The following is a 104,389-nucleotide window of genomic DNA, read 5'->3' as shown; positions in this document are numbered from 1 at the left end:
GTATTGACAAATGGAATTGAATTGAGATTGCAGAAATAGACCACCAAATATATGGTCAACTGATTTTCAACAAGGCCCCCAAATCCACTGAACTGGGACAAAATAGTCTTTTCAATAAGTGAGCATGGGAGAACTGGATATCAATAGACAAAAGAATGAAAGAGGATGCTTATTATAGCTGAAAGAATGAAAGAAGACCCTTACCTCACACCCTATACAAAAATTAACTCAAAGTGGATCAAACACCTTAATATAAGAACCAGTAACATAAAGCTCCTAGAAGAAAATTTAGGGAAACATCTTTAAGACCTAATAACACAAGGCAACTTCCTAAACTTTATACCCAAAGCACAGGCAACAAAACAAAACAAAACCTAGATAAATGGGAATTCCTCAAAATCAAATTCTTTTACACCTCAAAAGGCTTTGCAAAAAGGTGAAGAGGCAGCCAACTCAATGGGAGAAAATATTTGGAAATCACACAGCAGATAAAAGTTTAATATCCTATATACATAAAGAAACCATACAACTCAACAACAAAAGAACAAGCATTCATGATGTGAATAGGAATTTTTCTGAAGACCAAATACAGATGGCTGAAAAACACATGAAGGGATGTTCATTTTCATTAGCTATAAGGGCAATGCAAATCAAGACTCCAATAAGATACCACTTCATACCTATAAAAATGACTGCTATTAAACAAATAGCAAACTATAAATGTTGGAGATGATGTACAAAAATTGGAATACTTATGCACTGCTGATGGAAATATATAATGGTATAGCCACTATGCAAGATAGTTTGGTGGTTCCTTAGGAAACTAAATATTGAGCCACCCTATGATCCAGCAATACCACAACTTGATATATACCCAGAAGAGTGAAAGCAGTGACACAGATAGACATTTGCACACAATGTTCATAGCAGCATTATTTATAATTTTTCAAATGATGGAAACAATCCAAGTATTCATCAACAAACAAATAGATTAACAAGATGTGGTATAAACATACAATGGAGTATTATGTAGCTGTTAGACAAAAATGACATCCTGAAACACATGACAAGATCAATGAGCCTTGAGGACACAATGCTGAGTGAAATAAGCCAGACACAAAAGGATAAATACTGTATTATTCCACTTTTATGATGACGGTAAAGGTAAAATCAGAGGCTTATAATACAGAATATAGGGGACCTAGAGATACATGGAAGCTAGAGATAGGTGAAGGGCTAATGAGGTTGAACTTAAATGTAAGGGAACAGATAAAACTGAAGACAGTTCACTAGTGGATCTATAAGTAGTAATACCATATTGAAGGTGAACATGATTGAAAAGGGTTGTATAGACCCATACATCCCACTGATTAACACTACAAATATAAATGAATTCTTGCATGAACTAATGCAAAGGTATGAATCATGTACAAAGAGTGCGTAACTTCGGGTTATAGGGGGAAAACTTCTATTGCATTCTATGGGCTATGATTAACAGGAAAACATCAACAGTAATTACCACAGCAACACCGGGGGTAAATAATGGGGGGAGGGACAAGAATTAAGGGGAGTTTAAGATTTTCTATTTGGTGAAGGTGTGTTTATTGGTTATCTTTCTCTTAGGAACAATGAAATTATCTAAAAATTGAGAGTGTTGATGGACTGTTGACTTTGGACATTATACATGATGCTTAATGAATGCAGGTGGCTGAAGAATGCACTGGCTGAGATGTAAATTGGTGAACAATGGTGTATATATATGATCGAATTTTGTGCTGTTACACAAAGGAATGAAGTTGGGAAGCATGCAACATTGTGAATGAACCTGTGGGACATTTTGTGAGGCAAAATAAGACAGAAACAAAAGAGCAAATATTCTATAGTCCCATTTAGAAAATACTTATAAGAAAACAGGGGCCTAGATTGTAAGCCCTTATAGTAGTCACATTTAATCTGGAGTGGTAATTGTTATTTCTGGATTTTCAGTCTCTTTTTTATATGTATAACTTAGTATTTAGAGATAAAAAAAAAAGAAGTCTATCAGTTCGGGATTAAGATAATTCAGAATACAATGGTAAGGAAGACATTGTCTATATTTTAGAAGCTCATCTACTCTTTGAGACCATAGGAAGAAAGATTTATTTTGTCCAGAAGGTAAATTTTCTGTAGCAGGAATCTAACTCAACCTGTCTGGATAGATCATTTAAACAATCCAAACACAAGGAACCCAGAATAAGAATGAGTGCCTTTAATTTGTATAACTTAGTGTAATGACTGGATATATCTCAGAGTATATTAAACAGATAAGTCAACAAGTATTGGCAAATACCCTTGAGGGATGGGAGAAAAATATGGAATTACTAAACTTTATCACCAAGGAGTCCCCTGATTTTGTCTCAAATATTAGGGACACCCAAATCAATAGGCCAATAGACTTGATCTTGGGGCTTGCTCTTGTGAAGCTTATGTATGTAACAGAGAAGCTTACCCTACCTATAGTTATGCCTAAGAGTTACTGCCAGAGGACCTCTTTTGTTGCTCAGATGTGACCTCTCTCTCCTTAAGCCCAATTCTGCATGTGAAATCATTTTCCTTCCCCTGACATGAGACATGACTTCCGGGAGTGAAAGTCTTCCTGGCAGCATGGGAAATGACCCCCAAGGATGGGTCTGGCCCTGCTACTGTGGGATCAACAATGACATCCTGAACAAAAGGGGAAAAAGAAGTGTAACAGAGAAGGTATCAGTGGCTGAAAAACTTCAAATAGAGTTGAGAGGCTATTCTGGAGATCATTCTTATGCAAGCTGAAGTTAGACATTGCTGCCTATCATGACTTGCCAACCCCCAATCAAAACCATTCTTGCCAATCCAAAAGAGCACCTAGGGTGCTATATAAGAGTCTACAAAAGTTCTTTGCACTAGGGTAACTTTCCAGAAAGCTACAGCCTCCAGATGGGTGCCTGGACCAGATAAACCCGGGAAACTTGAGGGATTAGCTTCCCCAGAACATCAACTAGTTCCATCCGCCTATCCCATATTATTGACAGTCCCTTTCAACATGAAAAATTAGAATGTGCATAGCCCAAACACTCCTAAAGAGTGGGAGAAAGTTAAAAGATGATGTTGGAGTTATACAGAGAAGGTAGGGTTTAACAAAGAATTATGATTAATGAACCATTATACTGATATTTCTTTTAGTCTCCAGTATGTTAGAGTGCTAGAAGTAGAAACCTAATAGTGTGGAATTGTAACCCATATCAAACTCTGAAATCTGTTCTACAACTTATTGTTGCATTGCGCTTTGAAATTTATTGCTTTTTAATATACATGTTATTTTTCACACACACACACACACACACACACACACACAAATGAAAAGTCGATCGTGATGATAAATTTTTTTAAAAATTCATCAAGGGTGTTTAACAGTAAATTAGAAACGGCAGAAGAATGGAATAGTAAGCTAGAAAATTAAGCAATAGAGATGATGTAAGTCAAACAGCAGAGAGATAAAAATGACAAAAAAAAAAATGAATAGAGACTCAGAGAAATGTGGGACACCATCAAACTCACCAATATACATATAATGGAAGTACCAGAAGGTGAGGAGAAAGGAGAGAAAAATATTGGAAGAAATAAAGGCCTAAAACTTCCCAAATTTACCAAAAACAGTAATCTACATGTTCAGGAATCTCAATGAACTCCAAGTAGGATAAACACAAAGAGACCCACAAATGGACACATTTTAGTGAAATAGCTGGAAGTCAAAGACAAGAAAAACATCTTAAAAGAGCAAGGGAACAATAATACATCACTTTCAAGAAAACCTCAATAAGAATAACAGCTAACTTTTCAGCAGAAGCAATAGAAGCTGGAGGGCAGGGGGATAACAGATGAACGTGCTTATATATAAACATTTAAAAAAGTCAAGAATCTTATATCCAGCAAAGCTATCATGCTAAAATGATAGCAAAATAAAGACTTTCCCAGATAAACAAACACTGAGAGAATTCATTGTTAGCAGACAGGCTTTAAAAGAGATACTTAGGAAAGTCCTTCAAGTTGAAGTAATCAGAGGGTCATTTGAATTTACACAAAGAGTACCTGTAAAGATAATTAAGTAGCAGTAATAGACAGTATTAATGTGCAGTTTTTCTACTTTCTGTTCTTAACTGACTTAAAGGGCAGTTGAATAAAATGATGTGTATTTAAGGTATTGTGCTTATAGCATATAGAAATGTAATATATGTGTAATATATTTGCCAGTAATAGTACACAGTAGGTGGGTGAGAGAAGCACTGTAATGGGCTAAGGAAATGACAATAGATAGTAAGTAGTAACTATAACAGTGTATTGTTGAGTTTGTAACATTAATAGATGTAATATATGTGTGACAATATAACAAAAAGGGTGTAAAGAGAAGAGCTATATAGGGATAATATTTCTCTATGTTACTGCAAATAGGTTAGTGTAAATTTGAAGCTGATTCTTCTTTTACAAAAAATATTTTTATTGACAAATCTTCACACACATACAGTCCATACATGGTATATAATCAATGACTCACAGTATCATCACATAGTTTTGTATTCATCACCATTATCATTTTTAGAACATTTGCATCACTCCAAAAAAAGAAATAAAAAAGAAAAAAAAAACTCATATATCTCATACCCCTTGCCCCTCCCTCTCACTGACTACCAGCATTTCAATCTAAAAGTTTTTATCCTTTAACCCCCCACCATTATTTATTTATTTTTATCCTTATTTTTTTACTCATATGTCCATACCCTGGATAAAAGGAGCATCAGACACAAGGTTTTCACAATCACACACTGTAAAAGCTATGTCATTATACAATTGTCTTCAAGAATCAAGGCTACTGGAACACAGCTCAACAGTTTCAGGTATTTCCCTCCAGCCACTCTAATACACCATAAACTAAAAAATGATATCTATATAATGCTTAAGGATTATTTCCAGGATATCCTCTCAACTCTGTTTGAAATCTCTCAGCCACTGAAACTTTATTTTGTCTCATTTCTCTCTTCCCCATTTTTGCAAGAAGACTTTCTCAATCCCAGGATGCTGGGTCCTGGCTCATCCCAGGAGTTCTGTCCCACATTGCAAAGAGTATTTACACCCCTGGGAGTCATCTCTCACGTAGAGTGGAGGGCAGTGAGTTCACCTGCTGAGTTGGCATAGACAGAGGTCACATCTGAGCAACAAAAGAGGTTCTCTGGGGGTGGATCTTATGCGTAATTATCAGTAGGCTTACATTCTTTTTTGCAGGAATAAGACTGAGGGCTCAGACTATTGAATTGGTTGTCCTCCTTGTTTATGAGAATATCAGGAATTTCCCAAATAGGGAAGTTGAATATTTCCTCCTTTCTCCCCAGTCCCCCAAGGGGATTTTGCAAATACTTTTTATTCACTGCCCAAATTACTCTGTGACATATTGGGGCATCACAGTAACCCGTGCAAACCAACAAGATCTCACACCCTCTTCAAGATTCCATGTACTTATGGTGTTCAACTAAACTGACCATGCGAGTTAAATTAGATAATGCACTACTCAAAAGATATATTTTGCACCAAATAAACATCTCTTCCTTTGGTCTTATACAGAAATTAAAGTTTTAAAATATGTATCACACCATCCTTTACCCTGTATTCTGATTTACCTTTGTCCTATCCAGACCAGCTTCATTCATATTTCTAGTCGAAGTCTGATCACTTTTTCAACTATTTAAACAGTTCCTGTATGGAGTAATGCTGACTTTCATAGTTTCAGAGCTCTAACTCTGAGTCTCAGGTGTCACATAAATACCCAAAGTTTCTACGAACAAACAGGTTATATACAAATAGCTCAGTATCTCAAATTTAGAAATAACTGTTACAACTCCTGAACATGTGTGATTGCTGTAAGGATTTATAACCTAGGACTTTCTGCAATAGCCCCCAACCTGATAACCCAAGCTCTCAACTTCAATTTACTGAGTTTGTATATTATAGTTAGTCCATATGAGAGAGGCATGATAATATTTGTCTTTTGGTTTCTGACATTTCGTTCAACATACAGTCCTTAAGCTTCATTCATCTAGTTGCATGCCTCGCAACTTCATTTCTTCTTGCAGGCACTCAGTAGTCCATTGTACATATACACCACAGTTCCCCTTTCCTTCCTTCAGTCGTTGTACCCTTAGCCACCTCCATCCATTGTGAATTGCTAAGATTGCTTCCATAAACACCAGTGTGCAAAGGTCCATTTGTGTCCCCACACCCAGTTTCTCCATGTATGTACTGAGCAATGGGGTTGGAAGATCATATGACGACCCCATGCTGAGCTTCCTGTGAAACCACCACACTGCCTTCCAGAGGGGCTGCACCTCTCAGCTTCACTGCCAATAGTGATTAGGTACATTTTTTCTTTGCATTTTCTCTAGAACTTGCTTCTCACTGATCATTTTTAAACAGTTTTATTTGCACGTCATACAATCCAACCTAAGTAAATAGACATGCTTTCACCACCATAATCTATATGAAGACACTTCCTTTTTGAAGCTGATACTTAAAGTTAAGAGACATATAGTAAGTCCTAGAGCAAACCCTAAAAACAAAATCAAGAAGTGGAAAAATTACTAATAAAATTAAAACGCTACATTAGAAAATATTCACTCCATGCAAAGGAACACATAAAGGAAGAATAGAGGTACAAAAAGATATGAGGCACATGGAAAACAAAAAGTAATATGGCAGACAGATATCCAACTATATCAATAATAATATTAAATATAAGTAGATTAAACAATCCAATCAAAGGCAAAGATTGTCACACAGGATTTTAAAAAACATGATCCAAATATATGTATTCTAAGAGGACATACTTTAGATTCAAGGACACAGATAGGTTGAAAGTAAAAGGATGAAAAAAAGATATATCATGCAAAAAATAACCATAAGAAAGCTGGAGAGCCTATACTAATGTCAGACAATAGACTTTAAAACAACAATAAAAAATGTTACTGGGGTCAAAAGGAAGATTTAAAATGATAAAAAGGTCAATCTGCAGGAAAATATAATACAAAGTATGTTCTCCAACCACAATAGAAGGAAATTAGTATTCAACGAAAGGGAAATATTTAGGAAATTTGCAAATATGTAGAAACTAAACAGCACACACCTCAATGAACAATGAGTCAAAGAATAAATCAGAAGGTAAATAAAAAATGCTTTGATATGGATGAAAATCAAGATACAACATGCCAAAGCATATGGGATGCAGCTAAAGCTGTGTCTAGAGAGAAATTTATAGTTGTAAATGCCTACATTAAGAAAGAAGAAAGATCTAGATCTCCAAATCAATAACCTAAGCTTTCCTCTTAGTGTAATGGAAAAAAAAAGAGAAAACAAAACCAAAACAAGTGAACAGAAGGAAATACAAAAAGTAGAGTGGATATTAATAAACTGAGAATGTAAGAAATAATAGCAGGGTGCAAGGATAGTTCAGTGGCATAATTCTTGCCTTCCATGTGGGAGACCTGGGTTCGATTCCTGACTCATGTACTTTCCCCCCAAAAACAAACAAAAGCAAAAAATGAACAACAACAACAACAATCAGCAGACGGTATTGCAATAATGAGATACTCAAATGGAAAAAGAATGAAATGTGTCCCCAGTCATACAGCATACAAAAACAAACAAAAAATAACAGAGACAGTCAAGGAAACCAAAACCTGGTTCTTTGAAAAGATCAAGAAATTTGACAAACATTTATCTAGATTGATTAGGAAAAAAGGAAAGAAGTTTTAATTACTAGAATCAGAAATAAAAGGGGGCAGATTACTACCAAACATGATAAAAAATGAATTATGAAGGAATACAATGGACAATTATACACCAACAAATTAAATAACATAAATGAAATGGAAAATTCCTAGAAACATGAAAACTACCAAAACTGAACTCAAGAAGATATAGACAATGTGAATATATATATAATGAGTGAAGAGATGGAATTTATAATAAAAAAAAAACTATAATTAAAAAAAAGAAAAGCTCAGGCTCACATGGCTTCATTGTTGAATTCTATCAAACATTCAAAGAAAAATTAATACAAATTATTTACATACTCTTCCAAAATAGTAGAGAAGGGAACACTTTCCAATTCACTCTATGAAGCCACTTTTACCCTGAAACCAAAACCAGACAAAAGCATGACAGGAAAAGAAAATTATAGACCGAAAGACCTTTTAAATATGGATGCAAAAATCTTCAACAAAATACTCACAAACCGATTCTAGAAACGTATAAAAATAATTCTATACTATGACCAAATGGGATCTATCTCACAGAAGCAAGGTTGACTCAACATCAAAAATCAATTAGAGTAATCATCAAATCAATAGAATAAAAAACAAACAATGACATCATCATTTCGAAATATGCAGAAAAAGCATCTGACAAAATCTAACATCTTTTCCTGATAAGAACACTTAATTAACTATGAATAGAAGGGGACTATCTCAAATTGAGAAAGAACATCTATGAAAAGCCACAACTACATAATATTTAGTGGTGAAAGTTTGGATGTTTTCCCTTTAGAATCAGGAATAAGATAAGGATGCCTGTTTTCACCACCTTTATTTAACCTTGTACTGGAGGTTTTAACCTGGGCAATTAGTCAAGAAAAAGAAATAAAAAGCATCATGATTGGAAAAGAAGAAGTAAAACCCTCTCTACCCACAGATGACATATTATATTTGGAACATCATAAGGATTCCACTAAAAAGTTGAAATTAATAAATGAGTTAAGCAAGGTTGCAGGATGCAGGTTTAATGACAAAAATCAATTACATTTCTAAACATTTGTAATGAACAATCAGAAAATGAAATTAAGAAAACAATTCCATTTACAATAACATCAAAAACAGCAAACTCTTTAAAAGAGGTGCAAACCATATATTCCGAAAACTACAGAACATTGTGGAGAGAAATTAAAGATCCAAATAAAAGGTAAAGCATCCCATGTTCATGGATTAGAAGACTTAAGGTTGTTAAAATGGTAATACTCTCCCAAACTCTTTCACGGATTCAATGCAATCCCTATCCAATTTCAGCTCACTTCTTTATAGAAACTGACAAATGGATTCTAAAATCAAATAAATTTGTGAAAGACCCAGAATAACCAAAAACAATCCTGAAAAAGAAGAAGAAAGTAGGAGGGTTCACAATTCCCAATGTCAAAATTTACTACAAAGCAATGGTAATCAAGGCAGTGTGATACAGGCACAAGGAGAGGCATATATATTAAGGGAGTAGAATTGAGAGTAATAAAATAAACCCATACATCGGGGTGCAAGGGTAGTTCAATGGTGAATTCTCACCTACCGTGCGGGAGATCCGGGTTCGATTCCTGGTTTATGCCAAAAAACAAACAAACAAAAAACAATCAAACAAACAAACAAAAATTCAACAAATGATGCTGCAATAATGAGATATTCACATGGAAAAATAATGAAATGTGACCCAGCCATACAACATACAAAAAATAAAAAAATAAACCCATACATCAGTGGTCAACTGATTTTCAACAAAGATGCCCATATCTTTCAATGGGGAAAGAATAGTCTTTTCAACAAATGATGCATGGACAACTGGATAGTCACATGCAAAAGAATGAAATTGGACCATTACCTCACACAATATACAAAAATTAACTCAAAATGGAGTACAAACCGAAATGTTAGAGCAAAAATTATGAAACTTTTAGAAGAAAGCATAGACGTAACTTTTCATGATCTTGGATTTGTCAAAGGATAATTTCATACAATGCCAAAAGCACAAGTAACAACAACAAAAATAGATAAATTGTATTTCATCAAAATTGAAAGCTTTTCTGCTTCAAAGGACACCATCAAGATAGTGAAGAGACACCCAAAGAAAGGGAGAAAATATTTGCAGGCCTTATATAAGTGACTTGTATCTAGAATATACAACTTTAAAACCCCATAATAAGAAAACAAACAAACCAATTTTTAAATGGGTGAAGGATCTGAAGAGACAGTTCTCAAAAAAAAGATATGCAAGTGCCGATAAAACACATGAAAAGATGCCCAATATTATTACCACTAAGGAAATACAAATCAGAACTATAATGAAATAGTACTTCATACCCACTGGGATGCTTTGAATCAAAAGCCAGAAAACAACATGGAAAAATTATAGCCTTCATTCACTGCTAGAAATAATTGTAAATTATAATTAGATATTTCATGGTCTATGAATTTTATCTCAATAAAGCTGTTTAAAAAATAGGAAAGAAAATACAAAAATTGAGTAAATTGTTTGAAATGATTCTACTTTTAGGAGCATTATTTTCAAAAAGCTCTGAATTACTCAACGAGAGTGTCTAAAGTTTGAGAACAATTTTCTGTTCTTACTGAAATGAGTTTTAAAAGTGATTTGTTTGTTTTCTGAAATCCTAAACACATACGGAGATTTTTTTCTCTTTGTTGTTTTGTAGTGTTTGCTTTTTATGCCTATGATCTTCCTAATTAGGGGAGAGTCCCCTGTATAGCTTGAAAATGAAGGAAAAGAGGTAAAAAATGGTACAACTATGGTGGTGAGAGAGGAAAGAAATGGAATGGGATTATGGTGTTGATTTGCCTTTCTGAATGAAGCATTTGTCTATCCACATGAGTGTTCATTTAGGGGCAGCAAGTCCACATGACAGCACAGTGATGAGTCTGCCTGGTGGACCAAATGACAGTATATTGGAGTTTTGTTGATATATATCACAGCCCACCAGGAAGTGGTAGATCCATTTGAAACAACACTGGGTGTTGGTAGGCCCACATGGGAGGATACTCACAGGTTTTTAGGTCTAGATGATAGCATATTGGTTGTTACCTCATGCATTGGATAATACATTGGGGAACAAACCTGATGGGAGCATATTATGTATTGATTTATTATTTGACACACACTGGGTGTTGGCGTGTGCATATGACAACACATTGAAAGTTAATAGGGCCAGAGATCAACACAGCCACTATAGAATTTGTCACTTCAGGGTATGGGCTATTTGCCCACTTCTTTGGCTCTAAGTAAATTGGCAGGTCATGATGATCAATGTACAAGCAGGTATGTGCTGCTCTCCAGAAGTCAGCATTTGCAGCAGATTCTCTGGGGTAGATTTTTTTTAAACAAGAGGGAAATGATTTTTCCTGAGTAATAACAGTAGCTGACATTTACCAAGAGTTACAGAATGGTTAAATAACTAGCCCAAGGTCACAGTGGAGAGTAGCCAAGCTGGGAATCAATCTGGGGCAGTTTGACTCACACATTTACGCTTGAAACCTTTGCCTTATACCTCCTTTAAAAGTGCATTTTATTTGGATCAGTAACAAGTACTAAGTATCAAAAATCATATATGTTCCATATGTCATTTCCATTTCCTCAAAGGGAATAGATTGAGGTGACAGGAAGTTAAATGGTTCCCTCAAAGTAAAACTATTTGTGTAAGAGGCAAGAACTTCACAACAGCCCAAAGCCCATTATACAAAATTAATATAAATATTAATCAATACTGGTATTTCTGTTGCTCTCCAAAAACTTGCTGACATTGCATTGACCAGCTTATTATCATATCCTGCTGAGTCTTTCTTTACCACTCACATGAGCTATAGGCTTCATCTGTTGGTTTCCTTAAGTTAAAGGTCCACTGCTGGCTTCAGCGCCCCAGGAGCCAGCTGTCCCTTTTGGCACACACATTTCACTAGTTGCTTTTTCACTATCAAAGTGTAGGTTCAGAAGGAAAGGTTGCCACATAAGTGTGGGCCAGCCATTAAGGTCTGACTCAGCCTCACAAAAGAGTTCTTCCTTAAGATCACAGGTCTCACCTCAGAGTTGTCCAAACCAAGGAAAAAGTTCCCCTTCTATTCTTTATATGCACTCATCTTCATCATATTCTAAATTCTGCTGAGTCATTAGGCCAGTATTGACTAATTCTCTCTATAAAGATTCAGTTATCTATCCAAGTCCCCTGTTTTTTTTTCTTCTTCCAATAAAAAAAGGATGATCCCCAAAAAGCCCAATACCATATGCCATTCACTTAGATTCATGCATTGTTAACATTGTGCCACATTTCTTCTTATCACTTTTGAGATGCAAAGATCATCATGCATGAAATGTGGATTTTTCCTTATAAAATTGTTACAAATATGGAAAAAAATTACATCAATTTTATGACTTCTGGGCAGCAGCTCTCTAAAGCATGTACCTATTGCTCTATTTGTCTGCAAGGAATAGTGTAAAGAATAATTCAAGGTTGAGATAACACCCATGATTGCAGGCACCTCTTCCCCACGGTGACAGCAGCTCTGCAGGCCAATCTGAATGTGGTACAAAATAATTGAGAGCCGCAGAGTGTGGGTGCCTGACTGTTTGGTTGCAGGGGCCGGACTGAAAACCAGGTCTGTCTTGCTGACTTCAAAGCCCTTTGGCACAGACTTTGGATGATTCTCAGGAGATCTCAGTGCAGACAGAAAGATATTTAAATTTTAATTTCTGCGGGAGTTTCAATATAATTTCATGAAAATCCCTTCCACCAAAGAAGTGTGGGAAAGAAAAGTAAAGTTTTATGGGGGCCAAGTCGGAAAAGGAGTGATGGGGGAAAAGGGCAGGAATGTCTTCAGGAGGGGCTCTGGTTCTGACAGTCTCTTAGCAGCAATGTAACTGCTTTAAATAAAAGTACTGTGCTGGTTTGAAACTGTTGCATATCCCAGAAAAGCCATGTTCATTAATTCTCATTCAGTATTGCTGGGTGGGATCTTTTTTATTGTTTCCATGGAATGTGTCTCCACCCATTTAAGGTGGGTTGCTTTAAGAAGCAACCATTTTGGAAAAAGCTACAGCGCTGATAAAGAGTCCAGACCCCAGGGGGAAGCCTTATGAAATGAGGGAGAAAAGCTAGCAGATGCCGCCCTGTGCTTTTCCAGCTGGCAGAGGGCTCTGGACCCACTGGCCTTTCTCAAATCAAGTTATCTTCGGATCCCGTAGCTTGAACATTTTCATGGCCTTAGGACTGTAACCTTGCAATTTAATAAATTCCCCCTTTTAAAAGCCATTCCATTTCTGGTATATTGCATTTCAGCAGATTTTACAAACTAAAACAAACACCTTCTCTTTTTTTTATTTTTGACTTTCTGTTTTATTTCTCTGACAATTTTTTTTGCTTGTTTTTATGCTTTACATTTTATTACAAAACAAAAATAGTTTTTAGGTTGAATTTCCATTCTCAGTATTCTTTATCAAATTTCTTCTCTATTAATTTTTATGCAGTTTTACTGAGCTATATTCACATGCCATAATAATCATCCAAGGTATACAATCAATGGCTCACAGTGTCATCATATAGTTGTGCATTTATCACTACAATCAATTTTAGAACATTTTCAGGAGTCCTCAAAAAATAAAAATAAAAAGAACACCCAAACATCCCAACCCTTTATCCTCCACCCCCTGATTATTTATTTATTTATTTATTTATGTCTTTATTTTCTTACTTATCTGCCCCCACATTGGATAAAGGTAGTGTTGGTCACAAGGTTTGCACAATCTTACCGTCACACTGTAACAGCTATATACATATATAATCATCAGCAAGAATCAAGGCTACTTCCTTCTAGCTGTTCTAATACACTAGAAACTAAAATAGAATATCTATATAATGCATTTGAATAACCTCTAGAATAACCTCTGGATTCTATTTGAAGTCTCTTAATCACTGAAACTTCATCTCATTTTTTTCACCCTTTTAATTAAGAAGTCTTTCACAATCCCATGATGCCAGGGCCAGGCTCATCTCTGGAGAGTCCCGTCCCACAATGCTAGGGGGATTTATAGTCCTGGGAGTCATGTCCCACGTAGGTAGGAGGCAGTGAGTTCACCTGCAGAGTTGGCTTATAAAGAAAGGCCACATCTTCGCAAAGAGGTTCTCTGGGGTGACTCTTAGGCATAATCATAAGCAGATTCACCTTCTCCTTTGCAAATCCCAAGATTGAGAGCTTGACTTATTAAATTGGGAGTCCCCAAAAGTTGCAAGAATATTTTCAGGTGGGGAAATTTAATACTTCCACATTTTTCCCTAGTCCCTCAAAGGGGCACCCACTCTTGACCAGAAATGCATTCACTTAGGATGGATTTCTGCTTGGTACTCTTTTCTATACTCTTACCTTAAGTCTATACAATCTGATCTCCCTTTCTGCCTCTTTATATACAAGTAATTCACTACCAGGAACACACACAGCCTCTAGTACAATATCATTCATATAATGGGTTTTTCAAGTGAATATTTTTACAGGGATACTCTATATGATACTGGAAGTGGACTATTTATGAGTAAAACTACTGAGCTATTTCATTAAGATAGAAAATTTTCAGGTGATTTTCAAGAAGTAATGATATGTATTGGGCAACCTGTGTTTCCTCTGACAATACCAGCCATGGGGGGTGGGGAAAATTCCCATTTACAGGAGAATTGCATTTATCTGACTCTAATCATAACTTGTTCTTATCAAACCTTCAGACTGTAATAAAACTCAAATATTTCTGAGAAATAGTTGAGCTTTCAGTGCGGACACTTAATCTGGCAAACTGAATTACAGTGCCTGTGACTTAAATGCCCCTTTCTAATTCACTGCATAGGTTTCCAAGTAGAACTGCCTTGTCTACAACATTTTAGAGAGGTTTTGGTATACAGATACTTTAGTTTTTTATTGCAAACCACTCTGTTGTTGTGAGGTCATAGGGGTTCAATGGCCCACTCAAATTGATTTCTCCCATTAATTGCTTCTCTTCCCCATTACTATGCCATTATTACTGAATCACTATTATTGAAATTATGTGCCTGTTTCCTTCATGTCTTTGTGTAAGTTTTGGGGGATTTTCCTCATTCCCAGGGGAGTCTTTAGTCATTTACAAAGAGGTTCTTGGTGGAATCTACCCCATTGGCTTCCTTTGTACTCCCAGGAAGACATGGATTTTACCGAACACTACCAATGAAAACAGTTTATGTTTAGCTTTAGATAATCCCAACCTTAGTTCTTTGGGTGCACATGTGCAGAAGTATAGGGAGGAATCAATGACGAGGTTCTTGCCCCAATCAAAGATAAGAAATCATAAATTCCATTCCATAATTAGAGCATACATCTCAGTATTCTGCCCATGTCCCTTGAATATTTTTCTGTATCCTTGTTCCTGGTGAGATTCCCTAACAACTGACATCAGTTTCTCCTTATTGGAGGCCTTCAGTGTATAGGAGCCTGCTTTGCCTGCCCCCATGGATGTGCCTGGAAATTTACGTCCTCCTGTGGGCAGCTCTTGTCCATTAACTTCTGCTACAGAGATAAATACTCTCAGCTCCCACTTTAAACGTTTCTGAGGTACAAACTACCCTGCCTCCTAAACTCCCTAAGAATTGAGCTGGATCTTACTTACTATCCCTTTGAGATCCCACTTCTCTCCTCTGCAAGTTCTCCCCAGGGGATATGTCCTAATAAATCACTTTCACAAGAACCCCCTTCTAGATAATCTGACTTAAGCCAGTTCTTTTCACAGAGGGTCCTAGGATGAGAACTTTCAGGATGGACTTCTGAAGTTGGATCACTCATAAGCCAGATGTCACAGTGACACTCTTGATATTAGTAAGTCAGTTGCAATTACACTGGCCTGCTGTAGCATTACAATTGTTAAAATCTACTGTGGTGTATGGGAGTGGGGAATGGGACACAAAGAGAAGGTAATGTACTGGCTTGGTCAATATCTCTAGTATGTGAGAAATCTGGGAGAAATGCTCATTATAAAGACAATGAAATTTATAGTTTGTTGGTTAATTCCACTGATGTACCCTGGCTAGCCAATTACATCACAGCATGATCTGAAAGAAAACCTCCATGGCAGCATTTAATAATATCTCTGTATCCAATAGTCAGAGAACAAGCCGTTCTGAAGATCTGACTCAGAATTTGATTGTATACGTAGCAGAAATGCAAAGAAGTCTGGATTCAAACCACAGCAAGTTTCTCATGCCAGAGTCAGGTCCTAAGTAGGCTTGAAACTTCTCATCCTACAGGAAGTGGCCCAATGCCTTGTGCTGGGAGTTAGCAAACTCTGTCGCCAGAAGACCATGCAGAAGGCAGTTAGTACAAGACAATATTTGCTTAGTCAAGTTCTAGCCTCACTTTCTCTAATACCTACTTGACAAATCACTAGATCAGGTCTTAGCATGATCTAACTGGTATAGACCTGGCCTTGCTAAAGGAGAGAACAGACAAGGAGAGCCTGCAGTATGGAATGAAGATGTTGGGTGCAGAATAAAAGATGGGACGAGGGAGACTTTGTCAATACAGAGATACATTTGACTTAGGATTTAATGTCATTTAAGTCCTAATGGGAATTCCCAAAATGGTCTTCTTCTGAAAAATTAGTATTTCAGAAGCAATACTGCATCTCAGGTGGAAAAGCACAGAATAATGCCATTTTGAAAGACTTAGAAGTAAGCTGGGCTTATAGTTCTAACATTCCCATTCAACTCATCAGTGTGGCCCCAACAAAAATGGTTTGTAAAACATTTTTTTTTGAAAATGGATTGTGACAGATGATTGAAAATTACCGTAGACTTAATCCAATAATTGCTATGCTACATGGGCTATCTTCAATAGAGATATGTTCCATTGCATACACTGTGCCACCTGGGATATCTTTAATAGAGAAGATCAGCACAGACTTTCTTACTTTGTACACAACTACTCATCTGGTAAATGTGTTCTTTGGAATAGTCATAAGAAAGGAGGATAAGAAGCAGTTCCCGTTCATTTGGGATAGACAACACCCTTGCCATGGACTATGTTAACTCTCCAGTCCTTTTCAAATATAATCTGAAGAGACCTTGATCACCTGGAACATCATATTATTTCACTATATACACGAGAAATCATGTTAACTAGACCTGAATAGCAAGAGCAAAGACTCTGAATGCCCTGTAAAGATATACATGCTCCAAAGGCAGGAAGACAAAGTAGACAAACTGTTAGAAACCTGCACACAAATGGAGTTTTTGGGGATCTGGTTTCTGGAATATGTCAGGCAATCCTTTACAAGGTAAAGGACAAGGTATCGCATCTTGATACTTCTACCATGATGAGAGAAAGAACCACAATGCTCAGTAGAAAAAAGGCCCAAAACCTGTCAGGTTCTAGAAGGAGCATAGATCATACTTGAGGGACTGTACTGTCCCTAAGAGATGAATTAGGAAGGATGCCAGTTTTGAGCAGAATGCAGAAAAATAAAGGGCTTGTAGCAGGACCAAGCAATGGTAGTGGCCTTGCATCTTGAGCCACGTGGCCTAGCAGATTCCATGGTGCCGTGCAGTCTTTAGCAAATCCCAAGAGGAGAGCCAAAGCTTGGATCCTTGACATTTTGCAACAAGGTCAAGACACCTGAGGCTAAGTACATATCCCATTCAAAAAGAAGGTCCTGGAATTCCTGATATTCTCGAAAACAGTGGGGACAACCAAATCAATAGGCCAAACCCTCAATCTTGGAGTTTGTTCATATGAAACTTATCCCCGCAAAGGGTAGACTAAGCCTACTTAAAATTAGGCCTAAGAGTCACCCCCAGAGAATCTCTTTTGTTGCTCAGATGTGGCCTATCTCTCTCTCAGCCAACATAGCAAGCAGACTCACCACCCTTCCCATCTCTAAGTGGGGCATGACTCCCAGGGGTGTAAACCTTCCTGGCAACATGGGGAAGAAATCCTAGAATAAGCTGGGACTCAGCATCAAAGGATTGAGAAAACCTTCTCTTCCGAAAGGGCTAAGAGAGAAATGAGACAAAATAAGTGTCAGTGGCTGAGAGATTTCAAACAGAGTTGAGAGGTTATCCTGGAGGCTATTCTTATGCATTTTATAGATATCCCCTTTTTAGTTTAAGGTGTATTAGACAGGCTAGAGGGAAGTGCCTGAAACTGTAGAGCCATGTTCCAGTAGTCACATTTCTTGAAGATGAATGTATAATGATATAGCTTTCATAGTGTGACTATGTGATTGTGAAAACCTTGTGCCTTAATGCTCCTTTTATCTAAGATATTGACAGATGAGTAAAAAAATTGGATTAAAAATAAATAAATAATAAGGGGAGCAAATGTTAAAATAAATTGAGTAGATTGAAATACTAGTGAACAATGAAAGGGAGTGGTAAGGGGTATAGAAAAAATAGGGGAGCAAAGGTTAAAATCTACAGAGTAGATAGAAATACTAGTGGTCAATGAGAGGGAGGGGTAAGGGGTATATTATGCATGAGTTTTTTCTTTTTTCTTTTTATTTCTTTTTCTGGAGTGATGCAAATGTTCTAAAAAATGATCATGGTGATGAATATACTACTATGTGATAATATTGTGAGCCATTGATTGTACACCATGCACAGAATGTTTGTATTTTAAGAATGTTCATGTTTGTGTGTTGGTTTGGTTTGATAATAAAAAAACAAATTAAAAAAAAAGAAGAAGCTCCTGGCATGCTACTGGGCCCTGGTAAAGAACAGCATCTGACTGTGGGGGATCAAGCTACTCTGCACCCAGAGCTCGATGCTATCATCAAGTTGCAGGTTCAACCAGACTCAGAAGCAATCCACTATATGTAGATCATCCAGACTCTGAGTTGAGAAGACCCAGAGGGCACAATAAAGTTTTCATGAGCAGATGGCCAAGACTTTCGTGCAACCCACTACTGTTGCACCAATCCTTCTTCACTCTTTTTGGAGGTAGTTCCAGTTCATGAGTGAAGTTGGCAAGATTGAATTAGAAAATTACCATTTTGCAACGTCTAGTGAAATCATTTACCAACAGGTAGTAATAGTCTCGGTGAAAGGTTATTAGTGGATAAGTCAAGTTGAAAATATCTGAATCCACTGATTCAGATTACCATCTGAATCAAGCTTACCATCACTAGAAGTAAGACAACCTGTTATCAAATACTTCTGGCAGGTGGATAGGAAATAACTGGAATTTCTCTATGGAGTCTTCTTGTACCAAGTCTAATCAAGCATCTATGTCTAACTAGCAGTTTACAGAATATAAGGAAAGAAAGAAATCAAATGGCACTGAAAAGAAGAAGTTGGTCAAATCAATGATGACTCTCTGTAATTGTATTTTCTAGGTAATGGCAAATATAAAAGATGGAGAGGGATTGTGATAGCATAAAAGAGACATGAGAACTGTAACAATTAAGTGTCATATGGAGATTCTGCTTAGATCCTGATTTTTTTATAAAAGTAAAGTATAAAAAGACAACTTTGAGGCAAGTAGAAAAATTTTCATAATGGCTGACTAGTAGATGATATTAAGGGATTACTGTTTATTTATTAGGTGTACTGATGGCACAGAACTATGTTTATAGAAGTTTTTATCTGTTATATATTCATGCTGAACTATTTATAGGAGAGATTACATCTTGTCTGAGATTTGGCTTAAAATATATGGAAACAAGTGGCAAGATATTGATAACCATTTGAAGCTGGTTAATGGGTACTCAGTTATTTTAGACTGCTCAGCTTTTTTGTATGTTTGAAAATTTCTACAGTAAAGTGTTAAAGTAAAAAAAGCTGGTAAGGAAAACATGGAATCCAGATGTAGAATCCAGGAGAAGCAGTTATGCAGAGTCTTACAGAGTGACAGAAAGCTTTGGGGCCAGCAAATAGAAAAATGGTTCACTTCTGGCACAACCCTGGGTCACTGATACCAGATGGGAGCGGAGTTTATTTACAGCATGAACATTGAGCAACTGCTGACCTGGCACTTTCTATCAGTAAAAAACCCCTAACTACAGAGAGTACCTACCTCAGTGTCATACAGGGCAAACAGTATCCTGAACAGCCAGAGAAGTATTCGTAGAACTTAGACTTCTGATAAAGACAAAATACAACTGAATAACAAGATAGCAACTTCTTCTTGGGCAAAGAGGCTAACAGTTTTCAACATTTCTTTAGGAAGAAAATAGCTAGTTCCATTTATAGAGCATCTGCTATGTGCCAAGAGCGCATTGGGTACTATAAAAGTAAAATATAATGTTTGTTCACTATGTAATAAATTCTTTATAGTGCCAAATCACCAATTTAAGAGCTTAGACGTTCCTAACTGATAACCAGATTGCCTTCAAAGATATCCCACTTAAAGGTGCTCCCCAGGTATTGGTATTTTCAAGTGCTAAACCAGAAATACTTATGGAGTAATTACAGAAGCTACCTTTCCAAGGACATACCTTAATAAAGTGGACCTCTCTCTGAGTATATTGAATGCCACACAGACTTGACCCTTAAGAGAGAGAGAAAAGAAGAGAAAGTGATGAGAGGAGAAGAGAAGTGGGAAGGAAAGAGAAGGGAAAGAAAGGGAAAGAGGGGCTATCAAGAGAGGGGAGGGAAGGAGAGGGAAGGGGTGGAGGAGGAGGTTAATAGAGCATGAATAGGGCATTTAGAAATTCACGGCATTTCCTATCAGAATATCCCAGAGCTGTCCTGAGAAAAAAAGTCCTGGGAGCATTTGTGGAGCAGGTGGTTTCCACCTTCCTGTCTAGGAGGCTAAGGGTCTCTGCCTAACCCAGTCATGAAATTATTGGTAGAGTTCCAAGAGGTGACTAGTCCATCAGTGATTTTTACCCTTGCACTTTTCTCTGAAGAGTTGAAGGAGAAGGTGAAAATGGAGTTAAAAATTAAGCTTTTAACTTACACATATTAAAGATTTAGTGAAAGATTTGAGGAGCTAGAATAACTGTCTTTGGAAATTCAATATTTTATAAAGTTGAGAGAAGAGTCTTCACAGGAGAAGGACTCTCTTTTCTGTTCTGAATCAGGTTAGTGTACTCTTGTACGTTGCTTGTTAAGTGAAATTAACGATCAATTAATTCCCCAGAGGGTGGGACAAGAACCATCTCTGATAGAGATCTTATCAAAGGTATTTAACAAATTGCTGAAATTTGGGGGGTGGAGGGGAAATATGCCTATCTTCAGAGGCTTCCTAAGGATGGTTGAGGATTGGAGAGTTGTGCAGATATACAAGGAAAGAGAAGTGTATGCATATGTGTGTTTATCTCTAAAATAAATGGTGTCTGTGTAGTGTGTGAGGATGGTACGTGTGTGGCGGGGATGTATGTGTATGTGTGAGTATTAGGGTGTGTGTGTGGTATGTGTGGTGAATGTGATGAGAGGTATGTGGTGTGGATATGTGTGTGGTTTGTATTCATGTGTCATGTGTGTGGTATGATGTGTTTGTATGTTTGGTTTGTATGTGTATGGTGAGCATTCAGGTGTGACATGTGGTACAAGGATGGGAAGTGTCTGTGTGGTGTGCATGTGTAAGGTTTGTGTGTATTGTGGTATGTGTGTGGTGTGTGTGGTTTGTGTGTGTGTCATGTGTGTGCTTGTTTCTGGAAATAAACAGCAGCCTGAGAAGAGGTTCCAATGATGGGCAAACCGCCTATTGAAAAAGACTTTGCAAACCAAGTGTTTTGGGCAACTGTGATCACATGTTTTTGCTACTGTGTTCACATGTCCAGGGGCAGCATTGGCCTGGGGCTCCGCTCTGGGAAGTGTAGACTGAAGCCAGAGGGTTCTACTCTCTGCTTTGCTCAGCTTCCCGCCAGCAAATGCAGACTTGGCAGGAGCAGGGGCTGCTCCAACCTTTGAAACGGAGGGTGAGGGCAGGGGTTGTGGAGCTGTGGCCAATAATAAGCCTCTCCTCCTGAGTGGGACATTGGTAATAAAATCCCTCTGTGCAAAGCTGATATGGAGTCAGTGAGATCGAACCACCCAGCCATTGGTGTCTAGCTTTTTAGGCGAGACCAATGGGGTGGATGAGGAAAAGCCACATGTCCAGCTGCAGCCAAGCCCTTAGGAAGGGCCGTTCCTGGAGGATGTGGGTAGCTCTGGGTGTAACATCAGGATATGCAGACCATCTGCTGGTTGTTTCTTCTCTGCTGGAGCAGTCACCAGCTTTATGAAGACCCTCCCCAAGTGAGTCTGCCCCTCTCTACTCTCACTCTCCCTACTGTACATGATTTTCATAAAATTCTCTGCATGCTTCCTTAAGGGAATGACTAAAAAAAATTTTTAAATAAATGAAAACAGGCAACTCAGAATCCAAGGCAGAAGATCTGCCCAAAGGGCACAGAGCTTTCCGGAGTTCCTGATCCTTTGACGCCAGCCACAGGTTCCCCTGTTTGAGTGGAAAGTCACTGACGAAATATGCAGGGCTATTTAACCCTTTGGAATCTGGGACAATTACATGAGTAATAGGTCCACTAATTAGTTATTTGTGGGTTATCTGAAAAACAAATGGAAATGATGTTAAATGACAAGATTAAAGCAGGTGAAGTCCTGGAGAAAAAGAGAAGAAAAAATAGCCCACTCTGGGGTTTTTTGGAAGAGAAAGAGGTTTTCGGCCACTCACTGAACAATTATTCCTAGCATCAAAGCCCACTTCCAGGTGCTGGCAAGCCAACTGTTCTAGGAGTGGGCAGCCCCTCAGGCACTTCCATTCTAGAGGGGTGGGGCAGACCCTAAGCAAGTAAAGGAACAGGTGACTAGAGTCACGAGAGTGCTGTGTGTTGTGAAGACAATCAAACAAGAGCCGAAGAATAAAGGGAGGCATGTAAAGACAATGTATCTTGGCTGGGAGCAGGAGGCATTGTGCCCTCACCCCCAACCCCTTGTTTCTAGACAGATGCCAGCAATCAGGGCAGAGAGGGACTCTGACTAGGGTCTGCCTTTTCCATCTTACAGACACAGCTTGGTTTCCCTGGGGAAAGAGGCTCCAGTGGCTTCTCGCTCCTGCAGCAGATGGGATCTCTGCTAGGGAAGGTGAAACTCACCAGGAGCCCAGAAAGCAGCGGGTGCCCTGGTTTCTGCAGGGGAATCGGGGTGTGGGAAGGTTATGGCTTCCCTTCCTCTACAAGCCAGTGATGACTGGCTTCTACTGGAGATTAGTGTGCTGCAAGGTGGCAGATGGAACATCTTCTAAGCCCAACCCCAACACACACACACACACACGAGGACATTAGAAATTATAGGAAACACATACCTGATGTCTAAATTTAGCCCATTCACATTTAAATCCAGACCATTCACAATTAAAGTGATTATTGATATAGTTGGATTAAAAGCTACCCCATGGGTAACTGTTTTCGATTCATTGCATCTGTTCATTGTCCCCTCCTTCATTTTTCTGTCTTCTCTGGTTTTAATTGAGCATTTTATATTGAATTACAAAATTGAATTATTTTATCTTCTCTACTGACTTGTCATTTATCCTTCTTAAAACAACATATTTAATGGTTGCCCTAGGGTTCACAATATGCATTTTTAAATTATCTAAATTAAACTTAAATTATTCTATATCACTTCATATGTAATGGAGGTACCTTAATAACTCACATATTTTTGTCAGACCTCCAGTCCCTTGTGACATTTTTGTCGTGCATTCCTCCTATATGTGTACTGCAAATACCTAATAAATTGTTAATATTATTGCTTTAAGCATATAGTTATTATACTATAAGAGAATAATTTATTTTCCTTTATTCCATTTCTAACATTCGTCTTTTCTTTCTGTACATCCAAGTTTTTGAGCTATAGCAATTTTCTTCTGCCTGAAGAATTTCTTTTAACATTCCTTGTAGGGCAGGTCTACTGGCAGTGAATTCTGTCCAGTTTTTTATCTGATAAAATGTCTTTCACGTTCACTTTTCTGTTTAGAAGGATATTTTCACTGTATATAGAATTCTGTGTTGAAAGAGTTTTCTGGTGGTGGTGGTTGTTATTTTTTTGCCTTCTGCAGTTTTCAGGTTTTCTATATATTTTTAATCAACCAAAAAATATTTAAAAAGTGGAATATCAAAGGAAGCAAATAATGGAGTTGAATAGACATTGATGTGATGAAGCAAGTTTCCTTTTGATGCATGTTTTAAATCAGGGAGGAGTACTGGACAGTGTTGGCCCATTATGCTGATATCAATGTGTTTTGCATTCCCAGTGGATGGAGACCAAACCTTCCTGCAGAAAGAGAAGCAACCGCAGCCCAGTATGCAAATGGATAACCAGCTCCCTCCCAAGAAAGGTGAATCTTTATCCCCTGTCCCATCACATAGGAATTCTACCTCTTAAATATGACATCACAGAGTCCATGTGAGAGAATTTTCCATGGAAACACATCAGTGTCTTAGAAATGTGCAAGAAAGGAGGTAAAAAAAAATCGGTTCTGCTATGGTTTTCCATCTGAAAAACCCTAAATCAAAAGTATCTACTCATACCCTGGTTGCTTGCACTTTTAAAAGATATTTCCATTTTTGTATACTTGTCTGTTTACCACTTAGAGGTGCATATTAGAAAGGGGGGGTATCTCAATTTCATCTCAAGCAGGAGAATACAGCTCAGTGGACGGAAATGAGGCAGGATGAATGTTCTTGAGTCCTTGCATCTTTGGACAAGAACGTGAACAATTAGATGTTTTGAGAGAGAAACTTTTATCAAAGCAGGGCAGGGAGAGACAATGAGGAATATCTGCTATTGGCTCAGAGTTGTAGCCATAACATGAAGGACAAAATCCCAACAAAAGAGGCCTGGGACCATGGGCTGAACACTTTTACAATTTATATCAAGATTAGTAGAGTATTTAATTTTTATATCACCTTGTATCAATTTTGATATTTTTAATTTTCCATGTCATCCGTATTTTCAAATATATATATACACACACATGTTTATAAATGTTTTTTTCTACATATCATTGATATTGCCCTTAGCATTTCTTCCCTTTTTTGGTTCTTTGGGTTCATTCCCTTGTTAATTTTTTAGGTTTTTGAGTTCTTTTTTGATAAATATATTTAGAAATGCTCATTTTGCTCTAACTGAATCTATGAGTTTGACATGCAGTGTTTTACTGTTACTCAGTTCCAAGTACTTTAGAATGACCTGTGATTTAATTTTTTTTTTTAATTCTTTCTTCTTTTTAATCACTGAATTTCAGTTTTTACAAATGCTCTTAGAACAATTCAGGTAACTAAGGTTTTGGTGGGAACAGTTCTTTTTTTTTTTTTTTTTTTTTTACATGGGCAGGCACCGGGAATCGAACCCGGGTCCTCTGGTGTGGCAGGCAAGGTTTCTTGCCTGCTGAGCCACCGTGGCCCGCCCTGTGATTTAATTTTTAACTCCAGACTTATTTGAAGTCCTGTGTTGTCTTCCTTGAGCAATGTGGAGAGAAGAGAGCTGTTCTAGTTTGCTAGCTGCCAGAATGCAATATACCAGAAATGGAATAGCTTTTAAAAAGGGGAATTTAATGAGTTGCTAGTTTACAGTTCTAAGGCTAAGAAAATGTCCCAATTAAAACAAGTCTATAGAAATGTCCAATTAAAGGCATCCAGGGAAAGATACCTCGGTTCAAGAAGACCAATGAATTTCAGGGTTTCTCTCTCAAGTGGAAGGGCACATGGTGAACACAGTCAGAGTTTTTCTCTCATCTGGAAAGGTACATGGTGAACATGGTCAGGGTTCCTCTCTCATCTGGAAGGGCACATGGCGAACACGGCATCATCTGCTAGCTTCTTCTCCTGGCTTCTTGTTTCATGAAACTCCCCGGGAGGCATTTTCCTTCTTCATCTCCAAAGGTCACTGGCTAGTGGACTCTGCTTCTTGTGGCTATGTCGTTCTGCTCTGCTCTCTCTGAATCTCTCATTCTCCAAAATGTTTCCTCTTCTATAGAACTCCAGAAACTTATCAAGACCCACCCAAATGGACGGAGACATCTTGTCACCTAATCCAGTTTAACAACCCTCTTGATTAAATCACATCTCCGGGGAGATGATCTAATTATAGCTTCAACCATACAGTATTGAATAGCGATTATTCTGGCTTTATGAAATGGGATTTTGATTGAAACATGGCTTTTCTAGGGGACATACATCTTTTCAAACCAGTGCAAGAGCAAAGTTCAAAAGGTTACTTGACCAAGACAATCAGCCCTTCTCTACCCATGGCAGGAATTTCTTTTCCTCCCCCACGCCCCCTACCCCCCAAAGTCATGGCCTTCTCTCATCCCAGGGTTTTCACAGTGTTTCTGTTAGCTTTCCCAGTCAGTTTCTTCCTATAGCTTTTGAGGGCTGTACTTAGGAAGCTTTGGAGCCAGCCATACTGAATATGCTTGTATGTGTGTATGTGTATGTGTGCATGTGATTCCATTTTAATTAGACTAGTTCGTGTGTGTGTGTGTTTCACATGGGCAGGCACTGGGAATCGAACCCAAGTCTCTGGCATGGCAGATGTGATTCCATTTTAAACAAAACTCCCTGCTTTGACATGTGTTTTAGACAAACCAAATACAGTGAATTACGACTGCAAATCAAAACAAGGGCTGGCTGATGGTTAGCATTTCTCTGAGGCTTCGTTTTTCTTCTATCTGCTCACTTCCAAGACTCATACACGCCAAAATTTTTTGGTTATCCCTGGCAAGGATCCTAATAGGGCTTTGGCATCAAAGTGTTTTGGGGGAGGTTCCCCCTTAACTCTTCCAGTGCCGGAGCTCTGGGATTTGACTCCTGATGTCCCCAGGTCCTGGAAGGTTGAAGAACCTGGAAACAAATATTCTTAGAGCAAAATTTGCATTTAGTGTTCAGTGTATGTCTTGAGGACTGTCTCAAGGGTCTTTGGGTAGGATTTCATATTTTCTGCTACATCATCTATGCTTTAATAAAATGGTTTACTTTAAATATATCTTATCTAATATGTTTATTTGCTTTCAGTGGAAGGTCAATCCAGGAAACTAGCCAACTAATTTGTCAGGCACTAATGCTTTTATTTCTTTTCACTGAGAGAGTATTTCACAACTGTTCTAGTTTGCTAGCTGCCGGAATATAGTATGCCAGAAACGGAATGGCTTTTAAAAAGGGGAATTTAATGAGTTGCTAGTTTACAGTTCTAAGGCCGAGAAAATGTCCCAATCAAAACAGGTCTATAGAAATGTCCAATTTAAGGCATCTGGGGAAAGATACCTTGGTTCAAGAAGGCTGATGAAGTTCAGGGTTTCTCTCTCATCTGGAAAGGCACATGGCAAACACAGTCACAGTTTCTCTCTCAGCTGGAAGGGCACATGGCAAACATGGCGTCATCTGCTGGCTTACTCTCCTGGCTTCCTGTTTCATGCAGCTCTGCGGGAGGCGTTTTCCTTCTTCATCTCCAGAAGTCACTGGCTAGTGGACTTTGCTACGTGGTGCTCCAGCATTCTCTGCTCTCTCTGAATCTCTCATTCTCCAAAATATTTCCTCTTTTATAGGACTCCAATAAACCAATCAAAACCCACCCAAATGGGTGGAGACATGTCGTCCCCTAATCCAGTTTAACAACCATTCTTGACTAAATCACATCATTCAGGGAGATGATCTGATTACAGTTTCAAACATACAGTATTGAATAGAGATTATTCTACCTTTATGAAATGATATTTTGATTAAAACATGGCTTTTCTAGGGGGCATACTTCCTTTCAAACCAGCACAACAACTGAATACGAAGAGCTTCCCCAACCATTTTTTCAATAGCTGCATATGATTAACTTATTTATAGACATCTAATTTGTTTAATATCTTTTACTACTTCAAACAATTCTGCAAGAATGTTGCTTTTATAAAATTCATTTCATAAGAAATATATAAAAATTAAATTCAACACAAAAATTCCCACAGTCCACCAAAAAATAAGATACATTCTTTAACTGATATTCAAACACTTCTATTAGATATAGTAATTTTAAATTAGCTTCATTACCAAAAACCCAGCAAAAACTTGATTAAAAATAAAAAATAAATATAAAATGGGGTGAGGACAAGTCAGCTCTTTATATAATCCAGTGAACTTTATATCTCTGTGTTTTATAGTTCTCTGTTTCTAAATCTGTTTTTTTCACCTGCCTCATGGTTGAAAATTTTAAGCTGTAAATCCTGTATTTGTATGCTAATTTTAAAATTAATTTAAACTTAAAAGAAAACAACTATGTATTCTGAGCTATCAATGTTAAATTTAAAAAAAAGATTTTAAAAAAAGGTATGCCTTTATGGAGATGTTCTTTAAAGTATACAGATTTACTGATCAAACAAGCTAATATTATATGTACCAGATATTTAAATGAAAAATATATGTGTAAGTTTACATTTAACTAAATCAAGTCACTATTCTGACAACTTTTATTTTGATGGTAATTGTAGTTTGCAAAATATCAGCTTGAAGACAGTTTCCAAAATCTTTTTGGTAACTTAAGTACTTGAGGTACGCAAGATATAATTTTATTAAGGAAAAAGAGAGCAGTTTTGACCTAATATAAAACAAGTGCTTATTATAGAATGAGAAATAAGAAATGTAGGATAAAACCTGAATGGATATAGAAAGTTGTAGTAGGTTTGCAGAAAAGGAATTTTATTTTTTGTGGCTCAGGTTAAATAAGATTTAATGTATCTATCTATAACATTTTTTAAGAGCCTTAGTATCAAATAGTAAACTGATGCAAAAGTGAGATTTGGTTTTCTCTCTTTTAAAATGAAAAAGTTTTCTTGGGTTTTCAGTCTATTCTTAGTAAGAGGTTGTAAAGGTTTTTTTTACCCCCTCTGAATAATCAATGTAAAAATCAGAGCGTCTATGTTTTATCAGAATGATGTCTTGTACTTTATGTTGACTTCATCATGTCCTTGATTGTTTAAAAGAAAAAAGTCTTCTCACTTTTATGAAAAAGAAAGTTTTTTACAATTGTGTTATCTCCTGTATTTACTTTTAAAATATTTTACTGTCACTTTATCTAAAGAAAAGAGCCAAGCCTTGTTTCCTGGTGACCCGTGATTCTTATTTAACCAAATGGTCAACCATCTTTTCTCCATGCTAGCCATTCAATTTCAAAAGGAAATTAAAAAAGACCACAAATTGGGTGGGCCACGGTGCTCAGCAGGCCATCTCGCCTGCCATCCCAGAATCTGCATTCCTGGTACCTGCCCATGCCAAAAAAAAAGACCATAAATTACCCTTCATTGGGTTGTAACAATGTAGGTTACATATAATAAAACACACATACCTTAGGTGTACTCTTTTTTTAGGTGTACATTTTGATGAGTTTCAACAAACCTATACATGGCTACAACCAAGACTAACAGAATATTACATCACTTAAAATGTCCCATCTTGTGCCTTTCCAGTCTATCCCCTCCTCTCCCAGGGAGAAGCGCTATTCTATTTTCTAGCATCATTGATTCTTTTGATTGTATTTGAACTCCCCAAAAACGGATTCATATTGCATAAATGCTTGCAAGTCTAGCTTCTTCAACTGAGAATATTTTTGTTGTGGTTTCATTCAGATTTATCCAGATTGTCGAATGTGTCAGTGGTTCCTTTCTTTTCATTTCTGAGAAGCAGCCACTGTATTAATTTATCACATTATGGTCATCCATTCCAAACATTCGGCTCTTTTGAATAAAGCTGCTGTTGTATTTTTGCAAGCTGCTGGAATGCAATATACCAAAAATGGAAAAACTCTCCAAAGGAGGAATTTATTAAGTTGCAAGTTTACAGATCTAAGGCTGTGAAAATGTTCAAATTAGGGCAGGGCTATGAAAATGTCAAAATTAACCAACAATAGGTAACCTTCACTCAAGAAAGGTGATGAAGTTCAGGGTTTCTCTCTCAGCTGGAAGGGCACTTGGAAATGACTAATGGCTTTCTCTCCTGGCTTCCTGTTCCAGGAAGCTCCCCTGGGAGCGTTTTCCTTCTTCATCTCCAAATTTTGACAAGCAGGCTAGAGCCCCTGTTATGTGGGCTCTAGAGCATTTTCCAAAATTGTTCCCTCTTAAAGGGCTCCAGTAAGCAACCCTATGGGTGAAGATACATCTCCATGAAAACCATCTAATCAAAAGTTACCACCCACAATTGGGTGGGTCAAATCTCCATGGAAACAATCAAAAAGCTCCAACCCAGCAGTATTGAATGAGGATTAAAAGACATGGCTTTTCTGGGGTACACCACAGATTCAAATAGGCACAGCTGCTATAAACATATCTGTACGAATCTTGTTATAGACATATATATATTTAAGTTTCCTAGGCTATTTAATCAAATTTCTTACAATTACGCATTCCTGAGTATACGTCATTGTTCGATGACATCATTTATTTCAGAATTTTTCAATCTTCAGCTTGACAGGTGTTTCTTCCCAAGAAACTAAACTTTTCTTTCTAATGTGATCAACCCAATAGGAAAGCTAAGTTCATAAAATGGATTCATTGCCAACTTTATATAAAAACCATAGACATCAGTGAAGTTCTTTATCCCCTCTTGCCTTATGTCACGGAGCATGATAAACCCCATGCTGCCCCCGGTAGCAAATGCTGAAACAAAGCACCTGCTGACTTCGTTCACCCCTCTCAAGGACACGTTGCTGAGGAACCACACGTTCTCACCTACGAGGCCAGGCGCAGCGTGCGCTGTGAACTGGCTCAGATGACGGCGATCGTCTTTGGATTCCGCTTTTCCAGCTGGCAAAAACTCCATTTCGAAACTGAATTACCATGATGGCCAGCAATGAGGAAACGGAAGCCTCCTAGACATTGTCTTCAGTTAGGTGGCTCCTATTGAAGCAAGACATGAACAGCCGAGGCGCGGAGCTCGGCAGCTTCAGCTGAGCCGGTGTGACCTTGCCAGATTCTCTAGGCTTGTTTCATTTCTCTTGTGAAAATGACTTTGCTTAGAAGATTTTACTTCCCCCTTTGAATTTCATTGTTGTCTTTATTCAAAAGCATTTGACTATGCATGTGCCTCTCTTTCTGAACTCCCTACTTCCATCAGTTGACTGTGTCTGAAATCACACCACACTATACAAATGATTACTCTAGCTTTATACTACTTCAATATGTAGGTAGTTTCTAAAATGCTTTTTTTGCAATGTGTACAAACACGTTTCTCAACGAAGTCTGGAAATGCCTCCTTGAGCGAACATGTCTTTGTCGTTAGTAAGGGAACTTACATTCAGGAGTAATCCAGAGTATTCACAAGTTGTCCCTTTAAAATAGACAGGAGACAGAGTACCTGGAGAACTGGCCTTACTTTTCTGCAGCGCTTTAGTTGGGATCATATTTTAGGGGCTAAAATCGTTCCCACATCTTCCTATTGTATTATATGTTCTCATAAGTCGGCAAGTACAATAAGATTTTAAATTCCTACATACGCTCCAAATTCTGAGTGGCCCTTCCTAAAGCTGATGTGCGTCTTGGGGTCGGTTGCATAACTACTGAGGTTTTCCGTTGTATTTTCCAGTTCCGGGTCTCTGTTCCTTCCGTTACGGGTTGGCCTTCCTCCTGCACTGCTGCAACGTGATGCTGACCGCGCAGTACACCAGCCTGAGCCTCACCATGGTAGCGATGGTGAACAGCTCCAACCCACCGGGTGTGGCCAACTTCTCAGCAAGTGCGCCCCCTGCTAACGTAAAGGTATATCAAAAATCTTATCCTCAGTCATACGTTAAAAATCCTGCCTTGCAGGGTGCAAGGATAGTTCAGTGGTAGCATTCTTGCCTGCCGTGCAGGAGACCTGGGTTCGCGTCCGCGTCCATGCACTTTCCAGAAAACAAACAAGCAAAACCAAAGCCAACCAACCAAACAAAAATTCAACAAATGGTGCTGTAATAATGGGATGGTCAAATGGAAAAATATTGAAACGTGACCCTGCCATACAGCATACCAAAAAAAAAAAAAAAAGTTAAGAAAAAAATGCTGCCTTGCTAACTTGTGCAGAGATTGAATGGTATCATACTTTATCTGATAATAATAACCAGAAGAATAATCAAGCTCAAGGCTTGATTTGTCTTACGGAAAGTTGCCTAAATGAACGTGCCCCGTGATTAAAATATGCCTTGATATTTCTCAAGGGTTTTGTCGTGTGGATCTTTCTATATTCAGAAGAATAAAAACCAGGAGTTAGGGCTACTTTAGAATCCAGCAGTTTGAGCAAGAGAAAAAAGGGAGCATTTTAAGGTAGAAGTGGAAGGTAAAGCCACATTCTCTTTTTTATTTAACTTTTAAAATATGCACTGTATTTACACGTTTCATTAATTTCACTTCTGAAAGGTAATGTATTGTTACTCATCAGAACATGTAGGTAGGGCAGAGAAAAATGGAATTGGGTGAAAGAAATTTTTTTTTTTTACTATATTCTTCCTGTTTTCCTTTATGAATATATAGTCAAATAAGAACATGTTTTCTTATTTTCAACCCTTTTTACATTAAAGATAACATACTAGATGCAATGTACTCCATTTTGGTTTTACTTTTATTGTTTTATATAACAATGTTTTTATCCTTTTGCTCCCAATTATTATGTAAGAGGTGATCTGGGAACTTATTTTACATCACATTTTCAATCCCTGTTTTTCTTTTATTTTTTGTTAGTAGAATTATTTCTACACTGTAAAGGCATATAGTAACTACATAAATTCTGTGACCTCAATCCCACCGGTTTTGACTTTAGTTCTACAGTTATGTTTTCATTTCTCCCCATCATGAGTCCTTTAGGTGACATTGCCCTAATCAAACCTTTGTTGTCTACAACTTGTCCTTTGGTAAATTCCTCACCAAATACAATATGCAGATGAGGAAACTACCTGAGGCTGGGGAAAGAACTAATCAAAATGATTCGATGGAAATGTGACCAGTGCTCACACACTGGGCCTCTTACAAGTTCCCCAGTCACAAGAGTAAACCCCATGATTCCTAGGGCACTGAGTAGAATACACAAAAGGATCTTGCCCACTAGGGAAATAACTGGTTCTAGAATTAGCACTGCGACCAGTTCTATCTAATAAAGATCCAGAAGTATCAAACTATTTCTAAGTAACTTAACCTTATCACAGAAAAAAAAACATAACATGTATAAAAATACAGTAGTATCCAACATCCAACAAGATAAAATTCATGATGTCCAGAATCTTAAGAAACATATTATCACACATGTAAAGTGGGAAAACACAATCTTTAATGAAGAGAAAAACTAATCTATCAAAACTGATATAGAACAGATGCAGGAAATAAGAAGTAGCAGAAAAATACACTTTAAAAAGTAACCATATTTAAAAAAAAAAAAAGTAGCTATATTCAGGGGGCAACTGTGGTTCAGTGGCAGAGTTCTCACCTGCCATGCCAGACACCTGGGTTTGATTCCTAGTGCCTACCCATGCAAAAAAGAAAAGAAACTATGTTCAATGATGAAAGACTGAAGATCTTAAGTTCCCTTAAGATCAGGAACAAGAAAAAAATGCCCGCTTTCACTACCACCATTCACTATTGTACTGGAAGTTTTAGCCAGAGAAATTGGCAAGAAAAAGAAATAAAAGGCATCGAAATTTGAAAGGAAGAAGTAAAACTATCTCTATTCACAAATGACATGATCTTACACAGCAAAAATATTTTTAAAAGAATCCACAAGGAAACTATTATAGCTAATAAACAAATTCAGCAAAGTTGCAGAGTACAAGATTAACATACAAAATTAGTTGTATCTCTATACACCAACACTGAACACTCTGCACTGTAAATCAAGAAAACAATCTCATTTAAAATAGCATCTAAAAGAATAAAATATCTAGGAATAAATTTAACAAAGGTGGTGAAAGACTTGTACACTGACAACTACAAACGCTGTTGAAAGAAATTAAAGAAGACCTAAATATATGTGAAGACAGTCCATTTTCATGAATTGAAAGACTTAATGTTAAGTTGTCAATATTACCTAGACTTAATGTTAAGTTGTCAATATTACCTAAAGTCATCTATAAATAAATTCAATCCCAATCAAAATTCCAGCAGCATTTTTGGAAAATTGAAAAAGATGATCCTTAACTTCCTAAGGAATTGCAAGGAGCCCTGAATAGTCAAAAAGAAATTTTGAAAAAGAAGTACTTTGGAGGTCTCAAACTTATTGATTTCAAAACTTATTACAAAGCCATATAACCAAAACAGTGTGGTAGTGGCATAAAGATACATCTATAGGCCAATGGAATAGAATTGAGTTTAGAAATGAACCCATATAGCCTTTGGCCAACTGTTTTTTTCAGCAAGGGTACTAGGAAAGGGAAAAGAATATTCTCTTCCACAAATGGTGCTGGGAAAACTGGATATCTACATGTAAAAAAAAAAATGAAATTGGTTCCTTACCTCACACCATATATCAACATTAATTCAAAATGGATAAAATACAAAAACATAGGAACCCAAACCATAAAACTCTTAGACAAAAACGTAGGGGAGATCCTTCATGATCTTGGATTTTGCAGTGATTTCTTAGCTATAGCAGCAAATCCATTAGCAGCAAAGGAAAAAATAGATAAAATGGACTTCATCAAAATTAAAAATTTTATGCATCAAATGACATTACCAAGGAATGGGAGAAAATAGTTGCAAATCTGATAAGGGTTTAATTTCCATAATTTCTAAAGAACTGCTACAACTCAACAGCAAAATGACAAACAACCAAATTAGAAAGTGGGAAAATGATCTGAATATACATTTTCCCAAAGAAGAAATACACATGGCCAATAAGCCTATGAAAAGATACTCAACATCATTAGTCTTTGGGGAAATGCAGATCAAAACACAATGAGATGCCACTTCACATTCATTAGGATGGCTATTATTTTAAAAATGGAAAACAAGTATTAGTAAAGATATGGAGAAATTGGAACCCTTATACACTGTGCTGCGAATGTAAAATGGTACAGCCACTGTGAAAAACAGTTTAGTGGTTTCATAAGAAGTCAAACATAGAATTATGTGTTCTGGCAATTCCACTTCTAGGTATATATCATAAGAATTGAAACCAGAATAATGCATAGCAGCATTATTCACAATAGCCAAAAGGTAGAAACAAACCAGTATCCATCAAAAGATGAATGGATAAATTATGATATAGACATACAGTGGAATATTATTCAACTGTAAAAGTTCTGATTCATGTTATTACATGGATGAACCTTGAAATCATTATTTTCAATAAAACAAAACAAACAATCCAAAACAAAAATAGATAAAAGATTTGAACATAAACTTCACTGAAGAAGATACCATACATGGCAAATACTCATAGGAAAAGATGTTCAACATCATTAATCATTAGGGACAAGCAAGTCAAAACCATATGGATATACTATTACCACACATTGATTCAAATGGCTAAAATTATAAAGACTGGACGTAGCAAGTGTTGGTGAGAATGTAGAAGAGCTGGAACCCTCCCACACTGCCGGTGAAAATGTAAAATGGTACAACCACCTTTGAAAATAGTTTGGCGTTTCTTAAAAATTTAGCATACACCTTTCATTTTGGTTTTGTTTTGGAAAAATGAAAGCTTATATCTGTGCAAAGACTTGAATATACACATTTATAGGAGCCTTATTTATAATAACCAAAAACTTAGAAACAACCAAAATCTCCATCAACAGGTGAAGGAATGAACAAACCCTGCTAAATGCATACAATGGAATACTACTCAGCTCCAAAGAGGAAAAAACTAATGATACATAGAACAACATGGATGAATCTCAAAGTAATTATGTTGAGTGAAATAAGCTGACAAAAAAAAAGTGCATAATAACTGTCTTAGTTTGTCAGGGTTGCTATGACAAATACCACACAATAGTTTGGCATAAATAAGAGGAATTTACTGTCTCATGGTTTTGGAGGCTAGAAGTTCAAAATCAAGGTTTCAATAGGGCACGCTCTCTGGAAAAGTCTGAACCATTCTGGTTCTGGCCTGTTGCGACCCTTGGGGTTCATTGGGTTCCTTTTCTTCTGCTTTCCTTTTCTTTTCTGGTTTTCTCTGACAGTCTTCTGCTTCTTCTGACTTCTGGCTTTTACTGACCATTGTGCCCAGTTTCCCTTGCTTATGCGCATTTAGCCAAATGGGCTAAAGCCTGCCCTCATTCAGTTTGGCCACATCCAAATAGGATCTTCGAAGATCCTATTAGCAACTGAGTCCACCCCTTAAATGTCTTCAAAGATTCTATTTACAAAGGGGTTGGTTCACACCCACAGGAATGCAGATTAAAAATTGAACATGTCTTTTGTGGGGAGAATGATTCCAATTCCTGACACTGAATGATTATATTACGTAAAACTTCTAGAAAATGAAAACAAGTTATAGCGACAGTCAACAGATTAGTGATGGGTTTGTGGCAGGAGGGAAGGGATCACAAAGGAATAAGAGAAAACTTCTGGAAATGAAAACATATCTATCATCGGGATTGTGATGATGGTTTCACAAGTATGTATACATTTCAAAAATGGAAAAAGTTGTACCCTTTAAATATGCAAAATTAAAATATGCAATTTATTGTGTCAACTATACTTTTGTTAAACTATTTTATTTAAAATGTTTCTTGAATCATATTTCTAAGAATTGGTGGTCTTCTATTGCTTTGGTTTAAGCATTGAGTACCCATTTTCTAGAAAAATGGCTACTCAGAGGGTAGCAAAAGAGGAAGGAGCTCTTCAGCTGTGGAAATTGAAACATTTCTCTGGTACATTCACCTCCCTGTGAAATCTCCTGCTGCAATCTAGGAAAATCTATCTCCTTCAAATACGAGTCCCCTAAAAAAGGAATTCAGTTTGCTGCTATACAAAGACACTAGATGAAAAAAATGAAGACAATTTCAGAAAAGTTTAACCTTGTCCTCACTTACTCTAATTAAGGTTTCTACCTGTGCAGGAAGTTCAAAACATATGCACCTTTGTTCTCATGATCCCAACAATAAATTCAATGTTCAGAATTCCTTTTATCAGCTTTAATACCATAACAAAACTATACAGGGCCCCTAACCTAGGAATTAACAGATGAATCCCCTCCCAAGGAAGACAACAAAGCATGCCACATCAATGCCAGGCAGAGGAAGAGAAATTGCCTTTTCCTTCATTGTCCCTTCTAGTTACTTCCACAGCTCAACCTGAGAACGTCTCTTTATCGTTTGATTATTTTTCCTATCACTGATTTTCAGTCTAGAAGCAATGTGTAGGTGGGAGTGTGACATTTGGTGAATGAGCTTAAATTAATGGAGCTAGAGGCAGAAAAGAGGTAAGAAAAATGATTGCAGGGTATGTAGTACTATGCAGTACTCTACAAGAGACTTTATATGTAGTTTAGCAATATTCACACAAGAAATATTGATTAAATCTCCATGCAGTGACAAGTACTGGGCTACTAGATGGTGCCCTCGACTGTAAGAACTTCACATTAAAGTTGAGGGCACCAATATTAATGTAAATACATGCACAAAATGAGCATTATAAAGGAATAAAGAAGGTCCCATGATAGAGAATGTTGGGCAGAGGGGAGCTATTTACCTGAGGGAAGCAGGAAGAACAGTTTTCCACCATCCCTGAATATAACAGTAAATCTCTAGCATGCAGAGAAGTTAGATGTTCTTCTCTTTCCTTTCAGAACCCCGTGTATAATTGGAGCCCTGAAATCCAGGGAATCATCTTCAGTTCCATCATCTATGGAATGGCCTTAACCCCACTTCCTGTTGGATACTTCTCTGTGATATATTCTGCAAGGAAAATAGTTGGCTCTGCATTTTTCTTCAGCTCGCTCTTCTTCCTCTTCATCCCATTGGCAGCTGACCTTGGAGAAATTGGAGTCATTGTGTGCCGATTAATCCAGGGATTAGCCCAGGTATTAAGATAATGCAGAAGCTGATCAGAGTTCAAATTCCTGGGATGTATCAAAGATCAGTTGGCCCAATCTTTTTCATTTCAGGGTACAGTGATGACAGCTCAGCATGCGGTATGGGTTAAATGGGCTCCCCCCTTGGAACGAGGCCGACTTATCTCTATAAGTGCATCAGGTAAGGATTTAGGGCCGAGAACGGTTGAATTTCATTTTTATTTCATTATATCATGTTCGTAGCACCATAGCGCACACATATTTTGAACTGCCAAAGGCTTTGGAAATCATTTCTTCCAGCATTCTTGCTTTAAACATGAAGGAACTGTCTAGAATGGAGACGATGCTTTATCTCAAGCAACAGAGAAAAAGAGAAAGAAAAGCAAATATTGTATTCTTCTCTTCTGATCATTATTAGTCCATATAGATATATTTTGCAGATTTTTCATTGCTACAGTGAAGCTAGATTATCTCTACCTTCACATATTCGGATTACGTAAGGATGTTCTCTGTGCTTTCCTAGGGATTCTGTTGGGTCCCTTCATTGTCCTGCTTTTGACTGGATTTATCTGTCAGTCCCTGGGCTGGCCAATGGTCTACTATATTTTTGGTGAGTCACTTTCTACAAAATCCTAGTTGTTATTTAGAATTAAAGCAGCGAAAATAAAAACCTAATATAATGTAAAAATTCATACGATGTTAGCAATATTAAAAAGTGTGAACCCTATTGAGAGGAGAAGAAAAAAGTAACATTTATTAAATCATTGTTATAAGCCAGGCATCATGCTAGGAACTATACATGTGTTATTGCGCCCTCCCAGCACTGGATTTCATCTTTCTGGCCATTCCTTCGCAGCCTTATCCACTTTTCCTTTTGCAGATTTATCCTCTTCTTCATTAACTCTTGTCTTCAAAGTTCTACCTCAGGCTCCTTCTCCTCTAGGGCTCTATTCCCTACCTCGACAATATCATCCATGCTTAAGGGTCAATTGTCACTTATTAAGGTGTTCCTGAGCAAGTAGCTTGGCTTTTCTGAGCCTCAGTTCTCTCTCTTGGGTAATCAGCTACTGCTAACATAATACAAATTTCCTTGAGGGTTAAGTAAAATAACATCTAGAAATGTACACACTGCGCATGCCTTTGTTAGGTGCACACTTCTTAATATTCACATGTTGCCTTAAGATTTGGTTCTGAGATCACGGGGTGAGATGAAAATAGTACATTCTGAAGATTTCCTGTGAAAGTTCCTTAAAGCATATCGTAGAAACCTAAAATCTTATAATAGACTGCAACTTTCCATTTAATGTTACAAGATTACAATTCTAAGGCCATAAATATGTCCTAACTAAGGCATCCAGAGAAAGATACTATTTCAGTTTGCTAAAGCTACTGGAATGCAGTATACAGGAATGAAATGGCTTTTAAAAAGGGAATTTATTAAGTTGCAAGTTTACAGTTCTAAGACCATGAAAATGTCCAAATTAAGGCACCAACAAGAGGTTACCTTCACTCAAGAAGAGCTGATGCGGCGGGCCGCGGTGGCTCAGCGGGCAAGAGTGCTTGCCTGCTGTGCCGGAGGACCCCGGTTCGATTCCCGGCCCCAGCCCATGTAAAAAAACAAACAAACAAACAAAATATAATAAAAACAAGAAAATGTTTAAAAATGTTTCCCTTTCTTCCTCCCTTCCTTCCTTCTCTGTCTTTCCTTCCTTTCCTCCCTCTCTCTTTAAAAAAAAAAAAAAAAAAAAAAAAAAAGAAGAGCTGATGCCATCTAGAACACCGCTGTCAGCTGGAAAGACACCTGACTGGCATCTGCTGGGGTCTTTGGCATCCAGATACCTCTGTCAGTTGGGAAGGCACATGACGATGTCTGCTAGCTTCTTCACTGGCTTCCCCAGGGGTGTTTTCTTTCGTCTCCAAAGGTCCCTGGCTGTGTTGCCTCTAAAGCTTTTTCTAAAATCTTTCCCTTTAAAGGACTCTAGTAAGCAACCCCACCTTGAATAGGTAAAGACACATCTCCATGGACACAATAAAAAAGATCCCACCCAATAATATTAAATGAGAATTAAAGAACATGGCTTTTCTGGGGTACATGACAGTTTCAAACTGGCACAGATACCTTGGCTCAAGGAAGGGTGATCCGGGAAGGCACATGACTGGCATCTGCTGGTCCTTGTTCCCAGTTTCATTGCTTCTAGCTTCTGATGCCAGTGGTTTCTTCTCTAAGCATCGGTGGACCTTCACTTGGTTCCTCCAGGACACGACTCTGGGTTGTATCTTGCTTAGCATCTCATGGGAAGGCATATGGCGATGTCTGCTGTGCTCTGCCAACACTCCACACATTTCCAAACATCTGTGTCTCTGTCAGATCTGAAGCAACTGTTCTCCAAGTATCTGCATCTGCATTTCCAAATGTCTGTGTCTGCATCTGCATCTGAGGTTTCTTAAAAATGCTTCCCCTTTTAAAGAACTCTAGTAAACTAATCAAGACCCATCTTGAACGGGTGGTGTCACAAATCCATCTAATCAAAGGTCACACCCACAATTGGGCATGTCACATCTCCATGGAGATAATCTAATTGAAAGTTTCTGCCCCACAAGATTAGATTAGGATTAAAACATGGCTTTTATGGGTATATAATAGTTTCAAATTGTCACAGGGAGGGAAGCTCAGTTGTTATGAATGGAGGGATAGAGAGGCTAGGAAATGGAAGGATGGAGAGGCGAAGTGCTCACCACTATTTCTGTAAAATTTATTCTTTAGGAAGGGACAGTGGCGGATGCAGGGAGGATCGGCAAAAATGTGAACTTTGTGACAAAAAGAAAGAGGAAGTTGAGGCCTTCAGACTCGTATATTTCAAAATGTCACTTTGGGAAAGAGTCCCACCACAGGCAGAAACAATTCGAATTCTAAATTGTTTGTTTTTACAGGTGCTAGTGGCTGTGCCCTAACTCTACTCTGGTTCATTCTGGTTTATGATGACCCAAAGGACCACCCGTATATGAGTGTCAGTGAGAAGGAATACATCATGTCCTCCGTTGTCCAGCAGGTAAAACACAGATCCTCTGCCTCAGCCTCCCCACATCCTGCTCCAAGCAGGTTCCAGCTTATTCTACTGTGCTAATTATTAATGGGTTCCTTTCCAGTTCAGCTCAAGTAGACAGTCTTTGCCCATCAAGGCTATGCTAAAGTCTCGTCCACTCTGGGTCATTTCCTTCAGTAGTTTTGCCTTTTCCTGGACAAATACTATCGTGACACTATACATGCCGACGTTTGTCAACTCCATGCTTCATGTTAATATAACAGAGGTGAGTAAACCCTCTGTTCTCACTTTAACTTTCTGAAGGAGTCTGTGCTCATTTCTGTCTTTGGTACCCTAGTCTCAGCAGCACTATTTAGCTGATGGTCTTTACTTGGAGACTCACCAGCATTTCCAGTACTTATGTCAGCATTGTCCAGAATAAAAGGTGCAGATCTGCACACCGTGTCTGGCACTCCTGAAGCATTGCACACCCACCCATGCTCCCCCAGATTCACTACTTCCCATTCGATGTATAATTGCACTTGCATATTACCTACGGTTCAACACCACAGTTCCTTGCAGGGACTGGAGTCCTTCCCCGAAAGTCACCTGGCTGAGCCTGCCACCTTGCCCACCTCTTAGCAACCCTCTCCCCTGCGTTAAGGACATGGTCCTGGGGGATGAACTCTAGAAGGAATGTCATCTCATAATCACAACCCCAGAGCTTGTTTACCTTGGAGAATCCCTGATACATGGAACCTTTTGTTGCTTAGTGTCAGGATTATCAGAGAAGATACCTTCAGAAATGATGTCTGGCTTGCCACTTTGGGACATTCTGTAACGAACGTCTAGTAATCCAGCAGCATAACTGAGGTCACATGAACCCTCTCCGACTTAGTTTTCTCTTCCGTGAAACCGCTGAGTCTTGGCCAGGATTAACAGATGCTGGCCCAGCAGAAGCACTGTAAACGTTTATGATTGTTATGACAGTTGTTACCTCTATCGTATTTCCTAGGGCCAGCACATTCTCTTCCCAACATCCTCTCCTCCCTACTGCCCAGTGCTCTCAGGTCCATGAGGCCGAAAAGAGGAGATTAGATTTTGACAACCGTAACTAAGTTCAAAACTATTTTTCTCTTTCTTTTTGATAGTGTGGTCCTAGTGTAATTCCAGGTTGTATGTTGATGGAGAGTTTACATTTTAAAAATTGCGTTTCAGTGCAGGGACTGCCTTTTTGTATCAGAACTGCTTTTCCTGTCATGCTCATACTCCGACGTTTCCTCTCCAGAATGGGTTGCTGTCTGCCCTCCCCCACCTGTTTGCCTGGATCTGTGGTATCCTAACAGGTTACATGACTGACTTCCTCCAGTCCAGGAATATCCTCCGCGTCATCACCATTCGGAAGCTCTTCACCACGCTAAGTAAGGACCAGCCAGACTTTCAAGCCTGGGGGGATGTTTCACCCACATCCTAAGGCTCTGCCTGACTGTGTTGTCTGTGTCACTTCCCAGGCCTCCTCCTTCCCTCCTTCTTCAGTGTGTGCCTACTTTACTTGAGCTCCACCTTCCTCAGCTCTGCCATTTTCCTGATACTTATTAGAGCGACAGGAGGCTTTGCCACTGGTGGAATCAATCTGAATGCCCTGGATATTGCTCCCAGGTAGGGTTTTAAAAAGTCCCTTTCTTTCTGGCAGCCAAGCTCACAAGAGTAACTGAAGATTTCAGCCACTTTGGAGTGTAGAGCCAGCAGGTCAAAAGTTCAACAGAAGCATCTATACAAGTCAGATATGCAACATAAGAAATAATTATGCATTTACTAACACATATAGGGGCATGCACCTTTCATATGTTTATGAACAAATATAGTTCAGTGATTAAGAGCACAGATTCTGGAGTCAGACTTTGGGGTTTCAGTGTCACCACAGTCAATTGCCTCAATCAAAGTACTTACCTTCCTTGGACCTGTCACCGCACTTGTAAAATAAGAACAAGAAGTGAATACTCTTCTCAGGGAGCTATTCAGAAAATTAAATAATACACATCAGGAACACAGGCTAGTGCCTGCCACATAGCAACCCCTGTGTAAGTGTTAGCTGCTCCATTACTATTTCTATTGTATGCATCATCTTGCATTTTTAATCCTCATGTCAACCCATGAATGTTAGTAATATTTACTTTACACATAAGGGAACTGAGGTTCAGATACCTGTCAGCCCAAGATCTCATCACAGGTTTGGGATTGTACTTGGGATTTGAATCCAGATTTGTTAAATTCAAAAACTTTTCTTCTTTTCACGATGTTATGCCTTGTTTAAAGAGGTAATAAGTGTGACTGATGGAAGCGGCGCTGCCATTTGCACAAATCTGGGGGAGACTGAATGCATTTGACTCCATGGGGCTAACTCTCCCTGGCAAACAGAGATCCCAGTATGTACAGGGATCTCAGAACCTACTGAGCCATAGTCCCTTCTTAAAACAAGTCATTTAAGAATATATACACAAATAGATAAAAGAAATTATAAATAGCCACCATTTATTGGGTACCTTTTATGTGCCTGGCATGTCCTAGTTTGGATGAGATAATATTGTCCACATAGTGTGGGTGAGAAAACAACGGACCGGGAAAATTAATTTAAGTAAAATCACATGGGTAGTAATAAGGAGAGTGAGTGTTCCTGTGTAGGTATGCCTGCCTCCAGAGCTGACTACTGATAGTTACTTCCTCACTAGTATCATGTACCAACAACACCTAGTAGGTAGGATGTGAAATACCCAGCAGTGGTATGGCTAACCTCTCACTTGGTCTGAGCTCCATCACTCTAATGAGAGCAAGTCCTACATTAGCCTGGCAATTTCACAGTGTCAGAGCCAGTAAATATACCAATACACAATTTGGAAGAATTCTCAGTCTCTGGAGCTAGTTCATCCTCAGTCTTTATGGTGTTATGTGTTATGTCTAAACCATATCAATTTCTATTACTCAAATTATTTTTTTTCTTAATGAAATGGAGACAAAATTTACTTAAGAAAGAATATTCCTTATCAGATGCATCTCTTGTGTATTAAAGGGAACTGTGACCTTACCCCTTAGAGGACAAATTTCCAAATTGCCCTCTTAAGAGTGGGGCAAAGGGATTGCATCTGCTTGGGCAGAACAAAGATGGTAAGGAAGAAGTGCTGGAAGGAATAAGAGGAATCATGCAGATGTCATTTTCTCAGACTTTTAGGGGGGTGGGAATAAAATTGAGTGAGATAGAGAAGGCCTAGGTATTTAGTGACCACCATTTCATTGGGGGTATCAAGAGTGGAAAAGCATAGGGTGTTCTTAGGATGCTCTGTGATGCATTAAGACATCTCTGTCACCTCCTTGACATTCTTCAAAGGAGACTCCCTATCTTTAACTACAACACTAGAAAGAAAGGAGAGAGAAAATGGTACCTAAACAACATTTTAAGAGAGAATGACCCTAAGTATTCTGAAAACAAATGAAAAACAGTAAACCACACATACCACAAAGCTCTGTGAATCTCAAGCATGATAAAATGTAAAATTTTAAAAACATAGAGTAAGAATGTTGAAAATCAAAGACAAAATGTAAAATTTCGAAATTAAGCAACTAAAGTTTAAAAAGACATGTTGTATTCAGATAGGCAGAATGGCTTAAATGGAAAAGATAGGAAATGCCAAGTACTGACAAGGTGAAACAAATGGGATTCTCATCGTACTGGTGAGAATGTAAACTGGAACAAGTGTTTTGGAAAACTGTTTGCCAGTACTACTAAACTTGAGGAAAACAATTTTTCAGAATGGTGCCAAGATATCTTGTCATTTACACAACACACACACAAATCATCATCATTATCATCATCAAATTAAACTCCTACCTTATATCATTCTTAAAAATCATACTAGTTGGACTAAAGACCCAAGTGTACAAGTGTGAAAGGTAAAAATTAAAGCCTTCAGAAATTAATACAGGAGATACCTCTTCTTAAACAAAACTTCTAAAGACTGATAAATGAAAATAAATTATATTTGAGACTTTTAAAAATTATAATTTTCACCATTAAGAGATGGGGAGTCATCAGGAGATGATATCAGGAGAAAATATTTGCAGCATGTACAATCAACAAAAGATCTGTATGCAGAACATATTAGAACTCCTTGAATGAATTTTTAAAACATAGGTGATGCAATAGAAAAGTGGGCAAAGTACTTGAAATAACACTTATGAGGAAAGTTAAACAACCACAAAATATGTGAAAGTATCTCAAATCCACTAGTAATCAAAGATATACAAACTGCACAAGTCAGATTGATACGAGTTTAAAAGTCTGTCAAAACTAGGTGTCATGTAGATGAAAAAGAACTCTCACGTTGCTGATGGGAATATAATTGGTATAATTAACTTCGAGTAACAGTCTGATACTTTCTAATAAGGTTGAAGATATGCGTGATGGGGTGGGCCACAGTGGCTTAGCAGGTAGAGTTCTCTCCTGCCATTCCGGAGACCCGGGTTTGATTCCTGGTGCCTGCCCATACAAAAAAAAAAAGATATTCATGATGTATGAACCATGAATTCCACTATTAAACATAAAGCCTTGAGAAACTCTTCTACATGTATACCAAGATGCACGTACAAGACTGTTCTTAGCAGCATTATTTGTGATCATCAAAATCTATTATGAAATAAAAATGACGACAGGCTCAACAAATATAGAAAGCATAAACTGTAGTATATTCAAGCAATAATGTAAAAGAATGCATCAGAATTACCCAATTCATAGTGAACGAATTTCACGCATATAATGTTAAAAGAAAGAAGCCAAGACAAAAAAAGAATGTACAATAAAATTTCACTGATATAAACCACAAATAGGCAAATACAACTCAAGTACTTAGGAAACAATCACATACAGTAAAAGTATAAAGAAAAGCAAGATCAATGAGACAAAATCAGGTAGTTTCCCCCCTAAAGCAGTATTTCCAGCTTCTCTTTTAAAAGTCAGTCCTGGCATGGTCCATGGCATTTCCACTAGGCGACCATCAGTGAGCGCTGTGCTCTTAATGCATCACTCAAAAAGAAGAGAGAGAGAGAGAGAGAGAGAGAGAGAGAGAGAGAGAGAGAGAGAGAGAGAGAGAGAGAGAGAGAGATAGGACATATTATTCGTGGATCTGAATAATATGTAAGGTCTTCTCTAGTCTTCTTTCCTCCTACCATCATTTGAATACCATTTTCACGTCCCTTTTGTGTCTTTGAAATATTCAAATTTCCAATCGCTTCCCAAGTAATTTATATTTTTCTATTCTCATTTAAATAATTTCAGATTTCGACTTTATTGCCATACATTTGCATGTATTTTTTGTCAGTGCTATTATTATTTATCTTGAAAGCTCTTCTGAATTTTTTCTTGGTACACTCCCTTTTTTACTCCAGACTCTTGTCATTTGTGAGTTCTTCTTGATAAGACTGGCCTGAAATGTGTGTATTCTTCCTATTTTTCAAAATAGTCTCAGTTTCATCAATTCCAGTTTCCCCTAATTTCTGTTACGTGTGCTTCATTCATTTTTACGATATTAAAATTGCTTTCCCCCTCCCACCCCAGTTTCTGGAATTGAATGCCCAATTCATTTACTCTCAGTTTTTCTTCTCTAATAAGTGAATTTATACATATGCAATTTTCTTTAAATACTTTGGCAGTTTGTTAGCTAGAGCACAAAGCTAAACTGCAGTAACAAACAATAGGTTATATCTCTCCCAGTTAGAAGTGAATGGCCCTGAGCTGGCAGAGGGAAAGAGGCAAAGAGGGAGGAGAAAGTCCCACCTAAAATTCAGGGATGTACTGCTAAAATGAAGATGACAACAATGGGTACTGGGACAATTAATGGATTCTGCCACTATCTGCACATCTGACTGCTCACTAACGATGACTGTCCTTTTTCATATACTTGGAACACACTGTCCTGATCTCCAAAAAGAGGCACCTCGACATCCTACCCAGTGGCTGCATATAGCCCAATCTCCAGGGATTCTAGGTCCAGGTGTGACTCCTCTCCAGCCAGGGACCCATAAACCAATAAATAAGCTATATATCCATCCCATATTCAAACTGTAAGATGGAGTAGGGGTATTCCCAGGGAAATAAAAACAAAACAAAATATAGAGCAGAAGAGAATAGCAACAACAAAAATAAAAGAAAAGAAAAATCCTCTCTACCGTAAGAGAAGAAATAGAAATGCAGAGCCTTTAATGGTGAAATCTGCTGGGCAGAAAAGCCCAAGATTTCCTGTCTTGAAGCAAACTAATTCCTTGATGAAACCCTGGCTTTGCTCTCGAAGAGTTTGACCCTTTCTTTGCCCATTATTCTCTGTGGGAATCTGAAGTGGGGTTGGACAGTTATCCTCGGGGACTTCACTGCTTTTGCAGCTCATTTCCAACTGAGGTTGGTTTGGGCAGATAAGAATTGACAAGTAACAGTTTGTTTGGAAACTAGGCTTCAGGTTGTCTTCCTGTGGTTATGAGACTGTGCAACTAGACTGGATTGAAAAAGCCCATCAATTTCTCAGGACCCCTAAGCCACCAGTCTCCATTAACAAGACACATGGCCTTATGAATTTCTCAAATGCACATGTAGGTTTCCTAACTCTACGGGGTTTCACGCTAAATATGATCTTGTTTTCTCTGTATCTTCATATTCTTTATTGCTGCTATCAACCTTTGAGACTAAGTGCAACTAGGAAGTTGCTTGTATTTACACATTGTATCTGAAGTTTTAATGGAATTTGAGAAGCAGCAATGGTAAATTCATGAAAGCAACTGTTACCGCTTTTAAGCCTGGTTTGACTAGATTGGCTTTTCCTGCAGCATTTGTTTTGGTCAAAACAGACTGAAAACCAAAGTACAGATGAATTAAAGTAGCATTAATGTGGAGCAGCAACAAAAAGTTACTGCTCAAAAGACAAGTTTTGAACAGGCAGTGTGTATGCTGGCTGCTAGGAACAAAGGGAGGGTATGGGAGTGGAGGTGGGAAACAAGGGAGAGTGAGCTACAGGAGTTGCTGGGAGCAGGATGGCCTTGGGCCACATTTCATTAATTTCGCAACCTGGATAATCAGGCGTTCTCTGCAGCAGCGGGGCTAACTAGTGAAGATCAGCAAGTCAGCATGACTCATTTCTTTTCTGCAGGGGCAGAGGTCTTAGAAAGCTCTGTGAAGGATTATTGGCATGTCAGCCTGATTCAGTTCTCTGTTTCTTCTTTGTAATTCCCAAAGAAGTTCAAGCATATCAGGTTGATAAGCAAAGCCATTAACCATTCCATTTTCACACTTTGCATCCTTGTATTGTCATTCTTTTTATGTACAGATATTATGCATTTTTAAGAGGAGTCACATCTGTGACTGCAATGACCGGAGGACTAATTGGTTCCACTCTGACTGGAATCATCATTAATCAGGTAAGGGGAGTTATTTTTCAAATATTAATTGTACAGAGAAAGAAAGCATATATTGGAGGATATATCTGCAGAAGGTGAGTTATGAGGTTTTTAAATGCATTTTTTTATTGGAGAAGTAAATTTGCAGAAAAATCATGAAGAAAACAGACTTCCCATACCCCCCCACACACACACACACAGTTTTCCCTATTATTAACACTATACATTGGTGTGGTATCTTTGTTACAATTGATGAAACCATATCATTATAATTATACTATTAACTGTATCTCATAGGGTACATTAGAGTTCATTGTTTGTATTACAGTCTTGTGGTTTTCAAAATTTTAATCCAGTAACATATATACAATTTAAATGTCCCTGTTTTAACCATATTGAAATATATAATTCAGTGGTGCTTGAAAGTCCCGGGCTGAGCAGAGGTCAGAGACGTGAAACAGAGACAGAGACGTGACACCAGCAGCAGCGGCAGGAAGGTTTATTAGCAGAGGGACAGCATGGGGAGTTGACTCAAGAAATCAACTCCTGCCCACCTTGATTTGGGTAGGAGTTTTAAAGGGAGTTGCAGGTAGGGTTAGGCGGGTTTTTCACATGAGGGGTCCTTAGGAGATTGGCTGCTTTCCATTGTTGAAATACTGCCCTAGTTCTGCAAGTTTGTAACTGCCAGAAGGCAGATATCCAACAAGGGAGTTTATCCCAATAACGTAGCTGCTGGAAGGTTGAATAAGGGAGTTTTATCACAGGGAGGTAGCCACTGGAGGGAGAGAAATGTTAGTTTGGAAAGTTCCTAGAGGAGTGCTCAAAGTCCGTCCTTGCTTGTTCCTCTGGCTCAGCTCTCACAGTACTAAGTATATCAAAAGTGTGTGTTAACTATCAACATCATCCATTACCAACATTATTCCATTACCTCAAATAGAAACATTGTACTAATTAAGTATTAACTCCCCATTCTTTACTACCCCCCACCCCCAGCCTCTGGAAAACTGTATGTTAGTTTTCAACTCTATGAACTTGCTTATTCTAAATATTTCATTCCAGTGAGATCATACAACACTTGCCTTCTTGGGTCTGGCTTATTTCACTCCACATGATGTCATCTAGGTTCATCCATGTTGTCATATGTATCAGAACATCATTTTTTAAGGCTGAGTAATTTCCATTAAATGTATATTCACATTGTATATTCTGTTCATTCATTGACATATTGATGGACACTTGGGTTGCTTCTGTTTTTTCACAATTGTGAAGTAATACCATTATGAACATTGGTGTGCAATTATATGTCCGAGGCCCTGCTTTCAATTCTTTTGTACATCCCACCTAGAGTGGGATTGCCGAGTCATATGGTAATTCTATACTTAACTTGCTGAGGAATCACCAAATTGTTTTCCACAGCAGCGGCACCATTTTATATTCCTACAAAAATTAACCAGTGTTTCTATTTCTCCACATCCTAATCAGAACTTGTTATTTTCCAATCTCTAATAGTAGCCATTTTTGTGGGCATGAAGTAGTATCTCATCATGGTTTTGATTTACATTTCCATAATGGCTAATAATGTGGGGCATCTTATTTATTTATTTATTTATTTATTTCAACTTTTTTATTGTATAGTATAATATGTATACAAGGCAAAGAAAGACAAAAGCAATAGTTTTCAAAGCACCCTTCAACAAGTAGTTACAGGATAGATCCCAGAGTTTGTTATGGGCTACCATACCATCATCTCAGATTTTTCCTTCTAGCTGTTCTAGAATATAGGAGGCTAGAAGGCTTAAATATTTTTTATCACCTTTTCTTTCTTTTTTGTGAAAAATAATATATGTACAAAAAAGCAATAAATTTCAAAGCACAGCACCACAATTAGTTGTAGAACATATTTCAGAGTTTGACATAGGTTATAATTCCACAATTTTAGGTCTTTACTTCTAGCTGCTCTAAGATATTGGAGACTAAAAGAGATAATTTAATGATTCAGCATTCATATTCATTTGTTAAATCCTGTCTTCTCTGTATGACTCCACCATCACCTTTGATCTTTCTGTCCCTCTCTTTAGGAGTGTGTGAGGCATCTTTTTCACATGCGTATTGTCCATTTGCGTTTCCTGTTTGAAGAAATATCTGTTCAAGCTTTTTGCCCATTTTTAAACTAGATTGTTCGTCTTTTCAATTGTTCAATTGTAGGATTTCTTTATATGTTCTGAAAATTAAAGTCTTACTGTATATATGGTTTCCAATTTTTTTCTCCAATTCTGTAAGTTGTCTTTTTACTTTCATGATGATGTGCTTTGATGCACAAAGTATTTTAATTCTGATGAAGTCCCATTTATCTATTGTTTCTTTTGTTGCTCATGCTTTTGGTGTAAAGTCTAAGACCATTACCTAACACAAGGTCCTGAAGATGCTTCCCTACTTTCTTCTAGGATTATTACAGTTTGGGGTCTTTTATTTAGGTCTTTGATCCATTTTGAGTTAGTTTTTGTATGTAGTGTGAAGTGGGTATCCACCTTCATTCTTTTGCGTATGGATATCCATCTTTTCCAAAACCATTTGTTAAATAGATTACTCTTTTCTCGTCGAGGGATCTTGGTACCCTTGTCAAAGTCAATTGATCAGGTGGTGCAATGGTAGCTTAGCAGCAGAGTTTTCACCTGCCATGCTGGAAACCCGGGTTTGATTACCCAAGACTGCCCATGCCAAAAAAAAAAAAAAAAAATCAATTGGTCAGAGATGTGAAGGTTGTTTTCTGAATTTTATTTCAATTCCATTGGTCTAAAGGTCTGTCCTTGTGCCAGTACCACACTGTTTTGATTACTGTACCTTTGTAACATATTTTTAAATTGTGAAGTGTTAGTCCTCCAACTTCATTCTTTCTCAAGATCATTTTGGCTATTTAGGGATCCTTACCCTTCCATATAAATTTGATTGTAGGATTTTCCAGTCATGCAAAGAAGGTTGTTGGAATTTTGATGGGGATTGTATTGAATCTGTAAATCCCTTTGGGTAAGATTGACATCTTAACAGTATTTAGTTTTCCAATCCCTGAGCTCATAATGGCCTTCTATTTATTTAGGTCTTCTCTGATTTCTTTTAGCAATGTTTTCAGTGTGTAAATTTTTTGTTTCCTTGGGTAAATTTATTCCTAGACATTTTATTCTTTTAGTTGCTATTGTAAGTGGAATTTTTTTCTTGGTTTCCTCTTCAGATTGTTCAGCAGTAGTATATAAAACTACTCATTTTTACATGTTGATCTTGTACCCATTTTGTAGTATTGTTCAAGTCTTTGATTTCCTTATTGATCTTTTGCCTACATATTTTATCCATTATTGAAAGTGGTGTTTTGAGGACTCCAACTACAATGTAGAATCATCTCTTTCTCCCTTTGAATCTGTCAATATTTGCTTCATATATTTTGGGGCTTTGCAATTAAGTGCATATATGTTTATAATTGTTATGTCTTCTTGTTGAATTGGTCTATTTATCAGTATGTAATGATTTTCTTTGTACCTCATGACAGTTTTTTACTTAAAGCCTATTTTATGCAATATTAGTATAACTACCTCAGCTCTCTTTTGGTTACTATTTGTATGGAGTTCTTTTTTTCATCCTTTCACTTGCAACCTACTCAATGCTTTGAATTTAAAGTGAGCCTCTTGTAAGCAGTAGATAGTTGGATCATGCTTCTTTTAATCAATTCTGCCAATCTCACTTTTTACTGGAGAGTTTAATTCATTTAATTACATTTTTTAGGCAAAGTACCCGTTTACAGGAAAATCATGTACAAAATACAGAGTTCTCATACAACTGCTATTATTAAGACCTACCTTAGTGTGCTATATTTGCTACAATTCATGAAAGAACATTTTATAATTGTACAAAAAACTATGTTACATCATTTATAGTAGGTACTATAAGGCAGGACTTTCTTCTGCCATTTTGTGTGCCATTGAATCCTTTCTTATTTCCTTGTGTCTATTTTTCAGATTTTTTTGTGTGGTTACCATGGAGCTTAAATTTAACATCCTAAATCCATAGCAATTATGTTGAACAATACCAACTTAACTTCATAGCATAGACATAAACTTCATTCTCCTACTTTTTTTTTTTTTTTTGGCATGGCAAGCACCAGGAATCGAACCCGGGTCTCTGCACATGGCAGGAGAGAACTTTGCCTGCTGAGCCACTGTGATCTGCCCTCCTACATTTTTTGTACTAGCTACAAATTATATCTTTATATACTGTATTCCAAAGCCATAGATTTATCATAGCTTTTAATGCATCTGCACTTTAGAACCTGTAAAAAATAAAAAGTAGAGTTAAATTCCCAAAATAATACTGGCATTTATAATTACCTACATGGGTACCTTTACCAGAGACCTTTATAACTTTATGCCATCTGATTCACTGTCTAGTGTCCTTACCTTTAAGTCTGAAAAACTCCCTTTAGCACTACTTATAGGGCAGGTCTAGTGGTGATGAAGTACCTCAGCTTTTGCTTATCTGGGAATGTCTTAATCTTTCCTTCATTTTTGAAAGACATTGTCACCAGATACAGAATTCTTGATTGGCAATTGTTTTCTTTCAGCACTTAAAATATTTCATTCTACTGCCTTCCTGCCTTCTTGGTTTTGATGGGAATTTGGCACTTAATCATATTAGGGGCTCTCCTGTGCATAATGTTTTTTTTTCTCTTGTATCTTTCAGAACTCTCTGCTTGTCCTTGGCATTTTATAAAGGTGTAGTCCTCTTGGAGTTTATCCTGTTTGCATTTTATTGGGCCTCTTGGTATATTCATGTCTTTCCTTAAATGTAGCAACTTCCTACCATATTTCTTTGAATATTCCTTCTGCCCCTTTCTCTCTTTCTTCTTCTATGACTCCCATGATGCACATATTGGTACATTTGATGGTGTCCCGCAGGTTTCCTAAGCTCTATTCATTTTTTTGTTTGCATGCTGTATGGCAGAGTCACATTTCATTATTTTTCCATGTGAGTACCCCATTATTGCAACACTGCTGAATTTTTGTTTGTTTCTCTTTTGTTTGTTTGACTCGTTTGTTTGATTGTTTTTTGGGAAGTGTATGGACTATGAATCGTACCCAGGTTTCCCACATGACAGGCAAGAATTCTACCCCTGAACTACCCTTGTATTTCCTTCTGTTCACTTTTTTTCATCTTTTTTTCTTTCTAATAGCCTGAATCCTTTCAATATTCTTGCCTACAAGTTCACTGATTCTTTCTTCTGCCAGTTCTAATCTGCTGTTGAAATACTCTAGGGAATTTTTCAAATCAGTTATTGTTGTTTTCAACTTCAGTATTTCATATTTGTTTCCTTTTTAATTTTCTATTTCTTTATTGAGAGCCTCATATTGTTCACTCATTGTTTACCTGATGTCCTTTGGTTTTTTTCCCAGAGTTTCCTTTTATCATCTTGAGCATATTTTTTGTTTGTTTGTTTGTTTGTTTTTTACATGGGCAGGCACCGGGAATTGAACCCAGGTCCTCTGGCATGGCAGGCAAGCGTTCTTGCCTGCTGAGCCACCGTGGCCCGCCCATCATCTTGAGCATATTGAAGATAATTTTTTTCAAAGTCTTTGTCTGGTTTGTCCAAGGTCTGGTCTTCTTTGTTATGGTTTCTGGATGTTTAACTTGGTCTTTTGGATGGCTGTCGTCTCCTGTTTCTTTGCATATCTGTAATCTTTTGTTGGCACACTGTATATTTTAATATTTTAAAGCATTAGCTCTCAGAATGAGTTCCTGAGCTCACTGTTCCTTAAGTTTGTATCCAGCTAGTGATATGAGAAGGATTTCTTTGAGTATCAGGACTGTATTTAAAGTTTCATTTCTTATTGGCTCTCATGCATTCATTGTTTTCTAGAGTTTTGAGGACAATGGCTTTGCCCGTTTTTGCTGGTTGTTCAAAGAGTTTATGTGGGAATGGCACCCTGGAACATTTTATACCATCATCTAGGTCAACTGCACTCCAAAGATAGCACGAGTTTTTTTGTCACATGAAAAGAAACTTGATCAAATTAGATAACTCTTCAAATCTATAGATAATATAATTTATTTCTCATATGTAAATTAGTTGTACTAGGAACTCTATGGTCATTGGTCACTGTAATGGCAGTGGGCTGCTGTGGTTTTTAATAATGAGTATGTGGCTTGATGAAAACGGGTATTCAACAGGGTGGATGATAAAAATACATATGACAAGTTACAATTTAGTCAGAAAAAGATTAAAAATCGGGAACAATTTGAATTAGAGAATGACCAAAAGGAACACTTCTATGAAGGCAAGGTTCTGTTTCTAGAGGTGTTGTGTACAAGATAAATTGGATCATCCTGCTAAAAATAGTTAAAATTCCTTCTCCAATTTTTATAATCTTTTAAAATGCATGCCTGAAAAAAATGTTAGAGAAATTTCCAGACATTAAAAAGTAAAAAGGAACTTGATTTCAGAGAGGTAAATGACCTCAATCAAAGCCACTGGCTACCTTGAGGAAACCGCCAATCCTGGCTAATCTTTATCTTTAGTTATAATGGTCAAACAGAGGTCAAGACACCAACCTGTCTTAAAACCACTCAAGAAGGAAAGTCAGATGGAAATGATGACATAAAGCTAGAATTCACAAAGGATAATGCCCTCACACCATTAGCACTATGTGGAACATAGGTTATTTGAGAGGAATACTTACAAAATGAGAAGTGATGGTATGCAGGTAATTCTGCTAAATGTTCCTTATCATACAGCTTGGACCATGTAGAGATGTCTGAAAAGCACCATGGCCAAAAATCACATAGAGAGGAGTCCACCACATCACATTCTACATTCTTATAGTATCAGAGGCGGGGAACCTCTATAACTATAATGTCCCCTGGTCAGGGAAATGGTTTACCTAGAAGGGAGGAATTCCAAGAGACCAGGAGCCTGCTATGTGAATGTGTACATAGAGCCTGCTATATGACCTGTTTTACCACTAGGTCACTCACACCTGCTGAGCTGACTTCCAAATTTATTAGCTGAGCTAACTTCTCTGCTAATTTCTAAAAGTTGGGAGGAAATATGGCTTCAGAAATGTTCAAGTTGTCTCTACTCAAGAAGGAAACTCATCTGTCTCAGCTTTAGTTTTGAACCTGAACAAAGACTCTTCTGAGAATCTGAAATAATAAACCAGCTTTCACAAGGGTCTGAAATCCAAATTAAAACCTTATCAAAATGAATTATGTATTTGTATAAAATTCAACCTCTGCTGCTGAAAAATATAAAGAGAAAAATGTTTTACTTTAGGGACACCCAAATCAATAGGCCATACCCTCAACCATGAGGCTTACTCTTCTGAAGTTTATGTAGGTAATGAAGAAGCTCAGACTACCTATAGGCATGCCTAAGAGTTAATTCTGGGGGACCTCTTCTGTTGCTCAGATGTGGCCTCACTCTCTAAGCCCAACTCTGCAAGTGAAATTATTGCCCTCCTCTCTATGTGGGACATGACATCCAGGGGTGAAAGTCTCCCTGGTGACATGGGAGATGACTCCCAGGAATGAATCCAGACCTGGGGCCATTGGATCAACAATTCCATCCTGACCAAAATGGGGAAAAGAAGTGTAAGTAATAAAGTATCAGTGGCAGAGAGAGTTCAAACAGAGTCGAGAGGCTACCCGGGAAGTTGCTCTTACAAACGCTTCAGTTAGACCTTGCTACCTATCATAACCTGCCAACCCCCAATCAGGACCATTCCAGTCAATCCTAAAGAACATCTAAGGCAATATATAAGATTCCACAAAGTTTCCATGCACTAGAGTAACTTTCCAGAAACCTACAACCTCCAGATGGGTCCCTGGTCCAGATAAGTCCTGAAACCTAGCCCAGCCTCTCCAGAACATCAGGTGGTTCCATCTCCCTACCCCATATTAGTGACAGAACCTTCCAATATGAAAAATTTAGAATTGCTATAGTTCAAACACTCCTAAAGAAAGGGATGGAAAGATCAAAGGTGATGGTGGAATTATACAGAGAAGATAGGATTTAATAAATGAATCTGAATGCTGAGTAATTAAATTTATATCTCTTTTAGTCTCCAGTATCTTAGAGCAGCTAGAAGTGAAAACCGCAAATTGTGGAATTGTAACCCATGTCAAATTCTTAAATATGTTGTACAACTAATTGTGGTGCTGTGCTTTGAAATTTATATTTTTGGTATATATGTTATTTTTCACAAAGAAAGAAGGAAAAAAAGTCAATTGTGATGATAAAAAAGTATTTAAGCCCTCGAGCATCCTATATAATAGAGCAGCTAGAAGGAAAAATATGAGAGGATCGTATGGTAGCCCATGACAAACTCTGGGATCTGTCCTGTAACCACTTGTTGAAGAGTGTTTTGAAAACTATTGCTTTTTATTTCTTTGCTTTGTATATATGTTATACTATACAATGAAAAAGTTAAAAATAAAAAAATGTTTTAATGAACCTGGAACAAAATGTAAGATGAATATAATTTCATCTTTGAATATATGTACAAAAAAAAAGAAATAAATTACCTGTGCATAGGATCCATGAGTACATTAAAATAAAAGGACATCATAAACATGTCGGCCACTTTCTATGGAAATAAAAATGATTCAATGTTGTAAAATCTATTAATGAAATTTATCATTAATAGACTGAAAGAGAAATTACATCAGAGGGAAAAATATTTGATAAAATTTTATTAAAGAATTGATGTGCATATAATTAAGTACCAAGATGTTTATTATTTATAGTAGCAAAATATGGAAAGTAACAAATTTAAAGAAATAAGGGATGACTTTTATAAATTTTATGTTCTAATCTCTAGATTACTAATCAGTCAGTAACAGTTGAATATTTATTGGTATGCAAACATTCTCATGATGTATTTTTAGATGAAAACACATTCGTTCTTGACATTTGCACTAAGTACATCACAATGCCATTTTTATATATTTAAAAGTTATGTGTAGACATAGATAAAAGGATAGAAAGAGATAGGATCAAACTGTAGAAAGATACTGTGATCCTCTTTGTAGAATGGAATTATGACCTTGTTTTGATAAGTTTTTCCATGTTTTTAAGTGCCATTTGCTGAGTCTCTATTATTTTTAATGTTATATTTTAAACTTTACCGAAACATGACCTATCATTTTAATTATTTGCAGGATCCAGAGTCTTCCTGGTATAAAACTTTTTTTCTGATGTCAGCCATTAGTGTGGTAAACACCATTTTCTACCTTATATTTGCTAAAGCAGAAATCCAGGACTGGGCTAAAGACAGACAACAAACACACCTCTAAAGGTGAGAAGTGACCAGCTGGACAGTTGTTGATGACAGAGTTCACAGTGCTGATGGGAGTACAGCAGAAAAAGTAGTTGAGGATCACCCCTTGAGCAAACTGTGGTGTTGCTAACTGAAGAATGAAGGGGCACAAAATGGGGAAAAGAGGGAACAATGTTAAGTCTGAAACCATTTGACATCCTAATGGCGATGGCTTAAAGTCCAGTACATCAGAGCATGTACTGATCTGTAATTCTGGGAGGGGATGCTAGGAATGGAGGTATAGATCTGGGAGTCTTGGGTTCTCTAACATTTAAGATAAGGAAAAGAAAGATAGTTTTCATGAGAGCATGAGAGCCTGAGAAGAGCCTTCCAATGAGTCAGGAAGAATAATGGGAGAATGTGGAGAATGGGACAAGTCAGGTGAAAAAAGGGATTCTGAAAGAGTGGCAGTGTTTACCTGTGTCCAATGCAATCAGGTGGAAAAATTACATAGGACCAAAATTTACTGATGGGTTTGGCGATGGGTACCTTAAAAGTGATCATGAAAAAAAAAAACATTTTGAATTGAATGACAGTCAATCCAGATGAATGACAGAGAGAATGGTCCATTAAAATGGATTCAAGAAAATCTGATATTTAGTCTTTCTTATATAAATATAGTAAACAGAGTGTCTCTATGTAGAAAAATTTCAGCTAATATTTGAATAAGAACGGGTGGAATAAGATATCCTCATTTTGCAACCTCCAATGAACTAAGGGATCCAGGCATCTATTAACATCACAAAAAGAGAGGCATAGAGACATTATGTACATCTAATGAACAAACACACCTCCACCAAGAAAACCAAACCTAATCCAATCAACCATCTGCACACAGTTTTTGTTTTATGTGAAATACATCAGAGAATGTGTTGAACTGCATACATATGTATGTACATACATACATACATATATAAGAATATCATCCCAAAATTCAAACTGTAGGAGGTTTTACACATTTAAAAGACTCAGATTCTCAAAAAGATAAATTATATGGAAAAGAAAAAGGAATGCAGGGAAGCCAGTAGATTAAAAAGGACTTAAATTGCCCATCCTAAATCCTTTAGTAATATACATATGGGTGAGATGTCTATAAACGTATAAAGAAAAGACAACTATAAATGTCAGGATAGTTGTCAGTTTTAAGGAGAGGAAGGGGTGATGATTAGTATTGATAGCTGAATAGTTGGGAAAATGCTTAGTATAGTTTTTAGTAGTTAAAAGATGTTTAACAGAACGGTGTGATGGTGGCTCAGCAGGCAGAGTTCTTGCCTGCCATGCTGGAGGCCTGGGTTTGATTCCCGGTCTGGCCCATATAAAAAAATATATATATATATGGATGATGGATGATGTTTAACAGTTCACTCAAACAGCCTTGATTCATTTTAAGCCTAAAAAAAAAACCTTGTTAGAATAGCTTGCTGTTGATCAATTATCAACAGTTTACTTTCTGTTCCTCATTAAATTAAAGACCTTCCAGCTTTCCTTTCAGGGATAAGATAACTTCCTGAGGCAGGAAAGATTTAAGAATTCTTCCACACTTTTGGAGAATTCTTAGCAAAAGATTTGCATGATTTGCAACTACATCAAAGTGTTCTTTTGCAATATGTAGATGATATTTTAATAGCCAGCAGGACTGGGGAAGATTCAGATGTAAATACTATTAAAACTCTGAACTTTCTAAGTGCTGGAGAAATATAAAGTATCTCAGAAAAAAACTTTGATTGCTAAGCCCTGTGTAAAGTATTTAGGATACTTGCTCTCCCAAAGTCAGAGAGCCCTCCTGCCTATTAGGCACAAAACTCAGCCTCTAAGACAAAGAAGCAATGTGCCGGTTTGAAAGCATCATGCACCCCAGAAAAGCCATGTTTTAATCCTGATCCAATCTTATGGGAGCAATTGTTTCTTTTAATCCTGATCCAAGCTTTTGATTAGATTATCTCCACGGAGATATGACACAACTAATTGTGGGTGTGATCTTTTGATTATATGGAGATGTGACTCCACCCATTCTGGGTGGGTCTTGATTAGTTTACTGGAATCCTTTAAAAGAGGAAGCATTTTGGAGAGAAACTTCAAAGCTGACAGAAACGACAGAAGCCTCAGAGCCAACAGAAACTTCACAGCAGAGGTAACACAGATGCAGACATGTGGAGAACAGAGACTCAGGTGTTTGGAGATGCTTGGAGCCCAGCATCTCCAAACACAGTAGGGGTGCAGGCTCATGGGTTTTCACCTGAAGAAGATTGGCAAATAGACTCTATGTGATGCCCCAAGCAGCTAGAAATTTCCACCATCTGCTAGTGATAGATGAAACATTTTCAGAGTGAGTAGATGCCTTCCCAGTCCACTCTGAAAGAGCAATGGAAGTCACAAAAGTATTGTTTAAAGAAATAATGCCTAGATTTGGAGTGCCATTCACTGTTCAGAGCAATACTGACAATGCCTTCGTTTCAAGAATAACTCAAGAATTTCCACAGGCACTTGAGATAAATTGGAAATTACATGTATCTTGGAGGTCTCAGTCAACTGGGAAGACTGAAAAAATGAATCAAATTTTGAAAACTAGACTATTGCTAAGATATGTCAAGAAATGAGCTTCATGTGGGACAAGGTATTGCCCTCCTTAGAATCTGGGTTACCCCTAGATATTGAGTCCTTTTGAAATTATCTATAAGAGGTCCTTCCTCAAAAATTCAACTGAGAGTATATCTGAGAATAGGTCTCAGCAGGTCCTGTATTTTAAATTGTGGAGAGTTACGGTCATCTCCCTAAGGAGTACTATAAAAATGATTTCTGAGTTTGGTGAAAATAGACTTTCTTTCCCTACAGATACAACCTTACACTCTTACACACCCGGAGACTGATGTTACTGGAAACAAGGAAAAATAAACACCCAAAGATCAGCTTACCCCTAAGAGGGAGGGACTTTATATTGTGTTGCTAATCACTCACTCTTGTATTAAACCTTGTATTCATTATTTGAGAGTGAAGCCAGTCCCAGAAGAGAGAGAAGTGAAAGAAGATGCTTCCTATTCATGTACCCCCCACTGCTGATTTAAAATTACTCTTCTGTAAATTCCCTAAAATAGATTATTTTATTATAATAAAATGATTAGGATTAAGTTGTATACATTTTGCCTTTTTTTCCTGTCCTATCTTGTGCCAGGTAATATCTTCCAAAAATGGAATAACAGTAACAGCTGTTCATCAGAAGAATGACTGTTGGGTTTGTATATATTTGCCTACCGCTGGAAGCATGAGCTTGCCCTGGGCCGTTTTACCTTTCTCACCACAAAATTGGTCTCATTGGTTAATCCTAATTTATCCTACAATTCCACTCTTCTTTACGTGGGGGGACCTTCCAAAACCCAGCTCGGGCCCTAGCATAAGCCCTTGGGAAAGTCCTTGCTTTAACTTCACGGCAACTTAGAAAACTGTCTAAATTAGAAGACTATTTCTTATCACTCCCCATCCATCCACCCATACCTCAACTTGGGATGGAAAAGTGTGGCCAATAGCAGAAAATGGGGCTCTACATGGAAATGTCCCCATTTGCATAGAACAACAAAACACCTCTGCCCAACCTAGTGTTGTAGGAGATATACCCCATTTTAAGTGTGATAAAATCATCTCCCCTTAGAAAGATGAATGGCCCGATATAAAACCATTAAAACCACAAGATCTAATTGCATAGCTAGCCTCTAAAGGAAAAGAATTACCAGCCTGTTGCCTCCAGCTGGAGCCAGGTGACTCTGCTGATCACACTTCTGGCTACATTTACCTTATTATTGGTTAGGGAGATGCACTAACTGATTTTCCTTTTTGCCTGGGAAATACTTAGATGTCTACCTGAAGCACAGAGAAAAGTGAAAGCCTTAGAAACTCATTTAAATTTGCATAAGAAAGCCTTTTACTCAAGCAAGACAAGGAGAGCCTATGGCCTCTAGTTATCTTCCTCTCAGGAGGGGTGCGTTAGATGCCCTCTTGAAAATTACTACCCTAGCTGAGGTGACAGCTCAGTTTATGCAAAAGACCAAGCAAAGTTTCAGTCTGTTAAATAAAGAAATAGCTTAGATGAGAAAAGTTGTCCTTCAACTTTAGAATGGTTTCTATGAAAGTCAGCAGTGCCCGATGCAGAAACTGTCTGAAAAGTTTAAAAAGTGATGAGACTTATAACAGAGATATGAATGAAGCTGATCTGGATAGGAATGGGGTATATCAGAACACAAGGTAAAGAATGATGTCGTTCATATTTTAAAACTTCAACTTCTCTGTGAGGTTATTGGGTACAAAATTTATATTTTGGGTGGTGCATTTCCTAATTCAACTTGTATTGTCAGTTTAGTAGAACACCATAAGTGCATGGAATCTTGAATAGGGTGTGAGATTTTGGCGGTTTGTCCAGGTTAATAGTGATGCCCTGATAAATCCCAGAGTTATTTGGGCAGTGAATAAAAAGAATTTACAAAATCCCTGTGGGGACTGGGGAGAAAAGAAGAAATATTCGACTCCCCATTTGGAGAATTTCTGATATTCTTGCAAGCAATTGGGGATAAACAAATCAATAGTCTGAGCCCTAGATCTTGGGGTTTGCCTTTATGAAACTTACTCCTGCAGAGGATAGGCTGAGCCTACTTAAAATTTGACCTAAGATTCACCCGCAGAGAACCTCTTTTGTTGCTCAGATGTGACATTTCTCTGTAAACCAACTTGGCATGTGAACTCACTGCCCTCCCCCTATATGGTATATGACTCCCAGAGGTATACATCTCCCTGGCAATGTGGGTTCCAGAACTCCCGGAATGAGCCGGGACCTGGCATCACGGTGTTGAGAAAGTCTTTTTCACCAAAAGAAGAAGAGAGAAATAAGACAAAATAAAGTTTCAGCAGCTGACAGATTTCAAACAGAGTAGAAAGGTTATCCTAGAGGTTATTCTTATGCATTATACAGATATCCCTTTTTAGTTTATGGTGTTTTGGAGCAGCTAGAGGGAAATATCTGAATCTATTGAGCTGTATTCCAGTAGCCTTGATTTTTGAAGATAATTGTATAAATATATGACTTTTACAATGTGACTGTGTGATTGTGAAAACCTTGTGTCTGATGCTCCTTTTATCCAGGGTATAGACAGATGAGTAAAAAAGACATATGGATAAAAAATAAATAATAGGGGGGTACAAAGGGTAAAATAAATGGGTAGATGGAAGTACTAGTGGTCAGTGAGAGGAAGGGGTAAGGTGTATGGTATGTATGAGTTTTTTTCTTATTTCTTTTTTTGGCTGCAAATGTTCTAAAAAATGATCATGGTGATGAATACACAACTAAGTGATTATATTGTGAGCACTGATTGTACGCCATGTATGGAATGTATGTGTGTGAAAATTTCTTATAAAAATATATTTTAAAAAAAGAATGGCTTTAGATCTGCTGACTGCAGTTCAAGGAGGAAACTGTGATCTCACTGGCACTAAATGTTGCACACTAGATGAATATAACAATATATTTTTGATATTAGACTATATGCAAGATGATATTGATCATGTTAAAGGTTATAATAATTGAACTCATTTTCTGAGTGGTTAATGAACTTACCTATGAAATGGAGAATAGCCCTTATTAGCACAGTTTTTATATTGCTTGCCATATGTTTGTCTGACTGTTGCCTATATTGCATCTGTGGGTATGTCCAGAACATCTTCCAGATTAGTATAAATTTCCTTCACTCTTAGTTAGCAGAAAGCAGTTGCAGAAGATAAGCTCTTTGCCCACTTTCCCTTTATGAGAAATGCTCACATGATGCCATTTCTTAAGAAAAAGAATAAGTAACATAATGGGGAACTTGATAGCTGAATAGTTGGAAAAATGCCCAATATACTCCTTTAGCTAGAAAATACTTAGTATAGTCTTTAGTGTCTAGAAGATGATTAACAATTCAACCAAGCAGTCTTGATTCAGTTTAAGCCAAAAACGCACACACACACACACACACACACACACACACACACACACACACACACACCCCTCATGTTAGAACAGCTTGCTGTTGATCAAATATCAACAGTCTATTTTCTGTTCCTAGTCAGATTAATGAGACCCTCCAGCTCTCTTTTCAAGGATAAGATAACTTCCTGAGGCAGGATGGAATGAGGCAGGAACACCATATGAGCTAATAAATCAGCACCTTTCTCCTCGAAGGACAAGATCAAAGCTTGAATGGAGAAGAGGAATGATCAAATAACAAGATATGCTGACCAAACAAAATGAAGACTTAATTTTAATGAATCCTGTGACTTTTACTTAGCTGATTTTTTTTTTCGTCTTTATTTTCCTGCTTCCTTCTGGCCCCTAGCCATGCCTTTGTCTGTTTGGACTATAAAAGCCAAAATCGCCTTTCTCACTTCAAACTGATCTTGTAAAATTTTTCCTCCAGTTCCCTACGTGTGCACCTGTAATAAAATTCACCTTCTCACCAAGACGAAGAGACTTGCTTCTCTGCTTAACATGGATCAGGCAGACTTAACTGTTGAAGACTGTGATATCTGACAAGAACAGCAGGGACCACACGACGAACTTCTAAGGTGTTGGCAATAGTCCATTTTTCCTAACCAGGGTAGTGGTGATTAAAAGAGCGTTTACCTTATGATAATTCTTTTATCTATACATTTTGTGTGTGCAGTTTTCTGTACCTGTGTTTTATTTTATGGTAAATTTAAAGAAAAAAAAAGAATGTGTGACTCTAATGCCTACCTTTGAATTGATTCTAAACTCAAGAGAGAAGAGAGGGTGTCATTTATTGGCCTCCTCTAGAACATAACACACAGCTGACTGGTATGGGAAAACTTGCTAGAAAAGAACCCAATATGATTTGGAAGAAGAGGTGGCAATAACTGGCATGTTCAGAATGTGTCAAATAAATCCTGTTTTTACTACTAAAAAAAGAGTGTGAGAGAGAATGTGAGCTGAGGAAATGGAGACAGCAAGTATAGACAGCCCTATAAAGAGAGCAGAGAAATGGCAAGATAGCTTTAGGGGGATGTGAAATTAGGGAGTTTCTTTTATGTTCACTTGTTTCAGAAGACAATTGCAATAGTATATTTCTCTGTTGATGGGATGATCCAGTAGTGAAGTTTCATAGTGCAGGAGAGAAGGCACAAGCTCAATATTGAAATTTTTGAGTCATCCAGAGTAGATGAAATTTGCACCAGTGCAGGTGGTAGCCTTGGAAAGAAAATAGTTCATCCACAGTAACAGAGAGAAGGTAGGGTATACCTAAGAATTACTACCAGAGGACTTCTTTTGTTGCTCAGATGTGGCCTCTTTCTCTCTCTAGGCCCAACTCTGCAAGTGAAACCATTGCCGACCCCACCTCATGGGATGTGACATCCAGGGATGAGTGTCTCCCTAGAGGTGTGGGAGGTGACTCCCAGGGATGAGCCTGACCCTGGCACCATGGGATCAATAATGCCATTGTGACCAAAAGGAGGAAAAGAAGTATAATACATAAGGTGTCAGAGGCTGAGAGAGTTCAAATAGAGTCGAGAGGCTACTCTGGCAGTCACTTTTATGCAAGTTTCACTTGGACATTGCTGCCTATCATGGCTTGCCAACCCCCAACCAAGACCAGTCCTGCCAATCCTAAAGAATACCTAAGGCATTATATAAGATTCTTTGGGGGTTCCATGCACTAGGGCAACTTTCCAGACACCTGCAGTCTCCAAATGGGTCCTGGAATGCAGAGGGGTAAGCCTTCCCACAACATCAACTAGTGCCATCCCCTTATCTCATATTATCGACAGTCCCTTCCAACATGAAAAAGTTAGAAAGGGCATAGCCCAAACACCCTAAAAGAGTGGGCGAAAGATCAAAGATGATGGTGGAGTATACAGAGAAGGTAGGGTTTAACAAACGAGTTTGAGTGCTAAATCATTATATTGGTATTTCTTTTTGGCTCCAGTAACTTAGAGCAGCTAGAAGTAAAAACATAAAATTGTGTAATTGTAAACCATACCAAAATCTGAAGTCTATTCTACAACTAATTGTTGTAATGTAACCTAAAATTTATTGCTTTTTTTGTACATGTTATTTTTCACACACAAAAAAAAAAAAAAGAGAGAGAGAGAGAGAGAGGGAGGAATGTAATAGAGAAGATAGATTTGACAAATGAGAATGACTGCTGAATCATTATACTGATATTTCTTTTGGTGTTCAGTATCTTGGAGCAGCTAGAAGATAAAGAAAATTCATGGAACTGTTAACCCATACTAGACTTTAAAATCTGTTCTGTAACTGCTTATTAAAATGTACTTGGAAATGTATTGCTTTTTTGTATATATGTTAATAAAATGTTTAAAAAAGTATATAGCAAAAAAATAAAATAGTTTATCCATAGTAACGGAGAGAAGGTAGGGTTTATGAATACAAATGATATACAGATTGCAACTTTATCTGTGTCATTAGCAGCGAAGTTTTTGCTTAAGAGGATGGAGTTAGGGAAGCAGAAAATGAAGTACATATATTAAAAAAGAAAAGAAAAACTACTTATTACAAGTGGATGATGTTACTGATTACTTAGAAAATCCAAGTTTGTTTATAGAAACAATAAATGGATGCAGTAAGTTTCTTGATTAACACATTAATATAGAAATAGCTTTTTCACATTAAATACCAACAGTTAGTTAGCAAATCTATGGGAAGAAATCATCCAAGTGATGCTTGGAGGGAAATTTGTTGCTAGCAATAAAAATTTTAATTGACTTGGTATTGCCACTACTAAGAATTTCCCTAACGAAACACTCAAAAAAAAATCCTCCAACCTGCAGGCATACTCAAAATTAGAATCCCAAAGATTAGAATGGCAAAAATCTGTATGTAGAATTAAACAGGAATTAAATGTAGTCTTAGTCAATAAATTTTAAGTGAATTACATTAAGTTCAAACAATGAAATATAAACAGTAGTAACAAAGAATAGAGGCTCATCTAAATATTTTAATATAGAAAATACTGAGGTTGTTTTTATGAATAATCAGATGACAGTGCTAGGAAATATCCCATAGGGTTTTTTCAGGTTTACCCCTATTTATAAGGTACAGACTTTGACATAGCTTTGTGGGGAAGACGCATTAGCTACTTTATTCAGACTATATAGATCTGATTTGTTTTTATATATTTGGCCTATCCCAAATACTGAAAGTTATTTTATTTTTAAGTTTTCCTTTACTATTATTTCTATTTTTTCCCTTTTACATCCAAACACTTAGTGTTGAATATTTTAGTATTATATTATTATTTAGAAGATTTTTTTTTTCACATGGGCAGGCACTGGGAAACAAACCCGGGTTTCCGGCATGGCAGGCGAGAAGTCCGCCTGCTGAGCCACCGTGGCCCACCCAGTTTAGAAGATTTTAACTGGCAAATCTTGATGGGTAATTTACTTCTGATTTTAATAGTCTTTTCCATTGTATGAGTTTTAGTTCACTTTCTAATATTGACATGGCAAACTCTAAATTTCTCTTTTGTTGTTGCTCATTTCAGATTCCCTGGAATGCTTTTGCATAACCATTAAATTCCCCCTTTCTGAGTCACTTCATTGACTGTGTTTCTTGCAACGAGCACACATGTAGTTGGGTCTTCATATTTCCCTCACTCTCAGAAGTGTCTCCTTTGAGTAGATGAGTTGAATCTAATTGCATTTATTGTCATTATGAATATGTTTGATTTTGTGTCCTTTTATTTTCTTTTCCCTTAAACATTCTTCCTTAACTTTGTTGTACTCCCGCCATCCCTCCTCACGGACCCCTGTTGCCTCTAGTAAATTTGGAAGCTTTATAGAATGTTTAAATTTTGATAACATTTTCACTTTCTGAATAGATCTTATTGGAAAATGTTTTCATTTGCAAGTTAACTCTTTCCTTCCAAAACATGGAATTGGCTAGGGTCAATTCTACCTGAGCCTCTATTTGCCCACACATGGTGCTGGTAGAATTACTGCAATTTCCTCTTGGTTTCCTTGAACAGTTTGGATCTTCCCATCAGGCTGGAGCCGGAAGGCTGGGGCTAGAAGCTCTAACTCTGACTTTTAGACTTCAGGGTAGGACATGGGGGAGCACAGGGTGCTCCAGGCACGGGCAGCAAGAGGTGTTTGCGTTGGCCTTTCTTTCTTGTTTTGTTGCATGGGGATGGTTGTCTGCTCAACAGCCAGCATCTTCAGGGGCATCAGCCTGTCTCAGTGCTCAGGCCTTTTGTTTGAGAAATTATCATGTATTTTTCGTTGCTTTGAAACCGATACCTTGTTGCAAAGTTAGTTTGCCTTAAAACGTCCATTTTGATTTGCGAAGTTAGGAGAAAAGAAGAAAGGGCTGAGTGAGGGTCACGTGTTTCTCCCGCAGCTCAGTGGGGACCGCTGATGTGCCTGGGGCGTCACGATCCCTCGGGTCTCAGGATCCCACAGGGTCCCGGGTTCCCAGGGGGCTCTGGACGTTCCCGTTTCCGGCTTCAGCCTGCTGGACCGCAAGAACACCGTCCGAGGGTTTCCTTCCCCTGTTTCCCTTAGCATGCACTGAGTGCCGGAGTCTAGTAGGCAGGGCTCAGTTGGTTTTCCAAGTCTCTTTTTCAGTTGATTTCATTGTTTTTAATCTTGCAGATATTTTTTGTCGTTTTTGTTATGAAACAGCCCCTTGTTTCTTGCGATTGTCTTAACTCTTGCTTCTTTGAATTATTTTAGCAGACTCCAGAGACAATAGTTTTGTCAAGGGATATGCATTCCCCTGGTGGAAGCTCCTTTATATCAGAGCTGCTCAACCTCTTTGTGTTATAGACCCTAATACTCAGAAAATAATGCATAGGCTTCTAAAGGAGACCAAGCATGTCGAAAGGGAACCAATTTTGTTTAAGTTTAGAATATTAAAAAAACAAACATGATATTTAGCTTCTTTATTAATGCATAAACAATGAGAACTAACAATTGGTCTACTACACCATAATTTCAAAATAGTAATGAGCAAAACAGTATATTTTGAGATATTAGTAATAACGATAATGTCATGAGAAAATATCTGTGATTTTTATTAGTGTCAAAGTCACCGCTACTGTTAATACTCCTGTAGTTTTTTGCCTGCATTCATAATGGAAAGAAATGTTAAATTTCAGTTAAACATAGAGAAATAAAGATGTAATTTTTCCCCATAATATAATATGTATTTTCCCATGATATAAATTAACAGACCCCAGATTAAAAACCTCTGCTTTCTAATATTCAATCAGATAGTAGATAGGTATTCTCCCCCCGCCCCCCCCGCCCCTTTTTTTGGCATGGGCAGGCATCAGAAATCGGACCCAGGTCTCCGGCACAGCAGGCGAGAGCTCTGCCTGCTGAGGCACTGTGGGCCGCCCTAAATAGGTATTTTTAAAGCACTTTTATAGGTGCTGGGATACAGCAGTAAGCAACACTAAGAGAACTTTTGTCCCTAAAAGAGCTGTACATTTTAATGGAGGGACACAGATGATTATATATATAATAGATAATTCCAAGAGTGACATACTCAGAAGTACTTAAAATAGGGTAACATGATAGAGCTTATGCAGGGAAACTGCTTTAGCCAGAGGGTCAGGAAAAGCCCCTCGGAGGAGACAATATTGTGTTGAGACTTCAGTGATGAGGAGGGTTGTGTTAGTTAGGGTTCTCTAGAGAAACAGAATCAACAGGAAATATCCGTAAATGTAAAATTTATAAAAGTGTCTCACATAACCATGGAATATAGAGTCCAAAATCTGTAGGGCAGGCTGTGAAATTGATGATTCCAATGGAGAGCCTGGATGAACGTCACAGGAGAGGCTCACCAGCCGAAGCAGGAAGAGAGCCTGTCTGTTCTGAATCCTCCTTTAAAGGGCTTTCAGTAATTAGATTAAGCATCACTCATTAAAGAAGACACTCCCCTTGGCTGATTACAAATGGAATCAGCTATGGATGCAGCCAATGTGATCATGATTTAATTCTATGAAATGTCCTCATAGAAACAGACAGGCCAACACTTGCCCAACCAGACAAAAAGGTACCACCACACAGCCAAGTTGATACATGAACCTGACCATGACAAGGGTTATACGGAAATCCAGAGAAAGAGTTCTAGGCTTAAAAAGTAACCAAGGTAAATGACCTGTGATGAGAATGAGCTTGGTAGGTCTAAGAGGGAAAATGGTGGGCAGAGTGGCTGGAGTCTAGTGAGTGAAGAAAGATGAGGTTTGACAGTGGTTTTTAGGGTCTGCAGATTACGGTTAAGAGATTGGTTTTAATTTAATTTTTTTTTTTTCACATGGGCAGGCACCAAGAATCGAACCCAGGTCTCTGGCATGGCAGGCGAGAACTCTGCCTGCTGAGCCACCATGGCCTGCCCAGTTTGAATTTAATTTTGCTTTTAATTGAATCCACTGGCCTCTTCTAAGATGGGAAATGACTGGCCTGAGTGATGCTTTAAAAAGATCCCTCTGGTTGGTCTCTGGAGAACAGACTTGGGGGAGGCCATGGAAGAGTGGAAGCAGGGAGAGCAGGACAGAGGCTATTTCACTAGTTCCATTGATAGGTGCTGGTGATGCATACTGGCATGGAGACAAAGAGATGGTGAGAAGCAGACAGATTCAGGTTGCATTCTGGAGGTAGAGCTGATCAGACCTGGTGGGGTGATTGTAGCCTTATAGGAAAAAGAAAATCAAGGATGATGAGTTAGGATATTCGTTATTGAGATTGGAAGGCTTGTGGAGGAGAAGTAGAGTGGAGACCTGTCCACATGAAATTGGAAACATGTTATTAATACCTGGTACATAGATAGGCATGCAAGTCTGAAGCACAATAGAGAGGTCCAAACTGAAGGTGTACAGTTTAGGATCATGGGCATCTGGTCGGGGCAAAGTTTATACACTAGAACAGATGGGCACTTAGAGGCCTGATGGAGAAGAAGGATTGAGTTTTGACTTGTATTAAATTCCTCTAAGACACTGCAAGACGTGCTCCCAGAGATGAACATCTGCTTTGGTGGTTGGTGCCAGCTGACTTGCAGAAACATAATTATACAGGCACATCTCCCAGAGTTTGATTTCATGGTACATTGTCATGGGATGTGTGGGTCATGTTTCACTACAGAAATCCTGTAAGGAATATGCAAGCTGTAGTGTTCGTAAAGGGTATCTAGTTTACTAGCATAAGGATGTTTGCTAGTTTATGTGATGAGGACATAACAGGATTTTGTAAATTAAGAGAAATAAGTATGTGGTCTTGAATCTTCTTAAAATTTGTGTATGCTATGTTTTGTTGGTGTCAATGGATTTTATTGAATTAGTAGATTTAGATGACTGTGTCTGGGTCTGTAAAGAGAAATAAACTATACAGTTCTGCTGTTTCCTGAAGGATGTTCGACTTCAATCAGAATTGTTAAAATTGAAAGAAAAAAGTTTTCTTTAGCACGGTAATTGACTAAGGTTTCAAAGGGTGGTCTGGGGTGTTGTCAGTTACTACGTTGGTTTTGTCTCTTGGTGTGAGAACTTCGCCTCCTAGACAGCTGGTTGAGCCGGGCTAGCATCTAATTCCCCAGCTCATTTGGGTAAGGGACCCTTGAGCTCTTTCTTTCAAGCAGTGGAAGGGCAGAGTGGGCACAGTGTTGGGCTGCCCTGAGGAAGTGAAGGGAGGGAGTGTGCTTTTCCTGTAAACCTGCTCAGAGAAGAAAGAATGAAAACTCTGGATTCCCTCTACCCCATCTTTATTTGTTTTTAAATGCTTTCTTGGGAAATTAATGGCTCTGAGGTCACTTTCAGTAGCAAACAAACATTCCCATTTAGATAAATGAAAATACGAACTGCAGTCTATAATTTACTGCATGAATTTTCATTCAAATGTGAGATTCCTTCCCTGTGTCTCCAGCTGGGACAAAGTTGCAGACTCGCTATCTCCTTTGGGGAGAAGGTGTATGATTATTTTCTTCTTTCTTCCACCCCTTCTCATCCCGAATGTGTTACTCTTACTTCCCATCCCTCCTGGGATAGAACAAGGGGAAAAGTGGGTACAGAAGTATCTTACTTCATCACATGCCTATGGGTTCAGACTCTTTCTGTCATGCACAGGAGGTCCCCAAAGCAGACAATGCACTGACAATGCCTCTGGTTCTTCCAGCTGCCTATCTTCCTTGGCCCCTTAGCTCTGTTCCACACAGAATATTCTGTGACTCTCCCATCGCCCCTCCTTGTGGTCCCTTGAGGCCAGGTGTCTCTCTTGTGCAACCTGCATCTGGGCCATGAGGAACTCAAATGCACTCTGTGCCCTAACCAAGTCGGGCCCTAACCTATGCAAGGCCACTTTCTCTCTGCCCTCCCCTCTGGTGGATATCACAATCCCCCACTCTCAGATTCCTCAGGAATGCTGACTGCAGAGCCATGCGCCCACCCAACTACCCAGGACACAGGTTTCACTTAAGGCCCCTCCCAGGAGAGAGGAATGTGGAAGGGGCAGCCTCTCAGTACCCTGGGGAGGGGAGAAGCTGGAAGGAAGGGGCAGCCTCCCACCTCCCCAGCAGGGTCAGTGTGGAGGGATACTGCAGAAACTTTATACTTCTCCCAAGGCCTTTCCATCTTACTTTCCAGGGGCTTTCCCTTCCTTCCTAGAAGGTTTTAGAGCCATATAACTGGTTCTCAATCACATCCTCACTTTGGAATATCCTCTCTGTTTTATCTTGGAATGGATGCTGCAAAGCCTCCACTGCAGTGTCATTTTACACAGGTCTCAGAGTTGGGGTGGGGTGGGGGTATTGCCAAATATATCCAAATACAGGAGAGAACAAGATATGCCTTTCTTCGTTCAGAAAATAATAAAATGGCTGCTTGTACTGCGCATTGCCAGGAGGAACCCCCTTTCTAAGAAAGGATTTTTCAGAAGACAAAAACAATTGCCCCCCTGGGGCTTTCTGAAGAAATGGGACACACCCTTTAGATTGTGGATAAATAACATGTGATGCAGTCCAGGAGCGATAGCTCATCGAAATGGACAAGCATACCATACTAACCAATGTATATTTGCTCCACACTTTGGAAGACCCCTCCTCAATGTAAAACAGAAACTTAACATTGCCAATCAGAACATTTCTTCGCTTTCTACCCCCCCTCCAGCTGAGATCCCTTCTACTTTCTGAATGGATTGCTGCATGCTTCATGAATCACTCAATAAAGCTGTGAGAGCCTAAAGTGCATGAAAATTTTTATTTTAACAGATGGTTGTGTGCATTTACAGAAGTGATTTTTTGTTGAAAGGTATCAAATATTCTATCAACAGCTGGTGAAGTATGTATTGTAGCCTTTTCCCATCCCTGGGATAAAATGCATCATGATTGCCTGTGCTAAAGACATGCTTATATTTAGAGAAAGTGTAGAAACACATTAGGGCACTACTAGATAGTCACTGGGCAACGCAATAGCTGTTTGGACTGGAAGCCTAAAAAACGTCTATTTGTATGGATGACTTGTTATAATAACTAATTAAGCTTCAAACACAAAGAAGAATAAAATTTTTCTATACATAGGAAAGATTGTGAGCACCTTCATTGTAATCTCAATTATGTCCCTGGATTGCATCTTGGCCACTTCCTTTTTTTTTTCCGGTTTGGAGAATAAAATGTCAGATTAGTTAATCTGGGTACTTGATAACCAAAGCAGTATCCCAATTTCCACTAACGGCAGCCTTTTGTTATTTAAAGCAATCAGTGATGCTTTCAAGCAGGGCCTCAGGGTGTAGTTTCGGCAGGATCACAAAGTGTTGTTTTATTTTTATTTCCTTAATAGCACATTGCTTAACTAAGAATGGAAACTTGGTATAGTCTTACCAGACAAAGGCAATGGATTCTTTTGCCTGATGCACTCAACTGACCAATTCCTGAGTTTCAAAGAGAGATTTTAATTTCAAAGAAGGAGTTTAGTAGGCGCATAGCAGGAGATCATATGGCCTAGTGGCCCAAAATCTATCTCTCCAAACTGAAGTAATTCTGATAGTTTTATTAGAGGAAAAAGACGGGCAAGTTTTAGGATAATGAGCACAGTGAACCCAAATGATGTAATTAGAGGCGATCTAATTGCTGAGCATGTGCAAATAGATTACATGCTTAGTCAGAGAACATATGTAAGAAAATGGTGGCCTTAATAAGATGATGGGTGTGATTGTTAGTATTACAATGAGGTAGAGGTGACTTGTGGGTTAAAATCTAAGCTACTATGCATGTCAGCTGGGCCCACTTTGGATAGATCGGGTTATCAAGATAACTTTGGACTTGGAGCAAATTAGTTCTGGGAAGACCCAAGACCCTTCATTAATAATCATTAGGGGCTGTCTTTAGAGATTACAAGACTTTAAAGTTGAAAAACTGGGTACTGTTAGGTCGGGGGAACGGGGAAGGGGTGCTGCAACTGGAGCTGTGGAGGCTGTGTCGCCCCTCCCAACATGACTTCTGGAAGTAATGAACTGCCCCTTCTGGAAGTCACCTGACCGCCATCCTTAAAAGCCGAAGCCCGCATGCGCACTCATCTCCCTCCATCTTGGGTTTGGTGAGTTCTGCCCGGGAGCGCAGAAATAACCCCCACCCCACCCCCACTTTAAATTTCCTGGTCTACCTTTTTTTTCTCACCCTTTTGCCTCCTAAACCTTTCAGATACAATGAAAGTTAGTCACAAGGTTTTTACAATCACAGGGGCAGAAGACAAGGGCCATACAATCATTATTAGAGATCAAGGCAGATGGATTACAATTTAGAGATTTCAGGAATTTCCCTCTGTCTACTCGATTATATCAGAAAGCAACAAGGAATATCTCTGTAATGATTCAGTAATCAAAACCATCCCTTAAATTCTACTTTCTTGGTTACAATAGTACAAGTTTGTAAATCCTGTAGATAAAATGTATTTTTATTAGGGAATAGCAGCAATATCAAACTGTCTGGTTTCAAACTAAGCCAGTATGCACAGTGTATTTTGCCTTTAGTTTTTTGTTTGCTTCTTCTTTCAGGATACATCATAGATATAGAGCAAATGATGGATGCTTCATACCATAAGCCTGGACCTAGCAAAATGTTGGAATTGGTCAAAGTTTTTGCACTTAGATATTTGAGAATAAGGAAGAGAGGATGATAAAATTGCACCAGTCATATTTCTATTTTTGTCAAGATGGGAGAAGTATAACAAATGTCTAGGTTCATCTATCTCTGGGCAAAGAAGACAACTTGAGAAGAATGTTCTAAACCTGTCTACATGTTCCTCTGAAATGTTGAAGTGCTTTCTTAAGTCTATCTCTCACCATCCTTCACACTGGGCTTTGGGTCCCCAAACTCCTCCTGCACCCTGCCTCCTCAGGATATTTGCAGCAATGCTTTGCTCTTTTGGATATCCAACTTCTTTCTCTCCACTAGATCCTTCCCTCAGATTTTAAAAATGCTCAGGGTTTTTATTCCTCCCTTGATCCCTCACCCTGCTCCAACTACTCTCCATCCATTTCCTCCCCTTCATAGCCAGACTTCTCAGAACTCGTATCATTTTTTCATTGTCTGCTTACTCCTCACCTCATCTAATCTGCAAATTTGACATTGGCCACTATTCTCCCCTTTTTGAAACACATTCTCTCTTCCTTTATCTTTCATAACACCACATTCACTTGGTTTTCCTTCCTTTTTATTTTTTAGAACTAATCATCTTCTAGCTGATCATAAAATGTTGCAGTTCTTTAAGGCTTTTTCCCACACTTCCCTTCCTTGTGTCTTATTGTCACCCTGGGCAGTCTCATCCATGCTAAGAATTGTAATCTCCATCTATATCTAGAGGATTGCTAAATTTTATAACTGGAGCCCAGACCCCACATGTGAATTGCTGACCTGTGTATCCATCCACCTTCTTATCATCTTCACTTTAGCACAGTTTCTGATTGCGAGGCATCTCCATCCACCTAGGAGCATTTCCAAACCCAAGAGGCACTCTGGACATCTGCCTCTCACTCACTTAGTATCCAAGCCTTGTCCAGTTCCTCTCCTAAAGCACACTCAAATTATCTGTCCATCTCCTGCCACCTCACTCCCCCGTGCCAGATTCCTTTTCCTGCTCCTGGCCCACACAATACCTACTCCAATCTATTCCCCAAATGCTGCCAGAGCAGCTTTTGAGAAAATAGAGCCCTGATTATGTCCCCTCCCATGAAAACACTTCCCATTGCCTTTAAGATAAAGACAATTATGCACCCTGGACCTACAATGCCCATATGTTCTTACTCCCTCCTCGCAAATCATACTCCCTTCACTTTCTGAACTCTGGCCACCCTCGATTGTTCCTCCTGCCACTGAACCTTTGCAGATGCTGTCCCCTCTTCCTAAAATGTCCTCCCCATTTGTCTCCTGCAAGAGTTAAGTATAGTTCTTCAGATCCCAGCTCCATAGATATTTTGTACCAGTGACCCTCCCTCAACCCTCAGACCAGTGCAGAGCCCTTATTATTTATTCTCATAGCCTCGTGTACCATTTGTGGTACCCACTGTTGTCATTTCACATTCATTTGTGTGATGCTTTGATTAAAGTCATGTCTTTCCCAGCTCCGTGAAGCTGCGTCTGACTTGGGACTCTGCCATGTCCTGGTTATGAGTTCATTAATATTCATTTCAAGGGGGTACAAGGGTGCTTCAGTGGTAGAATTCTCACCTACCATGTGGAGACCCAGGTTCATTCCCAGACCATGCAGTTCTCAAACAAACAAACAAAGAAATCAACAAAAACAAACAAACAAAAATCCAACAAATGGTGCTGCAATAAATAGCATTAAAAAAATTCATTTCATGCTTGATTCATTTAATTCATTGGTTCATTCAATGCTTTCAGTCCCCTTTCTGGCTCCTGAGTTACCCATATGGAAGTTCAATGAAAGCAGAAACACTATGCACATTCTCTAGACATTCAGTGTACGATGAAGCCAACACAGACCTTGTACATGTTTTTGGAAGATCTGTGAAGATAATGATGTGAACTTTGAATGAGGTCCACTGAATGGTGGATAGGAGCTCAACAGTCAGAGAAGCAGAGGAAGGGCATTTAGATGGTGATGGTAAGCAGGAACAAATTTTCAGGGGGACAGGAGAGAAATTGGACAGTGTCATTTCACTCAGATGCAAGGGATCTGCAGGCAGAGATCATCATGTTCACAAAGAAGGCAGTCATGAAAGGGTTAACTCTGGAAAGTGCTCAGGCACTACAGGTAATTACGGAGGTGGCTGTGATGCCAAAGCTAGCAGCCATAGACAGCAAGTTGATATAATCAAAGTCTACTACCCTCCAACCCCCACCCCTGATGGTTGCAGGACTTTCATTTCTCTTGTCCAAATGGATTCCGTTTGTGTAGTCTTTTCCTTCTTGGAGTTTTCCACACAGGCATCCTGTTCACACTATGCCTCAGAATAGTCCTGCAACCCTCCTCACTAGATGCAAAGACAGCTTTGCCTACTTTGGCCTCCTGATCCAGGACTTTGAGTTGTGTACACTGCAGTTTCTATTTTTTTCAGGCCTTCTTTTTATGACAACTCTCAGAATTTATCTTATGGATGTTTGGACACAGCTCCCCTTATAATTCAAAATTCTCACTCTTGTGGTTCTAGCTTTCTTTTTCTTCGCTGAAAAACTGTTCTCTAGCCCCTGATGATATTATCAGGAAGACAATGGAAAGAGTTGGAAAACATATAGAAATTCAAACACACTTAGGCTTTCAGAAGCTCACAGCTAAATAACTAACCCTTAGTTCTTTCTTATAAATTCTTATAAACTCTCCAAGCAGAATCTTCAGCATTGCATAGCCAAGATTCCTGAGAAAATATTGGAAGCAAAAGCCATTCAAATTGAATGACTTATCAGTCAAGCAGGCACAAAAGTAGAATATCTGTGAGGAAAAACAGTGAGCAACTACTCATGGGATCCATCACATCACTTAGTTTGCTCATAAGTGGGTGGATGTTTGCTCTTCAGCCCAGTCCTGGACATCCGCTTGGGCGAAGAAGAGGTAGAAGACCAGGCCTGATATGTTAATGGCAGCCAAAAGCAAGAAGTTGTTTCTCCAACCAAACTCTGAATCCTGGAAGCAGGAAATTGGAAGTCATTCACCATCATTCAATTCTTGTTCCTCCTGATTAACAAATGCTCTCTGTGGTAAGTTGAATTATGTCCCCCAGAAAACAGACAAACACATTTGTCCTTAATCTTAATCTCATTCCTGTGGGTGTGAACTCTTATAAATAGGCCCTTTGGAAAATTTTGTTTTTAGTTATGATGTGGCCAACTGAACAACTGAACCACAATGGTCTTAATCCTATTACTGGAAACCTTATAAAGAAGACACCATGGGGAAAAGCAGGAATTGAGACATCAGCAGGAACTCAGAAGAAAAAGAAGAGGGAAATGCCATGTGATGGAAAAGTTGGGGAACCCAAAGATTGCTGGCCAGGCAGAACACTACTTAACCCAGAAGGAAGCAATCCTTCTGGCTTCTGAAATCATGAGCCAATAAATTCCTGTGGTTAACCCAACCCATTGTGTGGTGTATGTGTTAGCACCCTGGAAAATGAAAACAGTTTTCCTCCATGTTCTACTGCCCTCTTCCCCAACTCTCTTCCAGCCATTGCAGACTTCTTGGTTGTTCCTAGAATATGCCAGTCACATTTCTGCCTTAAGGCTGTTATATTCTTTTTTCCCTCTGCTGGAATGCTCTTCCCCAAGATATCCATTGGATTCATTTCCTCAGCCCCTTCCAGTCCTTACTTAAATGTTACTTTGTTTGCCAGAACCACTTATTTAAAATAGAAATTTCACTTGTCTTATATACCCTACTTCTCTTTCCTGCTTTGTTCTTAGCACTTATCCCCATATAATCTACTGCATTTTTTACTTATTTCATTTGTTACCACGTGGGCAGGGACTTCTGTTTGTTTTATTCACTTAATAGTGCTTGGTACCTCTACTGTTTCACACATATCTGTTAAAGAAATGAGTGGATGAAAAAATGAATGAATGATAGGAGACAAGATCTGCTTGAGAATTTCCATTTTAAACAACTATTTCCTGAGAATATGTTAGTTAGTGACTGGAAGGAAATTGAAACTTTCAAAAAGGAAAGGGATTTTATGTCATAAAGAATTCCTTTTCTTTGTCTTTGTTCTTTTCCATTCATTTCCCCCAATTTACTGGTGGAAAACCACAGGAATGACACATACATCTTTCTATTTGAATAAGATTCTTGGGGAAATGCTCAAGTTATCAGGTGAATCTGTTTATTTTGAAATCTTTAAATACACCTTCTAAGATGGAAGGCTATGTGAATGTAAAAACATCATGCTAGCAGTACTGGTCAGGGAAGTTTCTGTGTTAACTGGTCATGAGCCAAAAGTCAAGGTGCAGGTTACTCCTTCACTCTGTTGTTCACTCAACATCTCACTCATTCATTCAGTAAATATTTGTAAAATGAATCAACTCATCCTAGTTTGTTGGAAACCTTCACGTTTTTAACGTGGAAAGTCTTGCATTAAGGGAAATCCCTCATTCCTGGGCAAACCAGGTTGGTTGGCCACCCTAAACTTTCAGAGAAATGCCTTGTTCATCACTAGAAAATTCGATGATTAGCATCATTCAATAAGAATTTACAAAACATATACAGTTGAGCACTCTCCCTCGCCTCATACCCTATGCATGTGGTGATTTCCCTACCTGAGCTGAGTCTTAGGTGGGAATGAGAACTCTTTGGGGATCAGGACTCTTCAGCTTTGAACTGAACCACATGGTAGAGGAAACAGAAATTCCCTCAGTCTGACTTCTACTGGATGACCATGATAAATCCTCCTTATACTCATTGAGGTCCTTCTTAGGACTGTTTAAATCCAAACTTATGCTCTCACCAGATGGATGAGAACTCCAGTAACTGTGGGTGAGATGGATCCAGCTGTGAATGCAGACATTTGTGTTATTCCTCTGAGAAAGCTAGCATACCTGTGAGAGAGAGAGAGAGGAAAACATTCCCTTGTAAGAAGAGGGTTAAATTTAGCTGCTCTTTTGCAACTTTTTGCTTCTCTCTGGGGAGACCTGGAGTTGTGATGACCCATGGTCAGATCTAAATGAAATGTACTGACTAATGATGAATATAATCTGCACTAGGGTTCGAGACTGCCAAGAGGGCAACTTGTGACATTGTTTGTAGAAAATGTACACATTGGGGCTTGCACCTGGTTTATGTGTTCTCTTGGTTTCTGCTGTTGAGCCTGATTTGCAGCCTTATTTTTAGTATAAAAGACCCCTCATTGGATGAGACAGTGGATCTCCTGAGACTAAGGTACCTCCTAAGTATGCTGGTGGTTCACCATCTGAAGGAGAAGTATGTTCTGTGTGGCTGTGAAAGGCTCCTGGAAGCTGCATCTGGTAGTCTCAGTCATCTCTGGTGTTTCTTCTACTTCTTTCTTCTGCTATACCATTTCATGTCCTGTGGAGTCTCATGAATCCTTTCAATTATCTGACCCTGTGTAATTGCTCCGTTTCTCAACAGAGAGATTTGGGTGAATCTCCCACAGTTGACTCGGATCATGGTACTGTGATGTTAAATGCCATTGAGCACTTTTGTTTCTGCCTGGAAAAACTAAGTTTACATTGAATGACCAACTCTAGGTTCCAGGTTGTTTGGCTGTGGGGCCAATGTTGACATTTTCCATGACCTGTTGCCCGTGCCACATTTTCCTGTGCTTCACAAAATGTTTAGGGCCACTAGACCTGAATATAGCTACCCTGAGGATGAGGCAAACGGGTCCTCCCTACCGAGGAGCAATATCCAAGATGTTAATCAAGCATCCTGAGACACAGAAGGAGTTGCTGGAAGCAGACAGTACCAGGAAAGCAATGGTGATGCTGTGGCTGGATCTGACCCAGTGCAGGGACCCGAGGAATATAGATGAGTTGATGGCCCCTGGGGCAGAACAATGGACACAGAATAAACAGGTGATCACCCTGAGCTCCCCACATCCACCCTTAAAACACACTGAGTCCTTACCAATGGCAGTGAAGAGTTTCCTTATGGTGAGAAGTCTGAGAATTTTTCTGGAGAGGAGAAAATCTGCAAGCACACCTTCAAGGATCATGCAGATAAAACCAGCAACAAATGGCAGCGTGGACAGAATCCCACTCTGTGAGGCAGAGGTCAGGTGAAGTGCGTGCTTGCACCCCCCCCCCCACACACACACACACTGTGACACTGGTTTCCATGTCTGTGATTCCTTATGTGCACGTCACTTTTACTCATATCACTTTTACTACAGCAATTAAAATGGGTCGATATTATTTTTATATGGGAGAAACATGCATATGGTGCAACTGCAAAAAAAGCACTAATGCTCTTTTCATATATAAAGGTACCCTGGAAACAAATATTGAACATTCCAAAACCCATGGGAAAATAGGCAAAGCATATTGACACACAAGTTACAGAAAAAGAAAAAGAAGTGGTTCCTGGAAATATTAAAAGACGAGAAATCCAATATCAAGCCACAGAGAGGGATCAGTTTTCTTGGGGTCAAACTGGCAATAATCTCAAAGTGTTTGACAGGCTCCCTGATGATGCCATAGGGAAACAGATACTAGCACATGTTAGTAGTGCTCTTTGAAGGGCTATTTGACTATATATAAAAAAGACTACTGTGCATATACCCTTTGATGCAGCAAGTATAACAAAAGGAGATTTTTCTCTAGAGAAATACTTTCACAAATGCAAAATGACAAGTAAACAAGGATGTCACTGAACCATTGTTCAAAAGATTGGAAACAACTAAATATTGTTCAGTAAGGAAGTTTAAGTACTAATATGAAAAGATCTCTAAGGTATATAAGTTGTAAAAAAAAAACAGTTTATGCAGCATAGGAGCATATGCAGCATACAATGTTTTGTGTAAAAAAAGTTGGGAAATAAAATGTACATTCATATTTGCTTACATTTTCATAAAGAAACATAGAAGAATATATAAGAAATTAGTGACAGGACAGATTAGGAATATGGGCAGGAGTAAGAATTTCCATTCAATTCCTTTTTATATAGTTTTTAAAATAGTGAACCTTGTTAATATATTATCAATTCAACCTCTAAACTAAAATACTATGAAAGAAAATACAAATAGAACTTTAGTCTCAAAGAAAAGGAGACCATCCAGTATTGTGCAGAATTCAAACAAAGGAAGGACTTAGCTAGCACCTGTCTCAAGCGGTTCGTTTTACAGGTAAGTGAATAAAGGCATGAGGACCGTGGCACATTATGTGAAGATATCCAGAGAGCAATGACACGCATCTAGAACTCTTGACTCAACTTGAATGGGATGTTCTACCATCTGCTTCCAACTTGTCTTTCCATTCATGTAGCAACCCTCCCCTCCTCAGCCATGGCTTCTGAGGGTGGGGAGCCAACTGGTCCCAGTTCAGAGGCAAATAATTCCCAGTAGCCAGCCTCAGGGTGTCCATTTCTCAGCACTGGCCTCCTCCTCATCTGGAGTTCCTCGCTTCTGTTCTCTAGCTAGAGGCTTCCACCCTCATTGCCTGCTTCTGGCCCTCCTCCTTTGGGAAAACCTAGAACGACTCCTTTGAGCTTTCTGCTCTTAGTACCTCCAGCCTGACTGCATCATGAGTCTCTGTAGTTCCCAGACTCTGACCGTGGCTAAGAAGGTGAACACTTTGTTGGTCAGTTAGTGTGTTTTCTCCAAAGGGGCTGAGTCAGTATGAGAAAGTTGCCTTTTGAGCATAATGGATGAGAGTGTAATAATGATCTGATGGCTTTGTGAATTGTTGCTAACAGGCTATCACATCTTTGAAAAAATTCAGAGAGCTGTACACAACTGTGCACTTTTCTAGACATATACTTGAAAAAAAATTTTAAAGCATTATCCACAAACTTAGACATAACTCCTATTTGGGAAGTTGTGTCCTGATGATATTGGCTTATTTTCAGCATATTTTGTTTACATTTCTCTATTACGGGCTTGCAGGCAGAATGTGTTTCATTATTGCTTTACTGCTTATGCTGCCAGCAGAGAGTCTTGTTTAGCAAATGTTGATTAGATTTAGTATAACATTTTTGCATGGTTCCTTTAAAAATAAGACATTCTATGAATGCCAAGCTGACATAGCATTCTTTCACCCTGAACCAATAAGAAGTAGACCACATTGAAATCAGTCAGAATTCAGGTTAGCCAAATTATATTTCCTACATGAAGGTCTTTGGTTTCACTATGCTGATTTTGTGGCCATTGGGGAGACAAGATTATATAATGAAACATTATTAAGAGAACAGAAAAAAAAACTTTCTTTGTACTTACATCTCTGAGGTTCATTTGCAGTTGAGAATTGATGTATGTTGGTATATATGCTGTTGTGATAGACAAACCCCAGTAGTAACAGAAATGAAAGACTATAATGGACCACAGTGGTAGGGACTTGAGCATAGCCTTAATGGGGAGAGACTTGCTTGGTGAATAGTCCTGTAAGAAAGCACATGCCAGTACAATCTCCACTAGAACACAGGAGCTCTACCCTACTATACATATCACCTCTGAGATATCCAGACAGGCACAGAGGGAAATGGCCAGGGGGGTCTTCAATATACCTGTTGGGCCAGTGAACACATGATGTATTCCTTCTCCGCGGTGCTGATAAAGGGATGATTCATAGGATCATCAAAAATGAAAGAAAACCAGAGAAGACAACAAGCACAGCCAATTCCACCTAGGAAAAAAGAGAATCCAGTAAGAACTGAATTAGATCTCTCAGTTTGATTATGCCCTGAGATGATTCTTGTGGTTGATAAAATGACAGGTCCCAATTCTCCACTTCCATCCTCCTCCCCCCATCAACACACTTGCAAGGGCCTAAGACAGATCAAGGGTATTTCCTCACCTTATTTCTTCATCCTTAGCTGTATAACATGCTTTTGCCAGTGCTATGGGGCAGTTCCGAGCTCATACGTAAGAAACACTGCATGTTTTTGTTTATATTCTTGGGTCTTGGCCATTGCCATGGGAAGAATATGTCTCAGCTAGCCTGTTGTCCAAGGCAGATGAGAGAATAGGGGACAGCTGTCCAGCCATCCCACAGAAATAGCAGAATAAATTATTGTTCTTTTAAACCACAATGTTTGGGAAAATTTTGAAGTACACCATTATTGAGGTCATAATTAACTGTTACAAGTTCTTAATGTGTTTGCCCCATGTGCCTGAATATGCTCTCGCTATTCAAGGACTAGTCAGCATCCTTCCTGTAGTCATACTTCTGCAAAGTTCCTTTCATCCTTAATTCTTTCTATATCTTACTTTTCTCAAAGCACTTCAGAGTTAGCAGCATATTATTACATGCAACTGATTGCCCAGACAACTTCTAGTTATTAATTGAAATGAACACTCAGCAAAGAAATTTCCTCTAATGTATGCATTATTATAATGTTGAAGAACTCATTACTATCAGCATTGAATGGCTATATGGCTGTGCTGAAATTTAAAGGATGTATGTCCCCTTGAAAAGCCATGCGTTGATCTAAATCCCATTTTGCTAAGGCAGAATAATCCCTATTCAATACTGATTGTTTGAAACTGTAATCAGATCATCTCCCTGGAGATGTGATTTAATCAAGAGTGGTTGTTAAACTGGATTAGGTGACGACATGTCTCCACCCATTTGGGTGGGTCTTGATAAGTTTCTGGAGTCCTATAAAAGAGGAAACATTTTGGAGAACGGAGGAGATTCAGAGACCAGAGAAGAATGACATAGCCACGAGGAGCAGAGAGCCCACAAGCCAGCGACCTTTGGAGATGAAGAAGGAAAATGCCTCCTGGGGAACTTCATGAAACTGGAAGCCAGGAGAGAAAGCTAGCAGATGATGCCATGTTCACCATGTGCCCTTCCAGCTGAGAGAGAAGCCCTGACTGTGTTCGCCATGTGCCTTCTCACTTGAGAGAGAAACCCTGAACTTCATCAGCCTTCTTGAACCAAGATATCTTTCCCTGGATGCCTTTGATTGGACATTTCTATAGACTTGTTGAAATTGGGACATTTTCTCAGCCTTAGAACTGTAAACTAGCAACTTAATAAATTCCCCTTTTTAAAAGCCAGTCCGTTTCTGATATATTGCATTCCAACAGCTAGTAAACTAAAACAGTGGCTCATCTTAAAATTCTCTTTTTTAGAATCTTGAAAAAGTTCTAATAATTCTCTACATTTGCTCTCTGTCATTTCCACATTCATTCACGAACATCACTGAGCAGCTACAACACACCAAGTGTTTAGCTAAAGTTTGAGAATATAAAGATGCAAAGACACGATTTTACCATTAAATGGACAGAAATACATATAAAAATTAGTAATATTGCACATTGGGGTTGGCAGATTTCAGTATTTAATAAAAAATATTTAACAAATTCCTACTATATACACGTTGTATACTGTTTCTCAAAACCATGAGCAGAGTAAGCTTCTCTCATTGTTGAACAGTATTTGTCAACTGCCCTCTTGAAGTTTCCATGGTGGTGGTGTTGAAAGTAGATGTGCTATCATAACCAATTTCACACACTTTTTTCTAGTGAGTATATAGGTCTGATTTTACAGGGACCCTGATCCAAGAGGACTGTTATTTAATGAAAACATCAGCGGGACTTACTGTAAGGAATCAGGCAATTTGCAGATAGGATTTTGAACAGAGAATGTTTTAAAATTCAAACATACATAAACATTAGCTGGGAGTAGCTGGATAGAACCCAATCAAGGTGAATAAAGGCAAAATTGAGAATTAGTAGAATATTACCTCTAGAACACTCCATGTGTCTTTGGGACCTTTCTGCAGCATCTTTCTGCATATTACTCCCACTCTTAAGCCTCATTCAGATGTGCTCTGCCCTGTAGTCTCAATTGGTTTACCCTACACTCCCTATAATCACTAATTTACCTCTGATTAGGTCACATTCCTAAAATATTATGATTGTTGTAATAATAGGAGAAATTAGAAAGAAGGTATTAAATAAATAAGTACGACTGACTAATATGACATTTTTCAACATCTTATAAAAGAAATTGCTCTGGGACCCTTGTGGGTTCACTTTAGAAGCAAGAAGGCATGTTATGATGCCCTTATAATAATGTTATTCTAGTTACATAGGCCACTAAAATTTAAACACTGATTTGCAAGACAACAATATTCACAACATGATTAGTCCTGAACATTATCAACTGATGGTTATAGACACATCAATATCTATTAGGATTTGGTTAACCATAGCTAACCACAATCAAAAAATCATGCCCAGACTTTTGGTCAGAAAAGATGGCAGCATAAGATGTTCCAAGGTGTCATTCCTTTAAAGAATTCTGCAAAGATTAAATGGCAAAATGTCAGAAGAGAGTCCTGCATGTCCAAGTGACATTAAGGTAAAGGAATTAAACTCTCCAGTCAAAAGGCAGAGATTAACAGAATGGATAAAAAAGCATTGTAAACTATAAACACCATAAGGGACACACTTTAAATTCAAAGACACAAGTAGGTTGAAAGAGAAAGGGTGCAGAAAAATATTCTTTGTGTTCTAGTTTGCTAGCTGCCAGAATGCAAAATACCAGAAACAGAGTGGCTTTTAAAAAGGGGAATTTAATAAGTTGCTAGTTTACAGTTCTAAAGCCGAGAAAATGTCCCAATTACAACAGATCTATAGAAATGTCTGATCAAAGGCATCCAGGGAAAGATACCTTGGTTCAAGAAGGCCGATGAAGTTCAGGGTTTCTCTCTCAAGTGAGAAGGCACATGGTGAACATAGTCAGGGCTTCTCTCTCAGCTGGAAGGGCACATGGTGAACACAGTCGGGGTTCTTCTCATCTGAAAGGACACATGGCAGACACGGCATCATCTGCTAGCTTATTCTCCTGGCTTCCTGTTTCATGAAGCTCCATGAGAGACATTTTCCTTCTTCATCTCCAAGGGTCGCTGGCTGGTGGACTTCGCTTCTCATGGCTATGTCATTCTGCTCTGCTCTATCTAAATCTCTTTCACTCTCTATAATGTTTCCTCTTTTATAGGACTCCAGTAAGCCAATCAAGACCCACCCAAATGGGTGGAGACACATTTCCCCTAATCCAGCTAAACAACCACTCTTGATTGGGAGAGATCTCCAGGGAGATGATCTAATTACAGATTCAAACATACAGTATTGAATAAGGATTATTCTGCCATTTTATGAAATGAGATTTTGATTAAAACATGGCTTTTCTAGGGTCCATACTTCCTTTCAAACCAGCACACTTTGCAAAAAATAACCAAAAGAAAACTGGGTTATCTATTCTAATGTCAAATAAAATTTATTTTAAACTGGTTAAAGGGTTAGTACAACAGGAAGACATAACAATTATAAATATACGTGCACCTAATGGCAGAGGCCCAAAATATGAAGCAAATATTGACACATCTGAAGGGCAAAATAGATGGTTCTACATTAATAGTAGGAGATTTTAATATATTACTTTTAATAATGGATAGAACATTTAGACAAAACTCAATAAAGAGACTGAAGACTTGAAACAATACTGTAAATCAACTAGACCTAATATACATATATAGAACACTTTACTCAACAGCAGCAAAATACACATATGGGTTATTCTCCAGAACAGACCACATGTTAGGTCATAAAACAAGTCTCAATGAATAAAAAAATAATGAAATCATACAGTGTATCATATCTGACCACAGTGAAGCTAGAAATCAATAACAGACAAGAACTGGAAGATTCACAAGTAAGTGGAAATTTAAAAACAAACAAACAATAGGTCAAGGATGAAATCACAAAGGAAATTTTAAAATATCTTGAAACAAATGGAAACCAACACAAAACATTCCAAAACTTATGGGATGCAGCAAAGGCAATACAGTGATAGAAGTTTATAGCTCTAAATGCTTCCTTAAAAAAGAAAATGGGGCGGGCCGCGGTGGCTCAGCGGGCAAGAGTGCTTGCCTGCCGTGCCGGAGGACCCCGGTTCGATTCCCGGCCCCAGCCCATGTAACAAACAAACAAACAAACAAAATATAATAAAACAAGAAAATGTTTAAAAATGTTTCCCTTTCTTCCTCCCTTCCTTCCTTCTCTGTCTTTCCTTCCTTTCCTCCCTCTCTCTTTAAAAAAAAAAAAAAAAAAAAAAAAAAAAAAAGAAAATGATCTCAAATCAGAGACCTAACATTTTACCTAGAAAAGAAAAACCAAACCCAAAGTGAGCAAAAGAAAGGAGACAATAAAGATTAGAGTGGAGAGAAATGAAATAGATGATAAAAAAACAATACAGAGAATCAGCAAAACCAAAGTTTGTTCTTTGAAAAAAATCTGCAAAATTGGCAAACCTTTAGCTAGCCCTACAAAAAAAAAAAAGATAGAGGACACAAATAATTAAAATCAGGAATGAAAAAGGGTGATATTCCAGTTTGCTAGCTGCCAGAATGCAATATACCAGAAACCAAATGGCTTTTAAAAAGTGGAATTTAATAAGTTGCAAGTTAACAATTTTTAGGTTGTGAAAATATCCCAATTAAAGCACAAGTCTATAGAAATGTTCAATCTAAGGCATCCAGGGAACTATACCTTGATTCAAGAAAACCAATGAAGTTCAGGATTTCTCTCTTGAATGGAAAGGCTCATGGCAAACACAGTGTCATCTGCTAGCTTCCTCTCCAGGCCTCTTGTTTCATGAAGCTCCCCGAGAGGCATTTTCCTTCTTCATCTCCAAAAGTCACTGGCTGGTGGACTCTCTGCTTCTTGTGGCTATGTCGTTCTGAAGCTTCTCCAAAAGCTTCCTCTTTTATAGGATTCCAGTCAAGACCCACATAGAATGGGTGAAGAAACATCTCCACCTAATCAAATTTACTGCCCACACTTGATTGAGCCACATCTCTGTGGAGATCATCTAATTAAAGTTTCCAGCATACAGTGCTGAATAGGGATTAGAAAAAAACAGATGTCTTTACGAAATGGGATTAGATTTAAAACATGACTTTTCTAGGGTACATAAATCCTTTCAAACCAGCACAGGAGATATCACTACTGACCCCATAGAAATAAAAAGTATTTTAAGAGGATTCTATGAACAACGTAGGCCAATAAATTAGATAATCTAGATGAAATGGGCAAATTCTCAGAACACACAGACCTCCTATACAGACTGAAGAAGAACTAGAAGATCTCCATAGACCTATAATAAGCAAAACTTGAACCAGTAATCAAAAACTTCCCAACAATGAAAACCACAGGACCAGATGACTTCACTGATGAGATTTATCATACATTCAAAGAAGAATTAACACCAATTATGTGCAATGTCTTCCAAAAAATTGAAAAGGAAAGAATACTTTCTAACTTATTCTCTGAGGTCAGCATCACCCTAATACCAAAGCCAGACAAAGATGCCAAAGCAAAAAAATATATAGACTAATATCCTTCTCAAATATAGATACATAAGTCCTCAACAAAACACTTAAAGAATTATACATCATAATCAATGGGTTCATGTGTGCAAGGGTGGTTTAACACAACAAAGTCAATTAACGTGGCACATCACATTAAAATAATGGCTAATCATATAAATTGATACCCAAAAAAAAGGCATTTGACCAAATCCAGCACCCCTTCTTGATATAAATGCTCAGCAAACAAGAAGTACAAGGAAACTTGCTCAACATGAAAAAGAAAACATGAAAAAACTTAACATCATAATTATTGGTGAAAAACTAAAATATTTCCTTCTAGATCAGGAACAAGACAAGGATGTCCATTGTCACCACTATTATTCAACATTGTTTTGAACATCCTAGTGAGAGCAATAAGGAAAGAAAAGGAAATAAAGGGCATTCAACTTTGAAAGGTAGAAGTAAACCTCTCTCTATTTGCATATTTCATGATCTATTTACAGAAAATCCTGGAAAATCCACAACAAAGTTACTAGAGCTAATAAAGAAATTCTACAATGTGGCGGGGTATAAGATCAACATGCAAAAATTCAGTGGTGTTTCTATACATTAGCAGTGAACAATCTGAAGAGGAAACCATTTGCAACAGCAACTTAAGTAATCAAATATCTAGGAATAAATTTAACGAAGGATGCAAAGGACTTGTGCATGAAAAACTACAAAGCATTGCTCACAGAAATTAAAGAAGACGTAAGTGAACCCAAATGGCCAAAACCATCCTGAAAAAGAAGAACAAAGTTAGAGGACTCATACTTCCTGGTTTAAAACTTACTACAAAGCTGTGACAATCAAAACAGTGTGGTACTGGTACAAGGACAGACTTATAGACCAATGGAATTGAACTGAAAATTCAGACATCAACCCTCACATCTATAGCCAATTGATTTTTGACAAGAGTGCTAAGGGCCCTCAAGAGGGAAAGAGTTGCCTCTTCAATAAATGGTGCTGAGAAAACTGGATATCTATGTGCAAAAGAAAGGAATGTAGATTCTTACTTCATGCCGTATACAAAAATTACCTCCAAATGAATCAAAGACCTAAATATAAGACCCAAAACTGTAAAACTCCTACCAGAAAACAAGGGAAACATCTTCAGTACTTTATGTGAGGTAATGGGTTCTTGAACCTTACACCAAAAACCTGAACAGCAAAATAAAATAATAGACAAATGAGACTTCATCAGAATTTTAAAATTTTGAGCATCAGATGACTTTATCATGAAAGTAATAAGACAACCTACTGAATGAGAGAAAATATTTGGAAGCCACATATCTGATAAGGATTTAATATATCAAGCAATCCGACAGCTCAACAACAAAAAGACAAATATTCCCACTAAAAAAATGAGCAAATGACTTGAATAAACATTTCTCCAAAGGAGATAAACAAATGACCAATAAGTACATGAAAAGATGTTCAATATCATGAGCCATTAGGGAAAATCACATCAAAACCATAAGATACCATTTCATACCCACAAGAATGGTTACTATTTTAAAAAATGGAAAATAACAAATGTTGGAAAGAATGTGGAAAAAATGGAAACATTTGGTTGCTGTTGATGGGAATGTAAAATGGTGCAGGCACTATGGAAAATAATCTACTAGTTTCTCTGAAAGTTAAGTATAGAATTATCATATGACCCGGCAGTCCCACTTTTAGGTATATATCCCAAAGAATTGAAAGCAGCAACTCTAACAGAAGTTTTTACACCCATGTTCATAGTTGCATTATTCACAATTTCCAAGTGTCCATCAACAGATGAATGGATAAACAAAATGTGGTATAAACATAAAATGGGAAATTATTCATTCATAAGAAGGAATGAAGTTGTGATACATGCTGCAACATGGATAAATCTTGAAGATATCGTATTGAGTGAAATGAGCCAGACACTAAAGAACAGATATTGTATGATCTAACTTGTATAAAATAATTAGAATTTTGCAAATTCATAGAGTCGGAAACTAGAATACAAGTTATCAGGGTCTGGAGTTGGGGTACAGGATGGGGTGTTAATACTTACTTGATAGAAAATTTCCATTTGGGGTAATAGAAAAATCTGGGTAATGGATGGTGGTGATGCTAGCACAGCACTCAGAACGTAATTAACACCACTGTATTGTATATTTGAAGGTGGTTAAAGTGGGGAATTTTGGATTATATCTATTTTACCAGAATGAAAATGAAAACAAAAAGCAGATCTATACCACACACAAAGAGTGAAACCTAAACTATGGACTCTAATTTTAGTATAATTATAATAATGTTATCTCATCATTGTAACAAAGGTACCACACAGCAAAATGTTAATGATAAGGAAACTGTGTTCACAGGGTGTGAGACGTATATAGAAAATTTGTATTTTCTGCATGGTTTTTTTGTAAGCCTACAACTACTCTAATAAAACAATAATTATGCCTAGAGTTCTCTGTCATCAAATAAAATTCTGAGATTTAAAAAGCAAAAACTCACCAAAGATATAGAAGACATTAGGCCACCCGATGGTATGGCAGATTTCACCACCGGTAAGGATGATGATGCAGGTTCCCAGGAGTGTCCCTGAACAGAAGATGTGAGGATGCTTTGGGTAAGGGGGTGTGAGCTTCAATCCAGATTATATATGTTCAAACCTTGTACCTTCACTCAGTGGCTGTGTGATCTTTGACAGTTTTTTAGTCTCTTTGGGTCTCAATTTCATTGTGCATAAGATGGGGATAATTATATGTAATTGACTGGTAAGGTTTTTCTGTGGCTAAAATGAAATAATATATGTAAAACATTTACAAGAATGTTTGGCACATATAAGCAGGGTTTTTTTAGAGTTGTAAAGGTGGGAGGGGAAGATTTTATTATAATGTATAGAATTGCAAGCAGAGATATGCAGTTTTTAAGAAATTCAGCATATTTCTTTCATTGCTTCTGAAATTCTCATTTTTCAGCAAATATTTATTGATGTCTACCATGTGCCAACCACTTTTCTCAATTCTGGGAAGATATAAAGATGAGTGTGGTATCACAAAATGTGATAAACTAGAGCACAGACAACAGAACAACTAACTATTTGGGGAATAAAGATATTTAAGAGACATTTAAGCTGGCTATTGAAGGACAAAGTTTGCCATCTAAAGATGAACATTTCAAACAGAATTAACAAAGCATCCCAAGGTGTACTGAATGAATAGCAAACAGTTTAATGTAGCTGAGGTGAAGAATGGATGAAGTGATAAGAAATAAAGCTGGAAATAACATGTTAAGGCTTTTGAAATTTAACCTGTAGGCAATGGGAGGACATCTAAAGTTTTCTTTGAAAAGAAAGTTATAATCAGATTCTTATTTCAAAATTCCTATGCCACTCAGGTAACAATGAATTGCAAAGGGAAAAAACTGAAGGTAGGGAAACTAATTAGAAGAGTGTGAACTAAAATAAGAAGTTCTGAGAGCCTGAACTAAATAAGTGGCCGTGAAATTAAGAGGAAGAGAATAATTTAGGTTAAAGGGATCCCATTATTTCTAGTGCCAAGCACATTACCTGGCAGGTTGTGGGCCCTCAAACAATAATTATTGACTAATCATATTTTAGAGACTTCCCTAGGATTTAACCTTTCACTGTACAGAACAGTCAGTGAAGATAGGGACTGCCTGTCAATTCTGTACCCAGCACCTATCACAGAATATAACATATTGCCTGGCTTAGAGTAGGAATTCCATAATTATTTGTTACAACTGACATACTCTCCAGTCATTTTTTTCTGTCCTACCCTAAGAACTATATCACTTGTTTGAGAATTATAAGCATTCAGTTTCAACAGTATAGGATAGTGGATTAGAGCAAGGACTATGGAGCCAAGGTCTTAGTTCTGTTGATATGCCCTAGCAAAGTACTCATGGACAGTGTGTATAAGAAGAGGACTAGCATAGCAATTACCTGATGTTGCAATGCCATTGAGTTGACTCCTTTCCGCCGGTGGAGCCCACTTGGCCCAGATTGAATACTGACCTGTCAATACAATAACCTGAAAAGAGAAAAATACCATTCTTGGATATCTGTCTGAGGTCATTCTGGAACCCGTATCTCACTCATACTTAGAAAATGTGTTGATACCTTGGCTATGCCTTGAACAACCAGAACGATCACAAGCTGGGTCACTCCAGCATCAGCTGCCAGTGGAATCAAGAGGCTCATGATGGAAGATATGAACAAACCAGCTCCAACCACATACTTAGCGCCCCATATTCCAGCCACATAGCCACTTGGGACTGGAGCCAAGAGGGAGCCATAATAGGCAGAGCTAAGGATGATCCCCTGGATTTCTGGGTTCCAGTCATACACAGGGGCCTAGAGAAGAGAGAGAATCCCATTGTTTGTCTTTGGTAAGCAGTTGACAGGCTTTATTGTGAGGACTCGAGAGGCAAAAGAATAATTGGCAGTTCCCTTTTATCTTTCCAATTCCTCTATTGCACCAGTTTCATAAAAAAAATTAAATAAATATAGATTGAAATGCTAGTGATCAGTGAAAGGGAGTGGTAAGGGGTATAGAAAAAAATAAGGGAAACAAAGGCTAAAATATATTGGGTAGATGGAAATACTAGCAGTTAATGAGAGGGAGGGGTGAGGGGTTTGGCATGTAAGAGTTTTTTCCTTTTTTCTTTTTATTTCTTTTTCTGAATTGATGCAAATTTTCTAAGAAATGATCATGGTGAAGAATATAAAACTATGTGATGATATTGTGAGTTATTGTTTATACACCAAGAATAGAATGATCATATGGTAAGAATGTTTGTGTTTGTATGTTGTTACATTTTTTAAAAATTAAAAAAAAAAACTAAATTTATGTCCAATACACTCTTTCCCTTCACCTGACAGAACTGACTGATGAAAATACGTATAAAGAAGAAAACGTCATACACAAGGTTATAAGAAATGTGGAAGGTTAGAAGAAAAAGTAGACATAATCTGTGAAACTTTTTGTGGTGATTTTCATTATCGTAAGGGAAGATTTATGCATACCTGTCTATTAAAAAGTAAAATCTATTTCCATCATTCTAACTTAGACCCTGGTTACACTCATAGATAGTGAGTAGGGATAAAATATCCTTAGACATATATTACGTTCTTGTTTTCTCCCTGGCACCACATAGTAGATGCTCAACAAATATTTACTGGGTAAATGAATCATACCCTTATTTAAGATAACCTCTTAAGTCAAACCGTTCGAGTCAAAGAAAGAATCTACAGTTTCATTAAACTCACCACTGCCTTAGAGTCCTTGAGAGTTTCATTCCAGTAGTCCTGGAAGTCAGGGGAAGGGCTTTCTGTGGAGACATTGGACTGGCCGGGCGGAACTGAGTGCTTCACCATTGCTGGTATGACAATGCTCATGCCCATGTGATGGGTAAAAATCACAAAATTAGAGAGCTGCAAGATGATGGCCTGCCCGTGTCGAACTGAACAAAAGCCTGAGACAAGAGGGCACAAAAATCCTAATTGGAACGCTTCCCTCCCGCCTTTCTTGTATCAGGAAGAGAGAGAAAACTGGCATCTTTCTGTGAGGTAGAAAGAGCATATGCTGCTCTGCACTCTCTGGGGGCCCGTTCCCCTGGGAAGTGACGGGAGAAGGGAGCCCGCTTTGCACTACGGCTCAGTGACCAGGACCAATGCGAGGAATTGGCCAAAACAAAGATTCAGCAGGCGTTTCCAGACTGGGACATGACTCCCAGGGGTGTCAATCTCCCTGACAATGTAGGACTTTACTCCCTGGATGAGCCGGGACCCAGCATCATGGGATTGAGAAAGCTTTCTTGACCAAAAGGGGAAAGAGAGAAATGAGACAAAATAAAGTATCAGTGGTTTAGAGATTTCTAACAGAATCGAGAGGCTATCCTGGAAGTTATTCTTACGTATTATATAGATATCCCTTTCTAAGTTTAGGTGTATTGGAGTGGCTAGAGGGAAGTACCTGAAACTGTTAACTGTGGGCCAATAGCCTTGATTCTTGAAGATAATTGTATAACTATATACAATGTGTGACCATGTGATTGTGAAAACCTTTTATTCAGGATATGGACATATGAGGAAAAAAAAAAGTAAAAAAATAAATAAATAATCAGTGGGAGGAAAAGGAATAAAAAATAATTAGGTAAATTGCAATACAAATGAAAGGGAAGGGTAAGGAGTAAGGCATGTATGTTTCTGTGTTTTGTTTTGTTTTGTTTCTTTTTTCTTTCTCTTATTCTGGAGTGATGCAAATGTTCTAAAAATGATCCTGGTGATGAATATACAACTACGTGATAATTATGTGAGCCATTGATTGTATACTTTGGATGGACTATATGGTATGGGAAGATATCTCAATAGAAAATGTTTTTTTAAAAAAAGTTTTCCAGGCTGGGCTCTGGGATGAGCTGATGAGGTAGGAATGGAAATAAGCAGATTTAGAGAAAGAAGTGGCTAGGAGTAGTGACTGAGCAGACAGAGAGTGAGAGAGTAGGTACTTGGTGATGATTTCCGAGAGACCCCTTGTACAGCTGAAATTCTCCAAGGTGCAACTTTCACCTGGGTAACAGGGAAGATTAATGCATTTGGGGGCTGGAGAGAGATGAGACTGGAAAAGTATGAGCTAGGGTTAGACTGTAGAAGTATTTGAACTTTATCTTGATACTGTAATCTAGACTTGCACAAAATTTGCCCATGTTCTATGGGAGCCCTGAGGTTGAGTCCAGGCATGTTGCTTTGGCAATGGCTGGAAGCATTGGATAAACGATCCCAGAGAAAGCCCAGAGCGGATCTGTGAAATCACTTGTCTTCAGAGCTTGTGGGTGCACTGTTCCCTGGGTCTCGCAGGTTGCAAAAGCACTTAGAAAAGCAAGGACTGTTTTGTACCGTGTAGTGATTGCTCTTGCTAAATTTCAGGAATTGACAGTCAGCTCCTCTCCTTTGGGAAGCATTTAGTCAGGCTCCCAGCCACAAAATTCTACACTGGATTTCATCAATGTCACATGGAGATGGCAGATTAAATTAAGGAAGATGCCACATTTATAGTCTTGCCTGCTTCTAGCCAAGGACAGGGATGTCTTCTCATGTATCCAAGTATTTCTGTCCCACGGTAGAGTTAAGTCCCACACAGTTTTTTTAAGTACTGGTTATTGTTTCCATAACTGAGTTCTTTCTCCTGTCATATGCATCAGTTTTTACCTTGGGTTTTGACTTAAAAAAAAGTAAAAATGATCATATCCAAACAATGAAAAAATAGTAGATTATGTTTGTGTTTGTAACACTTATTTCATCCTCGTGGTTAATTCTATTCGCTGGCATTTTTTAAACAATGTTCAGTAAGAGCGCTAAGTTCTGGGCACTCCTGTCATATCCAAATTCACTGGAAATGTTTCTCACATTACACCACTCGTTAATTCACACTAGTCGTTAGATTGTGATAGCGACATATATAATCAAGGAACAATATCAAAACATTAGTGTTATTACCTCTTATGCATACTTTATTCACATTTCTTCAAATTTTACCTACTGTCTTCTTTCTGTTCCTGTTTCTATCCAGGGTTTCACACCATGTTTAGACGTTCTGTCTGCTTAGGTTCCTCTTGGCTGGACTGGTTTCTCAGCCTTTCCTTGTTTTCGAGGACCCTGGAGAGTTTTGAGGAGTCCTGGTCTAGAGTACTGGTATTTATAAGATGTCTCTCTGCTGAAATTTGTCTGATGTTTTCCTTATGATTAGCCCGGGGTTTTGGGTTTAAGGGAGAAAGACTCACTATGACTTAGTGTTGATCTCAGTCACAAGTGTCTGCCTGATATCTACAGTGTAAAGTTTCTCTCTTTCTTTCCTCCTTTGCATGCTGTACTCTGGGAGGAACTCACATGCCTCATGCACACTTAAGGAGTGAGGGGTCAGGCCATACATAAATTATTTTGGAATTCTTCATGGGATACATAGACATCTTTTGCCCCCCACAATATTGCCACCGCATGACCCCCTGTCCTCAAACCAGCAAAAGTGCCCTCATGCCAGGGGTTCAATACGTGGGAGTAAAATCACACACAATTGGCTTTGTGTGGTACAAGACTGGAGAGGTGAGCCACAAGGGACTTCTGTAACTACTTTAGAACAAAGAAAAGAAAAATGAAAGTGGAGGGGGGCATGTAGCTGTGGGTAGGAAGGAGGAAAGATTTCTCCCACCATTTCAGGGGACCCTAAGTCCTCTTCCATTTTAATTCTGCAGTGGCATTGCAGAATGGAGGCGAAGTCCAATTGGGAGGAAATGTTTGATTTCAGTGAGTCAGACATGTTTTCTTCTGTGCTGTTGCAAAGATCCCCAGCTGCTGAGCAGAGCTCTTTAATAACACAGATGAGTCGTTGAGGGGAAAGTGCCAGGGATGGGTCCTTGGATGCTTTACCTACCCTGGGCTGCAGATCGTGGGTGACCTGGCCTTGTGTGCAGTTTGTATGGCCTCTGACTGGTCACGGAAAGTGGGGAGCATGATGGGAGTCTCGTCAGCTCTTGGCATCCTCTTGATTTCATTCAAATTGTATTACATCTGTCAGTGAGCCTTTGAGTTTCAAATGTGTGGTAGGAATACTTCCCTAATTTCCATGTGGATGGAGGTACTTTCTCAAAAAATGTCACACTTGCTCTATTTATTTCTGTGACTTTGAGAAAGGGCCATATTGTCAACTGGCCTTTCTGGTTGGTGGGGGTATTTTGATAGACAGGGAGAAAGAAAACTGCCTGATGCTGTTTTTTAATTCTCAGTGCCATCCTGATTTTCTGTGATCACCACAGTAACAGAGGAGCCAATACCTAGAAACAACATCCCTCAGACTACCACACAAACAGGATTCAACTGGACTCTGGTTTTGGGGTGTGCTGCCACTATCATGTCTGGTGGCAGCTGTGGGCAGGGATGGGATTTGAGAATCAGTCATGGTAGATGTGGGGTTTCTGCTGGTGGCTTCTGGGTGTCCTCCTGAAAATCACCCCCTTTGTGTTCCGCATAGCTGGGATCACTAACAGTATCTCATCCTGCACCTGTGCCTTTCCTGAAAATGGCTAAACTGGCCTTTCTTCCTCCAGCCTTCCAGAGTCTGTGGAAGCTTCTAGTACTAAACTCTTTTTACTTGGAATGTCTAGAGTAACTTCTGGTTTTCTGACTGATCCCAGACCAATACCTCGTGGACATCTGGAGGAAAAGCAGATGGGAAGGTCAGTGCCATGTAGCCTCTGTGCCAGCCCCATGAACCCTTTTTGAGCCTGGAATAAAAATGACCTCTGGTAGAACCTGGAGGTCCAGTTGTTTTCCCTCAGGATCTTCAGGGATACTGGAACATAAGCAGCTTCCTTTGGCACCCATGGGGGAGGGGACATCTCCCCACTTCCCATGGAGACCTTGGTTTAGTTTTGTGAGTGTCTGAGAAGCACAGCAATGTCCAGCAAAGATGTCAGGAGCCTTTGAGAGCACTGGTAGCCAGAGAAAGTGCCAGCAGTACCTGGACGGTGTGCTGCAGAGGACCCAGCAGTGCCCAGTTCGCATGGGCCAGAGAGAGGGATTCACGGGAGGTTAATGTTGGACATCAACTGACAGAGCAGTCACTAGGGTTTAGCCAGTATTTGGAGACTCAACAAAATAACCAGGTGGAACACTGAGGAGTCGTTGGGGTTCTAGCTTATCAGGTAGGGTGAGGCTTTGGCAAAAGAGGACCAATACTATTCGCATGATGCCATTTGTAACCACAGGCTGGGGAAAAATGGGTGAGGAAAGTGTTGCCTGATCTAGCTGTAACTGACGGGGTAAAAATGCTTAACAATGCTATAGAATTCTTGACCTCAGGTGCTAGCAGAGGTTGTTGTGTAACACCAAAAGAGAGTTAAGGTGACGTTGATTCTGGTGTTACCCAAGAGGGGTCCCATGAGGAGGGTTTTACCTTTCCTGGTGGTGTGCGTGGGAGCCACATGTGAATTACTGTGGTTGGATACACCTCCCGCTGTGGCCTGGCCACCTGCTGGAGTAGGCATTTTTGTTTTCTCCTCCCAGGGACTGGCCTTCACTTACTGAAATGAAAGAATGCAAAGGAAGCAAATACAGAGAGATAAGGGCCCTGGATTGCATAGACTACTGACCCAATCCTTGTCTCTAAAATTGAGGAGGAAATGTTTGTGGGAAAAGTGTTAGATTAGGGCACAGGAAGCCTGGTTTGTCATCCTGACTCTGTCACTTACCAGTTGTGTAGCCCTTGGGGTTACCCTGAGTCTCGGCCTCTCTAAAGTGAGGAATCTGACATGTGGATCTTTCCAGTTCTGTGCTCCCATCTCTCTAAACTGTATTAGTACAAAGTGGATGGTGAAATCTAACAACCTTATTTGAAAATTCATTTGCAAGGTTTCAGCGGACTAAATTACCTGAAAAAATTACTATGAACACCTGATATACTAAATGAAATATAATAAGCATATTTTAAAATGCTTACCTCCAAAGATAGTCAGAGACAGCTACATGGATGAAAGGAAAAGTTAGAGGCAGGGCCTAAAACTCTTCGGTGGTTCTAGGATTGGACATGTGGGAGGCACCAATTTCAGCAAATAGGGACTTAAGCTCAGGACCCCTGTGGGGATGGGGGATGACATCCATTGTAGGCTAGGAATTAATAACTGAGATCCTAGTACAGAGCCAGAAGCCTCAAAGGGCTTCTCACTTAGTTGAAGTGGTAATAGTGAGACAGTGAGACAGTAATGACTCTTTTCTACGTTGTCTGGAGCTCTAGTTTGAGCATTAAAATCTTCCCCTGAAAATTCATAACTATATCATGGAGAGTTGGGTGCCAGAATTCACACCGTGTGCATTGTCTGAGAAACTGACCCAAGAATTGGGCCCAGGCTGGTCTGTTCAATTCAGATCATATAAAATTACCGCAGATGAAGCTCCACTTAATATGAGCCCAAAATCTAAAATGATAAACACTTTAAGAAGAGATCCATCCAAAAGAAGTCATCTGTAGGATTAAATTGCTATAGGGATTAGACTGTTGAGCATTTCTAAACATAGAACAAACCAATAAAGACATTATGTAAGTATGGTTAAAATGTTTGATGTGATGAAAGATAGACTCTCAAACATTAGAAGAGACCAAAACATCATGAAAAATAGACCTGGCAGAATTAAGAAAGATATTACTTGAAATACAGAAAGAAAAATGTTGATATTGAAATTTAAAACTAAGTGGCTATATTGAACTAATGGGAGAATTAGTGAACTAGAAGGTAGAGCTGAGTATACAGAATACAGCTCAGTGAGATAACGAAGCAAACTAAAGCGATACGGAATATGGACTAAAAAGACTAACATATGTTGAATAGCACTTCTAGGAGAAGAAAATAAAGAGAATGGGGAAGAAGCAATTCCTTTTTTCAGGAAGTTTTCCACAATAGATGAAACACAAGATTTCTCAATGAATTTAATTTAAAAGACTTCTCAGACTTAGGAATCATAGTGGCTCACAAGCCAGAAAAGTGAAACTAAATTTATACCTAAGCATATCATAAAGATATTGAAGAATATAAAAATAGCATTTATTTATAACAACAGACATCATAAAAGATCCTTGATAGAATGGGAGAAACCCTTACAGCACAATATCAATCAGATACAAGAGTGGTATCATTTTCTGTGCACTTACAAACATATGTGTACACATAAAATACATAATGCAAGATCTCTGAAGGATTCTTGAAATTACCCCATAAGAGGAGGAATCAACATTGTATATCCATCCCACCCAGATAGCATCAAAATTGAACCATAAGATTTCCAGCCAAAAACGGTATTCACTGCCTCTTACCTCCTCTGTCTCCCCTGCCACCAGCCCCGGGAGGATCCAAAGCCTTGTCTAGCAAGAGCCATCCGGGGAGGAGCAGACAGAGAGGGGGAACAAGAAACCAAACCAAACTCCTCCCTCTCCCAAGCTGAGGAGGGAAGAAGTTTTAATTTTAAATAAAGTTTGGGGGTTTGTGTATTTCATTGCACTGAATCTATTGATTATAAGATGATATTATTTGGAGAGTGAGAAATAACCATTAGACATGACTATCTACAAATTATTAGAGCAGAGCAGATATAAAGGGAAGTGAGAATGGGGTAAGGGTTGTTGGTGAAATGAAATTGTTTTCCACTTGCATTCTATAATGTACTACTTCTATTAGTATAAAAGCATGTGTATATCTACTTCTTTGATGATGTTTTTAGCTTTTAGTGGAAATGTATATATGTATACACTCTCTCACTCTCTCTTTACTAGAAACCAGACTGAATATTCTGCTACAAAAATAATTTACTTATCTTTTCTATCCACACCTTAGGGCAATGAATTTAATTTAAAGGATTATAATAGTCATAAGAATTGAAGACATACTTTTCAGGGTAAAATATTTCCCCGGGATTTTCACCTACACCACCAACTCTTGTAGTGTGCTAGCACCTAAGAGTTCACTGACTGCTAGGTCAAGCATTGATTCAGTAAATATTTGTTGAATCTGTGAATGGTACTCTAGCTCTTTCTCTTGTATCTATGAAAGAAGGACTTAGTTCTCATTAGATTGCCCCCTCCCTATAGTACTTATTAAACAGAAGGATTGTCTGGTTTTGTTTTGTTTTTGTAATAAGCATTAATGGTTTTGTTGTAGGTAACAAGGGCAGTGGAAGTTAACAGTAGGAGGTGAAGATGGGACAAACCCATTACAGGGTAGAGATGTGTGTCACCTTATGAAGGTGACATCTCAGGAGGGGCACAATATGAAAAACTAGGGATGATATGTGCTATGAAGAAAGCAAATGAGTTACAGACAAGTAACTAACATCACGAGAGGAGATAAATCATTATATCTCATCTACCTGTGTGTGAGAAGGTTCTGTTTGAGCTGAAATATGAACAGAGAGAAGAAAGCAGCTCTGAAGAAGAACATTCCAGGTAGGGTTGTCATTTTTTGAGACAGAAAGTAGTCCCATGTGGCCACTTCAGAGCGAGTGAAGCCGTTAATGCGTAGGAGATGAGATCCAAGAGGGGGCAGGGGTCACCCAGCTTAAAGCCATGTTGGCCGGTGAGAAGACTGCTTTCCCCTTGGCTGTCTATGGTGCTCGGCCTGTGACGGACAAGACTGGAAGCCAGGAGACTCAGAAAGAAGCTATTGCCATCACCTGGGGGAGAGTTGATGGTGGCCGGGCTAGTCCTGTCATGGTGGATAAGACTACGTTCAGGGATTAAGACACAGAGCCAATAAGACCTGGATGCAGTAAGGAGAGAAGGGAGGACTCATGGGAGACTTGAAATCCAAGGCTTGAGAAAATGAGTGTATGGTGTTGTCCTCAGTGGAGATGGGAAAATGAGCAGGGAGGGGAGTGAGTTTCCAGAGGGAAAATAAGAACTCTGTTTGGGACTGGCTGAGTTTGAGATGCCTCTTAGCTCCAAGGATAATTGGCAAGAAGGTATTGTATCTCTGAGTCTATAGCATGCATTGTGTCTCTGAGTCTATAGTGTGGGGCACAGGGCCTGGTTAGAAATACAAATTTAGAAGTCATCAGCCTAATCTGTTTGTTTAGAAATTGCATAAATGAAAAAATAACTGGCATAGAAGTCAGAACGGTCATTCTGATATCAGTTTCCTATTGGTTTCTGTTGTCAAGACTGTTTGGGTCTCCATTTCCTTTGTATTAACATAAGTCTGTTCTTCTGCTAGCCACTAATTTACTTTAGAATGAGAGGTTTCCCGAAGGTACTATGCAGAGCTATTAATAGCTCAAATATCATCTCTATTTCCAAATTGAACATTTCCTGCTTCTAAGAAGCAGCTCCTGACTTTCATTCATAACCCAAATAAAAGTCCTCCAACCCAAACTATTTACCCCATTATTCACCAAAGTCACGTGGAATTTAATTTTGTTTTTTATTTTCCCCCCACACAAATTCACTATAAGAGTCTAGTCTGTTTTAATGAATTTGATCTTAGTTCTGATGAAAATTATTGTTTCACCATAGATTCGATCAGTACTTTTTTAAATTAATGAATGCCACAAAAGCAAGCCCAATATATGAATCTTCAGCTGTACGTAAATGTTTTGTAGGTCCAACATTTGGATGGCATTAATCCTTAAAAATATAGCTTGATATGGCTAGTTAGTCTCTAGAGACTTCATTTTATTCAAATCTGCAGCTATCCTGTTGGAGGCATTTTATTCCCTAGAGTTTGGGGGCTTTTGTTCCTTTTTTAGGAAAAGAAATCCTCTGTCATTTTCAGAATTGTCTCAGGACAGGGATTTCTCTTTCCCACCTTCATAGTCTCTACCCCAAAACAGCAAATAAGCTACTCTGTAAAAGAAAAAGACAACCATCCCACTATCTCAAGAGCAGAATATTAAAGACAAAAAATTGAAGGCTAACGTGAGGGACGTGAGGTGCAGGCTCTTCTCTCTTTTAAATAAAATTTTCTCAATGTTTTACGATTTTCTCACTCCCAGGAGATAAATGATTATCCAAAACCTTTAGCCTCTATGTTTATAAATGTGAGGGTTCTATTAGCTCAATGGTTTAATTTTTAACTTTACTAATATTATTTCACTGATAAATGGATAAGGCTCATTAAAATCCTCCTCAACCTTCAAGATCAGCTCAAGGTCACTTTCATCTCCCCTAATCTTCCCATCAGAATCAGTGTTCCCTTCCTACAGGAGCCTGACACCGCATGACCCTCAGTGATAGCACTTGTCACTTTCTAGGATCTCTGAGGGTTAGAACCTTCATGGGGACAAGGATGTATCTTGCCCCTTTGGAGTTCTCCTTCCACCACCCCTCTGTAGGACTGTAACGTCTTCAGAGTGGAGACTTAATATATTTTGGTTGAACTGAATGATTTTTGTGGTTTTCTGATTACAACTATCTGTACAAAGGCCATTGGGTTTTCTGTGAAAATTACCACCCCATGATTCAGCAAAACATTTCATAAGGCTCATTTGGATTCTTGCAGTCTGTTTCCTCACCTCTGATTTTCACTTGAACGCAACCCCGACAGACTTGTGTCCCCTCAATTTGAGTAAGGCAGCACGTGTCAAAGCCATCACTGACCTCTGTGGTGGCAAGTCTCACAATTGCTTCCCAGGCTCTACCTGTCCACTCTTGACATCTTCAGCCACTCCCTCCTTCCTGATACCTTGTTTCACTTGATTGGTACACACCATTCTGGCCTGATTAGTTGCTCCTTCTCA

The 104,389-nt window shown here is 38.4% G+C and overlaps 3 protein-coding genes across 4 annotated transcripts; 1 reads left to right on the top strand and 2 right to left on the bottom strand.

Annotated features, from left to right (window-relative positions):
• Positions 1-21,883: 21,883 nt before the first annotated feature.
• On the top strand, positions 21,884-64,278 carry SLC17A1 (solute carrier family 17 member 1). Of its 2 annotated transcripts, none has more exons than XM_077143531.1 (13): positions 21,884-22,066; positions 24,084-24,167; positions 31,387-31,559; positions 37,555-37,788; positions 37,873-37,960; positions 38,303-38,389; positions 40,711-40,829; positions 40,927-41,088; positions 42,091-42,223; positions 42,314-42,461; positions 48,164-48,254; positions 57,432-57,568; positions 64,024-64,278. In XM_077143531.1, coding segments are annotated over exons 1-12 (1,455 nt in total). In that variant the 5' UTR covers positions 21,884-22,065; the 3' UTR covers positions 57,567-57,568; positions 64,024-64,278. The 2 variants fall into 2 exon arrangements, with proteins under 2 accessions (XP_076999646.1, XP_076999645.1); XM_077143530.1 differs by lacking the exon at positions 64,024-64,278 and adding an exon at positions 60,422-60,705.
• LOC143669067 (trafficking protein particle complex subunit 2-like) lies at positions 30,295-30,624 on the bottom strand. The gene has a single exon (XM_077143639.1). The coding sequence runs from the start codon at positions 30,622-30,624 to the stop codon at positions 30,295-30,297; it is 330 nt and encodes a 109-aa protein (XP_076999754.1).
• Positions 64,279-76,427: 12,149 nt separating the features above from the next.
• Positions 76,428-101,018, bottom strand: LOC143668914 (putative small intestine urate exporter). Its single transcript, XM_077143529.1, has 12 exons — positions 100,977-101,018; positions 99,066-99,192; positions 94,385-94,590; positions 93,236-93,469; positions 93,059-93,146; positions 91,606-91,692; positions 83,254-83,372; positions 82,967-83,128; positions 80,662-80,794; positions 80,430-80,577; positions 79,523-79,613; positions 76,428-77,709 (listed from the first exon to the last, which is right to left on the bottom strand). Exons 2-12 carry the CDS (start codon positions 99,154-99,156, stop codon positions 77,575-77,577), a joined length of 1,494 nt encoding a protein of 497 aa, XP_076999644.1. The 5' UTR covers positions 99,157-99,192; positions 100,977-101,018; the 3' UTR covers positions 76,428-77,574.
• Positions 101,019-104,389: the final 3,371 nt, after the last annotated feature.

This window comes from Tamandua tetradactyla, chromosome 25, assembly GCF_023851605.1.
Source record: "Tamandua tetradactyla isolate mTamTet1 chromosome 25, mTamTet1.pri, whole genome shotgun sequence".
Classification (NCBI taxonomy): Eukaryota; Metazoa; Chordata; class Mammalia; order Pilosa; family Myrmecophagidae; genus Tamandua; species Tamandua tetradactyla.
Note: the sequence above shows the minus strand (reverse complement) of the source record. Positions and strands in the feature narration are given on the sequence as shown.

Excerpts from the sequence above, each read along its gene's own strand:
- LOC143669067 (XM_077143639.1), bottom strand. The coding sequence starts at position 30,624 with ATGGAGTTTTTGCCAGCTGGAAAAGCGGAATCCAAAGACGATCGCCGT.
- LOC143668914 (XM_077143529.1), bottom strand. The coding sequence starts at position 99,156 with ATGCCTACTCCAGCAGGTGGCCAGGCCACAGCGGGAGGTGTATCCAAC. Across the intron at positions 91,693-93,058 it reads CAATGGCATTGCAACATCAG|GGACACTCCTGGGAACCTGC; the intron begins GTAATTGCTATG and ends TCTTCTGTTCAG. Across the intron at positions 83,373-91,605 it reads TAATGTCTTCTATATCTTTG|GTGGAATTGGCTGTGCTTGT; the intron begins GTGAGTTTTTGC and ends CTTTTTTCCTAG.
- SLC17A1 (XM_077143531.1), top strand. Across the intron at positions 37,961-38,302 it reads TATCTCTATAAGTGCATCAG|GGATTCTGTTGGGTCCCTTC; the intron begins GTAAGGATTTAG and ends GTGCTTTCCTAG. Across the intron at positions 42,462-48,163 it reads GCCCTGGATATTGCTCCCAG|ATATTATGCATTTTTAAGAG; the intron begins GTAGGGTTTTAA and ends TTTTATGTACAG.